The 126,852-nt window shown below is 39.4% G+C and overlaps 5 protein-coding genes across 8 annotated transcripts in view; 3 read left to right on the plus strand and 2 right to left on the minus strand.

The window, feature by feature from the left end:
• LOC127570562 (aryl hydrocarbon receptor repressor-like) overlaps positions 1–15,418 on the plus strand; it is a 146,710-nt gene extending 131,292 nt beyond the window's left edge. For both annotated transcript variants that reach the window (XM_052016229.1, XM_052016230.1), the window contains exons 6-11: positions 1,368–1,503; positions 3,709–3,836; positions 5,416–5,618; positions 10,991–11,097; positions 11,388–11,529; positions 12,617–15,418. In XM_052016229.1, coding sequence (XP_051872189.1) covers positions 1,368–1,503; positions 3,709–3,836; positions 5,416–5,618; positions 10,991–11,097; positions 11,388–11,529; positions 12,617–13,847 — 1,947 coding nt within the window. In that variant the 3' untranslated portion in view covers positions 13,848–15,418. The remainder of the gene's footprint in view (positions 1–1,367; positions 1,504–3,708; positions 3,837–5,415; positions 5,619–10,990; positions 11,098–11,387; positions 11,530–12,616) is intronic.
• Positions 15,419–22,647: 7,229 nt separating this feature from the next.
• Positions 22,648–53,440, plus strand: exoc3 (exocyst complex component 3). 3 transcript variants are annotated; one of them, XM_052017092.1, is made up of 14 exons: positions 22,648–22,809; positions 29,736–29,783; positions 32,539–32,715; positions 34,086–34,305; positions 36,575–37,256; positions 38,035–38,152; positions 41,415–41,540; positions 42,997–43,097; positions 44,304–44,414; positions 44,928–45,084; positions 46,934–47,056; positions 47,647–47,808; positions 48,580–48,707; positions 50,088–53,440. In XM_052017092.1, exons 3-14 carry the CDS (start codon positions 32,572–32,574, stop codon positions 50,257–50,259), a joined length of 2,244 nt encoding a protein of 747 aa, XP_051873052.1. In that variant the 5' UTR covers positions 22,648–22,809; positions 29,736–29,783; positions 32,539–32,571; the 3' UTR covers positions 50,260–53,440. The 3 variants fall into 3 exon arrangements, with proteins under 3 accessions (XP_051873052.1, XP_051873051.1, XP_051873053.1); XM_052017091.1 differs by having other exon boundaries at positions 32,558–32,715; XM_052017093.1 differs by having other exon boundaries at positions 22,678–22,809; positions 32,561–32,715.
• On the minus strand, positions 53,436–64,131 carry pigm (phosphatidylinositol glycan anchor biosynthesis, class M). Its single transcript, XM_052017095.1, is given in 6 exon segments — positions 53,436–53,620; positions 53,622–53,738; positions 54,907–55,008; positions 55,584–55,842; positions 57,471–58,057; positions 63,709–64,131. Coding segments are annotated over 6 exon segments (1,281 nt in total). The 5' UTR covers positions 63,874–64,131; the 3' UTR covers positions 53,436–53,569.
• A 190-nt stretch (positions 64,132–64,321) lies between these two features.
• On the plus strand, positions 64,322–86,141 carry pdcd6 (programmed cell death 6). The gene is given in 7 exon segments (XM_052017096.1): positions 64,322–64,543; positions 71,466–71,527; positions 72,566–72,576; positions 72,578–72,611; positions 81,354–81,512; positions 83,503–83,612; positions 85,377–86,141. Coding segments are annotated over 7 exon segments (549 nt in total). The 5' UTR covers positions 64,322–64,469; the 3' UTR covers positions 85,476–86,141.
• A 408-nt stretch (positions 86,142–86,549) lies between these two features.
• On the minus strand, positions 86,550–121,212 carry LOC127571051 (ankyrin repeat and SAM domain-containing protein 6-like). The gene is given in 16 exon segments (XM_052017090.1): positions 86,550–87,960; positions 89,811–89,907; positions 91,573–91,689; positions 97,098–97,128; positions 97,130–97,163; positions 100,857–101,040; positions 101,774–101,943; positions 108,293–108,470; positions 110,236–110,439; positions 111,545–111,594; positions 113,385–113,610; positions 114,639–114,784; positions 115,984–116,090; positions 116,586–116,790; positions 118,113–118,157; positions 120,163–121,212. Coding segments are annotated over 16 exon segments (2,664 nt in total). The 5' UTR covers positions 120,983–121,212; the 3' UTR covers positions 86,550–87,910.
• Between the last annotated feature and the right edge of the window lie 5,640 nt (positions 121,213–126,852).

A 126,852-nucleotide genomic window follows, 5' to 3' on the forward strand; every position in this document is an offset into this window, starting at 1 on the left:
AAAGCATCTCACTGGTGTACATTAGCCTTGAAACAAGCCAAGCCAAACCAGAACATCCACTCCCTTTGCCATCATTGCATGCTAACAACAGTGTGTACTACCTTCCAGATGCACTGCAGTACATTGCCAACACTTTTTTGACAACACCTTCCAAATCTGCAATATCCATGCTCAAGAACAAAATGGGAAGCAGGTACATACGAATATTGCCACCTCCAGTTTTCATACAAACATACAAATTAGGAGCGGAAGTAGTCAGCATCTGCAGAAATTTCTTGTCTCCATCAGCCTTCAAGCCTGCTGCACTATTCAATGAGACCATGGCTGATCTGACTATAACTTTAATTCTATGCTTCTGTTTAACTCAAGCGTCTATCTACCTCTGCCTTAAAAATTATTCAAAGGATCTGCTTTGACTGCCCTTTGAAGAAGAGAGTTCCAGAGACTAATGACTCCCAGAGAAAAGATTTTGTCACATCTCTGCCTTAAATGGACAACCCCTTATTTTTTTAACAGTGATTTCAAGTTCAATGTTCCCTCACAGGAGGAAACATCCTCTTCATATCCACCGTGTCAAGACCCCTAGGTCATACGTAATCCTCATTTAAAAACATGTTGCTTGCATTGTTACTGGATCAAGACCAAGGTAGTCTCTAGCTATTAACATGATGAAACTGTGAAAGCATTATCACTGCACTTTCCACAGAGGTTCAGGAATGAGGTATTTCACTATCTTCTTAAGGCAACTAGGGACATGCAATAAATGTTGGTCTTTCCAGTAATGCCCATGTGAATAAAAAGCCAAGAAAATTCCCATGATCCCAGGAATTTCAGGTAGTTTTGGGAGAATGAAGTTTTGATACAATTGGCCTCGGCCTCATTTTCCCTTCTCTGTTACTGGGATCATTCCCCACTGAGACCAAAGAGGAATAGAATTATAGAATCATAGAAAATTTATGACAAAGAAGAAGGCCATTTTGCACTTTATGCCTGTGCTGCATCAACCAAGCTTTCATGCAATGAGTTCCAGACCCCGACTAACCTCTGGCTGAACATTTTTTTCCCTCATCTGCCTTTTAATCCTTCTACCATTTACTTTAAGTCCCCCAGTTTTTGATCCTATGTTTAGGGAAGGAACATTTATTTTTCATTGCCTAAATGAATACTTAAGACTATTCTAGAGAAAACCGGGAATGATATTGATTTTCTGATCTTTATATCGAATGCAGGACCTGGTATATCTTCTCCATCCTATCATATCTTTACCCTCCCATGATTAATTTGATTTGCACCATCATTAACCTAAAACCTGATTTCTGTTGATTGGTGCCAGCTTCAATGTAACTTGTCTACTTTTGTCTCTGCAGACTGACGTGATGCACCAGAGCGTGTACGACTTCATCCACGTCGATGATCGACAGGAGTTCCAGAGGCAGCTACACTGGGCCATGAATCCACCGCAGCAGGTGTCTGGGCAGGATCCTCCGGGGCAGGGAGCTAATAGTGAGTACATTCAAACTATTTCCTTCTCATAGTGTAAAGTCAAGTGCAAGGAGTGTCCCTTGGATTTTACAGTCACAGTAAAATACTAGTTTGTGATTGCACGAATAGATGATGGTGCCATTCATTTTTCATAGCATATTTTGGCAAACATATGGATTTACTTCAGCTGATATTAAGAGCCCACAGAAAGAATGGGATGAAATCTAGTGTAGCTCAAGGTCACCTCAGGCTGGGAGGCCCACTGAATGTGAGTCACTTTGACTTTTATTTCCCTCCCAATATTCAGTTGCATTGACTTTGAATGAAAAGATGATGTTCAGTGGTTCTACCAATTCCCTATTGCCCCATTTTGCACTCTCATACAGTCAAAATGACATCCAGTGGTGGTTTATATTGTAATCTGTTAATTTTCAAGGTTTGCTACAAAGAACTAGCCTACAAATACAGACAGATTAAATATTGATTGCTATGATTAGTGTTTGGGGACTGGAGGAAGTGGATTGTGGTGGTTGATAGAGGTCTAAACTCACAATTTCTTTGGGACAAATGATAAATTATAAGTCAGTTTGGCTCAGTTGATCTCATTTCGAGGTCAGGAGATTTTGGGTTCAAGCTCCATTTCAGGACTTGAGCTCAAAATCTAAACAGACAACTCATTACAGTATTTTGTGAATATTGCTTAGTCTGAGGCCCTATTGCTTAGTCTGAGGGATATTAAATTGGCATTGGACCTGTCTATAAAGCTGGATGTTAAAGATCCTGCAGATCTATTTGAAATGGAGCAGAGGGAATTGTTCCTCCATCTCAGCCAACATTCTTCCCTTGAGCTACACCACTAAGATGAATTGCATTCAAAATGGTTGCTGTTCAGTCACCAATCAATAATGATTATAACTCATTTGACATAAAGCACTTTGGGATGTTCTCAAATGTGTGATAATGCACCACATAAACAAAAATACACCAAATGGCTGATGGTTCCTATCTGTTCAGCTATTGTTTTGTCTCTTGAAATATCAAAAGCATCAAAAACAAGAAGGCATAGGTTTATGGTGCGAGGAAGGCATTTTTACAGGGCACCTGAGGGGGTAAGTTTTTTACACAGAGAGTAACTGATATCTGGAACATGTTGCCAGAGGAGGTGGTGGAATCAGTTACAATTGCCAAATTTAAGAGGCATTTAGACAGATACTAAATAGACAAGGCACAAAAGGATACAACCTTAATGCAGGCACATGGGATTAGTGTAGAGGGGTAAAAAGCTCGGCAAGGATGTGGTGGGCCAAAGTATTGGTATTGGTATTGGTTTATTATTGTCACTTGTACCGAGGTTCAGTGAAAAACTTGTCTTGCGAACTGAACATACAGGTCAATTCATTACACAGTGCAGTTACTTTGAGTTAGTACAGAGTGCATTCATGTAGTACAGGTAAAAACAATAACAGTACAGAGTAAAGTGTCACAGCTACAGAGAAAGTGCAGTGCAATAAGGTGCAAGGTCACAACAAGGTAGATCATGAGGTCATAGTTCGTCTCATTGTATAAGGGAACCGTTCAATAGTCTTATCACAGTGGGGTAGAAGCTGTCCTTAAGTCTGGTGGTACGTGCCCTCAGGCTCCTGTATCTTCTACCCGATGGAAGAGGAGAGAAGAGAGAATGTCCTGGGTGGGTGGGGTCTTTGATTACGCTGGCTGCTACACCAAGACAACGAGAGGTAAAGACAGAGTCCAAGGAGGGGAGGCTGGTGTCCATGATGCGCTGGGCTGTGTCCACAACTCTCTGCAGTTTCTTGTGATCCTGGGCAGAGCAGTTGCCATACCATGCTGTGATACATCCAGATAGGATGCTTTCTATGGTGCATCGGTAAAAGTTGGTGAGAGTCAAAGGGGACAAACCAAATTTCTTTAGCCTCCTGAGGAAGTAGAGGCACTGGTGAGCTTTCTTGGCTGTGGCAACTACGTGATTTAACCAGGACAGGCTGTTGGTGATGCTCACTCCCGGGAAGTTGAAGCTCTCAACCTTCTCGACCTCAGCACCATTGATGTAGACAGGTGCATGCACACCGCCCCCTTTCCTGAAGTCAATGACCAGCTCTTTTGTTTTGTTGACATTGAGGGAAAGGTTGGCTGTTTCTGTGCTGTACGACTTTACGACAGATGATCTTCTGGTGCAAGATGTGTGATAGTGCTATCATCCAATTTTAGGTGAAGAGTACCTGGGTTCTTTCAAAGCTTACGACCCAAAAGTTCTGCCACCGGAATTTTCTCCATTCCTGAACCGTTGTTTTGTCATCCGAGTGCGTTGCCTACTGGACAGCACTTCAGGATTCCTGGTAGGTTAACAGCTGAGGATGACGTGCAAGAGAAAGAAAGTCCACCTGCCAAATGATTTAAGATAGAAACTGTGAAATTAATATTGAGAGCCTACAATTAATGCTATGGTGTGGAGTTTTCAATTGCATGTGTCAGATCCATCACAGATCCCTCTGAAGCCTCACACAGCAGATATGATTGTACAAAGGGGCCTTCTACCTACATTAAACTATCACTTGGAAAAATAAAATAATAAATCCAAAATTGTCATTCTTCCAACCACAGATCGCCCTGTGTTTACTTAATAGCAATTGGATTTTGTGGTCTTTCTAAAACAGTGCCTTCCCACAGCCACCACACCTCCCAACAGGATTAGTATTAAGAGTGTGACATTTTCACTCATTGCAGCCCAGGTAATTACCTGTCTGATGTGATATTCACGTTGCTTAAAGTTAATTAATTGATAGTTTGGGGAAGATTTACGTCACTCAGTATGCATCCTTCTGAATAGCTTCTGTGGAGTACCTCCAATTTAAAATCACAGCTCTTTATTTCAACAAGTAACAACTACTGCTAGCTCACAAAACCAAAAGTGGCAATGAAATGTTGGCGAAGGATATTGCACAGACATTAAAGCAAACTGTACAGCACAGTCACAAGCCATTCAATCTAGCTCATACATACACATGTACATGCTTCACATGAGACTCTTGCTTTGCCTTGTTCATCTTACTATCATGACACCCTTCCATTCCTTTCCATCAATTAGCCTCTCCCTAAGTGCATTAATGAACCTTGCCTCAAATAATCCATGTGGATTATTTGAGGCAAGGATCATTAATGTACTGAGGGAGAGGTTCCACATTATAACCTGGTGGTGCAGAACTCTTGTGGGGATAGGGTTAAGTTGGCAACATGTAACACTTGCTGTGCCCACTTACATGAAACATGCCTTAGTTTAACAGAGCAGCATTCTTCTATCGAAGCAGTTTAGGACTTTTGATACTTGCTATCAAATTTTTACTTTTTCTCCAACATAATTCTCTCTCCTATGCACCTTTTACCCCTTGGATCTTTCCCTCCTCACTCTCTCTGGTTCTTCCTGCTGCCTCAACTTCATTTCTTATTTCTCTCTTGCTCCAGTGCACTCCTTGTAGGTCATCCATTGTTCGATTAGATCATGGATGATCTGTACCTTGTAGTTCCATAATCCTTAATGTTTTCACTCAGTAAAATTTATTGATCTCAATTTGAAATATAAAGTTGTCCCAGCACCTTTTTGGAAAAGGGAGTACAAGAATTGCACTAACTTTTGTATGAAGAAGCCCTTCTTCACATCATTACTCACCAGCCCATCTCTAATTTTAAGGTTATGCCCTCATGCGCTGATCTCCATTATCAAATATAGTTTCTTCCCATCTCCCCTATCAAATTCTTTAAACATCTTTTTTCGGTCACCCTTAGTTATCTTCATTCAAGGGACGACATGCCTAGTTTCCTCTTAACTAATTTCTGTTATCAGACTTCATGTTCATCAACTTTTTTCAATGAGTTCTTTCCCTCTCTACTCCATCTCCCAATCCCTCCTCCTCACAATAGACGATGCAGTTCCAAGGCAGACTAAAGTACCTCCAGGGACAGAGGAAGAAAGACAGGTCTGGTGCTGCCCTTCCACCACAGTTGGGCTTGTTTTGTATCGCTGTACCTCTGCTGCTCCCATCCATCGGTGAAATGAAGCTGAAGAGCTTGCTCCTCAAGAACAAACACAGGCTTGATCTCAGCCCCATGACACTTGGTGCAAAGTAAGTAACAAAGTCCCAGTCATCTGGAAATGGCTGCCTGAAAGGGTGGTGGAGCTAGATTCATGTGTAATTTTCACAAGGGTATTTGATATACATGAGAAAAGGAAAAGGTTTCAGGCTTTTGAAGGAAATCAACAGAAGTGGGACTAGTTGAATAGTTCTTCCAAAGAACTAGTGCAAACCTGGTTAACCAAATGACCTGCTTCTGTGCATTACAAATCAATGATTCTATGAAGTGGGGTTTAATTAATAAAGTATCTCAGAACAGAAATTGTGTTTAATGTTTGAGATCATTTAGGTCAATCTAATAGAAATTGTTAGCTTGCAGACAAGCACACAATACAGGTAACCCTGTCGCATGAGTATATTTACTTAGTAAGGATCTGCCACTTCTCATTTAACAAAGAAATAAGGCAACCATATTAATCTTAAAAAAACACTTGATTTTCATCTTAATATTTTACAAAAAGATCCACAAAAAGGCTTAAGTTCACATGAATCTGGTGTGCAATTGTCAGTGTTGACTTGGGTCCAGTTGTGTAGTGCTCACATAACTAAACTAGTAATCTAGAGAACGTGAATTTGCATTGCACTTGAACCGTTGGAGGATTTGAGTTTAGTTTGATAAAATCTGAACAAAAAAGCTGATGACAATAAAAGGTTTTGTCTCAAAATCTGTTTGAGCATAGGCATTCTACAAAAGGTTCTAAGGATCAGGAGGCCCAGGTGTTGTGCTTTGAAATTCATTTTCAGATTGGAACAGAAGACCATAGATGAAAATGGTTGCGAGATGATAATTCACCAAGGCCATCAATGAAGCTTTGTGACTGCATATGAGTACCACATAAACAATGAAGGTCTTAATCTGAGGTCTTTTTCAGGGTTAGATAAAGTGCTACCCCTCTCCTTCTGCTGCTAGAGACTCTGACATGTACTTGGAAGGTGTCCTCCATAACTTTCCTTTTTAACTATCATTCCCACCTCCTCCCACTCCCACCATCATCTGGCTGAACTTCCTGGATGTCCATACCCCATTCTCCAGATAATCCTTTCTCCGACCACTGCTGCAGTAACTCTTCCACAATGGTGGATGATCGCATAGGTTGGGCCTGTTCCGCTGTGTACTAGAGCCTTGGGCTTCTGCCTGTTGGACATTGTTTGGGTGTCTTTACTCTAGATCAGAAATGTCCAACAGCTTGCTAATGTCCTTTACAGAGTTTACCTATTACCCACACCAGGTTTGAGGTTTACGTAACTCTGGGGTCACAAACCATTGTGGTTTACTTTTAACTGTGGTGGCTTAGCAAACCGTTTAATTAGGGAAAAGCAGTGGACAATTAATGCTGGCCTGACTAGCAACCCCTGTGTAAATAATAAATAATAAAAACATTAAAAAACCTTATAATAGCCCTATTAATCATTCCATATTTATTAATATGAATCGCACTTATCACAAGCAAGACTGTCATTTACTCCTTGTGCTTTAATTTCTTTGTGGTGTTGGTTTTTCTTGACCTGTTGGTCTTGTTAAGTGCATAGGAATGAAGCTCAAAACTAAGCACAGTGAAACCACCTTTGCTGATCCCAGCTTTTTATTTTCAGATTTTTTAAAAAAGTAACTTTAAATTCTCAAAAGGCCATGTTGAAATTTAAACATTGAAATAAGCCTCAGAACCACTAGCTCAGTAATATAAACACATCATTATCTGTACTGTACATTGGTAACATTTCTCTGGATGTAGCAATCAGAAATGGAATGAACACAATAGTTATGATGGTTTTGCTTAGAGATTGGAGTACACTCTCAGTGCGTGTAGTGCTATTGCCCACTTGAGTGTCCTGAAAGCATTGGACAAAATTACTTTAAAGGTTGCACACTGATTCATGGCCTCACAGCCATCACATCACTGCTGTGCTGGACTCTGAGAAGGTGGTCACGCCTTAAAGAGCCTCTCTGCATGGCAGCCTCAGAACTACTGAGGAAAAGGCTGCCAGAGAGATGAGGGAAAACACAGGCAGATGGAAACGGACAGCGTGTAATGCAGTGCACCGATTTGGTCTTATGCAATGAGTGGCCCCACATCACTGCAAGGTTCCAGGCCAGTCTGACAGACATCGCAGCAAATTGCACTGAGGTGCACGACCTGAAACTGCTGCAATTATCACAGAGGCACAGTGATCCTCCTAGACATGAGCAATGAAAATTTAGGTTGTGGAGGCTGTGAATTAACCGGGAATCCTTTCATTCTCGTCTCATTGCTGGTCTGCATCAGAGTTTGTTCCCTTTAGTATAATTGATAAGCAAAACCGTAGGTTGTATCCTTATTCACCAATTTAGTTTAGTAAGCACAGAAATGGCTGCCGTACAAAACTCTGTCCTGAAGCTGCACGACAGCCGCTGGGCAAATGTTAGCCACTGAGAGGGAATCGTGCAAGGTAGTGCCAGGGCCAATTTCCCAATGAGAGCTAATTGACCTGGAAATGATTGCTACTGGGAACTAATGAGAACAAAAGGGCACTGATGCACACAACTTGAACAGAAAAAACATAAACAAATGCTCCAATTTTGAGGCCGTGGTGTTGCTGCTACTGCCACGCCTCCTCCTCCTCCCAACATCCCACCCCAGCCCTCTCCCCTACCTTCGCTGACCTCAGATACTGACAAAACAGAGTAGTTAACATTGGAAGTTGTCCTTCAAGGATTCAGCAAGGGCTGAACAGCACCAGCTGGCTCCCAGAACAATTAAGGTATCACCTTCACTTCACTCTCTTGAATCCCCACCCTTCACCTATCCTCACATTTCCTCATCCCATTCTCCCCCACAGAAACATTTGGGACTGAATCATGACCTGGTTCAAGTGTAAAGTGCTGCATCTCACAGGTTATGGAAAACTGTGTGCCTGGGTTGTGGGGAGTGGGAGGTGGGAAGAGCAGATAATATGATATTGAGTAAGGGTATCAAGGGATTTGTTACCTGTTGAACATCTCTGTCCCTGCTTTCTGAAGGACTCTTACTTCTTCCTGGCTTTTCCTGCTCAAATGTGATTTATTGGCCAGTGAGCTGTATATTGGCTGAAGAGATAAGTTCATTTTGTTAAAATTGTGACAGCCAAAACCAAAGTCAGCAGTTTTTTGGCAAATACAAAACATCACCTTGTCTGTACACAGGTGATGCCAAGGTCAGTGTTTAAAGCCTTTTCTGTTTTCCTTCAGTCCCTTGTCTCTAATTCCAAGTTCCCCACCTCCTCCCCATAATCGAAATATTTCAAAGGAATATGTTCACCAAACAAATGTATCAGGATCAACATCACCATCTGCTGTTGACAACTGGAAGTCCACAAGTATAAAACTTGCATTCTAGCAAAAATGAAAAACTACAAAACCCAACAATTATTCTGCTTGGAGATGATTTTTACACTTTTCTTATGGACAACACAAGCTTAAGTAAAATGGTGCCACCTCAATTTTGTCCTTGTTTCCATTCATTTTATTTCCTGCTAAACTTGATTCATTGTTTATACCAAAACAAAGCAGCTGGGAATCTGAAATGAAAAGAGGAAATACTGAGCAGGCCTGGCAACATCTGTAGGTAGGGGAAAATGTAAGGTCCTTGCTTCTGACACAACAATGATTTTCATTGGACTGCCAATGGCTTCAGTGCTTTCAGCTGCCAAGGGCCCTAAACTCTGGTGTTCCTTTTGTAGAGCCTCATTTCCAGTTCTCTTTTCTGCTTTAAGATGCTCTCTGAAACCTTTTTCTTTAACAAAACTTATGCTCATCTCCCCTAATATCGCCTTCATTTGCTCAGTGTCAAATTTTGTTTGTTGGTTCTTCTTCTTTCACTTACTTGCAGACCTGTAGAGAAAGCACTTTTAATTTTATATCAGGGTATCTAAGCATATCACAATGACATCCAATTTATGCTTGTGATTTATGTTTTTAAATTGAGTTAAGTGTGCTGTGTAAATTCAGCTTGTTTAAGTCTTTAAGACAGAGTTTGATGTCGTGTGGCATCTCACAGTACATCCAGTGAACTTTTAGCAGAAGTTCATTGTTAATTTTGTGAGCCTGACCTTCCAGAGTACCTTCCACAAAAGTTAGGTGTCTGTAGAAGCTGTACACAAGGGAAGATGAAATGGCTGAAATGAAATTGGAATGTCTGAATCTCATGGAGAGTCCAGAGCTGGAGGAATTGATTCCTCATCATTTGGAGCTAAAGATCTCCTTGAGCTTCAAATCCCTTGGAGGCAGTATTTTTTTGGTGGTTTTGGTCAGTGGAACTGCTGCACCTGTTCACCCAGGGCAAACACCTACAATACTTCTACCTAAAATGTGCTAATAGTATTCATCTTGGAAGGTCTGCCTCCATGGCTTTGGACAGTCAGGACCCCAGATCACCTTTTTTTTGTATAATAGAGAAAGTGTCCCAGAACCCAGCCCCAGAATGCAAATTTCTTCAGTTTCCAGCCTTCTCCACCATTCAGTTCAATCACAGTTGAGCATCACCTTAAATCCATCTACCTGCCATGGTACTGAAATCTTTAATGGTCTTCCCTTGCTAAAAACTATTAACCTCATCTTTAAAATGCTAAATAACATAGCCCAACAGTTTTCATGTGGGAGACAGCTGTAGATTTTCATTATTGTTTGTGCAAAGTATTGTGTCATGACTTCTAATTTTAAGGATAAGCCTGCTTATTCTGAACTTCCCAACAAAAGAAATGGTTTCTGTCAACTCTGTCAAATTGTCTTCAACATCTCAAATTACTTCACCCTTTGTAACCTCTTCTTATAATTAGAGCTTGATTTTTTTAAATTTATGATTCTATTTGTGGGGATTTCTTTTTCATTTTTTTACCGTGGTAAATTGGGTATTTTCAATTATTGAAAAAGTTCATATATTAAGATTCTTCAACTTATAATTTCTGTATAATGCAACTAAATTGAAATTGGTTATAGTAACAATATCACAAAATCATAATTTTCTTCCATGTAGTTGCACATAGCTTTCTGGTTTTGCTTCTGTCGTCACCATCCCGTCCACAGACAAATGGGACTGGTCAGTAGATTATATAAGCATTTTTGAAAGGCATGTATGGTCTTTTTAAAACAAAATGAAAGACAGTGTGAATTCTGTATATTTCATATTTATTCATTGCACAGAGATTAGTTGGTGAAAATAAAATTGATTTTCAAGATATATTTTCAGTGATGCTTTCTTTTGGCTTTTATATGTTAAAATAAAAAAAAATTCAAGCCCCACTTCAGCTACTGAGGTGTGATGCTCAGAACCGAACACCTAGCCAAATCCAGTCGAGGAAGAGAATTACATAACTCTAAAGTAACTTGTATCCCTTTGTGATGTACCCAGGGGCAAAGCAATTGCAGGATGGTCAGACACAGAGCACCGAACAATATCAGGTTGCCATTACCTCCACTTTACGGATGCGCTGTGCCGTGCAGAGAACCAAATCCGAAGTAAGTTTGTCCCTAAACCTCCCTGGCCCTTTCCTCCTAAAACTTGCCCCTTTGATCAAGCTTTTGGACACTATCTCCTCAAGCACCTTGTTGAAATATTTTTATGATGATCACTCTAGTGAAGCATCTTGGATGAAGTACTACTTTAAAAGTGCTGTGTCAGTTGTTGTCAGGTAGATTCTCTGCTCTGCACTCCATGGAGCAAACATTTTCCAATGCAGTTAAGTACAGGAATCCTGAATGGAGTGACTCGGATCATGTTTGTTTCAAAAATGTTCATGTTCCCACAGGGATGAACACTGGAGAAAATGGCCTCACGGTCTTCAGAGTGCTCACTAAAGAAGGTCAGTGGGTTTGGTTCCAAGCTAATGGCCATCTTCCCCATAGGAACAAATCTGCGGAATATGCCACAGTGCCTCAAGAGGAACTCAAGTAAGTTAGCTATTTATACATAGTATTTCTTTTGGAATTGTTCCTCAGTTATAATATCTCTCGGACTCCATGTTGTGTTTGAACAAGTAAGTAAAACCATTAAAAGAAGTTAAAAAAGGGCACAAACTTTCTTCATATCTGATGATTTATTTCTTAAATCACTTGCAGCAGTGCTCTAAGGATTTATCTTTAATTCTTGGGTAATCTAGGCTTTTTGCCCAATTGTTTCCAGATGTCTTCTAATCTGCAGTTAGTTGTAGCTTCTCAAATCTGTCTGTATTTTACCTGGATCTCCATTTCTGAATCCCTCCAATCAAATTTCCTCCATTGTCACAGTATTGAAACAGCTCTATTCAAAGGCGATTGTGATTGTGATGAGGGTAGCCTTCTCAACCAGTTTGAGGCCCTTGACACAGTTGACCACACCATTTGCCTCCAATACCTCAGCATCATTTTACACCTTGATAGGACTACATTCTTATATATCCAGTCAAAGCCAGTGAATCACCAGCAATGGCTTCTCCTCACACAACCACACCGATGGGCCAAAGGGCCTGTTTCCATGCTGTATGATTTATGACTTTATGCTCCTTAAGACCTATCTTTCTGGTCAAGCTTCAAGCCAAGTGCCTTAAATCTCCTTGTGTGGTTCAGAAGCAGTATTTTTCATAATGCCTCTGTGATCACCGTGGGACATGTTTGTTCTATTAAAGGTGTTGTCATCATTGTTGTAACCCTACACTACCTGAAGTAGTCTAGCTGGGTTTAAGTATTCATTTAATTCAACATTAATGAGATGCTGCTGACTTATTTATTTACTTATATGTTCTTGTATTGACAAGGTGTGAAATAATAAGCCCAAAAATTTCTAGCCCTAAAATATGTCACATGTAAAACACTGGAACAAGCAACACTGAAGGTGACATTAACGAAAGTGGTTAATGGTTGTGGCTACTTCGACTAATGTTAGTGAATGCTTGTTTTAAAAGTAAATATTTAAAGTGTTGGGGAAATGTATGGGAAAACTGGTTAACAGCACAGCAGCATGTTGTCTAAGTGATATATTCATGGTTCTGATTTCCCACAGGGACACAGAGAGATCCAAGGAAGAGCATCTGAGGACCCAGTCAAGCACTGACCAATCAAGCAGCACCAATGGATTTGTGTACAGCAACTGCAGTGATATATCTTTGCAATTAAAACAACTGTATGACCAGGCCCCAACAAAAGAAGGAAGAGAAGAGAAATATGAGCCTGTTAGAAATGATGGTGGTGTCAACCTGAACGAGCCCCTCAATTTTAGCACATCATTTCCCAGACCTGCCAAGGTTTCCATTGCAGACGACTTATGGGTATCAGAGTATAGCAGAGGCCCATCAAATCCGCAGCCTCTAAGGCCCGTGGGCAGAACGAATAATAATCCCGCTCGAGTGGCTAAAGGCTTCTGTGGCAGAAGTAGACTGCTATCTGAGCCTCAGCTCAGGGATAACACACAGACCTCCAGCTTTCAAAATATAGTCCAGAACTTCCGGGCTGCTGGAGAAAAGACGCAGCAGAGCCAACTGTTCAACCTGCACTCTACCAACCTGGAGAGCTACCCAGCTGAAAGCTGCAAATCAGAAGGTGTTACGGCAATGTGCAATCCCATTAGTCAAAGGTCAAGGGATCTTCCCGCGGAGTACTGTAACAGCGCAGACATGTTCCAGGGGGTGCAAATCAAAAGCGAGTACAATGTGGAACTGCACAATGGGCTAGGTGGGCCCTTGGAATCTCCAAGTCATCTCTGGGTTGACAGCGAAATGGGAAAAAAGATGGTGGCGAGCTTTCCGGGACAGCAGCAATTAAAGTGTGATCCCAACACACTGGAGCAGTTGTCACCCTGTGAGAAGCTGAAGGCTCTCCTGCCAGCTCCATTCTGTGGAGCCAGCACAGCTAAGGGCAGTGGTGTGTGGATGATGGGCAGTGCTTGCAACCACAGTAGGCCTTCAAAGCAAGGAATGGACATGGTTCACTTCAATTCACAGAGAGCCACCCATTCCCATTGCTCTCACAGTGATCAACCCACAGGCTGTTTGCAAGCACATGCCTTGCCCCGCCATATTATCCAGGATAAAGGCCCAGGTCAGGAGGAATATAAAGTACCACTGCAGTTCAAAGGTCATGATCTAGTCCACACAGTCATCAAACGAGAGCCCTCACCCTCTCCTCCTTGGTCTTGTGATAATCTGCACAACATACAGGAAGGCTTGCAGAAAAATATGCCCAGTTGTTTGATCAATTCATTGACTCATAAGATTACACAAAATGCATATTTGTAATTTTTTTGAAAACAGAAGAAACCATTGTGCATTTTTTAAAAGTGCTTGGTTTAAAGATTGTTGTCCTAAAGTCTGATCTGTCACTCCATTGTTTATTTTTCAAATTTATCAGAGAATTTTATTATAAATTGCTTAAGACAATATTGCATGTGGAAGTTTGATCTTGGAGCACATGGGAAACATTGAAATGTTCAGCTTTTTTAAAGTCAGTTTTCTTCAAGGAAGATACTGTCAGAACAACAAGAACTTGCCTTAAATTGAAAGAAATCACAGAAACATTATCAAACAAAATTTGACATTGAACCACATATTAGAGTAGCATGACCAATGCTTTGAAAAGTGTCTTAAAGAAGAAGAGGGAGAGTGGGGCAGAAAAAAATTAGGAAGGAAATTCTGGAGCTTTGGACCTGGACCTCTGAAGATACAGCCACCAGTGAAAATAGAATGGAAACCAGTCTGATCAAGAAATGCATTATGTTCAAGTGGTCCAGAGCAAGTGGGTTTTATTCTCTTCCGTTGAGTTCCTGCTCTTGTCCTTAAGACAGGAGCTCAGTGCTCTACTGATGATATCTTGCTCCAAAATCTATACTAAATTATTTAAGTCGGTCATGCTGAACCAGTGTTAAATTTTTACAATCATACCTGATCTAGTTTAACCATGAACATAAATATCCAGCACAGGATAACTAAATTGCAGTCAGAAGAGAGTGGCCAGACTTCATTCTAGTATGACAGAACTGTAATTCTCTCTGTACTGCTCCACAAATCCAGCACAGATCAGGAATTGTACCTTGGACCTACTTGACTCAGTATCATACCTTGTGTTTGGGTTTGTCCTCTATTTAACATTTAGTTGGTAGCATTGTTATAATGTCCAAGTGGCTCAGTGTGCACAATGTGCAGAAAGCTTTCCATTCTTTCAAATGGAATGAAAGAAATTAGTTACCTTGCCTTGGGATAATTTTCTCCATTAAAAGGTACTAATCAAATACAAGTTCTTGCTATGATCATTGCATAGAACAACAGAGTTTGCAGACATGTATTGGATTTATATTATCTTTGGGCTTATGTGCAGTATCACAATGTCCATCTGTAATAATCACAGTATAGAGATAGAGTAATTTTATTACTGGAGTAGTAATTAAAGTGCATGAGTTCAAATGACCAGATATAGTGATCATAAAGTGGTCAAATTGTCATGGAAACTCATCTGGTTCTCTAATGAATTTCAGAGGAAAAGACCTACTCTGAGAGTGACTTTGCAAACCATTAGGTTATTCACCACCTCTCAAAGCATCCAGGATGGCCCATAAGTGGCACCCTTATCAGTGGCATCCAAATACCACGTATACCTGCAACATAACTCTTTTTCTATGTAACAATTTCAGCAACAATTTGCATTTAAATAGCACTTTAAATTCCCCTGGCAAGACAATGTAAGTTTTTCTTTGAAAGCACCAGTGGTCAGGAGAAATAAAATTTATCATGAGAAAATAATTCTATCAAATTATTTGACACCAGCATAAAATAGAAGGACCATATTCTATCAACTGATTAGTATCTTAATACCATTTTCCAAATATATAACACACACATAAGAATATCAGTATTATTTTTAACAATAAATATTGAGGTAACATTGAGGTCAGGGTTTTGGTTTTAAGTAACATTTTTTCCATTGAATCACAGCATTATTAAAAATATGATGATGCTGGAGGAGCTCAGTAGGCCAGGCAGCATCCGTGGAGAAAAGCAGGAGGTCAACGTTTCGGGTCAGGACCCTTCCTCAGGACTGAAGATAGGAAAAGGGGAAGACTGCTCTGCTTTTCCCTCCTATATATTGGGCTTCCCCTTTTCCTATCTTCAGTCCTGAAGAAGGGTCCTGACCCGAAACGTTGACGGCTTGCTTTTCTCCACGGATGCTGCCTGGCCTGCTGAGTTCCTCCGGCATCATAGTGTTTTTCGTCTAGATATTCCAGCATCTGCAGTCCTTTATTTCTCCTGCAGCAAGATTAATTAGATTTCATAAAGAGTAAAATGGTACACTTTTTATTCAATATGGCGATCTCACCGTGGTATTTCAATCCAGTTTCCTCATAAAGGTTAGTATAGGCTCTGGTTTTGCAGCTGTAATATCTGTAAGATTATTGGTGTTTGTTGCAGTTATACCTTGAAATTAATCGTACGGGTTTCCACACATGTGCATCTTAACATGGGAATCCTGAAATTGATGTCCATAATTCAGCCTTTCTCCACAGGGTGGAGCTTTGAGCAGGTTTTGCAAATGAAATCCAAAGGAAATTGATTGAATTGGCAAGAAATTCAGATCCTTGTAAACCAGTTTCAGTATGAGTACTAAGGCTTATGTAAACAGGGATGAGGCTGAGGGTCAGCCATAATTTTATTGAATGGAGGAACAGGCTTAATACCCCACTCCAGCTTCTGTCACTAACATTGTTATATTCTTAAACATTACACTTTTTTGCATTACGTCTAAATGAGCATTTAATAGCATTCTAAATGATAACAACTACTCACCCAGTTCTTTGGCCAAAAACAAAACACATTTTACGGATGTGGATTGTATTTTCCTCAGGAAAAAAAATCAAAATATGGTGAACTTAGGTTAAATTAGTTTTGAATATTTAATTTATTATATTTTAGCTTTTACTTTAACGTATGTGTACATTCCAATCTTTTGCACTCTGCTAAATGTTTAAAATATTAGCTTAAAAATGAGTTGTTTTCTTCCTGGTTTGGTGTTTCTGATAATTCAGGAACTGCCAGTTTGATTTTGTGTCTGATAGCAACTGATGTTTGTTAAGAGTGTTTCCATGCCTTAAAGATCATTAGATCTTTGCTGAGGTCAGTGGCATATTCCACTACTTCATTCCTAACTGCAGAATTTAGGCCATAATTTTCCTCATTTATTTTTTCAGTATCTTCCGTTTGTTTCTTGGACATTGACTTTTACATGAATTTTCCATCACAGTGCAAAAAGGATTCACTTTTATTCCATCTACAACATCTAGTATTAAAATAAAATGTTGAGAATAATCTTTGATTCATGAATGTTTACTGACTGCTGAAATATGCTATCAATTTTGCTGCTCATTTCTTGTAACTAAGTGTAAACACAGCAATAATGTACAGAAAGCACTTATTTATGTAACAACATCATTTAGTCTCAAAACGTATGTAATATCCTTAATACTGTGCTTTTGTTTGCTTTATATAGATGAAAAAAAGCAGTGTTGGGTTGATTTCATTGAAACAAGCACTTGCAGGTCAAGTTCAGGCTGTTACATGGTCACTGCTTCAATAATGTGCCTTAAAAGAAACTTCATAAAAATACTTACTGCTGTGGGAAAGAGATATTTGGCAGGCCATAGACTACGACAATTAAACTTCTGTTCCATGCCATTTCCCCTCTTTCCTTTTACAGAGTGCAGTATTTTTGCACTAAGATGCACCAGCCGCTATTACTTTAGAGACTATTGAAGTGGATGTATCAGATCCATTGCAAGTTTTTTAATCATATTTTATGTTCAGCTCCTGGTTGAAGTAGAGTTCTACACACTGAGTTCAGATGAAGCGCAGTTTCCAGGTGTGTCAGGGACAATATAAGGAAGTAATGTCATGTCTTCTGCTGTTGTGACATTTCTATTATGGATTGGTATGCCTGCACCTTTTAACGGAAATGGTCCGTGTTAAATCAAGGCCTCTGCACACTCGGATGAAAATAGAAGGACCTGCGAAATTACTTCAAAGAATATCGGGGAAATTCATCCCTGGTGCCCTGGCTCAGGCATCATTGATAAAACAGTTGATCTCATTATTTTCACATTGTAGGCTGTGAGAGCTTGCCATGTGGAGGTTACCACACGTTAGAATAGTGACAACAGGTCAAAAATACTCTTGGAACTCCCTAAGACAGTGAAAGAAGTGCAAATGTATTTCTTCCTTTCCCTGTGTAAACTTATAATGTTCTATACCCTCTCACTTTTTGTAACTCTTCAGTTCCCATTATAAATGGGGATATAAAGAATTTATAAAAATGACAGGACACTTGTGCAAATAAAATCCTTTAGTTTTGAATTTTAAAGATATATACAAACACTGTTTTCAGAAGCTTGTGGAGACAGTTTCCACTGAAAATAATATTTCAGAACATCAATGCAAAATAGTTTACAATATGAGTTTCATTATTTCCTTTCTTAGAATTAAGAAAAGAATATTTGCCTTAATATTTTTACAGATAACATGGATTTAACAAGAAAAACACATAGAACATTCAAGTTTTTCAATAAACAAATATCCTTTAGAATCTTCTAGAGTGAAGGATTTTCATGTTTTTGCCACTTCGCAGTGTATTAATTATTATTTTATAGCTACAAAACATTGAAAATTGTAGTTTATAAAAACTACCTGGAATAAAAAACATTGTACATATTTTATCAAAACCTTTGTAATTGCTTCTATCAATGCAACTAACACATGCTTGCACACAACAACAAAATAGTTTAAAGTACACAAAAAATGATGAGAGTGAAATATGTGTCCTCACTCATCAAAACGGTGCTGTTGTATTGAGCATTATAGTTATGTCAGAGATGTACTTGAAAAGAATGCCATTTGGTTGTATATTTTAAATGAGAAACAAGTAATGGAAATGTGCAATTTTCTTCACCCAAGAGGGAAGAGGATACGGGGAGCATTTAAGAAAAGTCAATGAATTGTGTTTGGGAAAGGGTATCCAAGGATCTGAAACAAAGGCAGGTAATTGGAGATGAGTGTGGATCAGCCATGATTTAATTCAATGGCAGGTGAATGGATTTTCCCAGATTACATGGAGCTCAAATTGATGGCTCTGTCAAAAGACAATGAGTTAAAGATCCCGTTCAGAGATATGAAAGCAGGCCAATTAAAATGAAGGCCAAGTTACTACTCAGGACAGGAAGAATCCCATGTCATAACCTGTTTCTGCAATACAAACATTTGATAACAGTGTTTTTAGAACCCTGTGAGATTGATTTTAACATTAAATTGGCAGAGTGCCGCTACACTTTGCCTACTCTCCAGGAGGTGGGGAGGGATGGAGTGAGGCCTGGCCTGATTCACATGGTATCAGCAAACTGCTTCCTGCAAGTGGAGCATCTATTTAAATAATTCCTTTATTCTGTTGCCTACTCAAGTGTTTTAATTGCATTTAATTTTTTGTAATTGCAGACTCACCTTGTGACGGGGAAATACTCATTCAGGAAAACTCCTTGATTTATTGTGAATTAACTCGTTACTTGTATAATTAACTAGACTTTACTTGACTGTTTAGCTTCTTTTGACTCGGTCTGCATCCTGGCCAATACAGTCATAGTTTGAACTGCTACATTGTCAGTTCAAATCAAATGAAACATTCCAAGTGTAACATACGATCCAATTGTCCAAGAAATAGTCTTGTGCATTTTTGCAACAGATGAAGAGTCTCAAAGACGTGTATGATATTCGTAATAATCTTAACAAAATAATGTTCATCTAATTTATATTAACTAACAGCATAAAGTATTGGATAATTTTGTTTACTTTGGTATAGTTTGGTTACAGCATCTGGAATCATCCAGTTTAAAGGTGAAAAAATCAGAGCTCTGTCAGGCAGACAAGTTATTTATTTTTACTGAGGTAATTGTAAAAAAATCATTATTTTAATTAGATATCTTCAAAAACCATAAACTCAGAGATACTCACTTGTCAATGCCCAGACATAAACAGTTCACACCTGTGGAAAGGTAGCTGGAGATAATAGGCAGCTGTGAAAGTGTGCCAATGTCATTGTACACAACTGTGAGAGAAGCAAAAGGGGCCAGATAAAGAGAAAGTGTCAGGCTTGATGCCAAATAGTTAAAGAATTTGACTTACATAGTAACTTGCATGACTTCAGGCTATCACCTGTCAAAGCTTCCATTAATACAGTATAAGAAAACACTTGGCAGGATGGCTTGGGATTTACCTCTCCCCAAGGGTGTGAGGAGTCAGATGATGACTTCCTCTCTTCCCTTCCATTGAAATTCAACATTGTAGAACTTTAATATTAAACTTCAATTTTAACTTAAATTTAATATGATGGAACTGCTGGCCAGGTAGCATTCCATCCCAAATTTCCAGTTGGCAGCCAGATCAGTTCACTGTCTGCCGAATAGATTCTAGTAACCATGTTCTCTATTTCCAACTCTGCTTCATTCTATTTTCCAAGTTGTTTCTGTAGCACGGATTTTTATTTCATCTTTCTCCTGATATGCCCCTTGCTTACACAAATAGTCCCCAGCTACTATGAAGTGTCGACAAACTGTTGACAGGTTTCAGTGAACGTTGTTCTTTGTTTGATTGCTGACATGTGTCGGAAACTGGGTATTGGTCACCCATTTTCCAAAGCTATGAGGAGGAGGCCTGGGTTCCATCAAGCACAAGAACTCAACAATGTGACTGAGATCAAAACATCATCATGCATGGAATGCTCAGAATAAACCGCAAACTTAGCTGTGCATTCCTAACTGCATTCTTGGGTTGCAGACATTCCTGGAACAGATGGCACATATTGCCTATTGACAGTTCACTGAAAAGGTGGAGACGCAAATGAATGGTTTGCTAGATTGCTCCACAGGGTAAGTAGCAGGCAACTGAGGAAAGGCAGGGGGCCGATAGCCATAAGTCCTCCAAGTCTCAACCTCACCTATGCTAGTTCAGAAAGGACTGTGGAAAAATTGCTGCCTCCCATCAGGCGAGGCTGGGTAAGAAAGATGGCAAACCCAAACCCCCACCTGCCTCAATGGTAAGTGATGCCTTGACATTGCTTGAAGCCTGAGCCATGATCCTAGGTGATAGTGTGACTGGGCATGAGATATCCCTCAGAATAGAAGAGTATTATTTAATTGGTGTGAAACTATTAACTGCTGTTGCTCAAAGAGACCTGGGGTTCTCATAAAAGAAACTGAAAGTTAGCACACTGGTGCACTAAGTAATTGGAAGGCAAATGGAATGTTGGTCTTCATTGAGAAGGGGATGGAGTATTAGAGTAAGGGTGTCTTGTAGTAACTGTCACTGTGACACCATACCTGGGTTACCCTGCACAGTTTCTGTCTCCTCATTTCACAAAGGAGATGCTTCTGGAGAGGTAGTGCAGTGAAGATTCAATTAATAAATTCTTGAGGTAAGGGGTTGTCCCATGATTCAGCACAGCAGACTCTGGGCTCTCTGGTTAGCTAAATGAGAGGTGATCTCATTAGAGCAGTGGAGATACTGTGAGGATGTCTCCCCCTGATGGATGAGTCCTGGAAATAGGAAGTCTTAGGATGAGGACGACTTCCTTAATCTTTGGAAGGCTGCATGCACCAAAGAGAGCTGCGAATGGTGAGTCATTAAGGATATTCAAGGCCAAGACAGATAAATTCTTCAATTACAATGTTCATTTTGGGTTAAAGCCCCATTCCCAACTGTAGCTTAAATCAGGAAAGAACCAGAAAGGGGGGTTGCAGTCGTAATGAACACATACACTTCCTGTTTACCAGGACAATCAGCACCTGAAAAACAGTCACTTTGCAGTCAAATTTCTAAGTAAATATCACTGCGATGTTGGATAAAGTGTTGAATCTTTGTAAACTGCAATTAAAGTAGTTGAATCTTTTGTGAATTAAAGCACTGAGTGGTTTTAGGTCACAAGTCTGTTTAAAAACCATGCATTGTTACCATGGGAATCTTCTTAACAATCCATTAACTGTGGGTATTTAGAATATGTAACCTACTACGACAATGTGTAATTCAAGCAAATAGCACAGAAGGATGCCCTCGAAAGGAGGTTGGATAAAAATCTGAAGGATAAAGGAATAGACAAATATGTTGATAAAGTGAGCTGAGAAGATCTATTTAAAGCATAAACATGTGCCTGGTCCAGTTTGATCACTGATTTAGATTTGATCACTGATTTAAATTCTATGTAAGCACAACAGTGCTTAAATTAGAATACAAAAATGCTAATGCAACCCTTCACATTTCCCTCAAAATGCACAAACTATTTTACCCCTTTGACATTTAGATTTTCCTCTACCCATTTTCATATTACTAATTTGTAGGCAGTCTCCCGGAATCAAGAACTTGTTTCCACTTCAGTTCTGTGGGTTTCTGACGTAGCCGATGAGGCCAATGTGAGACCGGCAGACTGGGGCAGAGGGTATCTTTCAGGAGAGGTAGGTGTTCAGTGGCATCCCAAGGGCTTCTTCTCCACGTTGAACCATCATCTCCCATGCATCCCCAGGAGTCAGTGGGGATGTTGCACTTTTTTCAAAGAAGCTTTGAGAAAAGTCTTGAATCTTTTCATTTGCCCAACTGGCAATCTCTTCTGACAAAAGAGCTTGAAATAGGGGTCACTTTCAGGATCAGTTGTTCGGCATGCAAACAGAAACTCATGGCGCCTCAATGCTAGGCGTGTTGACCTGGGAGAGGGGCAGACATTAATCAGGAGACACAAGGGACTGCAGATGCTGAAATCTGAAGCAACACACGAGATGCTGGAGGAACTCAGGGGGTCAGGCAGCACCCATGGAAGGAAATGGACAGTCGACGTTTCGGGTCCAGACCCTTCATCTAGATTCATTGATTTGCTCGTCTTACGGTGGAGGATCCTACAGGGACTGCGCGAGTGGGATCTCTTCAGTGCACTGTAGCTGCTCGAAGCTGAGCAGCTCTCAGACATCACATCAGGTGAATCGTTGGCGCAGCAGCTTGGAGATGTCACTTTGTCCCTTCAGGGCCGGAAATGATTGCAAGGGTGGGCGTTATCGCCGAGCATTCTGGGACTTGCAGTTCAGCGGTGCGAACTACACTGCCCGTCAGGCTCAGCAGCTTCCGGAAGGGCAGGTGTCGGTCGGTCGGTCGGTCGGTCGGCCGGCGTAGCGGGGGTCCGCGCGCTGTCCTGGTCAGTGAACGTTCCATTCCGTTATTGTTTCCCGCCACGCGCAGCGCCCGGTGCCCTGCGGGGCGGGCGGCCCCGGGACTGGGGGAGGAGAGGGGAGGGAGGAGGGGCTGGGGGCTGGAACCTGCGGCCTGGCGGTGCCGCTCGGGAAGGCACGGCCAGGGGAGACTGAGGAGAGCCTCTGCAGGGACGGGTAGTCGGTGTCAGGGCAGCGTCGGGCTCTGGCGGCCGGTGGAAGCAGTTAGTTTCGGTATTGTCTCTGGCTACATCTGCTGTTGTAGTTTAAGGCTCTCGGAGCCCATGTTGTTGCCGTTTCGGCTTTATAACTGTGCATTGTTGCAGTCTCACAACCTTCAGTATTCAGCAATGCAGCCTTTGGCACTGGGGTGGATTACAATTCCAATGGTAACCGCTGCATCCCATTACACTTTTAGTGTCTGACGCTGTTTTATCATCGCTGTTCCACATTATCAGAATTTTGCGCATCTTGTCAAGTATTACTGTGCGGGACTCGTGATGCATTTTGTTGGTGTCCACGGTTGTGTTAGAATTTCAGAGTCCAGTGCTACATGTTGTTTTGGTCTTGGGATGTTATGCTCCCCATTGCAGTGCATTGTATTTTTTTTGTATACTCAGTCCTTGTTATTCGCATGAGATAAGAATACAGACCTCTAGTGAATACCACTCAGGATCTCTTGTGTGTGGAAGTATTAACGTGACCTCTTCCCATTCCTAAATCATAGTTCTGTAAACTATAAGATTACTGTGATGGGAGGGAGGGGTCTTGCTGAAATTCTCCTTTGTTTCTACAGAAACCTTCATCTTAATGACCACAGATCCAACTCAATGGTTACAAATTGTTGCTGCTCTGAGTTTTTGAGGTGTGCAATTGCTTTGCCTGAAGCTGGCAAGAATGGGAGGAATGCCTGGGAGGATTTCCAGGCATTGCACGTGACATTTGGAGCTCAGCCCTGCTTCTGTTCCATGTTATTATGTCGTGATTAGGGAGAGGCTGGATACACTGTCCTTTTCCTGGGAAGTCTCTGGCAGAAGTCTGCCAATTACACAAATGCCATAGGGGAGGGACTCTGGATGATCACACCAGTGTTTACTGACACTCCCAATGTTGCATGAGTATGTGGATCCATGGAGTGCAGATCAACAAATAACAAGGACTGGGTTTATTGCTGTTTCATGGGCGATACTATATCATCAGAATGGAGAAGGCATTCTTGAAGGGTATTTCGAAAACTTAATGCCATATGAACAGGTAGACATGGCCTTAGTTTAATATCTTCCTAGGAATGTCTCACCTCCAGAAATGCACTCCCTAAGGGGGAAATTCAAATGTCAAGCACATTTATCTGTTCAAGCTCTACATCAGGGATTGAACCTACTGACCTTCAGAAGTGAAAACATTATCACTGAGCCAAGCTCGTCCTTGTTTATAATATTCCTGAACTACACTACCCTTGGCGTACCCTGCTGTATGCCATTTACATTTCCTTGTTCCAATTGCTTGACAATAGTCAGACATTTAAAAAGTGTAGAGCAGATGGTTCTTGGAGTGCATGTTCACTGTTTTCTGAGGGCAGACGGTTAAGTAGATAAGATGGTCAAGAATCAATACCTCTATTAGCTGAGGTATAGAATACACATGAGCACAGAGGTCATGATAGAATTGTATTAAACACTGGTTTATTATTTCCTCGTGTACTGAGACATAGTGAAAACCTTTGTTTGCTGCCATCCAGACAGATCATGCCATACACAAGTTCATTGAGGTAGTAAAAAAACAAACAGAATGCACATCGTAGTGTTGCAGCTCCAGAGAAAGTGCATTGCAGGTAAACAAATAAAGTGCAAGGGCTGCGACATAGTAGGTTGGGTGATCAAGAATTTATCTCTAGCATATGAGAGGTTCATTCAAGAGTCTGATAACAGCGGGATAAAAGCTGTCCTTGAGTCTGGTGGTATGTGCTTTCAAGCTTGTGTATCTTCTGCCCAATGGGAGAGGGGTGCAGAGGGAATGACTGGGGTGAGAGGGATCCTTGATTACGTTGGCTGTGGGAAGTGTGGGCGGAGTCAATGGAGGGAAGGCTGATTTGCGTGATGGATTGGATTGCATTCACAACTCTCTGCAAATTCCTGTGGACTTGGGCAGAGCAGTTGCCATGCCACTCTGATGCATCTGAATAGGATGCTTTCTATAGTTCATCTGTTAAAAAAAGATTAGTAAAAGTCAATAGGGACATGCAAGCTACACAAAGGATGTGATTACAATTTATAGGGTCCAAAGATTTGAGGAAGGTGTTAAGTTTGGATAATTATAGTGATCAGAAGATGCTGGCTAGGTTGAGTTTATTTTCTTTGCAACAAGGGAAAATTTGGATAATTTAATTGAGGTTTGTAAAATGAGAGGCCTAGATGGTGAAAAGAGATCACCCATTTCCTTTCCTAGACAGAACAAAAATGAAGGACCATAGATTTATGTTAGTAGAAGGATTAGAGGGGGTTGAGAATTTTGTTTTTTCACATGATAGGGGCATGGAACTCACTGCCTGAAAAGTTGGTTGAAGCAGAAATCTTTATCACATTCAATTTAAAATGAATAAACCTTTCGTGGGAGAGTCATAAACAACAGAACTTAGCTGAAAAATAAGGCGCTGGTCATTTAAAACTGAGGTGCATAGAAATTTCCTGTCTCAGAGGTAGTGAATCTCTGGAATCCTCTGCCCTTGAGGGTGGTGGAGGCCAGATCATTAGATATATTTAAGGTGGAGATAGATGATTGTGTGAAAGGTCAAGGAATTGAGGGTTATGGGGAACTGGCAGAGAGGGAATTGAGTCCGGCATAAATCAGCTGTGATCATATTGATTGGCAGGGCAGGGCTGAGGGGCCTGGTGGCATATTGTGTTCCTATTTTCTATTCCTATTGCTGAGTTCCTCCAGCGTCTTGTTTTTTTTTTATCTAGATTCCAGTATCTGCAGTCCTTTGTTTCTCTTCTGTTTTTTTTGCAATCTAAGGCTATGGACTAAGAACTGGAAAGTGGATTAACTTTAAAGTCCATATTTGGACATGACATAAGCTGAATAGCTGCCCCCTTTGCCATAAATCTCTATGATCCACCTGTTATTCACATTATGTATTATGGTACATAATTACACTAGTATTATGCTTTGCCTTAAGCCATAGTGCAAACAGAAGTGTTATTTGCAGAGGGCATTCTGAGCTTTGATGCCTGTATGGTATACTAACTGGTAGCAATATCAAAGTCGAGTTTATTGTTATGTACACAAGTACATGTATGCATAGGTGCAATGAAAATCTTACTTGCAGCAGCATCACAGGCACATAGCATCATAAAAAGCAGCATTCACAAGAAAAACAGAAATTAAACAAAAATTATACACAATTTTTTTTTACAAGAAAACACAATGTAGAACAAAAAAAAAACAAGTCCATTTTAGTGCAAAGTGATCAGAATTGTCTTGGTGTTGCTCAAGTGTTGCTTAAACTGTAATGGTGATTAGGATTTTGCCAGTTGGTTCAAGAACTGAATGGTTTAAAGAGAGTAGCTGTTCTTGAATCTGGTGGTGTGAGACTTCAGGCATCTGTACCTCCTTCCCGATGGTAGCTGCGAAAAGAAGGCATGGCCTAGATAGTGGGGATCTTTGATGTGGATGCTGCCTTCTTGAGACAGCACCTCCTGCAGATACTACCAGTGGTGGGGAAGGATGTGCCTATGATGTATTGGACAGAGTCCACTATTCTCTGCAGCTTCTTGTGTTGCTGCACATTCGAATTGCCGTACCAGACCATGATGCAACCAGTCAGGATACTTTCAACAGTACATCTGTAGAAGTTTGTTAGAGTGTTTGGTGACAAGCCGAGCCTCTTTAACCTCCTAAGAAAGTAAAGACGCTGGTGCGCTTTCCTTATGATTGCATCTATGTGCTGGGCCCAGGATAAGTCATTTGATATGTTAACACCCAGGAATTTAAAGCTGCTGACTCTCCACCACTGATTTCCCCCAATGTAGACTGGTGCACGTTCACCCTCCTTCCCCTCCCTGAAGTCAACAATCAGCTCTTTAGTTTTGCTGATGTTGAGTGAGATGTTGCTGTTACGGAATTACTCGTGTGGATTTAATCTTTGTAACAGAGAAGTGCCTGGTAAATACACCAGTATTATGGTTACTGAAGACAGCAAAATTTATTTTTGTTTAACTTGTACAGGTTGATTGGACAGGTTGATAGGAATACTCTGGGAAATACCTGCTACTGATATCAGAATGAAAATATAATGTTTATCATTTATTTGCACATATACCTAATTTATTGTTTTTTAACGTTTCCAAATTACACAATTGACTTCCTTTTTTCAGATAAGTTCTGAGAATTTTTTCTTGATATTGTGCTAATTATTTTCATGCAGTAAAATTGTAACTGCATTTTTGTTGTTACTTTGAGGAATGTATCTGCATTTTGAAAATGACTTCTCCATTAACAGTGACAGTATTTTGATGTATGAAACTGGAAATTTTTCTCATCTTGCAGTTTGTTGATTTTCTGCAGCTGATAAATTTCTGCTTTCCTGAATAAATACAATTTTTTAAAAAGATAGGGCATTCCTCACATTCATTTAGCTGCTGTGCTCAACATTAGAATTTTTTTACTGAGTTAGGTTCTCGCTCCGTGTTTCTGCACCTCAACTCATTTATGTCTTTCTGCTCTTTGCTTCCTGCATTATTCCAATCTACATAATTGCAATTTAATCAGAATAAAATTAGTTTTTTCAAAATGATGGAGCTTGGCGTTATGGCAATCGTGCCTATAATACTTTGTAATTTGTGTTTACAACTCTGAGCTGACTGGGAAGAAAGAACAACAGCAGCACATGCTCCTGCTGCCATCAAACAATAAGCAAGACGTGCATCCATCAAGCATATAATATTTTCTTTAATATTATATTATGTGCTTCAACACATTGCTTAATGGGAAATGGGCAAAACTAATGGGCAAAAGCTGGTACAACACAACAAGATTAAAGGTTAAAAGTAAAACTGGTAGTTCATTGATTTTGGGCTTGAGCTTTAAAAGCCAGAATATTGTAGGAGTTTAGTAAATAATGCACATAAGAGGAGATGGAGTGAGGCTTCTTAGTTTAAAACACAGAGAGGGTGCTGGAAGGAAGCATGTATAGTGGCATGCAAAAGTTTGGCACCCCTGGTCAAAATTCCTGTTACTGTGAATAGTTAAGCAAGTAAAAGATGACCTGATTTCCAAAAGGCATAAAGTTAAGAGATGACACATTTCTTAATATTTTAAACAAGATTACTTCTTTATTTCCATCTTTTACAGTTTCAAAATAACAAAAAAGGAAAAGGGCCGAAGCAAAAATTTGGGCACCCTGCATGGTCAGTACTTAGTAACACGCCCTTTGGCAAGTATCACAGCTTGTAAACGCTTCCTGCAGCCAGCTAAGAATCTTTCACTTCTTGTTTGGGGGTTTTCGCCCATTCTTCCTCGCAAAAGGTTTCTAGTTCTGTGAGATTCTTGGGACGTCTTGCAAGCACTGCTCTTTTGGGGTCTATCCACAGATTTTCGATGATGTTAGGTCGGGGGGACTGTGAGGGCCATGGCAAAACCTTCAGCTTGTGCCTCTTGAGGTAGTCTATTTGTGGATTTGAGGTGTGTTTAGGATCGTTATCCCTTTGTAGAAGCCATCCTCTTTTCATCTTCAGCTTTTTTTTAAACAGACGGTGTGATGTTTGTTTCCAGAATTTGCTGGTATTTATTGAATTCATTTTCCCTCTACCAGTGAAATGTTCCCCGTGCCACTGGCTGCAGCACAAGCCCAGAGCATGATCGATCCACCCCGTGCTTAACAATTGGAGAGGTGTTCTTTTCATGAAATTCTGCACCCTTTTTTCTCGAAACTTTCCTGCGTCCTCACCACAAAATTCAGTGTCAGAAGTTTGCAAAGGAACATCTAAACAATCCTGATGCATTTTGGAAACAAATCCTGTGGACTGATGAAGTTAAAACAGAACTTTTTGGCTGCAATGAGCAAAGGTATGTTTGGAGAAAAAAGGGTGCAGAATTTCATGAAAACTGTTAAGCACGGGTGGATCGATCATGCTTTGGGCTTGTGTTGCAGCAGTGGCACAGGGAACATTTCACTGGTAGAGGAAGAATGAATTCCGATAAATACAGCAAATTCTGGAAGCAAACCATCACACCGTCTGTGAAAAAAAAACTGAAGATGAAAAGAGGATGGCTTCTACAAAAGGATAACGATCCTAAACACACCTCAAAATCCACAATAGACTACCTCAAGAGGCACAAGCTGAAGGTTTTTGCCATGGCCCTTACAGTCCCCCAACCTAAACATCATTGAAAATCTGTGGATAGACCTCAAAAAAGCAGTGCATGCAAGACGGCCCACAAATCTCACAGAACTAGAAACCTTTTGCAAGGAAGAATGGGTGAAAATCCCCCAAACAAGAATTGAAAGACTCTTAGCTGGCTGCAGAAAGCGTTTACAAGCTGTGATACTTGCCAAAGGGGGGGTTACTAAGTACTGACCGTGCAGGGTGTCCAAACTTTTGCTTCGGGCCCTTTTCCTTTTTTGTATTTTGAAAGTGTAAAAGGTGGAAATAAAAAAGTAATCTTGTTTAAAATATTAAAGAAATGTGTCATCTTTAACTTTTATGCCTTTTGGAAATCAGGTCATCTTTACTTGCTTAGCTATTTACAGTAACAGAATTTTGACCAGGGGTGCCCAAACATTTGCATGCCACTGTACCTCATTGCACAATCAAGGTTTGGAAGCAAAAAAAGGATAAGTGACATGTATTTCAAACTGCAATAATAGTCACGTTCTATTTGCATTAACTAAATGATGTTTGTTTTTCTAATGCAGGTTGAACCTCAAGCATCAGAAGTCTCCAGAAATTAGCAGAAAACTGAAGTGAGTGTGATGTATTGCAAATATTATACCTTATTTGATCTAAACCAGTGCATGATTTTTATTTATATATAAAAATATTAATAATTACGGATCTTGGGAGTTGCTTGAAATTACTAAAGTGAACGGCATCTTAAAATGTTATCTTTTAAAAAAAATTATAGTCCAGTGATTCACAGTTGAGTTTTTTTGCCTTAAACCATAGTGCCAAAGGTGTTACTTGCAGAGGTCATTCTGAGCTTTATGATGCCTATAATGGTATACTAACTGTGTAGCAATGTGTGGAATTTAATGTTTGTAATCGAAGTGCATGAGAGAGATGAATTTTCCTCCAGCTTAATTGTTACAATTACATAAAATCATCTTGTTGATGAATCATGGAACTAGGCATTTATTTTACACTAGGTTGCAAGCAAAAAAAAATTGATAAAACAATTTATCCATGAGACATTGGGTAGATTGGGTGAGTGCAGTCATGTATCATGCACTAATCTTTAAGAATGGTTCCCAAGTACTTCTGTACAATGAAAACTGCTGGATTTGAAAACAAAATTACTCTTCTTTCTATATTGTTCTATTTCATCCAATGTCTTGTGCACCATAGGTGGCTAACTAAAGGAGTTAAGGACAGTGTTGAATTGAAAGAACATACCTACAATGACTATGTACTGTAGCCAAATTTGCTGATGAAAGAAATATTGAGGAGGACACAGAGTTTGCAAAGGGATGTAGAAAGGATGTAGAAACATGAAGTTGCCTGATGGAATATAATGTGGGAAAATTTGAGGTTATCTATTCACTTTGGGTTTTGAAGGAAAAAATGAAAAACAAGTTCCTATTTAAATAGGATGGGATTACAAGACGTTGTAGTACATAGGAACCTACGAGGCCTGGTGCATTGAACACAAAGGGTTGGTACGCAGATACAACAAATAATTAGTTTATTGTAAGGAATGTGGAATGTAAAAGAATGAAAGTTTTGATACAATTTTACAGGATGTGGACAAAACTGGACCAAGAATGTTGTGTGGGATGAAGGGGTTGATGTATGAAGAGAAGTTGAGCTTATGCTTGTCGAAACATACAAGTCTGAGGATGATTAATAGAGAAGATATTTCCTTTCATGGGGATATCTAGAACTAAGGAATAAGGGATCTCCACTTAACATGGAATTTCTTCTGAGGGTTGTGACTTTTTGGAATTCTTTACCTGAGAGAGCTGTGGAGGCAAAGTCATTGAATATATTCAAGTTGGAGATTGACAGACATTTGAACTGCAAGGTAGTGAAAGAGAATGGGCAGAGGGAGGTGCTGAGGCCAAGATTAGGTCAGCTTTTGAATTGTGCAGCAGTCTTGTGCGGCTGACTTGCTGTTTATTCTTATCCAGTAGATGTCTTTCCAGAATTGAACAAGCATTCTTTTGTTTCATATTTCCCACAACTGATGTGTTCTGTCTCTCATGGTTCCAACATGTTCTTCTGCTTTATTTTTCCTCTCTGTTCTCATATCTCTAACTAGGTGGCTCCAAAAACATTGTGTCCTCCAGACAACTTTGGTCTCCATCCTATCACAGACGTTAACTCCATTTCTTTTTCTATAGATGCTGCGTAATCTGCTGAATATCTCCAGCATTTTTTATTTATGAAAATTTAAGGAATATAAGTAGGCATAAGCTGTACACTCCAGCCAACTCTGCCATTCAATAACATGGCTGATCCTTTGTTTTGTCTGCTTTTGTAACCAATCCCTATACCCTCTGATTTTCTTAGGAGAGGTGTAATCATATATAAAATTAAAACCTGATTCGATCCAGAACACACAAATTTCCATTCCTGGTCTAAACCAACTATTGTTGGAAACACATCTATTTCAAGTATGCTCCACAAATGCCATAATGCCAAGCAAATCATCTTGACTTGAATGAAGTTCCAAGGCAGCCTGGAATGGTATGGCCCAGCCTGCATGTCATATCAGAATAAATACCTGACTCGACCTCAACCTGACACACATGGGTTGGGTTCCTTTGGACTTGGCAGCATCCCTGCTGTCTCCAAAAATTTGGTGAAATCAACCATGAATAAACTGAGATAGAATTCATGAAGGTACTTCAGTTAGTGTAAGCATCTTATTGATGATGCTCTTTAAATCTCTTTGATTCTTTCTTGGTCCTTGGCAAGATCGCAGATAGTGTTGTGTGAAAGTGAAGATGTCCTTTGCTTTGTAGGGAAGTATTGTCATGAAGTTGGCATTTGGGGAGGATGAGAAATTTAGAGGGTTCTTTCCAATCACTGATTTGCCTGCCTGAAAAGAGTCATTGACATTGAGTAGGAGCAGGTTGTCTGTTGTAGTTTTGGTGACTGTGTGTATATTTCTTCAGCTAGATGCTTGATACATGCAGAAACCATCACCTTGACTCTTATTTCATGTTGCTCAATTTGATTTTGAAACAGAATGTACACCCTTCCTCCCCCCCCCCCCCCCCCCCCCTCCCAAATGGTCACATCACACTTTTCCCACATGGACAGCCACGTTACTAGTTACTACCACAAGCAGTCTACCTTGCTCTTTCAAGTTGGCTTGTTGGGTATTAGTGCAAATGACAGGTCTGCCCGTTGGTGCCTAGCCAACTGGGCAATCATCAAAAGCTTCCTTTTCATTGTGAGACGTGCAAAAATCAAAAGATTGAATGAAATGGCATGAAATGTCTGAAAATGTTAGAATGTGTAAAATGTAATTTGACTTAAATAAATATCCCAAAGGACTTAAATGCTCTTGCAGTAGACGTTGTGAACATGGAAGAAACTGATAGGGAAGCTGTGTCGACAGCTGCACAGCGAGTGGCTGGAATGCTTCAACGACCTGATCAACTGGACAAAGTGGAGCAGTATCGCAGGCGAGAAGCTCGGAAGAAGGCCTCTGTGGAGGCCAGACTAAAGGTATGTACACCAAGTGAAGAGGAAGCATTCATTTGCATGTAACTAAAAAAAACCTCCAATGTGTCTATTGCATTACTGTATAAACAGCAATTTTACTAATAACTAGTCAATTTCCTGTGTCAAAGTTGGCTACTTGAAGACTGATATCTTCCACTGCAGGGCCAACATTGACAGAAAGCAACAAGTCCAGGACTTCAATACAGATATTTCTTAAAGCTATTCTAATACTGTACAGACTTGGTTTCTTCTTTTCTGCTGACATTCAGTCTTGTTTTTAACATTTTGTTTAAGTAATAAATATATTTTCAGATTTTAATTAACTTAAATGATGCGAACTCCTTCCATTTAGAAGATACCTTAGGTGGATAAAGTTTAAATATTTCAGTAATTAATTGTTCTATAGAAGGATTTACAGTCTTAATTACTCAGGAACATTTTCAATGACAATTGCATAGTGAAAGTTGCTATTTTTATGCATCTATTTACAATACAAACTAATTATGTTGAAGATAATTAATCTAAATTTTAAATGATCTTCATTTTGAGGTTTGTATTTTTTCAATGCTGCATCATTGATATGTAATGCATCCGTGATCAAGAACTTGCTTAGCCCTAAATCGCATGTGGTAGAAGTTATATCGTGGAAACAGAATGCTTCTGCTAATATACATGTATCAGCTGTGACTCTGCAAATGAACAGAGAAAAATGCTTCAGAGTAGAATTGTCTATGGTTTTAAGCTTCAAAGTGTGTGTGTTCAAAATTTAAACCACAGCCATGCATAGAAAATAAGAGCTCTCATATGTGTTAATCTGTGGTTTCCAAAATATGTTAAATAGTATGTCTACCATATCAATCATGGGAATATCACATTGTTCAGAAACTGGACTTATTGGTATTGGTTTATTATTGTCACTTGTACCGAGGTACAGTGAAGAACTTGTCTGGTGTACCGTTTATACAGATCAATTCATTGCACAATGCATTGAGGTAGTACAGGGTAAAACCAATAACAGAATACAGACTAAAGTGTCACAGCTACAGGGAGTGCATTGCAGGTAGACAATAAGGTGCAAGGTCATAACAAGGTAGATTGAGAGGTCAAGAGTCCATCTCAGCATATAAAGGAACTGTTCAATAGTCTTATCACAGTGGGATAGAAGCTGTCCTTGAGCCTGGTTGTATATGCCCTCAGGCTCCTGTATCTTCTGCCTGATGGGAGAGGGGAGAAGAGAGAATGACCCAGGCGGGCGGGGTCTTTGATTATGTTGGCTGCTTCAAGCTTTGAATTTTTTCCCAGGAGCTTCTGGAATTAGTTTTGTTTCTGCCATGCAAGTCTTAACATACCGTTCTTTATAATTGTCTTTTCAGGCAGCTATCCAGTCCCAGTTGGATGGAGTACGGACGGGTCTCAGTCAGCTTCACAATGCTTTGAATGATGTTAAGGACATACAGCATTCCTTGGCAGATGTCAGTAAGGACTGGAGACAGAGCATTAACACTATAGAGAACCTGAAGGATGTGAAAGATGCTGTGGTTCAGCATAGCCAGCTGGCAGCGGCTGTCGAAAACCTGAAAAACATTTTCTCGGGTAATTCCTATCATTTGGATTTTTGCTAATGATGGTTCTCGAATGATAGGTCAGGTGAAATGGCAGATAAGGGGGTGGGTGGTCTGATTTGGGGGGGGGGGTGGGCGGGCAGTGGAATAATTTCGGGGTGAAAGCATCTTGGGTTGTAAGTTGACAGTCAGCAATTTTATCAAACAATTCTATTTCTCAATGACATTCATGATGTCAATATGTTTTAAACACTATATGGCAAATGAAATAATTTGAAGTTTAGTCACTATTGTAATCCCAGCAGCCAATTTACAAGCACCAATACAATGAAAATCAATTTTTAGTGACATTGGCTGAGGGAATAAATGTTGGCCAAGACATGAGCCAATTAGTCTCAAGTGAAATGAAATGCCTCTGACAACTTAGAATTGCCTTGGTATACTTCTGGATTGTCTGCTTAGATTTTGTGTTTAACCCTGGAGTGGGACTTGAACTTTCCAACTTGATGAGACCTGTTGCAAGCGAGTCCTAGCTGATACTCACAAATGTGGGTGCAGGCATTTTTAATTACTTGTATTTATACAGCTTTATACAACTTTAAAATGGCAATTGGTTAGCCCATACAATTGAACCACATGTGATCTAAAAGTCTTAGAAATGCTGTGTTCAATGTGTCAGCGTATTAATTAGTAATGACAGTACAAAATCTAAACAGCGTCAAAATATTGTTCTGATGAGCATCACTGGGTGAATATGATTCACTGGTTAATAAGCCATATTAAGGAACAAGTAATTATTGGAAAGAAGCATAAGATGCATTTCCACATTTAGCTGGGGAAGGCTGTGACCTAACTAGAATCACTGAAAGAAAAGTTTTTTGCACTCTTGCTACTATAAGGCAGCAATTATTTTCCCATAGTTTTTTGCATTGCTATGCCTTCTGAGAGTCATTTCAAGGATGAATTCTTAAGCATATTTATCTTAAAATGTAATGTAGTAATTCTGTGCTCAACAAATGTCAGAAGTCCATCAGGCCTTTGTAGTTGAACTTTGGAGCCATGCAGGTTTTATTCTGTGTATAGTACTACATCATAGAATTACTTCACACAGAAAGAGGGTATTTGGCCCATCCTTTTGAAAGGGATATCCAAATAATTCCACTTACCCACAGGTCTTTTCCCTAGGTAAATATTCAGATCCATTTAATCAATTACTATTGAATTTGTTTCCATGATCCTTCCTTCAATCAAGTAATTTCAGATTATTGTGAACTTTTACATAATAATTGTTCCCTTCTTTTCCATTGCGGTCTTGTACCTTAAATGTAGGAACTTTGGTAATGTCATAAAAACATTTTTAAAAAAAAAAGGAGCATTAGTGTCTGTTTGGCCCTTTTGAGAAAGCTCCACCATTCAACACAATCATGGCTGATCCTCTGTTTTAACACAATATTCCCCTATCCCTAGATGCTTTCTGCATCTGGAAATCTATCTAATTCTTATCTATTCAGTGACTTAGGCTCCACTGTGGCAGAGAACCTCATAGGTTCACCACCCAATGAGTGAAGAAACTTCTCATTTCAGTGTTAAGCGCTTTGCCCGGTATTTTGTGACTGACCTCTCGCTCCAGAACCCCCAACCAAGGAAAACATGAACCTTGCATCCAGTCTGTTCAGCCTATCAGAATTTTGAATGGTTCAATGATATCTGCACTCATTCTTCTAAACTCTAGTGAATATAGGCCTAGTCAACCCACTCTCTCCTTGTACAACAGTGCTACCGTCCTAGGACTCAATGTGATGAACCTTTGCTGCACTCCCCTTGTAGCTGATGTTCCTTTTCTTTGGTAAGGAGACCATAACTACACACACTGCTCCAGATATGGTCTCACCAGGATCCTGTATGATTATAGCATTCCAAGGCCCCTCCTGTTCTACAACACATCCTGGGGCCCTGCCATTCACTGTGAAAGTCCTATCTGGATTTACCTTTCCAAAATGCAACACCTTACATTTATCTGAATTAAACTGCAGATATTGCCCAAATTATTTTTTTTAATAAATTTAACATCATATAGACTAGCACTGCAGAAGCGGTCCATTAGCTTCAGAGTTTTGCTTTAAAATGTCCCTTCTTCAAATTATGAGCTCTCTTAACTGTAGTAACCACAAATGTTATAACCCATTTTGAAATTATGATAATTAATAGAATATACTTTTGAACATTAATAATATTTTAAATCAATTTTGTTGCTAATCCCGTGATAACACACCAGCTAATATTACTTATCTGTTTTTCAGTTCCAGAGATTGTGCAGGAAGCCTATGAACTAATTGAACGAGGAGAACTGCTTTTAGCCCACCGAAAGCTGATGGACCTAGAGTGCTCCCGTGATGATCTAATGTATGAGCAATATCGTATGGATAGCAAGAATATGCATGATATGAAACTAATTCGGGCCTATTTTACTGAGGTGCAGAACCTCTCTGAGCAAATGGGCAAGCAGATTTGGATGCTGGTACAAAGGTCCTCAGTGACAGTCCGCAGTGATCCAGCCCAACTTGTCTCAATGATTCGAATCATTGAGAGAGAAGAAAAAATTGATAAGAAAATGCTTGACCGGCAGAAGCAGACCGGGTTCATTCCTCCTGGCAGACCAAAAGAGTGGAAAAACAAATTGTTTGCAGTTTTAGAACAGACTGTTGCTAATCGAATTGAAGCCAGTCAGTCTGATACACGAGAATTAGATAAAATGTGGCTTGTGCGTCACTTAGAGCTCACACGCAAATATGTTCTTGAGGACTTGCGGGTCATGAAGAACTTGATGGTGCAGTGTTTTCCCCCTCACTACAACATCTTCAGAAGGCTTCAGAATTTGTATCACCAGGCTCTAGTGGCACGTGTGGAAGAACTTGCATCTGAGGATCTGGAGGCCAATGAAATTGTTTCACTTTTGACTTGGGTTCTAAATACGTATCAGAGGTGAGAATTTGATTTAGTGGTGCTTGACATCAAATCGTATTTACAATACAGAAGGACACTGTTCAGTTCATCATATTCATGCTGCCCAAAGGACATGGTCCATTTGTATGAATCTGACTTACCACCTCAGTCAACAGTCTTGTAGGTTACACCACCTCAGCGCATTCAGGTACTACTTAAATGTTTTGCAGGTTTCCGTTCCACTCTTCAGGTAATTAATTCCAGACCCCCTTCCCTTGCCCATCTCCCAACCAGTCTCTGCATTTAAAACAAAATGTATTCCTCAATTCTCATGTGTTTCTACTGATTAACTTAAATTTACGTCCCCTATTACTGACATCTCTACTAAGGAGAATGGGTCCTTTCTGTCAGGCTTTGCAATATTATACACCTTGATTAAATCTCTCCTTGTGCATTGTATAAGACCATAACTTTTCTCTTGTAATTTATTCTAGTATGGCAAACTTCCATTTTGGTCCACTTTCTCAGGGAGTCAGCAAGTTGCAGAAAAAGGTAGCTAATAGGTGGGTGGAAGAGAGGAAAGTTAGGTGTGTTCCTATTAAACCACAAAACCTACAGCGCATTCTTTCAAAGACCAGTTTATCCTCCTTGAAGTGGGATGCTCAAAACTAATTGGAGTACTACAGATTCAATCTAAATTTGTACGATTGCCATAGTAAGCTACTAAATTTTGTTAGCAATAGCTTGTGGAACTTTACCTTTGATCTTAGTTGCTGACTTGAATTGTGTTTTGCATTTCGATATATTTTCTGTATAGTGAGGATATGATGGGACACCCAGATCTTGCTCCAGAAGTAGACGTGAAGACCCTGGAACCGTTACTTTCAAATGATATGGCCAATATGCTTCTCAGCAAATACATGACAACTCTTACTGTAAGTACAGAGCCTCTAAAAAGCAAAGGGCAGTGGAGTGAAACCTCTACTTTTACTCATACTAAAAAGATGAAAGATTTATCGTTATATTTTCCATATTTTGCTGTTAAGTCAAAAGTCTGAATGAAGGAGCAAGTACACAATTTGATCTTTATATAAATCTAACAAAGGTACAAAATTGATATGTATGGACCATAAAAGTTTAACTGACAACCATTCTAAATGTCCAATCAAGTAAAATGACACTGCACCTTTATTTCTAAGAGTTCTTCATCTTTAACATGGAAAAATGCTGTTTTGTTACTGATTATTTAATATCTTTAATGGGAGACAAATTTAATTTTGGTGTGTAGATTGGCAATTGTGTTCTGGGCATCTAGATGTATATATAAAATCTATAGTTGAGGGTAAATTTTGGTTTTGATGAATTGCAATTTTGACTTGCGCATCTTCTTAAACAGGCTGGCTCTTCACTAAATGTTCCTTCACCCTTTAAGTCAATAAGCTTAAAGGATGAAAACATTTAATGAAGAGCCAGCCTGTTTAAGATGTCAAGATAGTTAAGGGAATTCTCAGATAATTTTGGATTAAAATCAATAGTGCACTTGGAAAATCACACTATGATTAAGCTGAATCGACTATAAGAAAATTATGCTAGACAAAGATGGGAGGTGGGGTGGGGGAGGGACCAGGATTGTGGCTGAGGATAGGGAAAGGGTGTTTAGGTCTGTAACCAGTTTGGAGGCTGGGTCTCAAGATGGGGTGGAAGTCAGGGGTGACATCAAGTAGTGGTGTCAGAGGTATGAAAGATAAGGAAAGAATTTAATTTGACAGATCCCAATCCTGTGTTAGAGTGAGAAGATCTAGTTGTGCCAGAAGGACCATCAATGATAGATCCTGGAATAATTTGGACCAAGTTCTTCTGCAATGCTCCAGAAGGAGCATTGCATGAGAAATGACATCACACCCATGCATCTTGAAATCATATTAGGGGCGCAAAGGTGGTTCACAACAGGAAAATCCTCAATGAATTTCTGTAGTCACATGAAACAGTTGGGAGGTGGTTATTAATCATGTTTCACTCTAACATTTTTTCACTGGCAAGAGAAAATCTCTGTAATGGTATTGAATTTCTATACTGTCATTTTGAAATACTCATTAAAGTTAAGTCGACTGCATTCAGTTGTATATTTATGACCAGCATTGTGTTGCCTTTGTGCGGGTTTAATTTGTCAAGAGTGTGTCCGGTTGCATTAGCATACTGAATCTTTCTGAAACCCTCCAGCTGAATCTTTTCTCCACTTTTTTTCTTTTTTTTTCTTTTTAGCTTTTGCTAATTTTAAGATGATGAAATTTACTTACAATGTTAGCTGTTTACATATATTAGGAACTAAGGATCAAACTGGTCTTTTTGAAGTTTTTTCTCATTGATTAAAGTCTTGTCATCAGTGGAAGTACAATGAAGGCAGAGGTCCTGGGAGAATGCAATGGAGCCTTTACAGGAGGTAGGGTGAGAGGAAGTATGGTTGAGATAACTGTGGGAATCTGTAGGCTTGTCACTAGCCTATGGATGTTGTACAGATCAAAAGGGAAGGGAAGAATCAGAGCTGGACTGAAGATGAAAACAGGGTGGACAATGCCAGTTAAAGTCATGAAATTTTGAAGATCTGTAGGAGTGCAGAGAGCAGCACGAAAGCGGTCATCGGTGTACCAGAAAGATAGCTGACAGTAGAGCAAGAGTTAGAGTGAAACAAGGACTATTCCACATCCCAGAATGAGGCAGGCAAAGCTCGTTCCAAGCAAGTTCCCAGAACTGCAGCATTGGTGCAGAGAAAATGAATGGAGTTGAAGGAGAACTTGTTCGAGTGTGTTGGTAGAGGGGAACTGTTCAAGGAAGAAGCCAACGTCTCTCAGACCACTCTGGAGTGGATGGAGGTGTAGAGGGATCCACGGTAAACATGAGCTGATTAGGACCAGAGAGAACTAGAAACTTCTCAAAGTGATGGACGGAAATAGAGATATCACAGATGTGAAGGAACTAGAGCAGAGGAGGAAGGATGGAGTCAAGAAAGAAATCAAGTGTGGAAAGAGCAGGCTGAAACAGTGGGCAGGTCAGATGGTCCTGTTTGTGGTTCCTGGGCAGAAGGTACAAGTGGGCTCTGCGTGCCTGAGGCACCACAATGATAGAAATTGTGGAGGGAAGATCACCAGAGGAAACGAGATCCATAGTTGTGCAGAAGCAATGGCCTGATGTTCGGTGGTGGTGTCAGAGTGAGGTGTGAGGATGTGTCTGAGAGCTAACATCTGGCTTCTGCAAGGTAGAGGTCAGTTCGCTAAACTAAAACCGTGCCACCTTTGTCAGTGAGTTTGATGATGATATCGGGATTCTTCGAGAGCAGATTGTGGCAGGTTCAGGAGGGGGTAGGTTTGAGTGAGTGAGGGAAATGGTAAAATCAAGATGGTCAATATCCTTGCCTGACCCTATCATAGATATTCCCTTTGTCCAATCCATCCTGCTCTGTAACTTAAAACTAGCTTCTTTTCCCTCAATGCCAGTTCTGACAAAGGGTTCTGGACAGTTAACTCTCTGCTCTTTCCATAGATGCTACCTGACCTGCTGGGTGTTTCTGGCATTATGTATTTTTGTTTTACAAATCCATGTTTCTGATCAGCTCAAACTTTTCATAATACTTTGTCACCGGGTCCTTAATTATAGATCCCAATAAACCTCCTGATTTCTCTCTCTCAACATAATATGGGGCGGTACGGTAGCATAGCGGTTAGCGCGACGCTATTACAGCGCCAGCGATCGGGGTTTGATTCCCGTCACTGTCTGTAAGGAGTTTGTACGTTCTCCCGTGTCTGCGTGGGTTTCCTCCAGGTGCTCCGGTTTCCTCCCACATTCCAAAGACATACGGGTAGGTTAATTTGGGTTTAAAAAAAATGGGTGGCGCGGACTCGTTGGGCCGGAAGGGCCTGTTACCACGCTGTAAAAAAAAATTAACCTTCAGCTTAATTAAAAATGTTTAGTGTGTAACTTCATTTGAGGATTTTGTAATCTCAGTTAGTGTTTATGTTTTAATTTTAAAGCCTTGAAAGCTACTGAGCAGGTCTATTGGTCAGGATCATCTCCTGCTCCAAATCTCTGCTCTGTTCTTAAGTTTTTACTACATTGGTTATCCTTGGCTTGTCTCTGATCCATTATTCATGCTTCAGCTTGTCCAAGGGAAATGGCAAAATAATGAGAACTTTCATTTTATAGTCTAATATTATTGGATGGCTACGGAAAGCACTTGAAACTGACAAGAAGGATTGGAAAAAGGAACAAGAGCCAGAAGCGGATCAGGATGGATACTATCAAACCACACTACCAGCTATTGTATTTCAGGTATTTTAAACTTCCTCATTTATACTTGTTGCAAATGTTCAATATTCATTTTTTTTTCTTAACACCTTAAATGTGTTTAAGCTGCAACCAATTACAAACATGGCAAGCACTGGAGTTTGTAAGAATGAGAGATGATTGCATTGAAATACAAGATTCCAATGAGGTTTAAGTGGTGCTTTGCCAGGGCCACGATCTCGAGCAGGAGCTGAAGATAAGGGATTGGACAATTAGAACTGAGGACAGGAAGAATTTAATTGCTCAGAGGCTTGTCTATCTACCCCAGAGGGCTTTTGATCCTCTGTCATTGAATATATTCAGTGCTGGAATCAATGGATTTTGGAATTCTTGGGAATCAAGGAATATGGAGGTTGGGCAGGAAGGAAGAGTTAAGGAGATTAGTTTGATCTGTTGGATGGTGGAGGGGACACAAGGGGACTTGTGGCCCACTCCTGCATCTGTTTCTTGTGTTCTTCTGTTTCTTCTCTGGTAGCATTTTGTTACTCAAGTTAGACTGGTCCTAATTGATTTCACGCTTTTTCAAAACTTGCGTGCCCATTTTAAAATAGAGAGGCTCATTTCCATATTTGCATTTCATTTTACAGAACAGGCCTGAACCATATCACTGCTCATTATTATCATTTCTCTGTTGTGCATTTAACAAGTGCTTTGGAATCCTTGTGAGATTCTCATGAACTTCTGCCTTTACTTTGGCACATAACATTTTGGTCACTAATGCTGTTGGTAATGTTAAGGAATTAGTTTGTTTTGTATATCGTGTATACCTGCATATTGTGTCCGTCAGAGTCGTATAGCACAGAAGTGAGCTCTTTGGCCCACCATGTCCACACCAACCATCAACTATGTATCTATACAAATCTCATTTGCCAGCACTTAGTCAAGTGATTCAAGTGTTCATCCAGATACTGCTTCAATGTTGTGAGAGTATCTGCCTCTGCTCAAACTCAGACAATGTGTTCCAGATTTCAAGTACACTGGTGAAAAAGTTCTTCAGAGGATCTCCTCTAAACCTTTTACCTTTTACCCTATGGCCTCTAGTTTTAGAAAGTTCTGCCATGGAGAAGGGTTTCCTTTTATCTACCTTATTTGTGGCCCTCAGAATTTTGTATACCTCTTTTAGGTCTCCCTTCAGCCTCTTCTGCTCCAAGGGAAACAACCCACCATATTTAGTCTCTCCTCATCTCTGAAACGCTCCATCCCAGGCAACATCCTGGGGAATCTTTTCTGCACCTTGTCCAGCGCAATCTGATGTGCTTGTAATAACACAGGACAGGAAAGTATAAATGAATAGGTGTATATAGTCCTGCTAGTCAGACTCCTGCTTGCACAGGCCAGCAATTTCTTCATATTGGTAAATAGTTGCTTTGCTACTGATTTTTGGAGCCATAAAGTTTGGAAATGTGTAGAATGTTTGATATGCACTCATGTTTTGTTTCAGATGTTTGAACAAAATCTACAGGTGGCTGCTCAAATCAGTGACGATCTGAAACTTAAGGTGCTAACGTTGTGCCTTCAACAAATGAACTCTTTCTTGAGCAGGTGAGTACAAATGCAATAAAGAGAGACCATTTAAGAATGATTGAGCTAAATATAGTTTTGGTTCTGGTCTACAGCTGATAGCTGCAAAAGTGCTTCCCAATTTCCTGTAGTTTATATCTGCCTTTGTTAGCTCTCAAATATGACACTGTTCATACCGGAAAGAGAATGGAAAACACTGTTTTCGTGGGAATTATATCAATGTCTCTTGCAGATTAGGTTGATCCCAATGTATCTGTAGAATTTCTTGAATTCATGGAGGTATTGAGTTAAAGTAATCCTTCTATAACATCTGCTATGATGCAGATCTGCTGAACTTTACTGAGATGTCAGATTTTTGAAAGACTTGAGTGACTGAGAACCAAGGTAACCATACTGCTTTCATTTTAGTAGAGTGCAGGAATTTGTGTGTGTAGCCAATTCTTCTTTACCACCTCACTGTAGAGAAGGTTATGAGTTGGTGCAATAATTTGAATATATTTGTGAATGGAGTAGAGTACATCTCAATCAAAGCATCTGGTAACATCCTGCATTGTTAGCTGTGCCAGAATTGAAGGACTAATGCTTCCAAACAGTGCCAGAAGTGATGGAGAAATTTTAAAAATCACAATTAAGTCTGGGTCCCCTTTTCTGTGACACTCCTACACTCCTTTCATCCAAACATTTGACTATAAAAGTAGGATGCCATCAATAATTGATAAACCTCTTCCCTCCAGTTTAATGCACCAAAAACAAATTGATGAACTATGCATAGATTTTTTTGTAGATGTTTTTGATGTTGAAATTTTGTAGTAAATAATTTTGTGGCCATGCTTAATGGCTAAACTGTACATTGAGTACATGGGGTTGAAAAGATCTAATGTGTTTAACGAAAAAAACTTGAAGCTGTGATTACTGTTGCAGCTGCTGTTTGGAGTGATATTTTAGGATACAAGATTGCAGATTGTTTCTGTTGCCTAGAGAATCATATACCTTTTAAAATGGAGGTGGTGGGAAATAACATTGTAATCTTATTGAGATTACCGATAAAATAATTTTTCACAAAGAGAATTTGTCTTTTAAAGATGGAAGCAAGTGTTTTTGGAGTAAGAGGAGAGAGGAGGACTGGAGACTTCTTATCTCTGAAAGAAGCATTAGTTGGAATATGTCTGAATTACATAAATGCAAATTTGCCTGAATACTGAAATAATGGATTTTGCTTCTTGACAGGTACAAAGAAGAAGTGACGCTATATAAAGATGACCATCTGAAAGATCGTCAACATCCTCAGTTCTACATTCAATATATGGTTGCAGTTGTTAACAACTGCCAAACTTTCAAGTAAATGCACAGTTTTACTTCTTTGCAAAACAGTATTTGGGAATGAATAGTTTCTTTTAATTGCACAGCTGCTATCAAACAGTTTATTTACTTAGTATTACATGGTGACTAATACAATGGTGCTGTAATGCTTATATTTAAACTATACTAAGGAGGTCCATAGAAGTTTAATAATACTGCCTTTCTGCAGAATGGTAATACTCCTAGGAGTCTGTGCAGAAGTATGTAGAAATACTTATGGATTTTTAATAAGTTTGTTGATCTTTAAAGAGTTTATTTAAATTTTAACAATTAAACCGATCTTAACAACAAGAAGGAAATGAACATGACCAACTATTGGTATTGGTTTATTATTGAATTGGATGATTAGAGCATTGTTTATGCCCAACAGTAGTTGGGTTTGGTGGTGGGGAGGATGGTAGTAGAGGGGAGAGGAGTCTAACTAAATGACAATGTGTATTTATATAACAACATAATTAATGTAATCACTTAAGTTCATATTGTATATTGCAGAGAATCTCTCAACAGTTTAAAGAGGAAATACACAAAGTTCGAGATAGAGATGGAAGAAGAACATTATGGTAATCAGCCGACAATAGAGGGAACTCTGGATATTATTGCCAAAGATGGATGTGCCTATCTGCTAGATGAAGTATTCCTTGATTTAGAGGTTGGTGTACATAAAATATCCCTTCAGTTGGAAACAAAATGTTGTATGAATTTTAGAAAGGGTTTAAGGGCTGAGTGATACTCTGATGGTTACCAAAATACATATTTAAAACTCCATTTGTCAAGGCAGATTTCTTCATGAAAACTTATAATACAGAGGAAATGCTGTAGTGTGGGAGTGGAGTGTAATGTAGTGTACCTACCATCTTTCAGATGAAAAGTTAAGCAATGGTCCCATTTGCTTGATTAAGTGGGCTTAGAGCAGAGAGCTGTCTCACAATTTCAGCCAATATTCGTTTTGTAACTGACACAAACATCAATATTCATTTTGCTGTATGCAGATGAGCACTTGTGATTGTTTACATAAGGGGCTACTTTTTATAAATAATGGCTTTATAGTAAACTCATCCTGAAGTTATAAAAGGTACTGTGTAACAACCTTGGAATTTCTTGGAAACAAGAAGCTGCCCATCATCATCACTCCTGTGCCTATCAGGTCCACACTCGCCACAGATCCTTTTGACCATCAATAGTAAGGCCTGCTTACAAAATGCTTCAATAGCCAGCTAAGCCATGCCCCAGGCTTATCATTTGTGACACCTGTCCAAAAGTGTAAATGTTTGTGAATGTCTCTTGGATTTGCAAACATTCAGAAATATGAATATCAAAAATTATTCATACTATTTTTAAATTAAATTGCTTAAACACTTAAGAAAAATTAAACTTTTGTTAAATCAGTTCCTTTTCATTTGCTAAATTTATGACACCCTAACCTGGCAAAGGTTCATCAGGCAGATTCCCTAGGTAATTGTTCCAAAACTAAAGTTGGCACCTGACTACTGGACTCTGTGGGACACAATGGACATTGAAAGAATGGCAAATGGGCTTTAATACTGACAAATGCAAAATGATACATTTTGGGAAGGCAAACAAGAGTAAGATGTATACACTAAATGGTAGCACCCTGGAAAATTCAGATGAATGGAAGGACTTTGGGGTACAAGTCCAGAGATCCCTGAAAGTGGCAACACAGGTGGATAAGATGGTGAAGAAGGCATAAGGGATGCTGGTCTACATTGACCTTGGCACTGAATTAAAGAGCTGGAATGTCATGTTACAGCATTATAAAACATTAGGTAGGCCACACGTGCAGTATCGTGTGTAGTTCTGGTCACCGCATTATAGGAAGGACGTGATTGCGCTGGAGTGAGTGCAGAGATTTGCCAGGTTGTTGCCTGGATTTGAGTATTATAGTTATAAGGAGAGACTGGATAGGCTGAGTTTGCTTTCCTGGAGTGAAGGAGGCTGAGGGATGACCTGATAGGGGATTACAAAATTATGAGAGAGTAAAATTCTTTTTTCCTTGGTGTGGTTGGGGGGGGGGGGGGGGGGGGGGTAGGGTGGTGTCTAAAATAAGAGGGCATAGGTTTAAGGTGAAGGGTAAGAGGGATAGGATCTGAGAGGGAGTTTAATCACCTAGAGGGTGATTGAAGTTTGGAATGTGCTGCCTGAAGAGGTGGTGGAAGCATACACTTTCATGACATCTAAAAAGCATCTAGACAAGTACTTGAATCGCCAAGGGATAGAAGGCTACAGACCTAATGCGGGTAAATGAGATTAGTGTAGATGGGTACAGTGGACATGATGGGCTGAAGGACCTGTTTCTTTGCTGCATGATTCTGATTCAAGGCACATAATGAAAAGCTATGTGCTGCATGTTGCTGACAGCCATTGAATTTATGTTTGTTTTATATTTGTTTCCTCGACTGCAGGAATCTGCCAAGTATAGGATGGAATTGATTGAATCCTCAGTGGCTGTGCAATGCTAAGATACACTTTTTTCATTTCAGCCTCATCTTCAAGAGTTGATGACCAGAAAATGGCTTGCTGGGTCTAATGCTGTGGATATCATTTGTGTTACCGTAGAGGATTATTTCAATGACTTTGCTAAAATTAAAAGACCATACAGCAAGGTAAAAAGTTAATCTATAACTTAAAATAGTTTCTTTTCATACCTCTGCTGAAAAGTTAACTTCTCTGGAAAACTATGTTCTCACCGTTCATCTATATTCATTATGTTACCTTTTAATGTCTTCAGAACACTGGTTCATGTTTTTACAGAAATACATTGTAGTATGTGAAAGCAACAAAAGATAGTATTTAATAAAATTACATTTTTCTGGTGGAATTCTACAACAATCATTTTCACACAAACTAGTTTTAGCAAAGCCAGTTCAGGTTTTTTGACTGGTTAACTCAAGTTCCCTCTTTGCAAAGATGATATCTTCAGAGAACAGGAAAAGTAGTTTTTCAAACAAAAACCCAATGTTTTAGAAGTGGGTAAGTTTCTAACAATGTTTATGGGATAGGTTTCAGCTTAAAGCAAAATGATTTGTTTTATGAGGAATGTTTCTAAACCTTACCATTATGTTGTAGGTAAAATGCAGAAAAAACTTTTGCTTTTAACATTCACTTGTAGATTGAATTACTGTTGTTTAACTTCTGACAACAATTTCCTTTTGAGGTGTTCATAACATCAAAAACTTGTATTTTTTTTGTACAGGACATAACAATAGAAGCTCATAGAAGGGTTGTAGTGGAGTATATCAGAACTATGATGCAAAGAAGGATCACGTTCAAAGGTTTGGATGAACGCAGAGAAGGGGCTGAGAGAGTTATAAAAGATGCAGAGCAGTTTCGGTTCTTGTTTAAAAAACTTTCAGCTGTAAGTGCTTTGTTTTCCCCACAATTTCAATGATATTTCTGAATGTTATAAGCTCCATGAGATAATTGTGCAGATGGTAAGAGTTTAAGATTTTTAATTCTTTTTTACTTACTCCCATTTCTTCATCTTTTACATTTAAATGTACAAGAAAAAGAAATTGGAGTAATTAAAATGTACAATTAAATGTACAGCTAGGAGAATAAACTCAAAGGACCATTTCACAAACCTGCTGGGGCTACATATAGTGACAATTCAGAATATGTCCACACGAATTCTTTCCAATGATTCAATTCACACTACATCATGTTCCCGATGCAAACTTCTGCAGAGTCAGTTATCATCACTCATCACCATAACAGAAGAGATCTGACAGCAACTTCTGGAGTATGCACACGCAGTTAAATGTGGAAATTCAGAAGTTGCTGTCACTTATTCTGACCTTTTCCTTAGGGGGTGCTATTCTTCCACCATAATCTTCAGAAATCAGTAAAACAATGAAAACTAGAAATACTGGAGGACATCCATTTAATGTGAGAGGGGAAAAGTTTAAAGGAAGTATCTGGGGCAAGTTTGTTTTTTAAAACAGTGATAGGTGCCTGGAATGGGCTACCAGGGTAGTGGTGGAAGCAGAGATGGAAAAAATGTCTTGTCCTTCACTTTGTCCCTGTGGAGACTTGAAGATTGGTGTAAAATATGAGCACAATATATTACATAACTATATTTTAAGTTTGTATAGAAGATACTCAACAGTTCCTTTATCTTTACCTGCAGGGTTTTGGAGAAGACACTGATCTGTTGTGTGATGCTATCCCAGCTCTAGCTGAAGTCTTAAAGCTCACCGATCCATCTTTATTATGTCTTGAGGTCTCTACATTAGTTAATAAATTTCCTGACTTCAGGTTAGTCTTTTTGTTAAATGTGCCATCAGGGAAAAAGTTCTGTCGCATAATATCATGTGGAACAGCAGCGTAATGCTGTCACACATTACAGATGGGGGCTGTCGCTTACGTTGATGAATCTGATAAGTTTTACTGGTGGAGCCATAGTTGACTTCCAGAGCTATGTAATATTCAAAACATGACTGATCATATAAAATCATGAGCAGGATTCCTTAAAAGAGATGTGGCATTTCATTTTGGAGAAAGGTAGAAATCCTCTCTTTCAAATACACACTTGAAATAACACCACTTAAAATCCATTGATGGAATGGCATTGATAACAGTCATAGACAGTGAGTTTGCCCTGTTCCTATTCTAGAATACTAATGCATGATCTTTGTGGAAAAGCATTTTTTTTTAAAAGTCTAGTCACCCCAGGGTTGAAAATTTCCTTTCATGTTGTAGTTATGCAATCACATTTGGCAAGATCTGAGATAGAAAGGTGGAATTTAAATGTAATGGGAAAATATATTGAAAAAATTAAGTTCAAGTAAAGCTGTACTTTCCCATTCCATTGTTATGTTGGAAGTGAGAATGGTATCCAGTTAAAACTAATGCTCAAGGAGTTCTTATTCCGAATATCGTTTCGTCTGAGTTTCACCGAGTTAGCAATCTTGATGAATTTCCAGTCTCTGACTGGAGTCAAAAGGGAGAGACTACATTTAAATGTCAAATAGCTGCCAGTGTGAAGGAACAGCTAATGTTTGGTCTTCACCTAAACCACTGGAAAAGCCAGGCAGGTCATTCATCATCCACAATGCAGCACCACCTTGAGTACCAGCTGGTGTCTCCACATAGATTAAAGTCCAGGAGAGGAACTTGAATTCAGAACTTTATATAGAGGTCGTGTTATAAGGTGAGGGAATGAATTCTGGGTGTTTTAAATCTTCATTGGGATTGAACATTTTCCAATCTAAATTTCAATGAACAATTTTGTGGGGAAACTGTCTTGCGTTTCATGCTGTAGTTGGATTTTCCACCTTGTGGAAGTGTTATTTTTGTAAGAACCTTAAATTGGAGCCAGGCAGCTTCCATTAAACATGAGCATAGGCAGTTGTAATTGACCATAAGGACTGTAAAGGAAACTGGGTCATGGTTATGAACCTTGGTTTATTTGTTCCCAGTCCTCTAATTCCACTTCACCTGAAGACCATCCTCTACTTGAGTTCTTGGCTTCCTGGAGATTATGCAATGTATTTGTTTTTTTAAAAAAACTTGTAACATGGCTGTTTTTCTTCCTGCTTAACTCTGAGCAATGCACAAGCTAATAATCTAACTATAAAACAACCTTATTTTCTAATGAACCTTTTATAATTTAGAAACTTTACTGTTACTCCACAGGGAAGAACACATCACAGCCCTCCTGGCGATGAGGGGAGATGCCAGCAGGGAAATGAAACAAACGGTTATTGAAACTTTGTGCCAAAACCAAGCTCATCCTGGTCCTAATTTTAAGCCAATCTTCAAAGATATTTCAGCACAAAATTTAACATTGGCAAAATTAGTGAAGTGAAATGTTCATTTTTGGAAGTTAATGTATACAGTAGACCTTGCTATAGCAACACTTGGGAAGCATCTAGAAAGTATTATGGAAAGTTGTATTGTAAGCTTGAGTATCCTTGGAATAATTTTTATTTAAAATAATCAGTGCAAGTTTTTCTGACTGAATTGTAAAATGAGTGGACTCTACTAGCTAAAAAGATGTGTGTTCAGCAGAGACATTGTCTCACTGAGCTCCTTGGTTTGTCAGCTGAGCATCTGGTAGTCTTCTGACCCTGAAATAGATCCAAGAGTGTAGGTGTAGCTTCACTACTTTTGTAACTAAAAGTATTTTGAAACTACTTTGGGCCCAACAAGCAGGGCTAAACTGCTTTTCGTGAGCTTGTTAATAATGCAGTAAGAATTATAGCTCTGTCAAACTGACAAGCAACTTTGTATGTATTTTTGCCTTTTTGTCAGCAATTTTGAGAACAAATAATTAATGCCACATTTTGGAAGACACAGAATGAGGAATGTATTTTTATGTATGCACGTTTGTACAGGGTTTAAGGTGCATATCCAGAAGTAAAATGGATAATTTTGCAGAGGGTTTTTAATTCTGATTGAAATTGTCTTCTGTAAAATAAGTTCGCAAATGTACATTTAACATAAACTCAACAATAGTTTGATGGTGGACATTTCAAATGGTGTTTGTGGTGCTTGCTCTTTTTAAAGAAAAATCGAATTCAAATATGTATAAAATAAAGCATGAGTATAAAGGGTACTGTTACCAGCTCTGCCATAATGTGCCATAAGTTTTTTTTTGTTTTTGTGCATCTCTAAGTTTTAGGCAATTAATATTTTAACAAAGTAAATGTGTTACTCCAATGGATGATTAAAATATATGGGTAGATGCCAGATGGATCTTATTTTGTGAAAAGTTTTGAGTTGTGACCACTTGTGGATTTGGGAGAACAGGACAGGTTTGACATCATCTTTATCCATTTTCTTTTTTGTTCTGAACTATCTATAAAGGGATTGTATCTTGATTTGCTATTGGACCTAGTTGAATAGCAAAAATTTTTAAAAGCCCAGCATTGTATTATTCTAATTTGAAATCTGTACTGGGGGATTAGTTCTTTGCCTAAAACCGGTTGAAAGTAGTGCCCTCAGCTATTCAAAGTTCTTTATTCATGTACTGTGTATTTAGGTTGGCTGTGATGTCCAGTAATTTGCCTTCCAGATGTAAGTTAATGGTAAAGTCCCACCATTCAGTACCTCTTAGACAGCCATTTCTATTCCTGTCTGATGTGGTATTTCCCAGAAGGGTAAGCATCTAGCTTTGGCTTGCTGCATTCTGATCTACGGTATGTGTAGTTCAGTTTCCATTTGTAATAATATGCAATGACTTCTCCTGATTACCTGCATTATCATCTCTTCAAGCACAAAGTCTACTATGCAGCAGCTTAATCATCCATGCTGATATTTGTATTCCCAAAACATCAAATGAACAAACCTTACTCTTAGCCCTCAGCTGATAACAACCAATTTTCTCACGTGTCCCTAATTATGGCATCTGGTGAATGGTTTTTCCATTTCTTTGTTGTGAGTATATAACCATAAAACCAGATTAAGAAGACCAATCCTGTCCTCACTGACAATCTCTACAGTACACTTTTCACCTGCATGCAATGTATCACAATGAAACAGAACCCCTTTTTCCAATTGCATATGGTTCAAGGGTGATAGCATCATCTTTGAGAGCACCTCAGAATCTCCTACAAGCAATTGCATATATGATTAATAATATGGTTAAAACATCTCAATTATGCAATCAAATACATTAAATATAAAGCTTGTGTTTTGAAAAATGTTCTAGACTTAAAGTACAAATAGAATTTTATTATGCATGGAAATGCATAAACCACACTTCATTATAAGTAAATAGTTTGATTTTGATGAAGCCAGTGGCATCATGTAAATTCCACAAAGGATGATGAAAGCAACAATTGTAAAAACAAGTTAGTTTAAACAATCTTGATGGTACAGTGGAGCAATCAATGAAATGATAGGAATGCCATGATAGCAGGAGTGTAAGGGAGAATATTTCAGGCAGGTATTAAGAGGAGTCAAATACCTTTGCTAAGAAGGGAGGGTAGCAGGACTTTAAACTAAAAGATTAATACTGTGGTAAATTTTTACATAACAGGTAATGAAGACATTTCATATAGAGTTGCAGTTACATTAACAAATTTATATGTAGCAAGGTCCTGTATTGTAGTATTTTGCATCCTGGAGTACAAATAAATGGCTCCTATTTGCCAGTGCTTGTTTTTGCTGCTATCTTGACTTCCTGCTTAAATTTTACAAGACAACTTGTGATAATAGAAACTTGATCTATTAGTCCATTATCTTTGGGGTCTGGAATGAAGCTGCAGCACAATTAGCATGGGACATCCAGTCCCAAGGGGGATTAAAATGTACTTCATTAAGCAGAGGATTAATTGCACCCATTCTTCCTTCCACTCCAAATTGGTTAACAAAAATTTCTGACTTTCTCTGCTTGCCGCATTGGTATTTCAGTACTACATATGGTGGAAGTGGGGCCTCCTGGTGCTTTCTGGGCTGGGATTGTGCCCTAAAACAAAAATACTGCCAGTGGGGAGGAGAAACAAAAAACCTCAACTTTCACTGCAACTTTTTGACTTAGTGGTTTCTTCAAGCAGTTCACCAGTGCTGCATTCCTCAGTCCCAATCCAGAGACAAGTGTTTGAATCCTATAATGGCAAATGGGGAATTTAACTTCAAGTAATTAAGTAAATCTCAAATAATGGTAATAACAAAACTATCAATTGTTGGGGGGAAAAAGCATCTAATGTTCTTCACTGATCTGGCTTGTATCACCAGACATACCAATATGGTTAAAATTCAGCTATCGCAAGGGCAATACGGGATGGACAATGAATGCCAGCCTTGCCAGTGATATCTACAACTTATGAACAATAGAAAAAAAGGGCACTATTACCATGATCCCAGGTAATATATTGGGGTTCTGTTTTACAACTCACCAGCAAGTGGCAATTCCCTCTGACGGCAAGGCAAGCAAGATTGTGGATTCGAGGAAAAACTCCTTTTTTTTTGGGCAAGATGACCTTTCTAGTAAAGGATATAGTTATCCAGTGAGTAGAAGTAGCACCAAAATACTTTGCATATTACATACTACCTATTTCTAAAGGGGCCCTCATCACAGAAAATAAAATAGTAATTATATTTAGGCAGAATATATTTTAAGTATGATCCATGAAATAAATAGCAACATCCTGGGCACAGAAGCTTTCCTGCTCTTAATCTGTTCTTGTTTTTGACTGCAAATCCCTTTTCTTGTAGTTTGAGATTAATACCAATGAGAATGAAGCAGTTGATGGAAAGGAATAGCAATCCAGCTACCCAGATAAGTAGATATGTATTCTGTCCTTCAAACTCCAGGTAATATGCAGGGGTGAGCCATAATCCCTAGATTGAATCAAAACAGTAATCAGGGAAACCAGTCTGCAGAACCAAATGTGATTTTATACAATGAAATTTAGCATCTGATAAAGTTAACACTTTATTTTCTCAAACTATTTTTACACACTCCCATCTTACAATATGTTAAAGAGGTCTGGCACTCTGATGACTCAAAGCCTTTTCCATTCTGAATGCAAGCGTCAAAGATTAACTTTATGTCAGCTACTATATTTAATATGCAGGAGGTGGTTGGCCTTTAGTGAGCCCTTCCCCACAGTAATACTTTTCCAAATAGGAACACGGTGCAGGAGAATCATAACATGCCATCAGTCACTGGAAGTCCAGTACATCTACTTCAGTACTTTATGTAAATAGCCAGCCACAAGTTTCAAAATGGACTCCCACTCCCATATTACGAACTTAACTACATCTCTGTCATTTTATATCAATGTTTTGGTGATTAATATTGATTTGCTCTCCCATCTTCCACCACCCATTTATAAAACCTTTTATGCAGACAACTCTCCATGCAGAAGAGCTATGGTGAAAAGCTTGGGATCTATGGCTTCTGAGCGTGAGGTCTGAACAAAGGCAAGGATGGGGAAACAAAGATACAACCAAAAGAGGAAGTTCATGGAAGCAGGCATGAAGAGAGACGGCAAAATGCAGGACATGGCCTCAGAATTCCACATGATATGATCTGGGTGGTTTTCAATGATAGAGTGGATTAAATGTTACACGTGCATTTAAAGGCAAAACTTTAAGGAAGATTTGTAAGCAGAATTTAAGAATTTTGAACTCAACATGCTGGTGCACAGATACCAATGGAGCTTGGAGAGAATGATGAAAAAAGGATTCAGAAAGCCAAATTTTAAATGGCTGTAGGCTTCTGTGAGCTGATAGATGAAGGCTGCTTTTATGGGATTGGAGAAGGCATCCCTTGCAGTGGTAAAGACAGTAGTGGATTTTGGCAGCACAAAGGAAAGATGGGCAATCTGCAGTAATGTAAATAACACCAAGTGAACTCAGTCCGAAACCTCTGCCTGTGTTACACCATGGACAATCACAAGAACGTGTACTAGAAGCCACCCAGGAACAATCTTTCCTGCTATTCTATCCAGTCCCCAGTGTTGCAACATTAAGAGAGTTTTTACAGTACAGGGAAAGTACCAACCTGACCAATGAACCACAAAGCCAGGAGCATAATGCCTCTTCTCCAGGAAAATGTCAGATGTGGAAGAACCATTGGTAAAAGGCACAAGTACCACAGGAAATACTGAAATCATAAAGAAAGAGCACATAAGTTCTTTTAGCCTTCACAATATTTTAATTGATTCTTTTTTCCTCTCCTTCCACATACAAATGGAAGTTTTACAAAGCATTTCAGTTAAACGTGGAATATGTTTAATACTTGTGTGCCATTCAACTGAAGCTGTGGGAGGCGGGGTGGACATGTCAGCTATGCCACGTGATTACAACCTTCCAACATCTTGATTTGAACTTGTTCACTGGTATGCTATTGTTAAATCCAAAAGTCCCTGCCTGTCACTTGTTATCATTTCCTTGCTGACATCAAACTCCCAACACTGTTCCAAGCTCTGTCATGGAAAAAATTCTGAGATGGACAGACAAAAAGATTCAAGGATGTGCTCAAAACCTTCCTGAGAAAATACAACCGCTCAGACTCATGGGGATCCTTAGCCTATAGCTACTTGAAATGATCTATCAATTCAAGAATTTGAATTAAATTCTGGTCCTTTAATATTCCAAAAAGATAGTTGACCACATTTCCCTGGGAGCAAAGAGACGTAGGCAGCAGAAAGTCTAAAAGGAGAATTTCCTCAGACTCACCTGTGAAGTGCACACTTTATTGAAAGTGACAAAAATGGCAGTGTGAAGGAAGCAGCAAAATGTAAGGTCCTTATAATAAGCAAAAGATGTGATGACAAGCAGCAGGAACTGTGGGAAGAAAGCAATCAGTCCCAGAACTGAGCTCCACTCGCTCTCTGCAGTCAAATACAACATGTAGAAATACGGGGAGAAGTTGTGGCGAATGTCTCTTCTTGTTAAATGGTAAAAATACGTGTGCTCCAGAAATTCCCAACCATAGCTAGAAAACAAAAAAAAGTCTAAACAAAGACTGCAAATGTCATAATTAGTTTATAACAAAATAAGATTTTTCATGGATAGTAATTTTTACTGCACATAAGGTACCAATAAACATTTAAAAAATAAAAGCAGACATTATATTGAGCCCAAACATTTAAATGTGATTCAGTAAGTGGAATGGTGTATTGTTTTCTGAGGATTGCAACATTTGTGTTACATTTGATTCACAACCGCAATTGCCCACAGAAGTAACTTTTTAAAAAAAATTCTGAGCCTTGGCAATGAGTTCAATTGATATCCAATGGCTATACACATACAAATAATGGTAAAAATATTTAAGAATCAGTCCTCACAGCTCTGCATGCCTCCTGTTGAATGAAATCCTGTTGAAAGAAGGACTGAGGGGTGACTTGATTGAAGTGTATAAAATCATGAGGGGCATATAGGGTGAATGCAGTCTTTTTCCCAGGGAAAGGGAATAAAAAACTTGAAGGCATAGATGTAAATTGAGAGGGTAAAGATTTAAAAGGGACCTGATGGGTAGCTTCTTCATGCAGAGGGTGGTGTGTATATGGAATGAGCTGCTAGCGGAAGTGGTACAGGTAGGTAAAATAACATCATTTAAATGACACTTTGGACAAGTACACAAATAGGAAACATTTAGAGGGTTATTTAGAAGCTCTGCTGTGAACAGTGAATGTTTTATATATTTTCTATATCTACAGCCTGTGCACCGCTTATGAATACCACAAGCAGCTGTGATGCAGCCTGAGCAGTGTTATTACAATTTTCATTCCTGTTCTGCAGATTCTGCTTTTCCAGTTTTTCACAGAATTAGTTTCAATATTATTCTACACTCTTACTCATTTTTAACCACTAAGCTACTTTCCATTCCACCGTTTATCCTGGTTCCTTGCTCTTGAATCTATGCCATTGATATATGGAGGCAGCAATTGAAAAACAGTGAATGCACAACTTGCTCATTCAGAACCAACGGTCTGTCTTGTCAGGAAAACTCATATAAGCTTATAACCACAGACAAAATAGCTGTCTCTATGCAAGTAACACAGCGGCGATAGTTTGGTACAATCATACAGAACAGAAAATAGCCAATTAGTCCATTGTGTCTATGCCATCTTTGAAAGATATATATCAGTTCCCTTGCTTTTTCTATGTAGCTATTTTTCCTTTGAGTATATATCAAGTGGCCTTTTGAAAATTATTACTGATTCTGCTTCCATTACCCATTCAGATTACTATAACTTTAACAGTGCAAAAGCAATTCTCGTCTATTCTTTGGTCCTTTTGCCAATCATCCTGAATCTGTGTGTTCTGGTTATTGACCTTCCCGCCAGCAGAAACAATTTCCCCTTATTAAGTCTATCAAAACTACTCAAAATTTTGAACCTGCTGAATCGCTTTTATCGCAGGTATCATTAGAGGTCAATCAAGATTGGGAAGCCCACCAGATTTTTTACTTCCCTAGTGATTTTAATACCCTTCTGGCTTCTTGACAGAAATTAATTAATTCAACAGAGAGGGAATCAAATCTGCTATCTTTCTTGTCAGTATAGCTCAGTGCATTTGCCCACAAAACTATCAGCAGACAAGTACGTTCAATTACTTCACCTGTAATAGAAGAATACTCCTAGGATAAGAAATTCGAGGCCAGCAACAACGATGAACAGTAGCACCTCCTTGTTTAGCAGTCTGACAATAAACATTGACCAATGCTTCTTATAACTGAAAAAACCTATGCCTTTTTTAAGATGCTGTTTATTCCTTATAGTTGAAGGATCATTCTCTGCTGCTTGTTGGTCAGTTTGAAGTGACAGGATTATGGGAAATGCATAGGTCACTGGGTAAATCTTCAAATGTACAGAAAGCCCATAGAACAGTGCAGCCTTCACAATCTGCCTACGCTTTAGGTAGAGCAAAGTACTTAGGACCAACACTGCCAGAACAGCTTCTGCATTCCCTCTACTTGAAACAGTCATTGGCAGGGGGTTGAAGAGCCATAAGCTACAGTACCAGCATGCACTCTGACTGTCCAGTCCTTGGAGGCATAGGATCTTGTGCATGAGATGAGCTGCAAGGACATCACATGTAATGAAAACAAATTTCCCATACACTTCCATGAGGTAAATGTTGGGCAGCAGCATCCATGCTAGCAATGGTGTGTAACGATAAGTTGCTCTTCTGTATGGAGAGGCCCCCTAAAAGCAAATTACAAAAGGAAAACCAATTAGTCACTTTATGATCACTGTTGTCATAGATGTATTTAGCCTAATTGTATGATGTTATTTTTAAAAAAAATGTACCATCATTATCTAATATCTTTCTTGAATAAAATTCTCAATTCATCCCCACTTCACCCACAATAAGCAACAGGTTCGTGGCTACCAGTTCTTCACCTTATTTATATGCAACTTAAAATTGCCTTCCTAAATGCCACTAATTAAACCGACATATTTCTCCACCAAAATCTTTGTCAAGGGGCTAACAATAACATGCAGGCAGCCCTAAGTATCATATTTCTATAAAATTATTACAACATAATTTTTAGTCACAACACAGAGTCAGTTAAAAACATTTCTGATCAAGCAAGTTGTACCAGTTTTCTTCAAACATAATCAATATCCAAAAGGTCCCCATTCTTCTTTGAGTTAGAACAGAGAACAGTTCAGCACAGGAACAGGCCCTTCCCCACAATGTCTGTGCTGAGTTAGGAAAAGCCAACCAGAGTAACAGATACAGTAAAACTCCAATAATCTGCTATACCCTGGTTCAGAATCTTACTGGGGTCCCATTCCCACGGTCCCTATAAATATACTGAGGACCTGTTTTCACGCTCCCTTTAAACATACCTGGGTCCCATTTTCCATGCTTCCTTTAAATTCACAAGGGTTTTATTTCCCACATTCCCTTTAAAGTCACTGGTTCACTGGAAACTGTCTTATACTATTGCAAGCATCTAAAAAAGTTGAATTGAAATTATATGTTGGTGTATTAATAGGAGTAATATCCAGAAAATCTATCAGTCTGGCACTTCCAAAGTCCTAAGTGTGACAAAACATAAGCATTTTACTGTAATTAGAATATCATAACTCCACAATGCCTGCTTAGTATCATAACCTGATACTTGTAAAAACAATATCCTATGATAACTATATAATTCACACAATATCCTGACTGTTATTTTTGCTCATTACCTCTACACAGTTCACAAAATGTTTCTAACCCATTCCAATCCTTATATTTTTTGCAGCAGTAATTTGAATGAATTGTGTCCATTTATTAAGGGGAAGACAAGAAGACTTCCACATTCCCAGGAGATGAGGAGAAAGCACCTCAACACAAGGTAATGCATATATCAGCAGCTCATTAGACATGGGAGATAGGAGATCTGTAGTGTAAACATGGGCCAATCAATCACAAAGCAATGAAATCTGCAAAGCACAATAACTGTTCAAATATTGGAAGTGTGTTATGAATCGTACAGATCAGGTAAACTGTACCAGTCACTTTGTACCTCAACTCTGATGCACTCAATGTCAATCTTCTCAGGCCGTCCTTTGGGATTGAGGATGACTTGTTTCCACTCTATTTTGTGGGTTCTGAGGTGGCAGATGAGGCCAATGTGCGAATGACAGATTCTCCCATGGGGCAGAAGGTGGTTGCTGACCAGGATGGAAAGTAAGAGTGAGTGTGTGTGTGTGTGTGTGTGTGTGTGTGTGTGTGTGTGTGTGTGTGTGTGTGTGTGTGTGTGTGTGAGTGTGTGTGTGGGTGTGTGTGTGAGAGAGAGACAGACAGACAGACAGCGGGAGGTGGATAGTTTCTGAAGTATGCGCTCCTTCTGGCACTTACACAGGACTTCCATGTGTTCCCAATGCATGCTCTTACACTCTTGGGGTTCTCAATACCATCCCCAATGCCAAAACCAGTTTATGGAAAGCCTGCAGCACCCAGAAGCAGAGGCAGATTATTCTGAATTACAGCTGCAATCACACATCACAATCTCTGGCCTCTAAGTGCCATTTCATCACGTCTGGAAACTCAGGCAGAAAAACTTGTTTAGTGCATTTCAAAAATGTTTCCAGAAACTTTAAAGGAAGAAATTATTACAGGAACCAAACAGAAGTGTTAGGAATGTTTCAGGGTGTGGCTGCATACAGTAAACATAACTCACATTTCTAATATGTACTTAAGGTCCAATAATATGTCTGCCAATTTGGACATGGTCAATCAACAATGCAGTAATGCTATAGTTATATTAAGTGGGCTAATAATCTGAAGGACATGAAATCAATTTCCATCAGTTGAGAATTTTAATTGTTTAAAAAAAATTAAAAATTACAAATTTAACAGGACAGCTGGCCCTTTAAGTCTGTTCTTGTGTTAACATTGTTGCTGAACGTCTACTTCAATTACATCTACCTTCCAACCCTATCCCCAGATTCTGATTTCCTGAGTGCCCAAATATTAACGATCATCCAGTTTACTGTAGGATAGCGTGTTCCAAAGACTTGCAACTGACTGATGAAATTTCTCTCCATTTTATTCCTGATAGGTTTACACCTTTCTCTAGATTACATTCTTTGCTCTAGGTTCCCCAGCCAAGGGGAACATTTTCTCAATAGTTACCATTAACCGCTCTATGAATTTTATTTCAATGAGATAAACTCTCATTCTTCTGAACATAGAGTCAATTCACTCTCTTTATGTAAGGCAACAGCTTAATCCCAAAAATCATATTTGTAAACCTTTGCTACAATCTCTGCAGGGTTGTACGTCTTACTCCAAATGTAGTCTCACCATGGCCCATATAACTAGCACGACTTTCTTACACTTTTACCTCACCTACAGCTTGCAATAAAATCCAACATACCATGTATTATCCTAATTCCTTGCTGTATTTGTACGTAAACTGTGACTTATGCACAAAGATAAAAGGACTGACACATGCAGAGTTCCCCTATGTACATCTGCCATTCTGAAAATGACCTGTTCATTATTTTCTATCTGTGAATCAATCTATGCTAATATTTTACTTCAAAATCATAAATTCTAATCTTGTAATAATATCTTGCAAGCCTTCTTCTCAAAGGCCTGCTGTCAAATGTCCATGTGTTTCCTCTTCTTCCAATTCAACTGTCAAGTATCTCTAACTGATTTTTCATATATGATTTGCCTCCAATCCAGGTGCTGGCTCTGCATAATCGATGAATATAAAGTTGCCTATTGCCACAGTGACTGTGAACTGGTGGATGTTCCAACATGACAATCTAAACAACTTCACCTGACATTCATACTTATTGCTGTTCCTGAATCCTTCATCATTCATGTCCTGGAGTGAGTCATCATTGACTAGAAACTTAAACTGGACCAGTGAAGGAGGAATCTCTGGGAATCATAAGAAAGTTGGGTAAGTTTATAATATGGTCAACTTAAGTGTCATACAATACTGGAAAGGGATGATGGGAAAATAGATCAATAGTGGAGGTAGTTGAAAGGTTACGTTAGAAGAGTAGAACATTCATTCAATTAGGGAAGTGTTTAGATTGCAAGTCATAGCTAGCTAGAGCTGAGGTAAACAAATGGAGGTTGGCATGTAGACTAAGTGCAGGAGAGCTGATCATAAGGTAAGCGAAGTCACGATAGAAAGACAAGACCATAATTTAGAGCACCCAACTGTAAAGAGAATAGGGGAAATGCTGTCTGGCAAATGAAGGCAAGGTCCCATTTGTCAGGCAGATAGAGGCAACTCCTGCAGAGATAAAACAAAGGTCAAAATTACACAGAAAAGTGGGTTACTGATGAATTACTTTGAAAGTGCAAAATCTGCATGTAACTATTATAACACGAAGAGCATAAATTGCTGGAAGTTTTTTGGATCAGTGGATTATCTTTGAGCTCTCACTCGATATGCTCCCCAGTGCACACTGCAAGAAGGCCTGAATAAACCGATTTGTTCGAGAAACCCACACTGCTGTATGAGATTTTCTTTGTGTGCTATCCTAATCTGAGCTGTAATTAAGAAAGCAAATGGGCTTCATGTGAAAGCCAATATTCAGGTGAAGGCCAAAAACACAAATCTCTCCAACAACCAGCCATATTTATGCTGTGGTTCCATGAGTAGGCTGGTGGTTAGGAATCCTGCAATGAGTGACTCGCATTTCGATTCCTCAAAGCCTTACCGCTATCTACAGACTACAAATAAGGAATGTACTGGAATAGTGTCGACTGTCCTAGATGATGTCCATTCTAATAACACTCAAGCTCCAGGGCAAAGCAGCCCATTCACCCAGTACCCATCTACCACCCAAACAATATTTCCCTCCACCATCAGTACATAGTCTGTGCCATTTACAAGGTGCACAGCAACAACATTGGCTTCCATGGTATCTGGAAAACTTGTAACTTCTACCCCTACACAGAAGCACAAGGGCAGCAAGTATATGGAACATCACCTGCTGATTTCTCTTCACATCACACATTATCCTGATGAGGAAATATACTGCCATCACTATCACTGGGTTTAAATTCTGGATCTCCCCACCAAGTTCACAGGGATTTCAGCAGTTCAAGAAGGAAGTTCACCACCAGCACTTAAGGATGCACACTAAATACTGGCCTGGACAGTGATCCCCATATCTTGCAAAAGAATGACAAAACAACCCAACTGCTTCATGAATGTCCTTTCAAGAAGAAAAAAATTCTTCAGGCACACCTTTGGTCTCACACCAAAACACTTGACTCATTGGTCTCTGAAGTGACCCATTAAAATACAGTTGCCACTGCCAGTAAACAATGATTGATGGGTGTTGAACTAGAAGGCACAGAGATTAATTGCTAAAAGATTTAGGACAAAGAAAAACAGGGAAAACACACAATAGAGATGTTAAGCAATGGTTTACTTAAGTTTGTAATAATAACAGAACATGTTTTCTTTGTTGAAGTGAGTGATGCATGTGGTTATAGTCTGAGAATGCTGCTTGAGGAAAGTGGATCACTGATGACAACCTCTGTGCTATAACCAGCAGGGAAACAAAAAGAGGTATTACATGCTTGTCTTGTTTATTCTTTGGAACACTTCTAACTGCCTTATTATCAGGTTTTCGGTGCATCAGCCATCAATACTCTCTTAAAAAAGTCATCCAAATATGAAGATATCTCTGACAATACCAGCCTTTATTGGCTCTTCTAAACTGGACTCAAGGTGTGGGCTGCTTTGTCAAAACATTGCATATGGTATTCTTAAACAATGTGTTCCCGAGTTTTTATTCTGCATGTATGAAGGATATATGCTTTCAAGTTAAAGGCAATGGTGTTCCTATCCACCTTTCATCTTGTGTGCTATCTCAGTGTTAGAAACCAAACACTTGGGAAGTGCTGAAGAACCGTTAATGAATGGCAGTGTGCACCTTCTGGATGATGCATATTGCGTTTGCCATGGGGGGAATATTTATGGAGGTTGATGAGATGCCAATCAAGCAAGCCACTTTTCCTGGATGACAATGAGTTTCTTGAGCATTGTTAGAGTTAAGCTCATTCAATCAGATGAAAAATATTAAAATCACCTGCCTGCCGTTACATTCAATTACATATGACTGCAATTGTCAAGGCCAGCATTTATTTCCCATCCCTAATTGCCCTAAAAGAAGTGGTCGCCCTAGTCCTTCTGATGAAGGTACAGCATTCCACGTTTATGAAGAAATGGCACTATATTTCGCTGACAATGCACAAGTCAGATTCTTCAAATTTGTCAACAACTTGATGGAAGGAAACTGACATGGTGGGTGGATGAATCTCAACACTCAGTAAGGTGCATCTCAGTTAACTCACACCATGCACCACGTTGAATTACCTGAGTGACAAATCTGGCGGCGTCTGTGAAGACTCGGTAATCCACATCGGTGTACTTAACCTGCATGGAGCGGTCCTGGTACAGCCCATAGAAGACGAGGATAATGCGAATGCACAGAGCAGCTACGAACAGGGCAGCAACCCCACGAGATCCGCCTACACCCATTTACAGGGCAGAGTGGCGCCACCACCCCTCTAACCGTGGATAGAGGAGACAGTCGCCCTGGGTTAACGTTGAAAGCAAGGAGGCTTTAATTCAGAGGGTTTATTCCCTATCACTGAGAGTCTGCCTGGGTGGAATTAATGAGCTGGTGGAGTGCGGCCCATGTTAAACTGCTGCACTGCGGAGGAAGCAGAACGACCAGTCGTGCCCAGGGGTAGGAGGGAAGAGCTGGGAGCGCAGGCCCGCCAGGTTTCCTGCACCTCCCACCCGCGGGAACGTATTCCCACACCAGTCACGGTCATGCTCCAGTATCCACGCGAGTGACGGTGGTTATTTGCCGGGCGATCAGAGCCGGTTCCCAGATCCTTCCAGCGGTGCTTCCTTCAGCCAGGCCCTGAGTCTCCCGGAGCCCCACCTCCGCCCGGTTGGCGCAGGCGCACGAGCGGCCAACGGCTGGCGCTCCACGTGATGGCGCGTGGGCTGGGTGGCTGGCGGAAGTGCTCGTGCTGGACGCGGCGCGAGCGGAGCCTGTAGCCAGGGATCGAGCCGGCGGCGCGAGCGGAGCCTGTAGCCAGGGATCGAGCCGGCGGCAGCGCGCGATGGCCTATCAATACCGGCCGCCGCAGCACAACGGCGGCTGCGACCAGGCCTTCCTCTGGGGCGTCTTCCAGAGGTGCGGGAACACCCCTCCCGCGGGAGGAGGGGGCACCGGAGGGGGTGGCGGGGTCATCGGTGGCACTGGGGAGGAGGTAGTGGAGTGGCGGAGGCACCGGAGGGGGGGGGGGGGGAGGAGGAGAAGGAGGTGGTGGCGCGGCGGGGCACCGGAGGGGGGGGCGAGGAGGAGGTGGTGGAGGCAGTGAGGAGGACGAGCGGCGGAGCACCGGAGAGCAAGTGGCGGCGGCAGGGAGACCGAGGAGGAGAAGGTGGAATAGCGGGGCACTGGAGGGAGGAGGTGCGGGCAGCTGGGGGAAGGAATGGGACATAAGAGAGGAGGCGGGGGACAGGGGGAGGAGGAGGGGTGAGAGGAGGCGTGGGGACGGGAGGAGGTGGGGGGTGAGAGGAGGCGGGTAATTTGTGGAGTAAGTGGGGGCATTGGAGGGAGGAGGTGGGGGTGGCTGGGGGAAGGAGTGGGACAGCGGGACATAAGGGAGGAGGTGGGGCGTGAGAGGAGGTGCGTAATTTGGGGATTAAGTGGGGGAACTGGATGGAGGGGAAGGAGGGGGTTGGGGTGGCGGGGCACTGGGGAGGAGGTGGGATGGTAAGGTACTGGGGAAAGGGAGGATGAGGCAGGAGTGACACTCGATAGGGTCATTGGGTGTGGGGCAGAAAGGTGGGCACAATGGGCCTGAAGAGGAATTGATGCATGATTGGGTCTTATTCACAAAGACTGCCGTTTACTTGTGAATGTCTAAATTGTTCGGGTTATTTTTATATGGGTGGGATCTGGAATGTGCTGCCAGAGGTGGTGGTGGAAGCAAATACGGTAGAGGCGTTCAAGAGGCTCTTAGATAGGCAGATGAATGTGCAGGAAATGGAGGGATATGGACATTGAGTAGGCAGCAGGTATTAGTTTAGTTGGGCATTTGATTACTGATTTAATTAGTTCGGCACAACATCGTGGGCTGAAGGGTCAGTTCCTGTGATGTACCTCCCCCTATGTTGCATCTTTCTAGGTTGTAAATCCAGAGAACCATTGATAAGTGAGTGGGTGAACAGCATAGAGAAAGATCAATTGAAGGAATTGAAAATAGTAATAAAGAATGCCATGAGTCACAACATGAATTTAGAGTTGGATGTAATGGTATCAGGGTTCTGGATTTCGTGGGGTTACTGCCCTGTTCGTAGCTGCTCTCTCTATTCACGCTGCCCTCGTCTAGGTTCTGAGGGCAAATAAACTGCAGATGCTGGAAATATGAAATAAAGATAGGAAATGCTCAGTGTCAGGCAGTATGTATGGAGAGAGAATCGGGAAATCTTTCAGGATGGTGACCTTTCATTTGTTCTAATCAGTTACAAATCTTTTTAGCTTATTGCTTATATAAAATTACATTTAAAAAGCATTTTATGGTGAAATCCACTGATTTGTTATAGCAATGTTTTTGCTTCTTGTGAAGGCAAATAGAGATGTAAAATATAGCAGTGCCGATCATGAAAGATTAGGTTTCCTTACCTAGGATATGATTTTGATTCAGTGAATTCTGAAATTTTCCAGAATAAAGAGATGATGCATTGGCAATTCATTAGCAAAACTTAAATTCTGAGGAAGAGTGAGGTAGTTATCTGTAATGTAATTGCATGGAATATAGTTTGATAGATTTTGTATAAATGTAAAATATTGTGTGGTGGTGTAATTTGAAAGTGGATCCAAGCTAAGATAGGTGAATGGGGAGCATGCCGTTGACATTAGTCTTTCTAGGGAAATTGTCTTCCTTCTCACTTCCAGTGTTTACTGTTTTAACATGGTTTGCAGGCATTAATTCTGCCCTTAAAGTAAAAATTCTATATCAAAACTCATTTTTCTGCTTTTCCAAGAGAGGACTGAGTTTTTTGGCTGAGACCTCGAAGGGCAGCAAGCATCAGTAGACCTTTTCAGGAGCTGGCAGGAAAACATTAAAACATTTGAGGTGATTTTATTGTATTGTGTTCTGGTAGATTAGTTTGAAGGCTTATTTGCATTATTCCTGCATTCCAGTGACTTCAGACAAGTCAAGAAGAGGCCTACTGATGGTGTAATTACAGAGGAAATCAGCAGGAGAGTAGAAGTGCAATAGGGCAAATGGCCTCCTATGTTTTAAGGAGAAACTGGGTTCCTTCTGTGGGTGGAGCAAAAATTGATACAACTTTCAAGTAATGCAAGAGAAGTTGGTTATAGCCCTAGATTTAGGATTAAAACGTCCCAGAATCTTTGCTAATGGCTAAAATCAGGAATGGAAAATGTTATAAATGGTTTCATTATATAGTTCTGGACTTAATCAAGATACAAACAGTTGGGGTTGTTGGGTGGACTACTGGCTGCAAAACTTAGTTCAGCAAGTAGGCATATTTAAAGTTACAAATATGGAAAATATGAGCTTGAGTGGGGGGAAAAGATTTGCGAATGCTTACTTAGGAAAAATATTTTTAGATTTTGCGTGCTGTAGTTTAGTTTTTCAGACTTTGAAGGTTTTTGTCTGCCAGTTGTACTTTTAAGTACTTTTGTGTCTATTTGATCATTCTGCCTTGGGTTTGGATCCCAAAAAAATTGCATTGGATTCTTTGGCAATTACAGAATTTCTACATGTTTGATATTAAATACTGTAGTTTGTCAGCTTTTTTGCCTTAATTAACAGTTGCAGATTTTAAGTATTGTATTTTTGTTTGATGCATGAGTAGTATTGTCTGGAGTTGCTAAGCAATGTTACTTGTTAGGATTAACCTTTAGATTGCACATTGCTAATTTTCCACTAATGTATTAGGAGTTGTCTTGGTGCAAAGTTGTGGGTTTTAAATGTGTGGATGTTGAAAATAGTTTCATTTGGGGTACAGTGGAATAAGTGTCATATTGATTCATTTAATTATGAAATCCTGAGTTTTACTCCAGCCTAGAGTGGAGGTTTACTTTTGCTGGAGGCTGGTAGAATAAATGGCACAAAAGCACTGATAGCAAATGAAAACATTTCAGTGGACTTCAGGAGCTGTCAGGAAAACATTGAAACTCCTAAGATGATGTTGTTGCATTGTCTTCTGGCAGATTAGATTGTCTTTACCTTTTCTCATCAAAGTGTATAACCTTTCATTTTTTTTGTGTGTATATTCCATCTGCCATGTTCTTGCCCATTCACTTAACCTATCTATCCCCTTGAAGCCTTTTTTTTTTGCATCCTCTTCACAACCCACACTGCCACCCAGCTTGGTCTTGTCAGCAAACATTAATGTACTTCACTTGACCCTTTCATCCAAATCATGTAGATTTTGAACAATTGTGGCCCCAACCCTAATGCCTACAATGCTCCACTATTCATAATTTACCAATCTAAATACAAGTTATTTATTCCTACTGCTTTCTGTCCATTAACTAGTGTTCAATCCATTGTTATCCCCCAATCCCATGTGCTCTAATTTTGTTTGGTAACCTCCTGTGTGGTATCTTATTGAAGGCCTTCCACGAGTCCAAATATGCTACATCCTTTGGTTTCCCATTTTATCTCTGCTAGTTACAACCTCAAAATAGTGCTTGGGAATTTGTTCATAAATCTATGATTGGTATTGGTTTATTATTGTCACTTGTACTGAGGTACAGTGAAAAGCTTGTCTTACAAACCGATCGTTAAGGTCAATTCATTACACAGTGCAGTTACATTGAGTTAGTACAGAGTGCATTGAGGTAGTACAGGTAAAAAAAAAACAATAATAGTATAGAGTGTCACAGCTACAGAGAAAGTGCAGTGCAATAAGGTGCAAGGTCACAACAAGGTAGATCGTGAGGTCATAGTCCATCTCATTGTAGAAGGGAACCGTTCAATAGTCTTATCACGGTGGGGTAGAAGCTGTCCTTAAGTCTGGTGGTACGTGCCTTCAAGCTCCTGTTTCTACTACCCGATGGGAGAAGAGAGAATGTCCCGGGTGGGTGGGGTCTTTGATTATGCTGGCTGCTACAGCAAGACAATGAGAGGTAAAGACAGAGTCCAAGGAGGGGAGGCTGGTCTCCGTGATGCGCTGGGCTGTGTCCACAACTCTGGTGCATTGGTAAAAGTTGGTGAGAGTCAAAGGGGACAAACCAAATTTCTTTAGCCTTCTGAGGAAGTAGAGGTGCTGGTGAGCTTTCTTGGCCGTGGCATCTACGTGATTTGACCAGGACAGGTTGGTGATGTTCACTCCCAGGAACTTGAAGCTCTCAACCCTCTCGACCTCAGCACCATTGATGTAGATGGGTGCATGTACACCACCCCCTTTCCTGAAGTCAATGACCAGCTCTTTAGTTTTGTTGATGACTGAATCCTATCATTTTCCAAATGCCCTGCTACCAATTTCTTATTAGATTCTAGCATTTTCCCTGCCAAGGGTGTTAGGGAAAGTCTTAAAGATGTTAAGGAGTGGAGGAGGAGAGTTCTAGAGAGGGCCACAGCATTTGAATGCATAATTGCTAATGGTGGCATGAGCAGACTAAGGTCATCATGATGCCTGAATTAGATGAATGTACCTGTCTGAAGGTTAAAGGACAAGAGTGGATTACTTTTTGGGAGATGCAAGACTATGGAAAATTTTGAAAGCAAAGGTGGGAATTTTAACTCTGAACCATGCAGGATGTACAGTTGGGGTAATGTGTGTTACTTATGGGCAGGACAGTTTTGCATTTCCATGTATGGACAATTGAACAGGGAAGAACAGCTAGGAGCATCTTGAAATAGTCAAATCTAAAATTAACAAAGGCATGGATGAGCATTTCAGTGGTAGCTGAGGATATTATCTGGAATAAATTTCCATTATGCCTCTGGAACTGCAATTTCAATGTAGCCATCACTATTAGTTGGGATACAGCATTACTTGTGGTGTGCACATAAGTGGTTTTAATTTACTGTACTGCAGAGAGCTAGTTATTAAGATTGATGTTCTGGGGAATTTTGTTTCATTTACAAGCAGTGATGCACTGATCTGATTCAAACCAGCTCAACTGCTGGAATTCTCATCCATGCTCTTGTATTCTCCCATTCACCCACCAACTCAGCACGGACTTCCGGCAGATAACAAAAGACGAAGATGTAACTAAAACCTTTCAAGGAAAAAGCATTAAAAGGCACTGGTAGAAGTGCCTCCTCCTGTACTTGAATCGCAGCTCTGGAAACCTTAAACATATTTTAGTGGTGAGAGGGAGATGTCTTGCTGAGATTCTCCCTCATATCCACACCAATATTCATTCTAATGATCTTTGTAAATTGGAGGCCTCTTAACTCACTGGCCCAACTGGTGACAAGTTGCTGCTGTTTTACTTTTGGAGCATGCCACTGCTTTGTATCAAGGCATTTGTTGCCATGCCTGGAAATCCTTTGTATTGAGGACTTTCAGGCATTGCAACTTTCACATAGAGCTCAGCTCTACACTGATACCACGTCTTAAATGGAAGGAGGCTGGGAACGTGGTCACGTTTCTTGGGAAGCTTTGGCAGAATCCCCCACCTAATACACTGACATCACAGGAGAGGGCTCTGAAGGGCCAGTTGATTGTTTATTAACATTCCCAATAATGGTGGGTGTACTTCACTTCTAAAGAGGGCATGCACATTCTAGCTGACCAGTAACAACAAAATTGTTCAATCAGGCATAAAACACTCAAATTACTCAGTATGCAACTTTGAATATTAAATGGAAACACAAGAGACTGCAGATGCTGGAATCTGGATGTCGGTCCAGATGAAGAGTCTCACCCCGAAACGTCGATTGTCCATTTCCTGCTACAGATGCTGCCTGGCCTGCTGAGTTCCTCCTGCAGTTTGTTTTTTTTCACTCTAAATAATTATTGAAACTTACTGAGGCTGAAAATTATCTTAAAAATTTGTTATAACTTTCAATAAAATTGTAATTTAGTGTTGGGAATCCCAAACTAGTTCTGCAGCATTTCAAAGCTCACCATCTCCATTTCATTGAATCTGTTGTGAATAAAGACATACCACATATTTGTGGGAACTGTACTTTGGTCACATTGGCGCCTTTTGCAGTGTCAAACTCATTTGGGCATATTTTTCCTTTTTGTAACTGCCAGTATATAAGTGTTTTTCTTATCAGAGGAAGGGCAGACAAGCCTATCTTCAAATCCATCTCTTATCAATTCATGGTGAGGTCCTCTGTTTTGCTGCTATTTCTGGAGAGCTCAATATCTTGGTGGTAGCACCCAGCTTGTGTTTTGGTGGATAGCATCTATTACCAGCCATCTCGATAGTGTCAATGTGAATTGACACACCTGAAATAATTGAAGAGCTCTGCCTCAGGAATGGGAAAGGGATGCTTAGAGCGGTGCTGTGATGTCATTAGTTGCCAAGATACAGAATGTAGGTATTGGAGAAGGAGACCCTGGGAATGGGGACTTTCTCAGTGTGAGTTTTCTGTCTCTGTGAGATGCTGAGAAAGATGGGATATAGTGATATCATGGTGAACCATTGATTGCTGAATAACATTATTTGAGACCATCAGTATTTGGGGACCTGATCCAGGTACTATATTGACAGTCAGATGCTTTTGAATGAGTTCAACTGAAACAAGAAATTGACCAATCAGTGCAAATTCTTAAACTAAGGGTTTTAATGTTGGTATTTCTATCTGGAATATTTGAACATAGATGTCTAAGAACCATGGGTTTAAAAGCAAAAATAATTCAGAATAATTGTGGGAAAGGCCAGGGTTAGCTTCCCCACAATGCATGTTGGTTACCTTAGATGATCTGCTCCAAGTAGCATGTGACCATTGAGCAAAGGAAGCTCACTGGTCATATTGTCTGAACCAATGGTGTCTTGCTGAAGAAAGGGTGTGGCGTTCTTAAAAACAAATGGTAATTATGAGATGATGCTACAGTTTCCTTATTGAAAACCATTTCTGAGTTTTATTCATATCTTGTGCTGCTTTTAGGGTCGATAAGGATCGAAGTGGGGTTATATCTGAAAGTGAGCTCCAACAAGCTTTATCCAATGGTAAGTCAGCACACAGACTGCATTTTGCAGTGTTCTGTGGTGGGGGGGGAGGAATGAAAGCTTTTTAAAAATATGGTGATTATATGGTATTTAAACAATGTAATTTAAGATGGGTATGTGAGGTAAGTGAAAAGTAATTTTAAATAAAAGTATGTGGAACTGAAATTGATCTTCCAACATTTCTAGGAATAGTTACCTTTCCACCTGTGTGCAAACCTTGGGGAACATGAATATTCATAATACAATTGATCTGGTTTTCACTAGGGTTTCTTGTTTAGCTTTAATTACCAAGAATTTTTCTGAAGAAATTATGTTAAAAATATAACATTAAAATTTGAGGGAATGAATGATAGGAAGAACTTGCGTTTTACATTCTTGATATATTCCATCGTGCTTTGCAGCCAATGAATTGCTTACAAGTGAAGTCATCCCATGTAGGCAACCAGCAATTAATTTGGTATAACAAGATCCCACAGATTAAATTGAACTAGTAGATGTAGTTTCAATCTACTTCATTTGCAAATTGGATACATTTAATTTGGGTAAAGCTTGCAGGAAATGCAGAGATAAATTGCAGAGCTCAATTCAAAAGTCAGAAATTTGGTGAATCCAGGGAGAGTGGCTGGATAGATTAGGAATTGCTATCATCTGCCACTTAAATTCCTTGTCTCATTCACACACTGATATTTCATCTTTGACCTATGTGATGCAGTAAAGCTTGACAGAAGTTTAAGGAAATGAAGAACTAATCAGTTCAGCCCATGCAAAATGAAAATACAAATAAGATGATCATCTTTTGAACTTTACTTTTCCATGAGGCTAAACAATGCAGGACATAGCATGTGCATTGTCAAGGACAGATGTAATAGTGGGAGGAATCTGAAATGGCATGAAAAGAAACATAATTTCAAGGGCATCTTCCTAGTCCACCCTGGCAAAATGTTGGCTATTTTCTCAGTTGCAGTTGATATGTAATTAAGGAAAAGAATAGGTAATTATATCTGCCCAAAAAATGATTCAATATTTGTATTTATTCAGGGACGTGGACGGCCTTTCAATCCGAAGACCGTTCGGGCCATCGTAGGTAAGGCATCTATTCATTCCATTTGATATATTGGCAAGAAATCAGTAATTTTAAATAAAAAAGTACTTGACATTTAATTAGCTGGTTTTAAAGGCTGCATGGAAATTTTTGCATTAAATTCAAGAAAGAAATACAAAGGTTTACATGAAGGAAAGAGGTACATTAAACCCAAGAGATCAGTAGTTATGAAGACTGGTAGTTGACCAATAGTTGAAATTGTAAATTGGAAGTTCTCTGTAGAAATAATTATGTGGATAGGAAACTGGGAGTAAAAGATTATCTTGGTAGAAACTCATTATGTGACTATCAATTATATTTTGTTTCATTGATTCAATACTATGATGAATGATTCCTATATAACATATCAGCCAGACAACCAATGGACATACCAGAGGCTGTCTTTACAGAGATGGTGCATAAGAAATGTTCATTTTTGCAATTATTGAATCTGGTTTTGTGATTCTGTTACTGATGTAAATTTATCATAACTTCTCAATGCCTGAAACAGTAATGACAAGTGCTGTGGGAGAAGAGGAAGATCTGAGTGAGGAGTAGAATTTGGCAGTTGAGTTGAAACCTGGTCTTTAATGGCTATAATGCTGATACTAAGTTCTCATTGTGCTTTTGATAATTGACTGGAGCTGGATACTATCAGCAAATTTCTTTTACATGGGGTCAAATCCAACAGCCAGAAAATTTCTCTTTCACTAATTGTAGAAGGTTAAAGTGATTTTGTTTAGACAATCCTCAATCGAGTTCTGACTGGGTACATGGCTTGTATGGAAAAATGCAATGTTTCCTGTTTGGCAGATTTCACAATAGTTTGTTTTTGTGGTGAAAGATCATATTCTTGTTTACCTTGATTTCAATTAGTGCATTGGTGAATATCTGGGAAAAATGAAGTAAACCAACAGGGCTCTGAAAACATCCTAATAATCATGATTTTACTGGGAAGAGGGATTAAGAGTGATCTCTATCAATAGAGAAAAAAAAACTAATGGGCAAATTAATGAGGATAAAGGCCAACGAGTCCTCTGATCATAGGGTCTTGGGGAAGTGGCTGGCAAAATATAGTGAATGTATCTGTTGCAGCTTATCAAAAATTCTGGAGAAGTCCTGAAGAATTAGAGAACCTGAAAATGTAGTGCCTCTATTCAAAATAAGTAGGAGTTAGAAAGCGGGAAAACGGGTCCTTTAGCACTGGAATCCATTTAAGGAGGTAATAGTAGGATATTAAGAAAATAATAAGATTGCCAAGTAGAATCAAAATGGTTTTATGTAAGAGTAATTCCATTTGATAAATTTGCTACCATTCTTTGCAGATGTAATAAATGGGGCAGATCAGAGAACCAGTAGGTGTGATGTATCTGGATTTCTAGAAGGTATTTTATATCACGTCACATAAAAGATTACTGCACAATACGAGAGTGCATGGGATGGGGGCATATATTGGCATGGATGCGGAATTGCACAACTAACAGAAAACATTCATAGCATAATAGATACAGCATGGAACCAACAGGTGACTTCATGCCAACCATCAAACACCCATTTTTATTTTAATCCTATCCTAACTGTTTTTATTCTTCCCATGTTCCCATCAACTACCCCTTCCTACAGAGCCCAACACTTATCTACACACTAGAGGCTGTTCACAAGGGCCAATTAACTTACAACCCACAGTCTTTGGGATATGGGTGGAGACCAAAGTGTGCAGAGGAAACCCATGCAGTCACAGGGAGAATGTGCAAACTCTGCACATACAGTGCTAGAGATGACAATTGAACCTGGGTTGCTGGAGCTGTGAGACTACAGCTCTGCTATCTGCACCACCCTGCTGACATTGGGATAAATGGGTTATTTTTGAATTGGCAATCATAAGTAGTGGGGCCTCAACTGTTTACAGTCCATATTCATGATTTGGATGAAGGGACTGTGTACCCTAGCCAAATTTGCTGATAATACAAAGATGGGTGTATTAACAAGTTGAGGACATGGCCTGCAAAGGGATGTAGATAGATTAAGTGGGTGGGCAAGAAGGTGGTCAAATGGAGTATAATGTGGGGAAAAATGTGAGATTATCCACCATAGAAGAATGTAAAAGCAATTTATTATTTAAATAGTGTGAGATACAAAATGTTGCAGTACAAAGGGATCTTGGAGTTCTAATACATGAAACACAAAGGGGTGGAATGCAGGAAGAGCAAGTAATGCAGGCTTATGGAATGTTATCTTTTACACTCTATACTCGCAATAAAATAGAAGTTTATTATAAGTTTTTGGATCATAGGACACTACTGCACAGTACAGGCCCTTTGGCCCATGATGTTGTGCTGACATTTTATCCTGCTCTAAGATCTATCTAACCCTTCCTTCCAACATAGCCCCCCATTTTTCTATCATTTACGTGCCTATCTAAGAGTCTCTCTCTTGCATGTCCCTAATGTATCTGCCTCCACCACCTCTGCCGGCAGTGCGTTCCACTCAGCCACCACTCTGTTTAAAACACATTTACCTCTAATGTTTCTCTCTCCCCCCCCCCCACCCCAATAACTTCCTCCAATCACCTTAAAATTATGACCTCTCGTGTTAGCTGTTTTCGCCCTGGGGAAAAAGCCTCTGACTGTCCACTCAATCTATGCTTATCATGTACACCTCCAAGTTACCTCTCATCCTCCTTTTCTCCGAAGTCAAAAGCCTTAGCTGACTCAACCTATCCTCATAAGACATGCTCTCCAATCCAGGCAGCGTCCTGGTAAATCTCATCTGCACCCTCTCTAAAGCTTCCACATCCTTCCTATAATGAGGCAACCAAAACTGAACACAATATAAAGTGTGGTCTAGCCAGAGTTCTATAGAGCTGCAATGTTACTTCGTGGCTTTTGAACTCAATACTTCAACCAATGAAGGCAACATGCCATATGCCTTCTTAACAACCCTATCGACCTGTGCAACAACCTTGAGGGATCTATGGATGTGGACCCCAAGATCCCTCTGTTCCTCCACACTGCTAAGAGTCCTGCCATTAACCTTGTATTCTGCCTTCAAATTTGATCTTCCAAAGTGTATCACTTCACATTTTTCTCGGTTGAACTCCATCTGCCACTTCTCAGCTCAGCTTTGCATCCTATCAATGTCCTGTTGCAATCTACAGCAACCTTCTACACTATCTGCAACACCACCAACCTTTGTGTCATCTGGAAACTTACTAACCCACCCTTCCACATCCTCATCCAAGTCATTTATATAAAAAAAGAGTAAGGGTCCCAGAATGGATCCCTGTGGAACACCACTGGTCACTGACCTCCAGGCAGAATACGCTCCATCTACAACCACCCTCTGTCTTCTATGGGCAAGCCAATTCTGAATCCACACAGCCACGTTTCCCTGGACCCATGCTCCTGACTTTCTGAATGAGCCTTCTGAGGAACCTTCTCAAGTGCCTTGCTAAAATCCATGTACACCACATCCACGGCTCTACCTTCGTCAGTGTGCTTTGTCACATCCTTGAAGAATTCAATCAGGCTTGTGCCTCACCTGCCCCTCAAAGCAATGCTGACTGTCCCTAATCAGCCTATGCATCTCCAAATGCCCATAAATCTTATCTCTAAGAATCTTCTCCAGTATTTGTCCACCACTGAAGTAAGACTCACTGGTCTGTAATTCCCAGGGTTATCACTACTCCTTTTCTTGAACAAAGGAACAACATTTGCTACATTCCAATCATCTGGCACTACTCCTGTGGCCACTGAGGATGCAAAGATAATCGCCAAACATACAGCAATCTCTTCCCTTCCCATAATAACCTTAGATATATCACATCTGGCCCTGGCGACTTATCTATCCTAATGTTTTTCAATAGTTCCGGTACATCCTCTTTCTTTACATCAACATGCTCTAGCATATCAGCCTGTTGAACGTCATCCTCACAAATATAAAGGTCTCTCTCACTGGTGAATACAGAAGCAAAGTATTCATCAAGGACCACCCCTACCTCTTCCGACTCCAGGCACATGTTTCCTCTTTTATCCCTGATCGGTCCTACCCTTGCTCTAGTCATCCTCAATTCTCTACATATGTGTAGAATGCTTTGGGGTTTTCCTTAATCCTACTCGCCAAGGCCTTCTCATGCCCCCTTCTAGCTCTCCAGAGTCCATTCTTAAGGTCCCTCCTGGCTACCTTGTAACTCACCAGAGCCCTGTCTGATCCTTGCTTTCTAAACCTTTGGTAAGCTTCTTTCTTCGTCTTGACAAGATATTCTCTGTCTCTTGTCAACCATGATTCCTTCACTCTACCATCCTTGCCCTGCCCCAGTGGGACAAACCTATCCAGAACCAGATGATAATGTGGTAAATTGGATCAGCAAGTTTGCTGATGACACTAAGATTGAAGGCATAGTGGACAGCAAGGAAGGCTTTCAAAGCTTGCAGAGGGATCTGAACCAACTGGGAAAAATGGGCCAGAAAATGTCAGAAGGAATTTAATGCAGACAAGTGTGAGGTGTTGCATTTTGGAAGGACAAATCAAGGTAGGACATCCACAGTAAATGGTAGGGCACTGAGGGGTGCGGAGGAACAAAGGGATCTGGGAGTTCAGATACATAATTCCCTGAAAGTGACGTCACAGTATTGTAAAAATCAAAGTATTGAGTATAGGAGTTGGGATGTTATGGTGAGGTTGTATAAATCATTGGTGAGGCCAAATTTGGAGTATTGTGTGCAGTTCTGGTCACCTAACTCTAGGAAGGATATCAGTAAGATTGAAAGAGTGCAGAGGAGATTTACTAAATGTTACTGGGTCTGCAGGAGTTAAGTTACAGGGAAAGATTGAGCAGGTTAGGACTTTATTCCTTGGAGTGTAGAAGAATGAGGGGAGATTTGATAGAGGTTTACAAAGTTATGAGAGACATAGACAGTAAATGTGAGTAGGCTCTTTCCACCTAGATTAGGAGAGATAAGTATGAGAGGACATGGCTTTAGGGTGAAAGGGGAAAGGTTTTGGGGGAACATTAGGGGGAACTTCTTAACTCAGTGGTGGGAGTGTGGAACGGGCTGCCATCTGATGTAGTAAATGCGGGCTTACTCCTAAGTTTTAAGAATAAATTGGATAGATACATGGACAGGAGAGGTCTGGAGGGTTATGGACTGGGTGCAGGTAAATGGGACTAGTGGAGTAACGTTTTGGCACAGGCTAGAAGGGCTGAATGGCCTGTTTTCTGTGCTGTAGTGTTCTATGGTTCTAACCCCATGCAAGTACTCCCTAAACAACCTCCACATTTCTGTTGTGCACTTTCCCAAGAACATCTGTTCCCAATTTGTGCTCCCAAGTTCCTGCCTAATAGCATCATAATTCCCCCTCCCCCCAGTTAAATACTTTCCCATATCGTCTGCTCCTATCCCTCCAAGGCTATGGTAAAGGTCAAGGAGTTATGGTCACTGTCTCCAAAATGCTCTCCTACCGGGAGATCTGAAACCTGATCAAGCTCATTGCCTAGTACCAGGTCCAGTATGGCCTTTCCTCCAGTCGGCCTGTCCACATACTGTCAGGAATCCTTCCTGGATGCACCTAAAAAAAAACTTTGCCTGTCTATCCCTTTTACACTAAGAAAGTGCCAATCAATATTAGGGAAGTTGAAATCACCCATGACAACAACCCTGTTATTTTTGCATCTTTACAAAATCTACCTCCTGCTCTGGTCCTCAGTGTCTCTGCTATTGGAGGGGTCTGTAGAATACTCCCAATAGTGATTGCTCCCTTCCTGTTTCTGACTTCCACCCACACTGACTCAGTAGATGATCCCTCCAGGACATCCTTTCTACAGCTGAGATACTGTCCCTGATCAGCAAAGCCATTTCCCCACTCTTTTACCTCCTTTCCTGTCCCTTTTGAAACATCTAAACTCTGGAATATCCCGCAGTCATTCCTACCCTTGTGACAGCCAAGTCTTTGTAATGGCCACCATGTCATAGTTACATGTACTTACCCATGCTCTAAGTTCATGCCCTTGTTGCTGATACTTCTCGCATTAAAGTCGACAGACTTCAGCCCATCCAACTGACTGCCTATCCTTTATCAGTCTTTCTACACTCTGCATTTACATTAAATGCACCAACACCTAACTTATCGCTCAGGTTCCCATCTCTCCCCCCCCCCCCCCCCCCCCCCCGCCCCCAAACAGCTTTAGCAAACCTGCCTGCAAGGGTTCTCTCAAGTTCAGGTGTAACCTGTCCCTTTTGTACAGGTCGTACCTTCCCCAGAGGAAATCCCAATGATCCACAAATCTGAAACCCTGCCCCTTGCACCAACTCCTCAGCCACACATTCATCTGCCAAATCAACCTATTCTTACCCTCACTGGTGCATGGCACAGGCAGCAATCCAGAGATTACTACCCTTGAGGTCCTGCTTTTCAGCTTCCTACCTATGTCATTGGTACCAATATGTACCATGACTTTGGCGGTTCGCCCTTGCCCTTCAGAATGCTGTGGACCTGATCCAAGATATCGCTGACCCTGGCACCTGGGAGGCAACATACCATCCAGGAGTCCCTTTCATGTTCACAGAATCTCCTGTCTGCCCCCCTTACTATTGAATCCCCTATCACTATCACTCTCCTTTTTCTCTTCCAGCCCCCACCCCTCCCCTCCCCTCCCCTCCCCTCCTTCCCTTCTGTGCCACACAATCAAGCTCTGTTTTCCCCTGGTAGGTCATCCCCTCCAACAGTATCCAAAGTGGTATACCTGTTATTGAGGGGAATGGCCATGGGTACCCTGCACTACCTGCCTATTCTCCTTCCTTCTCCTATCAGTCACTTAACTACCTGCCTCCTGCAGTTTAGGAGTGACTGCCTCCCTGTAGCTCTTATCTATGAACTCCTCGTTCTTCTGTAGGAGCCGAAGGTCATCCAGCTGCAGCTCCTGTTCCCTAACAATCTGTAAGCTGCAGCTGGATGCACCTTGTGCAGATGTAGCTATCAGGGAGACTGGAGGTCTCCCAGAACTCCCACATCTCACATCCCACTGATTCTGGAGCCTTTCTAACTACTCTAGCCTGGCAGTAAAGGAAATATCAAAGAGAGAAAGAAATTTACCAGAGACCTGCCTTAGCCTCTGCTCTTGAGCCAAAGCCTCAAGCACTGCACTCTAACTCTGGTCCATTCCAACAATGGCTGCTCCGCTTATACCTACCTTCCTTTTCTTGGCTGCTGTTAATTAGCCTATCAACTGTTAACAATTTGCAAATGTGCCTCCTTTAGACTCCTGCAAGGTGAAACTCAAGCAAAAGCACAGAGACTTGTCTCTTTTCAAAGCTCCCACTCCAAATCTCATACAAGCACAGAGACTTGCCTCTTATGTAATATTATGGTGTTAATGAGATGTTATCTGGAGTACTAGGTACACATTTGGTCTCCATATTTAAGGAAAGACGTGTGCATTTTTGGATATGTGGTGCAGGTTCATTCCTGGGATGAAGGGGTTGATGAAAGGTGATGTTAATTGAAATGCAAGATTCTGTGGGGATTGATGGGTGAATGCTGAGAAGATACAAGTGAAGAGGAAATTCTTTGAGTTGTGACTCTTTGCCTGAAAGTGTTGGAGAGTCATTAAATATAGTCAAGCCAGAGAATGAGGTGCATTTGAATTGTAGGAGAATTGAGTATAATTCCTCCCCAGTTTACGAATGCCTGACTTGTGTACAGTCTGTACATACAAAGGAGGTTTTGGGATACCAGTGGTATGGATTTGTCAGCTGCTGTGGGGCTGCAGGCATCTTCTGCCTCTTGGGAACTCAGTTCGCGGCCGCTCTTTCGATTTATGAGGAACAGAACCTTGCATTAATCTGGGGTGTCATGAACCAGCAACAAAAGAAACACACTGAGCATGATTCAGTGTTAAAAACTATTTTATTAATCACTACTTATGATAATACGTAAAATAAAAGTAAAAATGTTAGTATGTTAGAATTCAAAAATGTTAAACCTTGAACGTTAACCCCAAAACTAAACTGTGTGTGTGTGTGTGTGGCAAAGTCCCAAACTCCAAGTTCAGGAATGGTTCTTGAAGTTCAGTTCCACAAGCCATAAGGTGAAACATGAGCAAGGGCTTCTTCAATGACCACCGTTGTCTGAAGATAAGACGTAGATGTAGAGAAACAGAGAGAGAATAAATACGAAATCCAAATATTCCACGATGGAACCCAAACGACACTTAAGTGTTTACTCGGTAGTGACTTCCTCACCCCGAAAAGCATCCGAATCGTGGTCATCCACACAAATACCTGTTTCCTTCTACAGGTCAGCAACAAAGTGAACTCCACCAGATTACTTCCAACTTCCATACATGGATTTCAGTGGCAGATACAGTTATTGTTTCTCATCCATCGATAGAGAAAACTAGCAGGCTGGTGTCTCCCTTCTCTCTCTCTCTCTCTCCTTTCTTCTTCTTCTTCTTCAACAGTGTCATTACGTCCTTTATCTTCTATTGACGTAAGCACGCCCCACACACAAATACACACACACACACTCTCTATCTTAAAGGGACATTCACTGAGTCCGTAACAGGACAACTTGTATGTGAAGGGAGCAGGGAAGCAATGCTGAGGCCAAGATGGGATCGGCCATGATCTTATTACATGGCAGAGGAGGCTCAGAGCCAAGTGACTTACTCCTTTTTCTTGTATTTTTATTGCTCCAAGTTGATTGTCATTACAAAATTACATCTTTTTACTTTTTTTGTAAACACAGGAATGTTTGACCGGAATAATAGAGGAGGAGTGGATTTCAATGAATTTGTGGGTCTTTGGAAGTATATAAATGACTGGCAGAACATTTTTCGAACTTATGACAGAGATAATTCCAATTTCATTGACAAGAATGAATTGAAACAGGCTTTAACAAGTTTTGGTAAGTAATTTACTTAAATATAGCTTGAGCAATAACAAATAACTATTGCTTGAAATGGAATCAGAAATGGAAGACTATCACATGCAAGTTTATTAAAACCTTGTCTAGCTTAGTATTCTGAAACCAAGGGATCTTCAAATGAATTGCAAAGTTGTCAGTCAATGAAGTTTTAAATTGAGCAAAACTGAGAATGAAATGCTTGTACATTTTTATTCAAAAGCATTTATTAGGTCTGAGTTTTTTTTTGTGATGTATAATACTGATTTTTTCTAAGTATGCTATAATCATATAATTGTTTTCATGGTTGTACACATGCATGCAATTTGAGCCTGATAAATGTCCCTTCATTTATTCCAACTAAAGTGACTGCTTCATAATTCATGATTTTGGAAACTACATTTATTTTAAGGGACCTGTAGACCTTAAGTCATGATAATAAACCAGTTTACATAGTTAACTGGAACCAGAACTGTTAGCCTTTTGTATCCTATGTTGCAAGTTTCATTGACCACAAGCTGGAAAAATGGGAAATTCTAACTTGAGCAATGCAATAAATAGTTTGTTTTTTGTGTGGTTCTTTTCAAAATCTAAGGGTAGAAGGAACTGGATCTTCTGGTGACTGAATCGCCAGCACACACTTGCCTTCACTTTGCCTGTCTGAATGAAAATGGCTGGCTGCTCTCCTGGAATTAGTGTGACACCTAGTGAGACTTGCTCTGGTGTACCACAGTCACTGAGATTAAATGTTAATGTCTTTAATGTACACAAACTTTAAAACAAACTTAGCAATTTGAAAAGCAATTTAAATAAATTAAAATTAAAATAAAATTTGTCTGTACTTGAACTAACAATTAACAAAAAAATTCATTTATGAAATTAGCCATTTCTTCTAATAGCTGTGGGACTGTCTAATAGCTGTGAAATCTGAGCAGTCTGCATTGTCTTGCTGAGTCCATGAGAAGTCTGTTCCAGCACTGCACCATTTCTACTCCATTTTAAGAGGAAGTTCATGCAACATATTTGAAGCTTGATAGTCATTTTTGGAGGCTTGTGCTGGAATTTTCACCGTACAGCACCCTCCGTGATTAGTTTGTCCCAATGAGCAATCTGAAGTTGAGTCTCCATAAGTTAACATTTTCTTTAGTAACCTGTTGTCTTAAGTCAATGCCCATTTTTCTTTTTAATGCACACAAGGTCTTATGGTTGTAATATTTATCTGTGCATGCAAAACTGGGTTTAAAATATCATTACTTCTGGCTAAAGTACATTGCTGCTGTTTGCTATAAGTAACATGTTTTGTTTGCACAGGCTGTCCCCAGGCAACAAATGGGTTCCATTTATACACACATTCATAATCAATTTTTTTCATAAGTCAGAAAATATATAAATCACTATCATAACCATACATTCAGTTTTGTAATGGCATCAAGAACACAAGGCTGATCATAAAGAACAATTACTAATAGTGGAGAGAGTGGGAACTAGTTCTGCTATCTGTAGGAACAAATGTACATTGGCATTCTGAATTTAATATTATGGAAGCTCATTTGTATGTAGGGGTGTCTGTAGGTTGGATGTTCTTAACCTTATTCTTTTAAAGACATTGGGTAGAAATCTAATCAGATTTCAGATATGTCCAAACACACATCAATTGTGCATTCAACATGAGACTGAGAATCAATTTTCATCCCTTATTTCTGTCCTATCCCCTTTAAAATGTGCAAGTTAGCATTTTACCAAAGATGCTCTGAAACAGAATAGTGGGTCGCATGGGACTTGTTCAGGTATCCTTTTGAGTGTAAACTCTCTTCAGTCTCTCCATGGAATATGATGTTTTGAAATATTTCAGTTTATATCAATTTAAGTCTCAAAAGAACAGATTTGTGTATATGAAATTGGATATCAGTTGAAAGGTAGTGGCTTCTTTGATACCCTGCACAATACACAAAATAAACTTAAGATGCTCATACTCAAAAACATTTCTTTTTAGGGTATCGTCTGTCAGATCAATTCTACAATGTTCTTCTAAGCAAATTTGACCGACAAGGAAGAGGGCAGGTAGCCTTTGATGATTTTATTCAGTGCTGCATTGTCTTGCAGGTAAGTTTGAGATAATTTACTAAATTTCTCTCATAAGCCTAAATTGCTTAATTTGTTTGGAAGCTAATTGAAGAATGTGATAGTGAGTATGATAAATGCCTGGTTTGTAGGATGTGTCCTGAAAAAATGAAAGCACTTACAGAAAAAGTACTTGGCAATAACATACGCAAATAGGGGCAAAACTACCTTGTGATTTACTCAAGATTGTTAAGCTGCTCACATGTATGCCAATTGTACAGAGTATAAATCATTCCTTGTATTGCAATGATATCTTCAATGAATCATATAACTGGAAGCATACAGCCCAGAAATTGGCTAATACTGGTATTTATGGTTCATGTCCAACTTTTCCTAACCCTATCAGCATATTCTGTATTTTCTCTTATACCTAGTTTAAAAATAATGTAGGTGTGGTAGAATTTAGTAGGGGATGAAGTTGATGGGAATGCAGGGAGGTTAAAATGAAGAAACAAACAACAAAAAAAAAACTAGAGAAACCCAGTAGATCAGGCAGGATCTGTGGAGGGAAATAGATAGTTGACATTTTGGGTTGAGACCTTCCATCTGGACTGAAAGATAGAGGGGAGATGGCCAATATAAAGGGGTAAGGGGAAGGTGTAGAGTAAGAGCTGGGAAGCAATAGCTGGATCCAGGTGAGGAGGGCTGATAGGCAGATGGAAAGGGGAAGAGTGGGAATAGTGACAGGCTGGGAGGTGATGGGTGCAGGCAACAAAGGGTTGAAGAAGGTGGAATGTGGAATCAACTAAAGAAGGTGGGGTGGGCAGATGGGATCAGTGGGGGAGGGACCCAGTGGGAGGACTGTGGATAATGGGCAGATAGGGTGGGTGTAGGAAGGACTAGGTAGCTCAGGAGGAGGAGAGAGAAAAGGGATGGGGGGGCAGCAGTTTACCTGAAATTGGAGAATTCAATGTTCACTCCTTTGAGTTGTAGACTACCCAGGGGAATTGAGGTGCTGTTCCTCCAGTTTGCATTTAGCCTAACCCTGGTAGTGGAGGAAGCCATGGACAGAGGTCAGATGGGAATTAAAATGGCCAACAACTAGGAGCTCCTGAAGCCAAGGTGGACTGAGCACAGGTGCTTGGCAAGATGTTCAACTAGTTTGCATTTGGTGTCAATGTAGAGGAGGTCACATAAAACGGGAATAGTATAAAATATGTTCCGGGTCCTCTCTCCGCGCTGTATGACTAGTTGAGGAATGGATTTGGACTTCGCTGAAATCTTACTGGTGATCATCTGATACAGTCTTGCCATTAGAGATGAAAGGTCAGAGAGCAATTAATACCCAGAGGTGAGTAAGCATCTTCAGGAGAGGAAGATATAGTGGACTTGAATGGTATTTAACTTGATAATCATGATGGAGTGAGCATTTTAATGATTTACTCAGTAAATCATAATACAGTAAAACTTTTTAATCTGGCACACTTGGGACTTTGATGCCCAATTCAGATTTTCTAGACACAATTTTCAGTGAACTAGTTAAGTTAAAAGGAAGTGCAGTTACCAGACCTAGTGGCGAACTGGTGAGTGGAGAGGGAGGTGTAGGAAATATTAACTGGTGAGCCATGTGCCAAATCATCATCATTATCCAAACAGATAACAGATTATCATTTGCTGTACTATTGACTTTTAGATATTTTGGGGCAAGTTCAGACTCTGGAATAAAAACAAGACTTTGACAATGAAGTTCAAACACTTGATTTAAATATTAAACCTTCATGAAAGGCCTGTTTTTCTATTTTCCAGAGGCTGACTGATGTATTCAGACGATTTGATACTGACCAGGATGGCTGGATACAAGTTTCATATGAGCAGTACCTCACAATGGTCTTAAGTGTAGTATAAATTTTTGCTACTTTATAATCCTTTGCCTTTGTAATGTTCATAGTCTATCATTAGACCATTCATTTAACTGAAATTATCATAAAACACAATTTAAACCTAGTTTAGAACAGATAAACGCTCAAGTAAAATTTAAAGAATGCATATCTGCATAAGATTGACAAATTGCACTTACTTTGTAAAATGGAAACATTTGACTACTGTACACTTTTAATGTCATTAGCATGCAGCTGTGCCATCCTGTCTTCTATTGCAATCAGTTTTGATAACTAGATATACAGCAGCTACCTATGGCAAAAAATAGCTGTATAAAACATATTATGCATGGTGCCTTATTTCTCAGGTACATAACACAATTCTATAAACTTTTCTGCTATTCAGACTAATTGAGAAAAATTTGTGATGCAGACTATCCTTGGCAAGTTTCTTGGTAAACTTAACTCTAAATGCTTAATATACTTTAACATTTTAGAATTGGTTCTAGAACTTGTTATGGTTTAATATTAATGGGAATCAATTATGTTAGAAATGTGCAAGCCAATAAGCTGTTCTTTAATGGAATTTGCTCTTATGTGCTATGTATAAATAGAATGTGCCAGATGTTCATTTACTGTAATAGCCTATTGTAATTCAAACTTGAAAATAAATATCTTTTCAGTACATCTTGAATGCATTTGTTCAGATGCCTGCCCTTTTACATATGATAGCAAGACTAATGTATTTGCCAGCCTTGTTAATAGGGCCATTATTACATAGGATAATGAGTTACGGATATTACAGCAAGATGAATTTGCATCCACTTGTTTCACTGCCTTGAGTTTCCAAACTCATGCCAGTTACCATATTTTCCTCGTGACCAGCTGAAAACTTGGGTATGGTAGTGCACCCCTTATTTCCCCTCCTGACCTTTTGTCTCTGGGGAGTGTTTTTTTTGGGATACTTCAGGAATGTACTCCTTGGTATCTACTTTAATGCAAATGTTCATAAGGCTTCCAATTATATTCTTGGCTGAGATCAGTGGAAAGGTAGTTGCTAAAGGACATCTGAAATACACAAGACTCAAAAAAAAAAATCAAGAATTTTCATCTGGGTTTATTTGTAACAGCTTTGAAATTTTACTAAGTTTAAAAAGTGATGCTTGCTCTCTACATTTTGAGAATTTCATTAGCAGATCAAACCATCTACTTCAGTTTTCCATTTTTCTCCACTAGCCCCAAAGGAGAAACATGAACATGGCTGCAGATGCATACTTGCTACCAGGGAATGGATAGCCAGCAGCTCTGGGAATACTGTTTGTTTTCCCCTTCCCAAACCCCATTTCAAAGACTATTGCAAAGTTAATCATGCTTGTCTGTATCCAAGACTGGTATGTATAAACTGAAGACTGCATTTATCAGTAGAAATGATTGTAACCTAGGAGTATACTCCCTTTAATGAAATGCAAATCCCTGGTTAAAATTATTCAAAGTGCAACCATATTTGACTATCACTTCAAAATTCATATACATGGGAAATTTTGTATAGTACAGTAAAATTCCAATCATGTGGCATTCAGGAGTTTGGCAGGTTTCCCAGACTGAGGTTATTCCTATTTGTAACTAATTCACTTACATTATACAGTATCATTTCAAATTTTCCATTGAACCTGATGAATTTAAAAGGAGTGCAGGAAACAAACTGATGTTTCAGGGAACACTGAAAACAGGACCCTAGTAAGTTTAAAGGAACCACAGGACATGTCCTATCAGCCAAATGCCAAACCATTAGGATTTCTGAACAATCACAGCAGATTAGACGTTGTGTACTTGGTTTAAGTATAGTAATACCAATAACTCCTGCTTAAATAGAAACATTTTAATTACCATAATTGGAAAAGAACACTGGCATACTGGCTGAAGCTATTAAGTCTCTACAGTATCCCTGGTCTCCAAGCTAGGTTCTAAATTTTGTGGCTGAATACATTAAATGATACTGTATTTCTTTATTATGGTAATAAATACCTTGGAGCAAGTATAGATAAATCATGAGCATAAATAAACAACTTCATTAAGACATGATCACTGTGATTTGCAGTAATAAGTGTAATACATTATGTAACTTACTGATTACACTGCAAATCACTACCACAATGCAAAATTACTGTATGCAAATTTTTAAAGGCATCTTCCATAATTAGATGCATTAAAATGAAACATTAAAATGTGGCAGGATTTCATCTGTTGCACAGATGACAAATCTCCATCCTTTCGAACTGTATGCAACAGCATTAGTCATTCAATCTTTCCTTGTTATACTTACACAATTTCTGTCTGAGACCTGAAAGCCATCTGCAACTTCAGATGCTACTATTGAGGATGTGCACAGGAAACACCAAACATTATGGTCAGTTTATGCAGGATTTGTTGAAATTCAACCCTTAATCATCTGCCAACTTAAGGTCATCTCTTGTCTGATGATGCTGTTGGCCTACTAATCCAAGCAATTGAAGCTGTTAGAATTAAATAGGTAAATTTTGTATCAGTAATAGAGCATCACAATAGATTTGGGAGAATTTTGTTTACTAAAAAAAAATGTGATTATTGAAAAACATGACACCATCTTGTATTCAAAACCATCCAGAGATCTCTTAACCAGGCTGGTAGTATCTTTTCTCATTGAACACAAGAAGTGGAATCAGGAAGTGATCCCAATAGTACAACTAGAGCCATGTGAAATAAAGTCAATCCTTGGAAACTCTCTGCAAGTCAGGGAGCTTCCATGGAAAGTGAAACTGTTAACGTTTCAGGTCTAGGACCCTTTGTCAGGCCTAAAATATTAATGGTTTTTCTTTCCATTGATGCTGCCTGATGCAAGTTTCCAGCATCTTCTGTCTTTAATTTTAGTCTACAAGAATGATAGGTTTAGCTAGTCAACATAGCACATGGCTTTGCTTACTGGCAGGAACACAAAACATTGCTGCATGTGTAAAACTCAAAAGTGAGAGCCCGGTGTGCTACAGGAGGTAACGATGCCAATAAGATATCAATGCAGTACAGAGAGCATATTCTTAATCAGCAATTCAAAATTTGAACTGACTTTGCATCTGATTTTAATTAAATTTATGTGAAAATACCAAATTAATGCTCAGCTAGATTTTTTTCTTTGCACCATGAAATTTTGAATAAATTTTTATGAGATATGCTGTAACAATGGATAGGGCCCCATTGTCACTACAATATACCACAGATCTGATGAGATAACAATAAAACATGCTTTCCCCCCCACCATTTTAAATTCTTCAGTACCAAGACAGAAAAGTATTAAACTTGACTATGATTCTATGATTTAAATTCATGATTTAACAATTAACCCAAATCTGATTTTGTAGTTGTCTTTAGATCATCTACCAGCAAGCTATAATAAGCCAAAACAAACATACAGTATGTTCTCTGGTTTTCCAATGATTCCAAAGTCAAAGGAATCTTAAGGGTGGGTGGGACCTTTTTATACAAAGTATGGCTTACCTTGAACTAAAGAGACTTGAGCATTTTTTTATTCCTTGACGTGCTTCCATGTCTTATGCCTTCATTTAGAATGAATGAAATGTGGAACTATTGTGTTTTCTCTTTACATTTTTAGTAATGCATTCAAGTCTCTGTTCTGCATAGATAAGCTCACATTTTGGACTTGCAAAGTATGCTGTGCACAAGGAAATGCTTCTGCTCATATAGTGTCAGTAAATTATTTTTTAAAAAATCATTAGTGATATTATTTTTTGATCTTAATGGCACCTTTAAATTGTGAAATTCATGAAGAGCTCAGTCCATCTGCAAAAACAATCCTTCTAGTTATGTGTTTATGGAATACAACTCATCCAAAATCTTAGATTTTTAAAACAAAATGCAATAATGCAATTCCTCCAGAATTAATTGGCTGAGTAATAGTAATTTCATATCGTTACTCACACTGCAATTTCAAATAGGGGTTTGACTATTTAGGTCACCAAAATAGAGGTAATCAATTTTAGTCTCTTCACAAACATAAACAACACAGCTTACATGTCTGCCTTCCTACAGGAGCAAAAGTTGAATTAAAACAGAAATAGATTTTACTCCTTTCCTTTATAATTGGTGAACATGTACAAATCTAAGATTATTTTATTGCAAAGAATGGAGGCTTCCAAGTTAATTGAGAGTAAGCTAGTTACCTGAAAATTGAGCAGAATCTTAAATCAGAAAATTAGCAAGCATTTTAAAAACAGTTCTGAAAATCCAGTTATTTGATATTTACAGCTGCTACTTCTATGGTTTAGGGGTATCACAAGGAATTTAGACTCTATTCAGGAAAAACAAAACTTACATTGTTGAAAATTAAGTTGACGAGAATTGCTGGCACTGCTCCCAAAAGAAGAATGAAAGTTGTGGATAGTCTCCTGCAGAATCTGCCTCTCACGTCCCTATATTTGAAAGAAATCTTAATATTTATATCATCTCTACCGCAATATATCCTTACAGCACTGACTAAAGACAAAAGCAGGAAGCGAAAGAAACAAATAGTAGCGTTGCAGGTCTTTTGTTGCAAGTTATTACTTTGCTCTATATTTCAGAGTGGCTCGAGTAGGTCATCACAGGTGGATGAAATCTCATGGAGAAAAGGAGATATTCCCCCTCTTTTATATCTAAATTATTATTTTTTATCCAATCACAAAACTATTATAAGCCTACATTTCAACCCCATAAAGCTTGAGCTTAGTCATCTACAGGAATAAAAAAAAGATTCAAGTGAAATTTCACATTCAAATTCAGGATATTTTAAATAGAAATAAATTAAGCCGTTATATTTATGTGGCTGCAAGTCTCTACCTTCTCAGGCAGTCCTTCAGGATCAAGGATGATGTGCTTCTACTCTGGTTTTGTGGGATCTGAGATGGCTAATGCAGCCAATATGGGAAATGCAGTCTCTTCCATGATGGGGCAGGTGATGGCTTGTTTATGAGGTCGTGTGTTCCTTAGTCAGATTATTGGCATTGGTTTATTATTGTCATTTGTTCGGAGTTAGAATGAAAAAAAACTTGTCTTGCATACCGTTCATACAGATCAATTCATTACACAGTGCATTGAGGTAGTACAGGGTGAAAACAATAACAGAATACAGAGTAAAGTGTCACAACTACAGGGAAGTGCATTGCAGGTAGACAATAAGGTGCAAGATCATAACAAGGTAGATTGTGAGGTTAAGAGTCCATCTCATCACATAAGGGAACTGTTCAATAGTCTTATCACAGTGGGATAGAAGCTGTCCTTGAGCCTGGTGGTATGTGCCCTCAGGCTCCTGTAACTTCTAGCTGATGGGAGAGGAGAGGAGAGAGAATGACCTGGGTGGGTGGGATCTTTGATTATGCTGGCTGCTTCACTAAGGCAGCGAGAGTAAGACAGCTCTCTGAAGTTTCTTGCGGTCCTATCCAGATAGGATACTTTCTATGGTGCATTGATAAAAGTTGGTGAAGGTCAAAAGGGACATGCCAAATTTCTTCAGCCTCCTGAGGAAGTAGAGGCGCTGGTGAACTTTCTTGGCCGTGGCGTCCACATGGTTGGACCACGACAGGCTATTGGTGATGTTCACTCCTAGGAACTTGAAGCTCTCAACTTCAGCACCATTGATGTAGACAGGTGCATGTACACCGCCCCCTTTCCTGAAGTCAATGACCAGCTCTTTCGTTTTGTTGACATTGAGGTAAAGGTTGTTGTCATGACACCATATCACTAAGCTCTATCTCCTTACTGTACTCTCACGACTGCAAAATTCAGATGCACCCTGAACCCAAAGCTGCTCCTTGGTGCAGCCATTCCCTGATTGGGTGAGCTTGGTCACTTTCAGCAGGGGTAAAGGCAATAAGTTTCTACTAGCTAGATAGCAGTGTGAGAATCAAAGTGCCTGGAATTATTATAGATGTGGCATTAATTTGAAAAAGAAGTTCTTTCTTCATCTTTTTGACAGTAAAAATCAATGCAATGTGAATAGCTCCAATTAAATGTGTGCAAAAGAAAAAGGTCCACCTGTCCCTGGGTAAAGAGGACTTTATCTGCCCTATTTGCTGTAGTGAAGTTATTTCAATTGATACCTTGCCAGCATTTAACTCTGAGATCGCTGCCAAGATCTGTTGCCTTGAACCATCTGTCTTTACACCCAGCTCTTTCAAATCACCATCAGTTAGCGTAAGGAATGCTTCCATATCCACCTAGAGAAACAAAATAGAACTCATGTCTTTATTCCACATCATCTTTATTCTTCTAATGAGCATTTTTCACAGATAGTTCCGTTGGAGCCCTTCTTTCCTTTTACACAACTTGGTCCAGAGTTCACTTGGTGTTCTGTCATTAAGCAGTACTACAAAGACATGCTGCACCTTGGATAGCAAGTTCATTTTTTTGAAACCAAACCAGGTGTTAATCAAAAATACATTTACATTTCACAACTAGGTTTTAGACAAAAGCTGAGAATAGTGGAGTGAAAGGAGTATGGGGTGGGGGAAGGAGGAGAAGAAGGAATAATCATAATGTTGCAACAAATTATTGGAAGAATGGAGGTAAAGTTTACTTCATTTACATATCATTTCCAAATGTGAAATCAAGCAATATATTCAGAAGACAGTGCTAGCAGAGAAACAAAAACTAGATGCTAGGGCAGACATATTTGCTGCAAATCCAAACAGAAAAGTTTGCCAAATACTAGTGGTGGGACAAAAGGTCTGTTGCTCTGTATCTATGTATTTTAGGTACCTGGTCCTGCTACTAACCTCTTCAGAACATCCCAAAAATCTATATAGCCACAGATTTAATTTTATAATAGTCACAAGTTTAAAAGCAAAATGTTGTAGCCAATATTAACACATTGAACTCCCACAAATAACCATGTTTTAAGTGAGAAGATAACTTGTTTTAGGGATGCAAGTTGAAGGATAAATGTCAGCTCAGGTGACTGAATTTCCTTGCTCTTCTCAGAACTGATGCATGTCATTTACATCCAACTGACTAGAAAAATGGAATCTCAAATTTAACACCATCCAGAAAAATAGCCCAACACATAGCACCATTGTCATCAATATATCAATATGCAAAAAGTGTCATTGTAAGTTAGGAGGTCAACTATTACAGTGGGGACGCTGTGAGAATCCATCAGGGATATTGACAGGAAGGCATGCAGTATGCTCTTCCACGTCAACTAAGGTTCCACCCTTCAAACTGTATAACACAATGAGACTAGAAACAGTACTTCCAATTGTTGAAAAAGTTAATTGACGTAGGGATTTAGTGTGATCAATGTAATGATATCAGAACCCCACAGAAGCATCAAATCAATTACGTCCATTTTAAACTAAAATCTTTGAAGGCAGAGCAAGGGAACAGAGTTCTAAACAATCTTAGCTACTTGACTAAAAATGGATTACAATCTTTGGCAAGAAATCCCAATGCACTCTAATTACTGCATGATCAGTTTAGTAAATTGGACAAGACAGACCAACATCCAGCAGCTGAAGTTCAATAAATCTATATGCTCAAAGATGGACCAACAGTACATTGTTTCATAAACAGTATTTCAAATTGCAAATACTAAGAAATTCAAAAATAAACAGCACATTTGAGCAAGACTGGATAGAAGACCTAGTTTTGTACAGGGAACTGAAACTACTTTCCCAATAAACTTCAAGAGGATTATGAAAGGCTGAGATGGCATAACAAAAGAATTGTCGATGTTCATGTAACTCCTTAAGTCTCCTCTGCTAATAACATCATGGACCAACCTCAATATCATGTCCATATTCCTGCCTATGTCCATTTCCCTTGAAGTCCAAAAATCCACCTCAGCCCCGAATATACTTACTGAGCATTTACAGCCTACTGGGGTAGAGAATGCCAAAGACCCGTAAATCTCTGAATAAATAAATTTCTCCACAACTCGCTCCTTATCCAACACCTTATTTCCATACTCTCCTTGTTCTACACTCTCCTTACTGAAGGCGCTCCATATCTGGTGTCAATTTCTTTCTAAATCTCGGTATAATTAATTGAGATCACCAGCTTCTTCTGAAAGAGTTAGGCCAGTCACTGTCATTCCAAGAATCAATCTATAATGAATCTTTATTACACTGTCTCCAAAGCAAGGTTTCATTTCTTAGGCAAAAAATTAAAAGTGCAAACAGTTTACCAAGCATGGTCTCACCAAAGCCCCATAACATTCCTTACATTTCCTACATCCTCCCAATAGCAATGCTTCAGTCATGGGTCAGTAAAATGTTTTCTATATTAAATCAGACCGACACTAAAGATGAGTATCATTGTACAAGTTTTTTTTCAGTTATCAGGGTGATTATCAACTTTTGTAAAGCTGACGTATGCACCAACGATGGTGACAGCATTGGTCCAATGGTACCCCAGTGTTGGGCTGGGGAAGCTTGCATTTAGGTAAAGCACAATGATAACATTACAGCAAGTCTAGCAAAAAAAAAACCAAAAGAACATAGCAGAACAAAATTGAACCCAGGTCTGTGGATCAGCAGACCTACTTCAGGAGGTACTAGTTACAAGTAAATGCTGCAAACACTATACTGTGCCAAAGCTGATGCACTTGATGGCATTAAAGAATTGAATGACTGAAAGAACAATCTTACAAAAAGGCAATAAAATGCTGCAGGAAAAACAGTTATAAGGCCTGCTTTACTATGAATGTTTAACTTGGCCATACTGATCAAATATTTAACCACTGCTAGGAAGAATGAACCAATAATCCAAGTGGTAGAGGTTCTCTTGTGATTACTTAAGGGGGATGGTTACCTGGAGAACATGTAGTCACACAAGTGTAAAGAATATTCATCAATGGTAATGTTTTTCCATTAGAACATGAACAGTTGTGGTTTGATGGCTTTAATATACAAAATGAAATAATTTACCCAAATACGTCACATATCTGCAGAATATAGAATGTAATACCACAATTGCACCAAAACCAATCATAAAAACACCTACGTCATTTTAGGAATTCCACATTATTTAACCAACAGCTTATCAAATAAAACTTCAAGCTAACAAATACCTGACATAACTACAAAGTCCTTATTATCCGCATATATGCATACTCGTGAGGTCAGCCGTGTATTACTGGGAGCTTTGGTAATCATCATGTATTCCTCCACAGGTCTCTCCTGTGGAGTTCAGTGAATCCTGTTTGCCTTGAGAGACTGCATTTAATGTCGTGTACTGACAAGTAGTTAGTGTGTAGCCAGAGCTGGGGCTGGGAGTTTTTTTTATGCTAGTCACCATGCTCAATTGTAAAATTACAGCTACTGAGTTATTTCCATGTATGCACCTTCCCAAGTCTGTAATCACCTCTGTTTTAGTAGGCAAAAGTTAAAGAAACACCTACTTGATAACGTGGCTTGTATTTGACTGGAGCCAGGGTCTGGTGTGCAAAAATGATGTGTGACAGGAGTCAGGGTAATTGTGCTGACAACTCTGCTTCTCAGTGGCATGAGAAAAGTCCAAAGCAAATCAATCCCCTCCATGACGACTGCAATAAATCAATAGCAAACCACACTTGTTTTGACAAGCAGAAACTGCAAATTCAAATTGCAAAAAAGTTATTATATTCGTGGAGGGGTTAACCAGGGTTCATAGCCTTGGTGTCATTGCCAGTGGCTTTAAAGGTTTCCGCCATTTTTCGTCATCCACAAGAAGTCTGTGTACCGCTCAGAGGCAATGAGGACTTAATACACTTGCAAATTCTGTGTCTTTGTGGTGCATTCTTTACAATTTAGTATTGAAACAACAACAGGGCCCTATTTCATGTATTACAGAGAAGCCAAACACCAATTTCAAACACTGAATAGGTTTTTTTTGGTTTGTTTGTTCATGAGGTCAAAGAAATCATAGCACTATTTTATGGAATAGTTTTCTTAATTCCACCCCCCAACCCCCTCCCCCCAGACTTCCCAAAGCTGGTCCTAGGTGTAGGATAAATAATTTGTCTCAACAAGACTGTAGCCACAATTGCACCAGTATCATCATCAGCAGCAGCAGTGTGAGGCCTCACTCAGTCTTAAAAATCAAATTAGAGATATTTGTATTATGGGATCATGACCTTTCAATACTTACTCATTGCTTCTTATCTAGTCCTCATCTAAACCTAATAACTACAATGTGGCTGTTAGTTTTAGGCTGCAGAAACTTTTTCTTTAAAATAAGAACCAATTCTGTAAATACATACCATCAGAACCATCACAAAATCAGACTGGGTAGATATTCTGTATCAGATGTGTATATACCATCTGGTTACTTTCACAGCTAGAGAGAATTAAAGTGGAAGACTGCAGGAAGAGAAGACAAAGAAAATATAGATATGGGATAATATAATCTATTGCATTTTGCATCGAAATGGTCAAAATAAACTGCTGCAAGATTCAGAAGAGTCAGCCAGACATGCACATTAGAGTAGTTTCTAAAAAGATTCTATTAGGGAGGTGAAATTTAAAAACAATTAAAGACAGCACAAGATACTGCAAAATAACTGAAAGCCAAACTGTGACCAACATTTGGCTATTTGCTTCTGTTTCGTGAAAAAAAAATCCGTCAAAAATTAAGGAAGCAAAAAAAAGGTTTTTTAATATATCTAAAAGAGATGCATGTGTTTAAACAAGTAGACCACATTTGCTTTGACCACTAGAAGCTGAGAAATGGTTCCATTCCTGTTGCACATCAGCTGGAAGGAGATTTATGAAGAACAGACAAGAATTTCTGATGAAGATGATAAAAATTGAGAAAAAGGTTGAAATGCAACAAAGAAATGGTAAATTAAAATCACCCTCACTAAAACGATGGCCTCAGCAATTCAATCACTCCAGACTATCTTTTGTATACTCAGTTAATGTTGTGTCCCACTCTTGAAAGCAGGTTATTTACCAACAAACAAGATGCTGGAAGGACTCAGCTGGTCAAGTAACATCTGTGGAGTGGGTCTCAATCCATTTCCCTCCAGAGATGCCATCTGAACTGTTAAATTCCTCCAACATCTTGTTTGTTGCTCCAGGTTCCAGCATATACAGATCTGTGTCTCCAAGTTATCTACCAAGTTTGGTAAGGAAATGTTTAATAAATAGCAGCTGGAATTATGGGCAGAACGCATCAAAAAAAAATAAAGCTCCTACATTGCACAGTTTTGAATGAAATACAGCATATATCTAAGCTGCCCTTAGTTATGGAGTTGAAGTATACATTGTTTTTTTCCAGTTTTGCAGAATGGAACGATACCAATACAATATACAGGTGATCCCCACATTACGCCCATTCAAGGTTACGGATATTCGCCCTTTCAGAATTCACAAATTACTATCCAAAAATTTGAGATATGGAGTAAAATTCACTCTCACGGAACTTGGGCAGGAAAAAAGGTTAATAAAATTAACAATTTATTTTTCCAGCTTGTGGTTCTTAACACATGCACAGACATCGCGGCTTTGCGTTACAGAAAATCTCGATAGTACGTTTCCTGGGAACGCAATGCCCCCCATTACACGGGGATCACCTGTAACTGAAAATTATTTACAGAAACAAAAATATTGGACATAACTAGAATGGTATGCAATACTGCTATTACCTCTTGTTCCTCAAATATGGGTTGATATTTTCAAGTGACAGCTTTTTAAAATACTGGATAATTCATCTAGAGAGAAAAATAATGGTACAGGCATGAGTTAACCAATATTACTTCAACCTTCATTTATATGAATGACACTGGGAATCTAAGGAGGTTAGGTTGATCATATTTATTTAGTCTATGATAGTGTTTAGTCATGACATAGTAAAACACTAACTAGAAAGCTACATCAGAAATACTGTATATAGAAGCATAAAAGACAATACCTGAACATGACCTTCCCCACATGCTGCTGCTTTCAGCCTTCAAAAAATTATGTATTCAATGATTCATATTTATAATCCACCCAGAAAGGAATTGCAATTCTAATGTATTCTGCCATTTATGTGTGACAGAGGTCAAGAGAAGAATACAAAATAGACGAAGGAAACCTGCAAGATGGTGGTGAACACATATCCCGAAGTAATCTCTCTCTTGCCACAATGGTTCACACACAAGTCCACTTGCCTAATTTCAAACCTCAACTCCAAGAACAACAAGCAATTAAAGACCAACTATAATGCTGTAAAGTGTCCCAAGCCCAAAGGAGCAATGACCCAAATTTGACACTGATCCAGAGTAAATATTATGATAGGTAACTGAAAGCATGGTCAGGATTGGAAGACCCTATTTTCACCAGTCCACTGACCACCCAATTACCCTTCCAGATTCTTACATCAACTCAAACCATCCTTTTTTCCCCATAGCCCTTTCAAAAGAATACCTGAACTTTCTGCCCTTGCAAATTACCATCTCCAATCTCCCTTTCCAAAAATTCCTTCGTTCTGACAAAGGTTTGCAATTTCTTCAACATGTCGTATCTACAGAATCCTTCCCAGAAAGCATCAGATCCTGCAGACACTTACTCTCCATAATACACTGTACATTATTGGGCACGCCAACCTCATTTTGAACCTGCACTTCTCTACTGCAAACTCTCCGCATACTCCTTTCTTCTCGCTCCTTGGAAGTTTCCAATTTGCACTTCTTGTCAATAACTTTCTCCAGAAACATTTACTGCAGCTGTTTTTGCATGGGATGATTTAACTGGTCACAAACTGGCAGCACAGATGGTGCACTTTCCTATATCTTGGTCTGTACTAATTATATTTTACTTCCGAGTGTCCACAAAAACATTTAAACACCTGCAATAAGCATTGGTCAAAATTATAAAAAAAAAAAAACTTACCCCTCAAGCAGAAACGAATCGCTCCAAGTATTGGAGTCAAAAAGCAGCACCTCCTTCCCTAACCATTCTGCCTTCAACAAAATACATTCATCTTTAAGTTCCCTTGAGTTACATCCAAGTTATAAATCCTAATTCAACTTCCTGATCACAGTACTTACTCCCCAATATTAATGCAATAATATGTGGCCAGCAAAGTGGTACAGTTGTTAAAGCTGCTACCTCACCGCTCCAGCAATCAGAGTTCAGTCCTCGCCAACGGCGCTGCCTGGAGTTTACACGGGTTTCCTCCAGGTGCTCTGGTTTCCTCCCACATCCCAAGAATATGCAAGTTGGTTGGTTAACTGGCTACTGTAAATTGCCCCTAGTATGCAGGTAAGTGGTAGAATTTGCAGGAATTGATGGGAATGAGGGGAGAATAAAATGGGATTAGTGTAAATATAAATGGTGCTTGATGCAGTGGGCTGAAGGGCCTGTTTCATGCTGTGTAGCTATGATTTAGCCACTGGATTGTTAAGTGATAACTTCCAAAGACAGGCAGTTTCCGTTAATTGTTGACCAACTTAGTTTAAATCAAAACTACATGCTAGACTAGATTTCAATTTGAGACTACTCCACCTACCACTATCCAAGAATTGCCATCTGATCAAATTTTCAAGTTTATGATGCATTTAATTCAAGATCACTTGGTGCAACCATTCTAGATTTTCCTATTCCAACACACTCTTGATTATCCTACATTTTATCCTTATCAGCTCAGAAAATCTGCTACCCTTGACCTAACTTGGACAAATCTCATTAACCCATCATCCTTTCAATAGAGTCGTAAACTCTGCATTTCTCCCTCAAACTATCTCCCTTTTCTCTTGTAAGATGGTTATCTGCCCACAAATCTCATTTGACTGGATGTCAAAACTCATCTGATAAAGTTCTTATGAAACAGAGAAATTCTACAATGCTGAAGGTACACTATAAATACAAAAGCATGAAGGAATTTTTAAAAAATTATTCTTTTCAAAAGTGTTAATGTTCATGGGGGGAGTCAATGTAGGTCACTGAATTTCGTGGGCGAAAACAACTGTGTATAAAGTAAGATACAACAGCATCACTTTGGATATAACCTGTTCATAGAAGATGCAAACAGGAGGTCAGCTGCAACACCACTGATAAAGGTCATGCAGATGATTTGAGGCAGTGGCAAAATGAACTGCTTCAGAGGTGCAGGGAGATGGGTTTGCAGTACAGGATATGGAACAGGAAGCTCAACCCAGCTTGGAATCAAATACGGCATCAAGCCCGAGCACAATCCTGGTGAGGGGGCACTGGAGGCCAACACTGCACAGAAGGTGAGTGACAAATGAAAAAGGTTTAAGGGGAAATCTAAGGAAAGCACAAATTTGGAACCTGTTGGCATGTTTTGGAAGAGCAATATGTGAGAAATTGGCCTCACTAGCCATCTGAGAACCCATAGAGTGAGAACAGAAGCATATGATTCTTGGCCCCAAGGGATGGCCTAAGAAGGGAATAGCGTAAACAGTAAAGGAGTCAAAAACATATTATTGTGGCAATAAATTAGAGGTGTAGAAAAGCCAGTACAAGTAATTATCCGGTAACAGGTGGATAATTAGGAATGGAAACAGATGAAAATAGAACTGCCCTGGTAGATAACAGATCATCAGAAGATGATACGGTCAACAGCAAAGGTCGACAATGGGCCGAGATAGATGAGGGCAAATAGATTACCATAGTTGGTAACATAAGATATGCTGAGGTTAGGGGAGTCAGCCAAACAGATGAATGCTATCAGAGTGCTAAAGATGTCCATGAACCCCTTGCATTTGGAAGAGGAGAAAATGTTTAAGGCAGTTTGTAGTGAAGAAAAGCAGAGGATATTTTTTGTATACCGATAACAGTCTTGGACTAGTGAGCTGTTTTGGCAGAAGACAGTAGAAACAGTGTGTTCTGTGATCCAGGCATTCAAACAACAAATGGCTAACCCAGCTGTCCATTATAACAAATGTTCAAATACAAGTCCATTGATAGAGTGAGGATGAGAAACAAATCAAGAGGAATGCCTAAGGCAATGGTTTTGGTGAGAACTGGGGCAAAAGAATGAAGGTCAGCATATGCTCAAGTAGATCAGTAGTTACAGACATGCTGTTTATGCTATAGCAGATTTTTTTTGGAAAAAATAAATATTTCACTGTCATTCTTTTTAAATTACTTCTACTCCAAATTAATCTACTTTGACAATTGTTAACAATTGGCTTGCAAGTTCCATATCCAATTGCTTAAGCACTGATTCATGACTACCATCTTAAGATTGCCCTGCTAATAACTTAAAATGTACTATAAACCTTGAGTGCTTTTCAGCGTGTGGGAAAGAAAAATTAAACATAAAGTGGCATACCACACAAGTGTATGGGTACATTTTACTACACCTGGTGTGATGAAATTTTAGCCCCAAAATACCAAATTTCTACCAAATCCTTCTGAGGACCAGGGATAGGGTAAATCCTCCTTAGACATATTACCTTCATCTGTGAGGGTTCCACTACTGGATCCGCCACTGCTCTTAGATTGTTGATGTGAAGATGAGGACAGTGAAGATTCTCCTTGAGGACTTTTAGGTGTGGGAGATGGTGAAGGAGTCAGAGTAGGAGAGGTGCTCTTGGAATTAGATGAAGTACCAGAAGATGGACGTTGTTGGCTACATTTCTGTATTAAGAAAATTATCATTAACATGCAAGTCTGGTGTGACAATAGTTTATTATTTTTGAACTAATGGGTACATAAATATTTTGGTGCTTTTCTCAGGGTCAAGTGGCCTATGTTTCTTCTTGTGAATACAGTGCAACATAAACACAAGAAAACAAAAGGCAGTAAGAATAGCCGAGCAAGACTGGAACATCAAGAGTTAAGAAATCTTTAGTCCTGAGGAGGAGTGAAAAAAAAAATTGTAAAGGGACAAAAAAAAAAAAGACCCTAGAAAATAATCTTAAAAGCTGGAGGGGAGAATACACTTGTGAATTTCTTTCTTCCTTGTTGGGACAGGCATAAAAATAATATGACTAACAGTCTACTGTAATACAGATAAGATATATAAATAACCTTCTCAACTTGAAATACATTTCTTTTGTGTCAAAATAAATATATATTACTCCAACTCATGTCTGTCCCAATGTTTGGTAGTTTCCAATGCAGATGCTAATGACCAAAATAATCCAGAACTGTTCATATGCTGAAGAAAACAAAGCTGAGAATGTCATTTTATAGGTATGGCCTATATTGTGAAGATGGTAAGACTACCTATTGTGCAAATAATTAAATAAGTAGTCTTACCATCTTCACAATTTATGTTGACTAAGTTAGAGCTGCATGACCCGTTCAATCCAAACTAATTCAATGACAGATTGCAAATTAAGTTTTACCAAAAGCTAGAGAATGTTACCTGTACAATGCAGTTATCCACAGTCGGCGAGGCTGGCAGTTCAGGAAGGCTGGTTTCGACAAATATTAGCTGAGGCAAAATCTCAGACCTGGTCGTTTTCAATTCAGGCAAACCTGCTGCTTTCCGTCTTTGGGCAGCAATTTGGGACAAGACACTATCCGAACTTCCCCCTGAAAGAGAGAACATTTACATATATTTTTAAATATCAAGTGCTAAATTATTGGCAAGAATTAAGCTACCAAGGTGTTCCTTGTTCAACTAGATCCCAACTTCAGACAATGCAAAAATCCAAACTTGACCCACTTATACTTACTTATTGCATCCTGTTAACCAACGATTTATCCATGCTAATATTTTAACCTAAATACCATGAGCCCTCATCTTACCAGTACACTCAAGTGGCACCTCAGATGCCCTTTGGAAATCTAAATACATTGGACCTAATGGTTTCCCATTGTTCATCATGCTAATTACATCCTTAAAGAGCTCCTTGACAAAACATGACACTGCTTAAAATATTATGATTTTCTAATTCAGAATCAGAATTTTATCACTGACAGATGACGTGAAATTTGTTGTTTTGCGATAGCAGTACAGTGCAAAGACATAAAATTACCATAACATAATGATAAATAAATAGTGCAAACAAAAAGGAATAACAAGGTAGTGTTCACAGGTTCATGGACCTTTCAAAAATCTGATGCTGGAGGGACAGAAGCTGTTTCTGAATCATTAAGTGTGGGTCTTCAGGCTCCCGTACCTCCTCCACAATGGTAGTAATGAGAAGAGGGCATGTCCATGGTGAGGGTCCTTAGTGATGGATGCCGCCTTGTTGAGGCACCACATCTTGAAGACGTCCTCGATGGTGGGGAAGGGTTGTACCCATCTTGGAGCTGGCTGAGTCTACAACCCTCTGCAGCCTCGGCCTTGGAGCCTCCATATCAAGTTGTGATGCAACTGGTCAGAATGCTCTCCGTCTTACATCTACAGAAATGTGCAAGAGTCTTTGGTGACATAGCAAATCTTGTCAAACACCTAACGAAGTAGAGCTACTTGCATGCCTTCTTCGTGACTGTATTAATGTGTTGGGCCCAAGATAGATCCTCCGAGATGTTGACACCCAGGAACTTGAAGCTGCTTTCCCTTTCCACACTGATCCCTAATGAGGACTGGTGTGTGTTCTCCAGACTTTCCCTTCCTAAAGTCCACAATCAATTCCTTGGTCTTGCTGATGTTCAGTGCGAGGTTGTTGTTGCAAAACCTCTCAACCAGCCGATCCATCTCTCTCCTGTATGCCTCCTCGCTGCTTTCTGGGATTCTACCAATAACAGTGCTGTCATCAGTGAATTTATATATGTCATTGGAGCTGTACTTAGCCAGTCATGAGTGTAGAGAGAGTAGAGCAGTGGGCTAAGCATGCATCCTTGAGGTGCGCCTGTGTTGACTGTCAGCGAGGAGGAGGCATTATCACTGATCCGCACTAACTGTGGTCTCTTGATAAGGAAGTGGAGGATCCCGTTGCAGAGGGAGCTATAGAGGCCCAGGTTTTCAAGTTTGGTGATTAGTACTGAGGGGATGATGTTGAACACTGAGCTACAGTTGATAATGAGCAGCCCAACATGTGTTTTTCATTATCTGGGTGCTCTAAACCAGAGTGAAGAGCCCGTGAGATTGCATCTGCTGTGGACCTGTTGTGGTGGTCAGTGAATTACAGTGGGTCCAGGGTCCTGCTCAGGCAGGAGTTAATTCTAGCCATAATCAACCTCTTGAAGCACTTCATTACGGTAGACACGAATGCTACCAGGTGATAGTCATTGAAGCAGCTCACCCTGCTCTTCTTGGGCATGGGTATGATTATTGCCCTTTTGAAGCAGGTAGGAACCCCAGACCACAGCAGAGGGAGGTTGAAGATGTCCTTGAACACTCCAGCCAGTTGGTCAGCACAGGTTTTCAGTATCCGGCCAGGTACACTGTCAGGGCCTGGCACCTTGCAAGGGTTCACCTTCTTGAAGGATATTCTGACATCCTGCTATCACTTTCTCAGTAACAGATTCCAGCATTTTCCCCAGGGACAAATGTTTAGCTAACTGACCCTTTGCTCTTTCTCCCTTATTATGGCATTACATTTGTGGTTTTCCCACTTTGCTTAGTCCTTTTCAGAGTTTGGGAATTTTGGGGGAAAAGAAATCATAATGAATACATCTTCCTCCTTTAGAACTCTATGATATTGGCCATTAGGTCCAAGTGACTTCTCAGCCTAATACTTTTTCCCCTTGGTGATAGTAATCGTTCTGAGTTCCTACTTCCTCCCCCCCCCCCCCCCCCCCCCCCCCCCTTTTTGTAACTGGATTTCTTTTTTCTTTTAAAAACAATATGCATTTTCGTGTCTTTAACTGCAAAGACAGATTCAAAACATTTAACTAACATCTCGGTCATCTCCCCTCTTCAAACTTCTATGGGATCTTTCTATCTTCTTGCAGAAGCTCTTTCCATCTAACTTTATACAGGCAACTCCCGCACTGTGGCAGTTGGGGTAATGCAAATTCACCCTTATGGGATTCACATATCACTAACTAAAAATCTGGAATAAAAATTCGCTCTATCAAAAGTTATGCCAAAAGTAAATAAATAAACATTTGTTTTCAGCTTGCATTTATTGATACATGCAGATGATGCAGGTTTGCATTATGAAAAAAAAATCACAACAGACTGTTTTCTAGGAATGCAAACTCCCCAGCCCCCATAATGCAGGCATTGCCTGTATTCCTACTGTTTACTCTCATATCTTATTTCCTCCCTCTACCATTTTTGTTTACTTAACTTTGCAGGCTTCTAAACATCTTACCATCCTCAAGCTTATCACTTTTCTTTGGATAATTAAAATACGTTTCTTTCAATTCAATACCATCCTTAATCTCCTTACTCCATGTGGAAATCAAAGCATCTTGCCCCTCGAAATTCCCTTTATATGCTGTTTTAGGAAATTTACACCTCTGAAGCTTATACTGAATCCTTGCCGATATCCTGTTTCAAATCCGGTATACTTACTTGATCTTCTGTACTTAAACTTAGTTCATTTGAGGATCCCAAAGGAACTTAAAAGATCTTTTACCTCTGACCAAACAATCTATTCTCCTTTGAGCACTTCAATTTGAACACTAAATGGAAAGAAAGTTTTTTCTTCCTGTTATTGAATTTTAGATCATCCCTGCACTCATCTCCAATATATTATTTTCATTCCTTTCCTTTAAATTCCTTTCCAGTTTCAACACACTGTTACTTCTCAGCACATCTCCCATAACTTCCTACCTGAATACCTTCTGACTTGCTTCCACCTTCCTTGTTATGAAGGAACTATTTTGTTCCCTAGAATTAACAATATTTTCATATAATTGCATTGCTCCTCCAAGACACATCGGCCATTTCAAACACCATTCATCCTCCAATTTTTTTTCTGTCAACCAGCATTATTAGGCTGATAGTTCCTTCTCTTCCCTCTTCTACTTGTTGCTGCCAGGTAACATTTATTAGGAACTTCAAGGATTTCACCAAACATCTAAAATGAGCTACATTTGCTTTTGCCTCCATCAACATAGTAGCCACTTCAAAATAAACATGTTAAATTGATTCCATGTGATCTCTCTCATAAAGCCATCCCAGTTTTAACCAATTAGTTTGTATCACATAGGTTCCATCAGCTGTTACTAAATTAATTCTGTAGATTTTCCAGATATTAATAGATTTGTTGGTCTACATTTCTATGAACCCCTATATAATTATTTTAAAAATAAAAGTCCTTTATTCTCCATTCTACAGTTTTCCTTAAAACCCATCCAAGAAATTTCTAACTAATTGAGGCTTTGGTCCTACTGAATGAAATCTACCAAGGTACTACATTATGATTTATTCGAGTATTTGTCCGTAACTCTGCAGCAATGTTGGCTCTATTATACATTTCATTCTAACAATCATGTTAGAAGATTTGATGTACAAAAATAATCGAAGTGAAATTCACTTCCTTCTTTTTCAGCACAATCCTCTAACATATCATCAGTCTCCTTGTCTTGTTAACAGTAAACATGGCCCCAATTAGAAATATCCTAAGTCAAGAAAGTTCTGGGCCAAACTGCATGGTCTGATACATGGTCTGATTTTCCAATTAGACAATACAAAACAATAATGATCAACTTTCAACCAAATCTCTCGTTAGACTAAATACCAAAGCCAGAACATATTCAGAGACCCACATCTCCAAAAAAAGTGTATGCCTAGAAGCTTGTCTCCTGATAAAGACACAAATGATGTTAATTTGCCTTGACTAATCAATTAGGCACCTAAGTCCTACAGAAGCTGGCTCTGCCCCTATGTTCTATACTTAGAATAGTCATAATGCTCCACAGATGCTGCTCCAAACCTTCAATTAATTCCACTTGCCTCTCATTTAAGGAGCTTTTTCATTTGGGGGATTTTTGGCCAGTTCCTGGGAGATTCTTAAATAAAATCAACTGTGCTAAGTGTAATCTGGCCTTCAAAAGAATTGTACAAAATTTTCTGTTCTGAATTTCTTGTATTTAATTACTTAGGTCAAAACACATTTACTTTTTACTGTAGATTTAGAAGGAAATCGCTAATGAGGTCCTCATTGCAGATCATTCCACACGTACACTGCAGCACAGGAATCAGGAACATGGAGGTAAGTGATCTGTTATTCTTTTCTTCTCCCTTTACTTTAATTACAATTTAATTGTTACCAGTTAAATGTGTTAAAATAAAATTTTAATTTTAAATACTCCTTTTTTTCAACTGCTTAGAAATCTTTGATTATCAGATATATTTAAGAAACAGCTGAGAAGTCCTTTGACAGCTATCAAAGGGCCATTAAGGTCCTCCAAGGCAGGGCCTTAGGAACCATCCAAGGCATCACTCAGATTGCTGCATTCCATCGGATGGTCGCAGCAGCAAAGCCTTCAGCCCAACAGGACTGCAAGACCACAAAAGGTTTAGAGCAGCCCAGAGGAGCAAATATGAAGCATGGACTAGGTCAAGCACAATTGAGACCTACATCTTCTGACTCCCAAATTATGGAAAAACATTTGGTTCTTTGTTCTGTCCCCTCCTATAGCAATTTTAAACAATGCCATCACATTGTACTCTGCATTGTTCTAACTAAAGTCTTTCATTACTTTTGTATTCATTGATTGGAACCAGAAGACCTCCAGAACTTTTGTTTAGCAAACATCAACAAAATGCAAAAAAAAGACAAAATCTACCCTTAGAATGAACTCTTTAATTTGTTCAGGAAGGAGCAAATCATGAACAAATGTCTAATGTCAAAAGATATACTAGAAACATTTCCTTTTGAAATGTATGGCAAATATTAAAATGATACTATAATACCTCTTCATACAAATCACGAAGCAGCTAATGAATGCTCCTTATATTAAAAAAGAGCTCAAAATACTAAGAAACAAGAGACTGCTGAAGTTGGAAACACGAGCAAAAATACTACTGGACGAACTCAGTAGTCAAGCAACCTCTGTGGAGGCAAAGGGATGGTTAAGACCATGCATTAAGACTGAGTGCAGCGAGAAGATAGCCAGTATAAACAAGTGAGAGGGATGAGTGAGACGGTTGCTGGTAGGTGTTAGTGGAACCAGATTGGAAAAGAAGAGAAAGATGAGCAGATTAAGCCACGTTTGGGGGATAGGTGGAAGCAGATGGTGGTGGTGGGGGGAGAAGGTGGTGAGAAAGGATTAGGCAGAGGAAACCAGGTGGCAGAGAGAGGGGAAGGGAGAGTAGAAATAGAGGCTGGTAGGTATTAGTGGAACCAGTTTCCTGAACCAAGGGAGAAGAAACCCAGGTGGATAGGTGATGGACAAATTAAACCAGGTGGGGGGGGAGAAATGAGTCTAGGTAACGTTAGTGAGGGTGGGGGGAGGTTTTTGAAAAAGTGAACAGAGTGAATGAGAACTTGGTAGGACTGGTGGGAGTGGCAAAGGAACACACAGAGTGTGGGTCACCTGAAATTTGGAAATTCAATGTTCATACCTAGAGTCATAGGTTACCGAAGTGGAATATGAGGCATTGTTCTAGTTTAAATTTTTAGTTTACTTTAAATTTGCATTATGAGGAAGATATTCTATTAAATCACTAATTCTCTGAACTTCTGATACTTCTTATTTGTGCTAAAATCACTAAATAATAATCAAGGATTCATAAATAGCAAAATAGAAATTTAGTATACCTAACTAAATCAGATTTATATTAAGTATCACTGAATGAATCATAAACTATAAATAACAGGATAATGGCTCATTCATACAACATATTTATGTATAGAAAATGAGACGTGGACAGTCTGGCCGGATACAAAATAAAATCTGAAATGACCTACAACTGTTATAAAGAGTAGAGCTCAAACTGTTAAATTTAATCTAATCTTGATGGATCGACTAGCTGCATTGACCACAAGAAAACACTAAATAGCTTTTAAAGCAGCTGACAAGATCAGCTTCTGACCTGAGCGGTTATGAGATTCACTGATGCAATGTCGACTGATGCCAGCTACTCCATTAGATCCACCAGAGGAATGTGGAGAATAATTGAAATGTCCCGAGTTCTGAGGAGATGTCGGGCTCCTGGCAAGATTTGGAATAGGAGGAAGTTTTACAGATTTCCCCATCCTACTGACAGAAGTCTGAAAATAAATAAGGAAACAGACACTAAATCTAATTGTAATATTTACTGTACACATCAACACCACCTTCTCAAGGGCAATTAGTGACAGGTAATAAATGTTGGTCCAGCTAGTGATGTACAGATCCCCCCAAAAAAAAAAGTGTTTTTTTTTAATTATTCAAAACATTTAAGGGGGAAAGTCATGTTATTTGAAAAACATTTTAGGGAAATCATATTATTTAAGAGGTATTAAAAACCAAAATGACAAACTTCTCCAGGATGGATAAACATTAGGATATTTGTGTATTTTTAGAGAAATAAATGAAAAACGAAAATATAGTGTAGATAACGGTAGATAGTCTAGAACACACAGACTGAGGTGGTGGTGGAGGCAGGATCTCTCACATCATTTAAGCAGCATCAGGACTAGCACTCGTATCGCCATGGCATAGTAGGCTACAGACTAAGTTCTGGTAAATGGAATTAGTATAGGTAGATATTTGATAGTATAGAAATGGTGGGCCGAAGAGCTTGTTCTATGCTGCATTGCTCTATGATTCTACGAACCTAGAAATTACTGCCAATGCTATTAGTGGACGAATACTTTCAAGGAATTTGATCTCTGCACATTTGTCGACTCTTTTACAGAGTCATTAACCTATATACAGGTAGGTTAAAATTACATCAACATACCACAGAATGTAATAGAAATAAACTCAGCAATTATCTAGTATGCAGCCACAATTTCTAGCTTACAGTTAATTACATTAACAAGGATCACATTTTTTGAAAAATACTTTAGTTATTTATTGGGCACCATGGCTTGAAAAAATATTTAATTTAATTTGCAAGTTTCATATTGCAATATTTACTTTGCAAGGTTTAAAAGGAGGATGAGAGGACACATGATAGAGGTGTACAAAATATTAAGAGGAATAGATAGAGAGGACAGCCAGCACCTCTTTCCCAGGGCACCAATGCTCAATATAAGAGGGCATGGCTTTAAAGTAATGGGTGGGAATTTCAAGGGAGATATCAGACAAAAGTTTTTTTTACCCAGAGAGTGGTTGAGGCATGGAATGCGCTGCCGGGGGCAGTGGTGGAGGCAGATACCTTGGTCAAATTCAAGAGATTACTAGATAAGCATATGGAGGAATTTAAAATAGAGAGATATGTGGGAGGAAGGGGTCAGATAGTCTTAGGCGAGGTTTAAAGGTCGGCACAACATTGTGAGCCGAAGGACCTGTATTGTGCTGTACTGTTCTATGTTCTAATAGAACATATGCACATACTGATGTTTTTTGATTAAACCACATTAGTGCATCCAGATTAAAAACAAGTCAAATTAAATCACTAACTTTCCAACTTTTATTAACAGACTGAGAAGTGTGAAACTTGGGAAAGCATAAAGATAAAAATGAAGCATTTGGAATGTTTGTAACCCTGCTCACAAGAAAGCTAAACACAAGCCTGAAGATTCAAGTTAGTAACTGGACTTCACTTCCAGCTTATTCACTTGCATTTTCATAGAAATACTCATATGGTGCACAAGTCATTTTGGACAGTTTTTAGTCAAAACATTCAGTTTATCTTAGCTGCTGGATTCAGCAAATTACATATGTGTTTTGAAGATACACAAATGTCTTCTACTTTCAACACTACTTTAAGAAAATATTTAATGGTTGTTAAACCATTGATGCTGAAGTCTTGACTCAAATTTACAGCAGAATCCATCTCCACAAGAAAGTGTGTAAGATCTAAGTAAAACATTGAAAGAAACTTACTATGTCAGAATTTCCACTGCTGTTGAAGTTGGGCTTTGCAAACCTGCGAGGCATAGATAACGCAGTATGCTCCATTTTCCCATCTTTGTTCATTCTTATCCTATCCGAGCTCCATACTTCAAAGTTCGATGGAGGCAAAAATGGAGGAATAACTGCTTTCAGCTTGTCACTGGGAAGACGAGTAAAAGGTGCACCATTTCTTAACTGAAACAGAGGGATGTCATAACGACAAGCAGAGCTGATACTTTTGTGGCTTTAAAATTATCCTGTGAAATGTACTGAAAACATTTAGAGAGATTCAAAATACGTGACATACTTGGTTTACAATTCTTTGTACCCCATCTGAAAAGTCCAATTACCAAACAGAAATTACAGAAACCCAGTTATGACTAACGTTAATTTATCCTTCATTCAAATCAAATTACATGCAGAACAGTGTATAACAAGAATGTTCTCCATCATTTCTTTTGAACATGCATGATAGTAATTTAGAAACACGTTCTTTCACATTTTGGATTTCTCTCCTGTTCTTTTTCATTGGTCTACTGCATGACTTTGTATTTTCCTATAATCTTGCATATTAAAATCAAAACTTACAAGTTTCATATCCCATTCTTTCCCAATAATTTACAACGATGAAACTTTCACCCTCCTTTGTTTTCCTCTGTTAGAACATTCTAATCCTCCATCAATCATTGCTTCCCAAATCACAAGCTCTAATCTCCTACTCTTCCACTGTAATGCCATCATAAACTACATTTCTGCATCCTTTGGGTTACCATCTCAATTAAGCAAAACATCTGAGCATAAATTCAATTCAGAAAATTAAAGTGAAAATCTTGATGGACTCAAACAAGGCTTCTGTGTCAAAAATTGTTTACTTTAAATTTATAGTCTTATTCAGGAAATACACACATGGCTAAATAGGCAAAGTCACAACATGAACAGTGAAAAATTTTTTTGATGCGACTAAAAAGCATTTTAATGGGCAACGAATACAAAAAGTTTCAGTATCCAGAGCCAGCATTGAGTAAAATCAATTGGAGATGAATATTTAATATTATTTTATACACTACACTAATATATCTCAAAAAAAACAGAATGATCACCAATAAATTTTTAAATTATCATTTCATTTCTAGCTGCAATATGGCATCAGCCAAAGTTGTAAGTGGTTTTTATTGTGGTCATATTAGATTTTCTAATGGACATATGGGAACATGATTACCAACAATCCTAACATTTGAAAATATCAAATTTGAATTTGCCAATACATGGAAAAAAAACAAAAAATAAATACATAGCCTACCATAGTTGTAAGAAGGATGTCATCTTTTTCTGTACAAGAATGGCCATGTCCTTGAAATTAAATTTAAATAACAAAAACACATGATGAACAGTGTTATATTTGACACCAAATATTTTGGTTCTTGGTTTATTTTGCAAACTGTTTAGTGCAAATCAAAACAAACATATTAAAGAACAGTTACTAGTAGGAATCTCTGCAAATACCATTTCACAAACTTATTAATTAATTATTGAAATTAAGTGTTGTACAACTCTAGCTAGTGGTAGTATAAAGGTACTCAGCACAAACAAAGCCGTTAATGTTGCCCAGTACTGACAATGTACATCTTTACCTAGCAAGAGTATAGGAGGCAGTTACATGTAACTACATTCCTTAGTCCGTCACATTGCCGTCTCATTTAAGTAATCAACATTAGAAAATAAAGACATTTTAGTAGGGCAGGTAATGTTTGTTTCTTCTCTCATTAATAGTACAGAGGTTGAGAAACAGCCGTTGAATGGATGCAGACTCCAAAGCCTGGTTAAAAACTGCCAAAAGTTTCATTGCATTAAGTTTTGGTTTACTTCTGCATACTATTTTGTAGGTTAGATTTACATAAACTGCCGATAACAACTGTTTCAAACAGATCCAGGAAGAAGTTGCAGAACAGTCTTTCCAATATGCCATTAGATTTTGTTTTAAGGACAAGAAAGGAATAACTTGTATTAACATAATGTCTTTCACAACCTCAGGTCAGTCCAGTATTTTTTTCAAAAAACATTAAATATTTTAGAAATAAGGTCACAGAAATAGAAAAATGCAATTTGTGCACAACAGCTTCCACAAATAGTAATAAGGTAATTTGCTTTATGGTTGTAAATGGACAAGTATCAGCCAGAATACTGGAAGAACAATTGTAATAAGCACTCCAAAAATAGGAAACAAACCAAGGAATGTAACCTACATTTTGTTTTAAATTTCAGGTACAATCTGGGTTTTCTTTTGATGGAAATTGCATTAAGCTATAGCATTCAATTTCTATGAAATTTCAGGAGCCATTGTCAAAATTGTGGATGAAAATTATACATGCTTCTCAACAAAGCCAACACCAATGTATTAAATCTGGAATGATGTATGCATGCATCAGTGTGCTTGCTTATTTTGATACAGAGAGACAATCATGCCCATGTGTATGTTTGTGTGCATGCATGTGTTCCTGTACATGCAGGTGTACAATTCCACCAGATGGGCAAGATTCAAACCCAAGTCATAGAGGTGAATGTGCAAGATCTCACTGTATCATCTAGTTCTAGTGTTTACTAACTTTAGACATATAGGTCAAATGTTCCAAAAGAAAATTCTGGATGAATGGGAAAGGTTAACTTGAAAACTTTCAAGCAGAAAAGGGGCATTTGATCTACAGGTTCTCAATTTTACATTAATCCCAGCTACCCATCTTCTCAATACATCCTTCAATTTTTCCACAGAAAAACAGTTCTACAAGACAAAAGTCAGTCCCTTCATTCTGTCTCCACCAATGGCTTTTTCCTGCACCCTACTGTGTTACTTTAATCTTCTGGTTAAGAATGTTCTGAATGACATGCAAAGTCCAAGAACTTACTCTGAACTTGCGAATTCAAACTTCAATAAAACAGATAAACAAATTTTAAAAAACTATTCACTTTATGGAAAAGATATGTAGCCTAATAACAATTTGAAGAACATTTTACTGAGTTTAAATTAACAGCAGCAAAATAGGCTTACTGGAGTATAATTAAACATAAATTTAATTGCAAATTGCAGGCTTTATTGTCATGTATTTAATGGTTTAAAAAAATATTTTCAAACTAGATTAGCTCACCACTGTTCTTGCTTTTTGATGTCCAAGCCATAGAGAAATCTATATTCCCCGCAGATGTCAAGACTGAATCGTTTGAGCCATTCTTTGGGATGGCTTTCATTGTAGAATCCAGTCCAATTTCGGGTTCATCTAAGAAAGGGGCAAGCCGATTTGAGGAAAAGCCTTGTCTAAGTGTCCTAGTCAGTTTCAACTTACGGAATCTGTTGGACATTCTATTCCACCAAGACTAGACACAATAAAGAGAAAGAATATTTCAAGTGGTCAGCAGTCAACTAAAAAGGACCAAATCATTAAATAAGTCAATTGATCCACCCTGCTGCAAACCAATTAGTTAAAAAAGCAGAAGAATGGCTTCATTCTGGGAATCTCACTTTTTCAAGATGCAGATATGAATGAGTTTCTCTACACTTCAGTGTAATTTATATTTCACAAAATTGGTTGTTTCAAACATGTTCCTGGGTAAGTATTCGCAATAGTTCTCCTGGTGGAATTCCCACAATAAATTTTAGACATTTTTAATGACAAGAGCCACATATATGATGCAAAACCACAATCTTCTGGAGAGTGTTTAAAGTGGTAAAATAAGAGAAGTTAAACCCGAACAAAATTAATTTTTATTAAACAGATTATGGAAACCAGTCTTTAGTTGACTGTTAGAATGATTCTCAATCAAATTTGCTTCAGATATCATTCAAATGTTCACATCTATTTTTTTTGTACAAGAAAATGGCTAGCTACCTTACCAACTTTGGTAACGGCTCAAGTGAATAAACAAGGAAACTATCAATTTTAACCTTAAAGTTAATTATTTCTTGGTCACTTCCTTAAAGTTTGCTAACTTGACCTTTCCCCAAAGGAAAGAATAAAAGAATTTCATACAGATACCAATCTATAAACTAGAAATATCAATTAATCATTAATGTCTGGAGTGATTACTCATCGTAAGACTACGAACTTAATGATCAGGCTATGGAAAACAAAGCTCTATTTTTTCCAAAATAGTGTGCAGAAAGGTATAATGCAGTACCAGTAAGTCAATTTATATTATAAAATTTAGTATATACACAACATGTAATTAATTCCAGGTCAGAGAAGATGATTACCATGCACAAAGTAAAAATGGTCATCCTCTATCTGGAAAGTTATGAAAACAGTATGAACCAAGACAAAAAAGGACTTTCTTCCAAAAAAACTTACAAATCAAATGCTACCAAAAACACAAATAAAATTGCATTGATCAAACTATTTTTGTACCTTTAATCCCCCCTTGTCTTCTGGAGGCACCGGGAAGTTTAAGGACAGTTTACTTTTTGAGTGAGGTACTGTATTGGATTTTGGCTTACTTCTCTCTTTATCTACTTGCATGCAGACAGATCCTAGAAGTCGCACAAGTTCTGTATCTAAAGAATAGAAGAGTTTCTGATCACTTTCAGCAATAAAAATAAAAACCATTAAAAATTAAACCTTTCCTTTGGAGTGGCAGCGTGACACACATTAGCAAAAGTAAGGTGTTCAAGGTAGTTTGTCTAGATGTACTTGAAATTGGGCCTAAGAATGAACCGAATGTCCTGGTCAATCCAATGACTCTATACACATCTATTTTTTTTTAAAACAAGACTGGACTTTTTGAAGGTTCTTCTAACCAGATTTTCCACTACCTAAAATAATAAAACAAATTACACCATACATATCATCCTCTCCTAAACTTTCATTGTGTTATGCTTATCAAGCTTTATTAGACTTCAACACTATACTAATGTTGCCTTTAAATATTTTTGGAGACTGTGTTAGCATATAGTGCTTCATACAATCCCTCATGTATCGTGAATGCATAACCAAAATCCAGATTTCGCCTAAACATGCACATTAAAGTAAGTGACTGAGTAGAGCGTCAGCCCATCTAGTTAAAACAGGACTGAGTTAATCCCATCTACTGTCAGCTCCCATTTACAATATCCATTAATGAGGCAACAATTTAAACAGTATGGCAAAAAGGTACCACGAGTTCCAGGTATTTCTTAAAGCAATACAACATTCCTTTTCACAGGTGCATAGTTGGATCTGAAGACTTGCATATGAATCTGCCCTGTTGAACAGTGAGCTACAAAACCTGGTTGGAGTTGTCAAGGGGTTAGGAAGATAAAGCAGCATCTGCACCATTGTCTAACCCAGATACTCAAGGTCCCAGTGAATAAGAGGATCAGCACAGATAGAATTTGTCTTTAAGCACACAACTGCCTATCCTCCTTGGACTGCCAGAGTTGGGGGACAAAGAATTCTTGGGGAGCTTTTTTTTTGGAAGTCAAGTAGGCAGAACTGGCAGTTGGAAGATCAAATTCAAACCTTGTTTTTTTTGTGTGTGATCTGATACCTTAATCAGGAAGACCCACAAGACAACAATGTACAACAAGGTGACTAATATTTAATCACTTCTCTATGCTTCTGAATAGATTTTTTAGCATAACATGGAAATAATGTAAATAATGTTCAAAACTAACAATACAGAGAAGTATACAATGTTCACCATACATTTCTTATTTTGTGGGAATTGACCTAACACAATATTTATAGCAGACAACCAGATATTTCTTGAACTTACCTGGATCATTTAGCAGCATTACAAGATCAAATGCAGTTACTCCATTCTTGGCACAGAGATTAACATCTGCTCCTTGATTCAGCAAATACTTCACAACATCCTTGTTCCTTAAGAAAAAAAATGTAAATAATCCATATTTATAGGTGTCACAAGGCAAAAGTAACAAACCATTCTGAAATAAAGAAATGTTTTCCTTTCTCAGTACTCAAATGGATCACCTTTGATATAGCATTACAAAAGAATACATCTTTAATAGAATTTCCAAGCTCAGATTCTCTACATCCAAATCACTGATGCATAAATACAAGATGCACCGTCTCAAAGTAGAAAGATGTAGAGTTGCAAAATTGGTACCAATAACTTTGGATTGGAGGAGAGAAAAGCCATTTTTTTCTTTAAAAATTGGCAATGCTAATTTAACAAATTAGTGCTGAACTAAAAGGGATATACTTGCTTCTCTGTCATAACTTATTTTTTTTATAAATGTCTTCCTGTTTTTTGTTAACACAAAAATCAAAATACGATTTCCCAACAACTTCCTCAAAAGTATCTATACAAATATGAATATGATAGATTAAATTGAATAAATTTGTTTTATGTACCCATGGTAAGTAGCTTGCATTAAGGCTGTCCACCCATGTACACCATCTTGCTTGTCAATATCAGAACTCCTCTCACTAAGAAGTTGTACAAGTTCTAGCTGACCTGTCATGGCAGCAATCATTAATGGAGAAGCACCATCTGCATTAACAACATTGGCCTGATTTGCATCTTCATCAAGAATCTCCTTCACCAACTGATAGCTTCCTATTGACAAACAGAGCAAATGCAGAAGAAATACACAGATTACAGAGGGGATACATTAAACTTTGAAATTTTGCAATATTATTCAAAACAGGAATCATATTGCAGGCACATCATGATAAATAAAAATTTGTATTTATACAGAGCCTTCACAATAAAAAAAATTAGTCCATATCACTTCACGTTTCAATGGTGTGGGTGTGTGTTGTGGGGGGGGTGGGGGAGGGGAAAGAATACGTACAAGGAGGGAGGGAAAGAAGCATAATTTAAAAAAGGCAAATTAGTGCCAGTGCTTGAGAGATGAGGCGATCACAGTTGGGTTGAAAAAAGACAAGTATTAAAAGGAGAGTGAAAGATTTACAGAAAATTGTAACATTTATTTTACCTGCTGTGACAAGAAAAACAGGGAAGGATACAAGACTGGAGGAGGTTGCAGTAATATAGTGGGGTGATTCTGTGGTGTTTTTGTAAAGTGACTAAGATATTTACATTTAGTGCATGGGGAACCAGATAGTTAATTTAGGCAAGCAAGTTTCAAAGCAGAATCAGAGAAACACTAATAGTTTTAATTTTATCTGATAAAGAAATAATAATAAGATGGGCACCCAATTACAAACTTGGAATTCTGTAGATTTTGAAGAAGCTTAAAAAAAGTAAAAATAAATGGAGATTTAAGTTATAATTACATAGCTGCCAGGAAGGAAGAAGAATTCACCCCACTATACCCCTTATTTGAAAGAGCTAAACAAGAGTTATCTACTTTCACATTACTAAGCAAAGTTACCTATTCAATTCTATTCAGGAATTACTGCTGAAACTGCTTTATCAACTTTACAAAATGCATTCCAGTTCATAATTCACTGCACTTTTCCTCCTTTTTTAAAAAAAAATGCCACATTTCAGTCAGACACACGAAGGCACACACATCAATAAGGATAAACTGGAGGAGGGGGTTGCTCAAGAGGTCAGGGTGGAGGGATGCAGAACATTAGAGGGGAAATTAGTAAGGTTATAGAGTGATCTGAAAATGTAAAGAACTTTAGAACTGAATCACAAGTGGAACAGAGGTATTTTCATAACCACAGGGCTGACGGGAGAATGAAACTTGGTGTATGGTCACAGCTTCGAATGTGCAAACGTTTATGGCAAGGTGTAAAATGAATGGCTAGTAAGAAGGCAATTGGAATAGTTGAGCCTGGAAAGGATATCACATCAATTCAAAATTAATGGTAATAGTTTTCTGGCATTATCAATTGATATCATCATATGTAATGCATTATGTTTCCTTCCAACTTATGCAAAATAAATTGCAGTGTAATTCTCACCCAGTTTTAGTGCACGAAATATATCTGGTCTCCTTTTCTCTTCATCTGAAAATAATGCAGAGACATTATCATGCTTTGCTATAGTTATTGTCCACAAATGCATATTCCTCCCCCCCCCCCCCCAAATCAGATATCAACTGCAATTTATTTAGCTACAGAACAATAGAGTAAAACTCTGATCAAGTAGCATCCTCAGAATTTTGGTGTTACTGGACTGGCAGATTTCCTGTACTATTGGATGTACTCCTATTAATATAGCACACCGGTATAGTTTTTTTTCCCCCCAGTTTGAGGGGAGCATGGAAAACACGGCTTCAGGAGTTCAAGGGGAGTATGGGACACAGAACCAGATGAGTCAGATGCTGAACCACTAGGATTTCTGAAAAAATGAGACAATAGATTATCAGTGTTTTAGTGTAATAAACAAACTAACTGATAAAAAGATACTAGATAAAATCTCAATTCTTCTGAGAAATTAGATGGGACTATATGCAAGTACCCAAACGTCTATAACGTTCCTTTTCATTTGAACTTTACACTGTGATGCTGCAACTGAATACATGGAAATTCAGCAGGAAAATATCCTGGTCTCATCCATTATCTTAAAATTAAAACTAGACTGGTTTAGGGGTATTGTCAAGCAATACTTTATTAAAGAGATCTGGCACTCTATCCCCTCCAAAACTCTTAAAGCTAGTTCAATCAAAGAGACTTTTCTTTAATTTTTCAGGATGCATATGTAATGTCACCTTCTTGATTTCCTGCAATCATTGTCATAAGGATACTCTCAAAATGCTGCTGATGAGGAAGTTTTAAAGATTTAGATCTATTGCAAGGATATATTTCAAAGTAAAGACACGATGCAATCTTAAGGGAAACAGCTTTATCAAGTATTCTAATTTTTCTTGTTTATTAATCTCTTAATCATAGAACAGTACAGCACAGGAACAGGCCCTTCGTTCCATGATGCTGTGCTGAACTAATTAAATGCCTAACTAAACTAGGCCCTTCTGCCTACAAAATGGCCATATCCCTTCATTTTCTGCATATTCATGTGCCTACTTAAGCTCTTAAACACCTCTATCATATTTGGTAAACACTACCATCTATGGCAGTATATTCCAGGCACCCACCACTCAGTAAAAAAAAACTTTCCCCCTCTCACCTTAAATATATGCCCTCTAGTATTGGACATTTTGACGCTGGTAAAAAGATACTGGCTGTGTATTCTATCTAGGTCAACCTAGTCATTTGCAGCTGAGAAATTTCTTCACTTAGAGGATGATGATTCTCTACCCCCAAAGAGCTGTTAAAGAGATACATTAAATTATATCAGAATATTAAAGAGAATCATGTAACACTGCAGTAAAGTGCCACAAAGCTGGGAGATGGGCCATGATCTTCATTAGCAGAGTTGGCTTGAAGAATCAACAAGAGACTGCAGTTGCTGGAATCTGGTAACAAACAATCTGCTGGAGGTGTGTGTGTGTGTGTGTGTGTGTGTGTGTGTGTGTGTGTGGCAGGCGAGGGAAGAGGAATTGTTGGCGTTTCTCGCCCTGATGCAGGGTTTCGTGCAGAGACATCGACAATTCCTTTCCCCCCACAGATGGTGCTCGACCCGCTGAGTTCCTCCAGCAGACTGTTTGTTGTTGACGAACCAATGGCCTACCCTTGCTCCTAACCGTTATGTTCTTATGTTATATTCTGTATAGGAAATCCTATGATTTACGTACAGTACGATTTCACGAAAAATAATTCCACTGACTACCAAATTGTATATTTTAAACGATTCTGGGATAAGCAATGTTCTACTCTCGGAGGCAGAGCGTAGATCTTGAAATTGGTAGCGTGGGACCTTTTACAAGCACGGTGCGGGTGTGACATCCCACGGGTCGGGGATGCTCTGTGCATGGCTGGCACCGCCAGGTGCAGCCCCTGTTCTGGGTTGGGTCCGGGGAGCAGGGTCTAAGCCTTGCGGCTGCAGGGAGAAAGTACCATCCACCCGAGTTACGATCAACGGCGATGCATTCCCCCAGCGTGAGGGCCCGACCTGACTTGGGCCTGTTGCTGGTCTTCGAGTCCAGGTAATCCCTCATCTCCCTCTGTTTGGCAGCGCAGGCGATTTCAAAGGCAGTCACGCCTCCCGCGTTGGTCTGGTTGGGGTCCGCCCCCCTCTCGATCAGCTGCTGCGCCACGCCCAGCTCGCCATTGAGCGCCGCCAGCATGAGAGCGCTCCAGCCGCTGGTGTGGCTCGCTTGGCCGGCCGCCGAGCCCCACTCCAGAAGCATCCGGACCACGGCGTCGCGGCCGTGCTGCGCCGCCACCATCAGGGCCGTCAGGTCCCCCGTCGTCCGGCTGACCGACCGTTCCTCCTCCTGCTCCTCCCCCTCCCACCAGCCCCGCGGCCCCGCGCCGACGTCCACTCGGGCGCCGCTCTCGAGCAGGGCGCGCGCCAGCCCGACGTGGCCGCCGCGCGCCGCGGCCGTTAGCACGCGGGCGCCCAGCTTGTTGGCCGCGTCAGCGTCCGCGCCGTTCTCCAGCAGCACCCGCGCCACGTTCAGGTGACCGAAGCGGGCCGCCTGCATCAACGGCGTCCACCCGTAGCGGTTGCGGCTGTCCACCGAGGCGCCCTTCATGAGCAGGAACCGCACCAGCTGCTCGTGGCCGTTGCCGGCCGCGAACTGCAGGGCCGAATTGCCGTCGTCATCCGTGCAGTCCACCGGCACCTGCGGAGCCCGGAGGTTCGGCTCCTCACCCGCCTCCCCCCTCTCCTCCTCGGGCGGCTCCAGCAACCGCCGGGCGTTCTCGAAGTTTCCTTCCTCGCACGCGCGGAAGAGCAGCTGGAAGGTCGGCGGGATCCCGCTCTCCATTCCTAACGGCGGGGCGGCAACGGGAGCCAACTCCTGGCAGCCGCAGGCCGGCCGCCCCTCGGCGTCAAGTCGGGAAGCAACGACATGGCTTGGCTGCAGGAGTATCTTTTCAGAGAGTGTGCAGGAAACTTATACCCACAGCCTAAACTTTCCTTCGGCTGCTACAGTGACCGCATGACTTAATTAATTTGCTCGGTCCCAGGCTAGACCATAGCGCGTCACAAACAATGATCGACAAGGGGAGGGGGTGGTTCGGGGTGGGGGGAGAAACTGCGGGGAACTGGTGATTGGCAGCACACACGACCAATCCGTGCCCGAGGTCGCCGCCTCTCTCAGTCTGCGGGCTGAAGCACAATGCGGTTGGGGCCAAAGGAGGCGGGGCTTTGGTGCCCAGCAACTATTTACTAACAGAGTCGTGAGCCGGGGAATCCAACCAATCGGCGCGGAGAGGGGCGGGTTCCTATGTGGAGCTCGCAATTTTGAACGGCCCTTCATCAGAGTGCAGCTGGTTTATTGATGTTGGATTTTGCGTCATTATGGGATTTCTGAGACAATGTGTAATTTTCCTGTCAATCACAGCCTGAGACCGAATGCTCAGCACAGCGGGTCTTTTCCACAGATGTCAGTCCAAGCAGACTTGGCCTTCCAAAGGTTCAGATAAACACAACGGTTCAGAATAGTTACAAGCTCAACACAACAGTTCGAAATACTATAGATAAAAATAAAGCAAATACTGGAAATATTACGCAGGTCAGACAGTATTTGTGGAGAGAAAAACAAGGGTTAACGTTTCAGATTAATGACGTTTGATCAGATTTGGGAAAAGTTCATCATTCTTGCCGGTTCAACACTATATTAAAAGTTCATGATGAAACCGATTACCATACAACACTGGAATTGTTCTTGTGTTAATAGAACTTGAAGTGATGCTCAGTGGAAAGCCTTAAATCCAGAGAAACCAATCAGTTTCCCCACAAGGAATCGTGCTTTCTGGATGACAAAGGAAAAAGAAGTTAAAGTACAATAGAAAATAGAAGTTAAAATACATTCTGTTCAATTATATTACATAACTGATGTGCAGGGCAAGTTGTGTAGAGAGAGACTAAGAGGAACGATTAGTGGACAAGGGTCTTAGAAAATATTAAAGAGTAGCCAAAAGAAAGATAGAATTATAAGGTAAAACCAACCTTGAATAGGTATCAGACATGATTGAACTACTAAATGAGTCTTTTGAATCTTTTTCAGTGTAATATGAAGTTAATTTAGAAGGCGTGGTATAGATGTTGACTATGATAAAAGTAAATAGAATAGTTATAATTAGCATAGAATCATATAACAATAGAAACAGGCCTTTTGGCCTACTGAATCCATGCCAGCTGTCAAGCACCTATTTGCATTAAGCCTATACTAATCCAATTTTTTTCTCCCCACTCTCTCATCAACTGCCCCCAGATTCTAATACTCACCAACATGTTAGGGGAAATTTACAGAGGCCTATCAACTTACAACCCACAGGTAATTGAGATGTGGGAGGAAATCGGAGTATACAAAAGAAACACAGGCAGTCACTGGGAAAATGTGCAAACTCCACACACAGTACATGAGGTCTGGATTGAAGTCAAGTCGCAGTTGGACTGGCATCACTCAAAGCATGAAACACCTTGTCCACATGAAATGCTTTCTTTGGTATCAACACAGAAGAGATAGAGGTAGCAGAAGCTCTGATCACAATCTTTCAATCCTTGAATATTTAATCAGGGCTATAGGACTGAAAATGTGGAATCCTGCTCACAAATAGGGAGAAAGATAAGCCATGTAGAACAATAATATTAATGGTGGCAAAACTACCAGAGATCATAGTCAAAGACAAAATTAATTGTCATTGTGGAAACTATGAATTAATAGGCATCCAGCAAGGAATCATTTTTGACTAACCTGAGAGAATTATTAGTGTAAAGAGACAATTGATAAGGGTACTGTAATAAATCTGTGTTTCAACTTACTAACAGCATTTGACAAATTATCTTCTAACTTATTTGTAAGGTAGAAGCACAATATTAAAGTGATAGTAGTAACTTGGGTACAAAATTGACAAGTGACTAGGCGGCAGAGAGGGGAAGTGAATGGATATTTTTCCCAACTGGTGGAAAAGTAGACAATCCATCTCCCAAGCCTTGATATTTGGATCATTGTTGTTCTTGTTCTATGTAAGTGACTTAGATTTGGGTAGAGCAAGTGCAGTTTTGAAGTCTGCAAACCACTCAAAATTTGGCAGTGTACTAAATGGAGAGTATATGCTTTCACAAAATATGCCCCTGTTTCTCCAACTCTAAATGCAAACTATTTAGATATCTTTCATTAGACTGCAGGAGCTCAGCACTGCATGCAAAGGAATTGGAAATCAGGACAGTGCAATAAGTTGGTAACAATCTCACTCTACCTATAAATTTAGTACTGAATTATAGTGGATTCACAAGTTTAAGTAAACACATCTGTCAAGACACAAATTCAAAGAGAGTAAATTTAAGTGAAATTACCTCCTACAGGGAATGCACTACATTCTCTTCCAGGATCATGTGAGGTTGTGCACAGTGTCATAGTTATAGTCAAAATGTATTCTTAAATACAAAAAACTGTAGCAGATCTTTGTAGCTATATACAAAAGAAAACCTTTAATGACTTGCATTAACAGTGTTCCTTTCATGATGCTCCAAAGAGCTTTACATCCAAAGTAGTAATTTGGAAGTGCGGTTGCTATTGTAAGAAAATCGTTATTTAATTTGTACACAGCAAGCTCCTAAAAACAGCAATGTAATAATTGGTATTATGTGAAGGATAAATTTTGACCAAGACATTCCTTGCTCTTGTTTGAAATGGTACCATGGGATCTTTACCTTCCATGCGGGAGAACAGATATTCAGCATTACATCAAAAGATAGCAACTTTGACAGTTCTCAGTATGAATTGAAGCATCTGACTAGATCATGATGCACAAGTCCAGAGTAGACTTCAAAGTTACAGATCCTGGCTTAATAAAATTAAATGACTGGGCAGCACCCTTTTTAATGACTTTGTCCAGTTCCAATAAATTTAATTTTCAATTTAATGTTGCCAACTCCAACTTCTGAGATTTGGGACACAAATTATACTATTGAAGCAAGAGTGATAAATAAACAAGGAAATTATAGAGACAAATATTTTCGTCTGCTAATAATCAAGTAAAAGAGAAGTTGAATTTTTTTTCTAATATCAATACTTCACAGCTTAATGTGATGGCATTGTTACGACTTTTAAACAAATCAAGATTGGCCTTTGCATTAGTTACATGAGGCAGTTGTTCCAATAAGGCCGTGTCCTCCAGGTGGAGTCACACATCTGTAGATATTTCAGTTACATTGAACCAGTGGACCTGAACCACAAACTTTTTCAGTATGCGCAATGTTTCCATGTTCTAGAGAAATACAAATTTTATAGGTTCTGTCAGTGAATATTAATTTCTGACATTCATCAAATTGATTGTCCTTCTTTTCATCAAAGAAAAAGAAAGAACTTATTTGGACTGGAGTAACCTGGATTATTAAGTACGATTTTGATCTTCTCACCTATAAAAAGATATATTTGCCATATGGGGAGTGCAGTTAATACTCAGCAGACTCAATTCTGCGACAGCAGGTCTGTCATTAGAGAAGAGATTTAGTAGGCTAGGCCTCTATTCTCCAGAGTTTGGAAAAATAAATGGTGAGGTAATTGAAATGTACAAAATCCTTAGAGGAGTTGAGAGAGGAAATACAGGGAGGATATTTCTCCAAGTTAGGAAGCTAGAACTAGGAGATACAGTCTTACGATAAAAGATAGGCCATTTAGGCTGGTGAATCTTTGAAATGCTCTACCCTGGGGCTGTAGAGACTCAGTAATTTCATTCAAAACTGAGAACGATAGATCTTTGAATATTAAAGAAATCAAGGAATATGGGAAACAGGAAGGAAATTGTGCTGATTGAATGGCAGAGCAGGCTCGAGGGACCAAATGGCTTAATCTTTCTATCTCTTATGCTCTCATGTAACTTGAATTTATTTGGCAATTTTTATGATCAAAGTCATTTCAAAGAACTTTACAGCTGATGAATTAATTTTGAAACATAGTGTCTATGTTTATTTTGGAAATGAAGCAAACACTTTGCACATAACAATCCCCTACAAATAAGAATGAGATAAATTATCAGAGCAGAGACACAAAAAAATTCTGCAGATGCTGGGATCTGGAGCAATACACAAATAGTGCTGGAGGAACTCAGCAGGTCAGGCAGCATCCATGGAGGGAAATAAACAGTCGATGTTTTGGGCTGAGACCCTTCATCAGGACTGGAAAGGAGAGGGCAAAAGCCAAAATAAGGTGGTGGGGCCAGGGGGAGGAGCACATGCAGGCAGGTGATAGGTCAGAGGGGGATGGTAGGTGGGTGGGGGAGGGGAAGAAGATGTAATAAGCTGAGAGGTGATAGGTAGAAGAGGCAAAGGGCTGGAAAAGGAATCTGATAGGAGAGGGCAGTGGACCATGGAATTATCAGGGCATATGATTTAAGTGTTGGTTGAAGGATAATATTGGTCAGGATACTTTGACCTTTTTCCTTCAGATATTTTGCATGCACCTGGAATGTTTAACATTTCATTGGCCAATAATACCTCTGAAGGTATAGTATGCAATAACACCAGTGAGATACTTCCAAGCCTAGGCTGACATCCAGCTTCAGTAAGCACCAGGTATAAAGGCAATCATTTCCACCTACAAATATTAATATTTTGTGAAATATGTTTCCATTGATTTTTATAGCTATGTTGTAGAGAGCAGACAATGCTAGTCCATGTGATAAAGTGATATAAAACTTGATTCATTGTTCATAGTTGGTGGCAAAAATATCTGCTGATCAAACAGAATAATACTATCTTCCTTGTATTGTTTTTCTTGCTTCTGTAAGATCTTCCTTGAAACCTCTCTCTTTGACCAAGCTTTCGGTCATTGGTTCTGCTGTCTCCTTTTATTGACTAGGTATCTAATGTCATTGTCTTATTACACATCAGTGCAGAGTCTTGGGATATTTAGAAAATTCTTGGTGATTATATTTGTAGAACGTAAATTTCCTGCTGGTAAATTAATAAGAAATAATCCGTGTCAGTATCAGGAGTCTTGAACCATTTTCAGATCGAAGCCTTATCAACGAAATTGAGTAAGTTGCAAAGTGCTCACTGAAAGCTAGCAGACAGCTTTCTACAACAGCGGGATGAAATTCTAATGACCCAATAAAGCTAAAAAAATCTGACGTATGGCATATGACCAGTTGTCATATTATTTCAGTGATACCAGAGTTGCCTTCAACAACCTCATCATCAAAAGAAAAACTCTTGGACTGAGTTTAAATTAAAGTTAGGCTTCTGGTATACATGGGTGTAAGCACACTTTATTTTTTCACCAAAAAATCCCAAACAAGCTCCTGCCTCTGATGTTGGATACAAATTTGCCTTTGTAACCAGCCTGATTCATATACATTAGCATACATTTGTGGAGAACCCTGCTGACATTTCCCCAGGTAACAGATTGTAATTTGGAGTAACTGTGAATGCAGAAGACTTGCAACTGTTCTCAGTACTTTTCCCTGACTGCACTTCAGTGGTGTAACCAAGCAAGCGATGACAGAAATTATGCTGGACTAATGATCTGAATACCTAGCACAGAGACAAAGTCTTCAGTGATTTTTAGTACAAAGGACCTGCTGCAAAGGAGCAGTGGTTAAATTACCAAATTAGTATCTGGAAGCCTGGACTAATAATCCAGAGGCCAGAGTAGAAATCTCACCCAGCAGCTAGTGAATTCAAATT

This window comes from Pristis pectinata, chromosome 5, assembly GCF_009764475.1.
Source record: "Pristis pectinata isolate sPriPec2 chromosome 5, sPriPec2.1.pri, whole genome shotgun sequence".
Taxonomy (NCBI): domain Eukaryota; kingdom Metazoa; phylum Chordata; class Chondrichthyes; order Rhinopristiformes; family Pristidae; genus Pristis; species Pristis pectinata.

Excerpts from the sequence above, each read along its gene's own strand:
- exoc3 (XM_052017092.1), top strand. The coding sequence starts at position 32,572 with ATGGAAGAAACTGATAGGGAAGCTGTGTCGACAGCTGCACAGCGAGTG. Across the intron at positions 34,306-36,574 it reads CCTGAAAAACATTTTCTCGG|TTCCAGAGATTGTGCAGGAA; the intron begins GTAATTCCTATC and ends TCTGTTTTTCAG. Across the intron at positions 41,541-42,996 it reads TACCAGCTATTGTATTTCAG|ATGTTTGAACAAAATCTACA; the intron begins GTATTTTAAACT and ends GTTTTGTTTCAG.